At 37.1% G+C, this 144,179-nt stretch overlaps 2 pseudogenes across 1 annotated transcript; one reads left to right on the forward strand and one right to left on the reverse strand.

Annotated features, from left to right (window-relative positions):
- Window positions 1-14,544: 14,544 nt before the first annotated feature.
- Window positions 14,545-94,483, reverse strand: LOC149194844 (putative boron transporter 2; annotated as a pseudogene).
- Window positions 94,484-103,751: 9,268 nt separating this feature from the next.
- LOC149194845 (putative multidrug resistance protein pseudogene) lies at window positions 103,752-120,560 on the forward strand (annotated as a pseudogene). The gene is made up of 3 exons (XR_016255106.1): window positions 103,752-103,819; window positions 119,593-119,892; window positions 119,983-120,560. The product of XR_016255106.1 is annotated as a putative multidrug resistance protein pseudogene (transcript).
- The last annotated feature ends 23,619 nt before the right edge of the window (window positions 120,561-144,179 follow it).

The raw sequence follows: 144,179 nt of genomic DNA on the forward strand, positions 1-144,179 counted from the left end.
AGAGATAAAAAGAAACTGTTGTCTAAGGCGGGCATACCCATGCTCACAGAAAGTAAAGCATGTCCACATATTAAGTACAAGCGTATCCAATATGTCTACAAGTATAAAGAACTAAAAGTACATGATGGATCATCTGATCTTGATCGAAAAAAGTACATGTCTGAATATCACATATAAGAAGACGATCAATGATGCTGAAGGATGAAGTTGGTCACTAATGTCAAAAACGGATCCCAATAGTACCAAATGAACATGATGGAATAAAATGATACTACATCACAACTTAGATACTAGCATATAAGATGTCATTGTGAAGAACTACAAGCTATAAGGTGGATGGTGTCAACTAGCAGCAACAGGAGCAACTGACAAGCTAACCAAAACATGCTGATGCAACCTGAGGTCTTCACTGACCACCGCGGTACATTTCTACAAAATGGGAATAAATGATCTGAGGTCGACCATGTGAGAAATCATTTGATTATCGGTCATTGATGTATATCATTAACAACAACTACTCACCGATAATGAAAATGAGAGTCAAGGTACCCAATACAATCTAACAAGTGCGAATAAATGAGCTGAATTCGAACACCTTGAAGAATCTATCAATCAGGGGACAATGATGGTTTCCCACTGTCGATAGTGAAGGAATCTGCCACTGATGACTGCAAACCCCAAGGTATTGCCAAAGGGACTCTAGATCTTTGTCCTAGAGCAAATGAGTTGTAGTCGATAGGAAAAAATTTGCTAGAGGAAATGCATTAAGGCATCCTTCATTAATCTAGCACGAGTGTAACCGTAGGCCAAAAATGTGGAAGGAATCAGAAAAAAAGATGTAGTAACCCAAGAGAAGAACGTTTCCGGTGTACACAAGATGTACCTAGCACATGATAGAAACCCTTTGAACCAACCGATAATGAAAGCTGACACAGAGGTGAGGAATCCACCAATAGGGTCAAATGGAAACCAAGGCACTGCATGAATCCCAATGTTTTATAATGAAAGCTGATGTCAAACACAAGGGAAACCACTCAGTCAAATACCCATGATATTGATCGATGTTGAGCATAAGGTGACCTATCTATAATGAAAATAGGTTAGGGTGTGGCTCTAGGCTTGCCCTCAGAGGAATATGTCGTCATCGATAAGGACAAACCCGCCAGCAAGAAGTCAATGGAGACCTTCGCAAACCGGCACGAGCAAAGGACCAATATAACTAATGTGATGACAAACATGACACTGACAACCAGGGATGGCCGATTGAAAAATAGGTCAAAAGACACCGCAGAGAGGCCGACTCAGGCTTACTTCGCTTGAAAAAAAGCACGACTCTATGATGACTATATGGAAGCATATGATAACTCTATATAACTTCGTCATGCAGGAGGCATGAGAAAACTCTCCATATTATTGGAAGAGGCAACCAATCGGAGGAGTACTGACTCAATAACAAGGTTAAGGCATACCTATGTCAAACTAAATACCACCCAAAATGGAGGAGATACTTTCTTTTAAGTGCTTTGTTCATGGGCAACACGACTCACTCTAGCTGCCAACAAAATATGGAAATGTTGTCGCATTCCTACTCTTTTTGGAATATATAATTTTTTTGTCTTTTTCTTTAAGATGGAAGAAGAATAAAAGAATGTTATAGTAAAGTGGAAAGAACGAGTGTCATAGAAATAGATGATCTAGTTCGTGGGAGGGGAACATTCCTATGCTCAATTAAGGGAGGTGAAATTGGTTAAGGGCACTCAAAGGGATGTTATTTCCACAGGTAAAAGGGCACATCAAGATTCAGAAGCTAAGTAATTGCATGGTTGATTTTGCAGAAGGCATGGTCAAATAAGTGGCTTAAACACGAGTCCAAGTGAAGCCAGCTCAAGGCCAAAAAGGTGCAAATAGTCAAAATGCAATGCAGTAGTACAACTCAACACAAAGGAGCCTATAGGGTATAAGGCTAGAAATCAGCGCGAAAGAAAAGAGAATGTGTCTTCAATGCATATGTCATGGCGGGACTAAAGAGGACTCTTGAGCCTACTCAATATAGCAGCATGGGAAACCAATGTCAGCAAGGTTCTAACTAAGATGCCCATGTAAAGGATGGCTCTACCATCGTACCATGATTTTAAAATCGGTGAGTGAAAATGGTTTGCTAACCAAGATACGATGGGGTCAACCCTATGGCTAATGTATCACTGAATGGAGGCTAGTATGCAAGATGCAACAGAAAAATGGTTTTCCCTAACCTATATGCCAGTGAGGGGATGATACTTGCCATGACGGGTCAGCAGTCATGGGACCGAAATAACATCTCGAAGAAGGTATCCAAAATATCCTTAAAAAACAACCCAATCTCGACAATCCAAGCCCATAGGTCAAAAAATCCATGAGACAAAAATCAATTTTTGAAAAAATATTTTGCAATTTCAAAGTTCATAATGGCTTTTGGACTCACAGTTTTTTCATTTCTGTTTGGAGCTAAGAGCTGTGGAAAAAAGGAGCAAGCTTTCCTCTGAACAATTGGACCGTTCAAATCGCACCAAAATTATCAGGTGACCCTCAAATCATGCTTGTAATGTTTTGTGATAGTTTTTATAAGTTTTCTTAAAGTTTTGACCGTGGGAATTTATGCCCAAAAATCCAATTCTGCGTACATGTAGGTTGGATGTGATCAACCCGCGTATACAATGGCCCTACATGCGACTGGGTGTAAAGGGAACCCGCGTGTACACGAGTTAAAATTTAAACATAAAAACTAATGGTTGAAACTCAATTTTTTTGCAGGATGACCATCACATGGAGAGAAAGAGAGCATACCACAATTGATAATGAGGTAATGAATGACCAAAATGCACTAGATGCTCTGAGAGGCTGTGGCTTATTGAAATTCTTCAAAATTCCAAACATGAAAGCCAACACACACTTGCTCGAACTACTGATCCACTATTGGAGTGCAGAGGATGATGCCTTCATGATAGACCAGATGCCTCTACAGATTGAGGTTGAAGACATCTACTTTATTACAGGTCTCTCCCGAAGAGGGGAGGTCATGCATTCGACTGGTAGGATAAGAAGTAGTCTTTCAGTAGAAGACTATGTACATATATACTGTCCTAGACACCCAGAGAAGATTGGAAGTCAAATTCCAATCAAACACGTGGAAAGTTTATCTCTGAGGATTCTACTATTTACCATTGCAAGGGTAAATGGATCAAATTCACTACATCAGGCATCACGAGTGTCCATGAGCTTGACAGTGGAATTCCTTACCATGGTTTTTCACTTCTGTACGCCTCTTCTAACCAACATGAAGAGCCAATTGTCCTCTATTCAGAAGGGTTAGACAAAGAACTTTGGATTTGGGATTATCTTATGCTCATTCTTCTTCGAGAAGGTACCTGGGCTATGTCCCAAAGTATCTATCTCCGTCAGCAGCCCTAGAGATCCATGGATGGGCAGATGGCCGGACTTGATGAAACACCTTGGAGGCGGGGACGTGCCTAGGATGAATTTTGATGATGATTTTTTCACCTGGTGGGACCAATAGATCATCACAGTCGAGGACTACCTGTATGCTGGTATGGATTTCAGAGGAGATCCAAACTTAGTGTTGCCACCAAACACAGCATGGGGAGACATAGATAGCAATTTTTTAAGTTTTTGTAAATTTTTTAGATTTTTTGGATTTTTTTATATGAAGTGAACTTAGAAATATTTTTGACGAGACAAAATAATGACAAAATGACCATGTTCCAAATGTGGGTCCAGTGAGACCAAATGGATTTCCGAGGCATAGGCGTTGCAGAAGACGAGCTGAAGAGGCAGCAGCTAAGACAGAGAGAGTCCGATATGCAGTTCAAAGAAACTTGGTGAGACTAACTCACCGGTACCTATGATAACCATAGAGGATCTACCTGAGGAGATGCGGCGCTGCGTGGTAGGGGTACCACGGGATTGGGTCTGCATACTTCGGCGTGTAGCCAATGCAATAGTTAACCTTTTAGCCGCTCATCCTAAGCTGGGTCGATAGACAAACCTATGTATGACTGGACATGATTATGGGCATGAACCCAATTTTTGAGGGCATTTCATCCCAATTTCGTATACTATTTTTTCAAGACTTTATCTATATACAGGCGCTTTTATGATATATATATATACAGATTCAAATTTTTTTATGTTTTTTAATTTGATGAATGATTAATATTCCAATCTAGTGCTTGATTAGCAATAGAGTCTGCTAATGAATTCTTAGATCATGGAATGTGAACATATGTAATATAAACAAATGATCGTTGCAACATTCTCACTCTAAAAAATTGGCGATATAAACAAGGATCACGAACCCGATAAATGTTATTTACCTGCGACACCACCAGTTGTGAGTCTAGATAAACTACCAACGAATCAATCCCATAAGAAATTACCTCGGTTAGTAAATTAATAACGGAAGTATATTCAAAAATGTTATTCGAAGAAGGGCCAATACATACTCCCCTCGACACCATCAACTGGCCAGATGGATAATAAATAACCGAAGCCACAGAAGCAAGATTCCGAGTGTGCTGACTAGCACCATTGGCGAATTTGAAATATATAGAATCATCCATCAACACCTACCAAAGCAGAACAAAAATGTCGATATCACAAAATGCCAGACAAATATGTACAAAGATACAATATATACAAACAAGCAATTGCTTGACCAAAACCTAAGCAAAATACTTCTTAAGGTAGAGCCAATTTCGGGGCTGCACCAACTTGTTCCCTTCAAAATCAATTAATTCATAGGCCCCTTTTCCCAAAACTCGCTTGACTATAAAGGGACCATGCCACATAGACTTGAATTTTCTTTCCCCCAAGGTGTCTATGTCTTGGTCATAGACTAAGACAAGGTCGCCTTCAAAAAAAACCCAAGGACGGACAACTTTATGATACTGAGTTTTAACCCTCTTCTTATGGGCTTTCTTTATTATGGCTACATCTCGATGCTGCTCATCAAGATGTTCCAAATGAACAAGGCGCTCTTCGAGATTAGACGTCTCTGGAAGAAGTTCTAAAGCTAGCTTAAGGGACAGAATTTCACATTCGATAGGAAAAATAGATTCCAGTCTATAAACTAATTGAAAAGGACTAAAACTGGTGGCAATCTTCACTGAGGTTCGGTATGCCCATAGTGCTAGGTACAACATGATGTGCCAATTGGATCGACTTTTGTCAATTGTCCTTTGTAGGATAGTCTTAAGGGACTTATTCACGACTTCAACTTGCCCATTGACCTGAGGATAATATGGAGACGAATGCTCCTGTCAGAAGCCCAACTTGAGACCCAATTTGGTCATCAGTTGATTCTGGAAGTGACTGTCATGGTCAGTGACAATCTCTCTTGGGATACCAAATCGTGAAATAACCTGGTTGAAGAGAAACAAGGTTGTTGTTTCACTATCGTTTTGTTAAGTAGGCATGGCCTTAGCCCACTTCGTAAAGTAGTCTACAGCCACAATGATGTACTTGTGATTCGCTGCCAAAGGTGGATTACTAGTATTGAAATCAATGCCCCACTTCGTAAATGAACCAACAGTGATAACAGGAAAACGTGGAGTTGGATGCACTTGCATTTTCCGAGTATAGATTTGACAAGGGTGGCAACATTTGACTGCTTCAATACAATCTTTGAAAATTGAAGGCCAAAAGTGGCCTGCACGCAAAACTTTCTGGGATGTTGCAAGCCTTGATAGATGACCACCACAAGCTCCACTGTGAAAACATTAAGTAAAGACTTCACTTCTTCCAAAGATAAGCAATGCCTAAGGATTGAGTCAACCCTTCTACGATATAATGTATCACCAATGATAACATAGTTTTTGGCAAGGTGACGTAACTTTCGATGCTCATCTTTGGAGAAAGATGGTGGGAACTTCGAAGTCTGAAGATATATAATGATATCTCCATACCAGGGATCTTGTGAAGAAATGAGGAATAAATGTTCGTCGGGAAAATTTTCCTCATAAACAATGGCTTCCTCACAAGGCAGCTCTAAAATTAATTCCGCAAAAACCAATGACTTCTTAGATTTGGCTGACAAGAACTCAAGATCGAATTCTTACAAAATAACAATCCATCGATTATACTTGCTCCCAATCACTCGCCTACTGAGGACAAACTGAAAAGGATTGACAACTGCTAAGACGAACGTTTTGCATAGCAGAATGTAATGAAAAAGCTGCTAGATAGCATGAACAGTTGCTAAGGCCAATTTCTCGATAGGAGAATAGCGTAGCTTAGGTCCTACTAAGCCTCAACTCAAGTAGTAGATTACATGCTCATTGAGAAAATCATCTTCCAGAACCAGAACCATACCAATGGTTGATTCTGCCGTAGCGAGATACAAAAGGAAATCTCTGCCATAATCTAGTGGACTCAATAATGGAGCAGAGATTAACGCCTTTTTCAAAGCATCAAAAGATCGTTGCGCGAAGTCGTCCCATAAAGATGGAAATCCTTTCTTACGAAAATGCATAAATCCTTTGGTAATCTTAGCATAATTTGCTATAAATCTCCTCAAGAAATTTTCCTTTCATTGGAGACTTTGAAGTTGACGAATGGAAGACGGGGGAGGCAATTGAATTATTGCCTCAACCTTGAAATGATCAACTCGAATCCCTTCAGTCGATACGATGAATCCTAATAGCCGACCAGATGTGACCCCAAAAACACACTTATTCAAGTTCAATCGGATTTTATAAAAACGATATCTCTCAAAAACTAACTGAAGGTGGCTGGGATGATCAATTTTCTTTCGAGAATGAGCAGCTAAGTCATCCAAGTATGCTTGGATAACATGTTTGATGTCGTGGAAACATAAGACATGGCCTGCTGAAAACTAGCTCCAACATTTTTAAGATCAAAAGGCATCTTCTTGTATGCAAATGTGCCTTAGGGACAAATAAAAGTTGTCTTGTGCTGGTCCTCTGGACGGATAGTAATTTGATTGTAACCAGAGAATCCATCCATGAATGAAAAAATTTCATACCTACACATTCGTCAACAATTTGATCAATAAAAGGCATGGGGTAATTGTCTTTTGGAAAATCTTTATTCAAATCCCTAAAGTTGATACACACTCGGATCGTTCCTTGCTTCTTATCTACCGGGACTAGATTGGAAACCCACTCAGTTAGAGTAATGAGGTATATGAAACCCGCCTTAAGCAGCTTTTCAACTTTAGCTTTAATAGTTTCCACTTTCCGAGGATTGACCGGTCAAAGTTTCTGACGAATAGGCTTGGCATTTTCGTACGTCCTAATCTCATGCTGAACTATAGATGGATCAATTCCAAGCATTTCCTCATAAGACCAGGCGAACACATCTTGAAACTCTTTAAAGAGGTCAGTGTAGATTTGAATTTCTTTAGGGGAAAAATCAGCTCCGATGAAGACATTTTCTATGACGTTAGGATTCCTAGAGATGTTTATAGGTACAGTTCGTGAGATAACCGACATGTTACCTTCGGCAGATAATTGTGCTGGAGCCAAAGGGTTTGAAACTGTACAAACATCACTAGTAAGAAGATTGGAGAACCTAGATTCAACTTCATGCAATGGAGGAAGAAAATATGAACAATGATGTAAATCTTCCCATGGTCGATCCACACCCATCATTGCCTCCAAAATTGCTTCTTCAGATGGTAAGACTGTATCCAAGCAACCCAAAGCTGAAGTAGAATCGAGGGTCCAAGTCGAAGCCACATCGTCATCTAACTCCTCTTGTGAAAAAGGAGTGGGATGGTTGTCTGTAGAGTTAACGATAGATTGATAGCTAAGTTCTATTGCAGACATGGGAAATGACATTCCACCAACTTGCCCTCTATCTATTGTGGTGGTAGATGAAGGTAAGGTCCAAGGGTTTGAAAAATAATGAGTTCGAAAGAACTCTTTCCGTGAATGTCCTCTAGAGGATGAAGTTTCATTAATTCTTTTTGTAGGAGCAGAAAGGTCAAATATACCCATTAATGAAGAGTACATCCCAACCCCTAGATTCTCAATAGGTTGACGGGGATTGTCCACCAATGGAATAGTAGAATCCAAAGTTGCGTGGGAGTCACCTGGAGAATAATCCAACAGATCAATTTTAACAATCCTCCCCTCATGAGGAAAACAAAGGATGCGGAATAAATATGAAACTATGGCATCCATCTCGTAAATCCAATTCCTACCTAAGAGGAGGTTATAATCCAGGTTGGCATCAACGATTTCTACCTCAATATTTATGAACTTTCCCCCAACACATATAGGAAAGGTCGGGATAATCACATGTGGCCTATGAGAATGTCCATCAAATGTTGTCAAGAGAGTTTGTGAAGGAATAGCTGAAGGTGATCCAATGGCCTTCCAACATGACATAGACATTACGCATGTGCAAGCTCCTTCATCTATAACTGTCCGAAAAATATTATTTTTTTGGTAAGAGGACTTTATCTGGAAAGCCATATGGTGAGCAAGTCTCTTTTTGACATTCAGCATATCAAAAGTGAGCACTAAATAATTCTTTGGATCTACTGCACTGGTTGGAAAAAGCAAAGCACTTCTCTGAGCAGGACACGACTGGAATACCTCCAATGTGGACATAGCACAAGGACTTTGATCCAGATCTTCTACAATGGAGTAGTTCTAGGCTGCCCTACCATTAGGGTTAATAGTCAAGCACTTTGTGAAACCTTTCGGTATTCGAGGTATAGACTGAGCAGAGGGTTGCTCAATATGAAGTGGGTTTGTGGTTTTGGGGACATATTTAGCCTTAGATGTTTCTGTTTCACCATAATCGCATGCTCGCGTAGCAAAGTCAACATGAGAGTTCATCATATAAACATTTGAGGAATTTTCCCCTTCCTAGTTGCACCCTGCAGAGGTACCAACTTTCGAATTCGTACCAGCAAGTAATTGCCGCCCTTGGGGAAAAGGGTTATTAAAAGCAGCTTGGGAGCTAGAGGACCCTTGCTGCACTAATAAGCACTAAGCATCTTGTACCTTAGGGTAGAGGTGAGTCAAATGATCTCCATTACATAACTTGCATGGAAACTTAACCTTTTTCTTGGACTCTTTTCTACCTTCAATGGCACCATTGTCGAGTTTGTTTTCATTGCCTTTTCCTTCCTGGTTTTTCTTCTTACCTCATCCCTTCCTCTTTCCATTGGGTTGTTGATTTACTTTTGGGTTAGAGGCCTGGACGATGTTTATAGAGGTAGGTTGGGAAGGTGTAGGTGTAGACAGTGCTAACTGTTAGAAGAAGCAGTTTGTAGAGACAACTACTACAATTGATTCAAAAGGTTCACCGTATTAGTGTCAATTGATCCAACTATACCATCAGCATGGGGGCTGGCTTTAGTTTTGCTAAATCAACCTTAGATCTAGGAGCATCATGTAGGATTTTTTGAAGAGTCCCAAACTAAGAATATATCAGTTCTAATTGTTGGGTTTGAAAAATAGCCTGCTCTTCCGAATAAACACCAGATAGAGACACGTCCTTTGAGATCTCGGGTTATAAAGATTTAAGAAACCATTTGAGAAGGAATTTTGGTGGAATTTCGGCTTTGATAAGCCTTTTTCTCCTTCAATATTCCTGGATGTGATCCGAAATGTGGGTTGCGATGTTTTGCTGAAAGTTAGCTAGAAGTTCAGTTCTGGCTTCATAGCGGATAGGCAACTGAAAATGGTTCAAGAAGATATTATCCAAATCAGAGAAAGAAGTAGGGAAAAATTTAATAACCCCCCCAAATTTATATGTATAATAAATGGGCGAATCTCCATGGTATATAGGAAAAATGGAAGGCGATTTTCCATTAATATAATATGTATATATAATTTTTTGGTGAATCTCTCACCAAGCATGGCGAATATTTTACTCAATTATAAAATCTTGTAAGATCTTGGCGATTCTTTCACTAAATAATAGAACTTTGTAAAGTCCTAGTGAATCTTAGCATTGTGAACTCTTAGAGAATTTTTTTTAAAAGTATAAAACCATATATGACAAGAGCCACATGGTGGCAATATCACTGTTTTTTTTTCACATTTCCACGACATGGAACTTGTTTAAATAAAATTATAAAAAAGCCAACCAAGTCCCTTATAATATGTAGGTAAGCTTATAACAGAGTTTGATACCTGTACTATGCTTGTCTTCATTCAAGTTTCATAGCTGCTATACTTAACACTATGAATCACAACTCTCTCAGAACTCAACTATATAGTGTATTTAAAACCTTTGGAAATTGAATCTGACAACTCTATAAAAAGGATTAGTGAAATAGAAGCTTTTGTGAATGAGCCCACTAACTATCACTGCTAAACAATCAATCTAGACTATGAAGTCCTCCATCTTGATCACAATCGTGCTCACTATCAAGGAAGTGCGATCACCTGGCCTGAAATAATGGCCATCATAGCTTCCAATAATCAACAACCACCTTGCAAGGACATCCTAGCTCATGTCTCATGAATTTTATTCATCAATCTTAACTGATATAAATCTTATAAAGATAATATTAGAATCCTCTCCAGATTCACTGTTAATACAAGGGTAAACGAAATTTTCTAGCTCAAGGCACTAGCCAATACCAACTTTGGTATTTGTGACCCCTTTGTGGGGATGCACCTACCCTGCCCCGTTGGGTTTCTACCTTGTAACATAGTTCAAGGATCACAAGACTTTCCAATCTTCCTACTCCATTAGACACACTTTATATGCTATACATAGTGAATGGAAAAGAAGCATTATAGAACACACAATTTCACAGAAGGAAGAAAAATCTTAGCCAGTTCAATATCAAAATATTAACCACTGACTAATAAAGAATAACAAGTAGTGTAATGAATTGTTCCAAGTTATTTATTTACAAGTTGTAAAGAATGTAGTGGAATGGAAAATATTACTTAGGCAACCCTTCAATATTTTCTACTAATATGTCTATGCATGTACATATGAAATTAAGAGCATTGTTGAATACAAAGTTTCCTTTTCTCTTGCCTCCATTTTGACAAATCAGTGTCACTTTGAATCTCCTTTCCTGTGTGGATGTTTTGACAAATCAATGTGAAATCAAAGTCACTTTGAATTTCCTTTCCTGCGAGGGATCACATCCACAGTTGATTAGTAAAAGATAATCTACTATATATTATGTTCAAGAAACTGACGGCAATCTACAGTGGAAACGACACCTCAATTCTTATTCTGAATTTGAATATCTCAAGACAACATAAGAGATAAAAATGCATATGGCCTTAGTAGCTAGAAAACAATCACTCCGTCATTACAAGACCACCTAGATTTCGGCAATTAATCTAAATAATGGCACTAGTTGCAGTGCTTATTTGCATTAACACCATGGGAAAGCAACAACAATGTTTCAAAGCACACTTACTGGAAAAGTTGTAACGTTCCGATAATATTTAATGATAGCATCTGAACCTCGTAGCTATGGTGGGGAAACTAGGGAACCCAAATATTGGAAGATATCTCATACCAAATCTGAGAAAAAATAAAAAGGGTAAAAATCAAAATCTATAAATCAAGCAATGAATTGTTTACAAATCAAATACAATTCCTTTAACTAACAGTTAAATTGTGGTGATATATTTAAATATTTAGTAAGAGGGGAACTTCAAACCATGGAATATTACCTTTGTCATTACTTTCATCCCTCAGTGACTGAGATTACAAATCAATACTTATGGAAAGATTGTAAAAAATTCTATGAAATAGTAAAGCATAACCTCTATTTTCAAGCAACAAAATCAAGACATTGTTACATCAAGAGCCATAATTGATACATAATCAATGAATCAAGTCCTTGTATGGCACAGGCTTGTTTCACAACCTCTATTTTCTCAATAACAAAATCAAGATATTGTATGTGATTATTGCCAAAAGGAAACTGTGTTCTAATTTGGAAGAGGATCTTATCAAAAGACATGGATTTATTCAAAGCTACAAAGCCTAATGGGTTACTGAAAAATAAGTTGGAATATGGGTTCATGATACTTAAATTGAAAAAATATGCTTTCCTTTTAGAAACATTACAATTATACAATGTTTTTTGAAAGCATTAGAATTTGAAATTGGGCCTTTCTATCAAGACAAATTTTCATTAACAGAATGTACTTTCCTACCTGAAACGTTGTAGATATCCAAGAAAAACTTGAACATCATAAGAGAACTTAGCATAATGTACTATCTTTCATTCCTTAACATTCTTAAAGAGTTGAGGTGCCCGACGTCATCAGGTAAGTTTCGAAGGAAATGAAAATTAGTAATAGTCCAATTCAGAACTGAAGATGTGTCACAAATACGAGGGGGAATCTCCTCCAAATCACAAAAGTGCTCCAGGTTAAAATCTAGCATTATTGGAAGCTTAATGCTGGACTGAGTGTTATTGAACCCAGACATTTTTCCAATCTTCACTAAAAGCTTAAAGATAGCTTCTCTAAGTTCTACATGACTTTACTATGCTCTTGAAGTGGGGGCACATGCAGCCTCTCCAAGTGAATAGTCTTAAACTAAGTGAAGATAAGGCCGATAGATCATTCAGTGTGGATCTCTTTAACCCATAATTGAATACTATGTCTCTTTTGAACCCATAATTGAATACTATTAGGACTTTCAAATTTTTCATGGAACACAAAAATGTTGGAAGAAAGTATTTGCTTCTAGAAAAGAGTAAAACTAAAGCCTCTGCTTGAGGACAATTGATATCACACCACTAATACTTCTCCATGGACTTTGTATAGGTAAACCACCAATGCAAAATTCCATTAGAATATTGTTTTTATTGAATACACAAATGAAATCATTGCATTTCTTTAATATCTTTTGAAATCAAAATTACCGAAATTACATATTGATAACCTAGTGGGTGTAGGAAAAAATTCACCTGTGTCATTTACAGAAAGCATGAGAAAAAACCTAATACTATATATAAAACTAAGAAAAATTCAAATTCATCACTTCTAGGGACCTCATAACCACCCTGCCAACACACAAGTATGTTCCTGTTTGCAGTTAGAAAAATTACCCAAATTACAATCTGTTTACTCCAGCCTACGTTGGAAAGTTATAGAAGGATGACTAGTGCAATCAATCCATTCCTTTTAGCCCTGGATTTTTTTCAGTTTAAAACAGAAGTATACAAATATACTTGTCCAATGTCTATTGCTACTGAGCATTAGTTAATTCATAAAACAGTATGTAAACATACAAACATAAATTCACACTCATGAATATCCCAACTTTCTATCAAGTGCTATGACTAGTGATGGAAATCACAATTATTTTCAAAGCCTGGAATCATGCCTAAGCATCCTCTATGAATGACCCAACGCCTTCCTGGTTAGCTCTCTACATTAAAGTTGCAACAAACAATATGACATTAAGCATGGCTTGAAAGTAACAAACCACTGCAGAACTCAGGCATAGATGGCAAGTGTAGACCGCTTTTTCAAGATATTGGTTAGAAAATCCATATCATATAATAGCACAAATTGAGAAACTCATAATTTCCTGTCTATTGAATATTGTAGCCAATTTTCTCACAGATTATACTACAGAGCATAAAACTGCTCATAAATTAACGTAACACACAGGCTTCATATTCCTTGTATATGGCTTCATATTCCTTGTTTTTCTTCAAGTTTGTTGCCATTGACCACACAAACCAGAGATAAATCATGGAGGAACTTCATTGAAAGCATGGATATATAACATTGAAATAGTAACTGCACATATTTTGAATAAAATTTGTAATGTTTTACGATTGCAAAGAAAATTAAATATGTCAAAATAAAATGTGGAATCTGAATTTGCTTTACAAGACTTAAATTATTAAAGATAATAACAAATCTTCCCAACCATTCAAGATAAATCTGATTTAACTTGAATGCACATATTCTTTATTTCCATTATCTAAATGTTTTACTGTCATGAAAAATAGATATTTCCATCTCAACATATCCTTGATCATTTGACATTGCCCTTGGTTAGTTTTTAAAGGTAATGGCTAAACATTTATAGAAGTTCTAATATTGTAAGCCTTACCATTTCCCTTTCATTTGTCAAGTTTAATTTCCACATTTTTTATTTCAATGAAACATTAAAGGCTGCAAACTTTGTGGTTAAGATCCAACTGGTAGAAGAAGGATGACTTTCTATGAAGCTCAAACCACTCACAGGACCCTTTAATACCACCATGCTTATTTGGCATGCCTAGGGTCTACAGAACCACAAGACTAACATAATAGATTTCATGTTTCAAGAAAACAGAAATACTTCAAGCTTGACTTCCATTACATTTTTTTACACGCACTATATGGTCTACCCTATCCTCTGAGATGGATGGAGGTTCTTTGTGAAGACACGCCAAATACAACTGAGTGATTTATGGCACAATGATTAAATAATGATAAGCCAACAAAATATGTACTATTCAACATAAGATATGCTCACTGAAGGGAAAGACTACTAGCAGAGGATTTAGACTCCAAACACCTAATTGGAAGTTGGTTTTTGTGGCCTCAAACCAGATGCACTTGGACTCATATTTTTTCCTTGACTAACTAGGGGAATGCCCAAATGATTTTGCCCTCTGTGAGGGTTATGTTTCTGTTTTATCTCACTTATACGGGGGCTATATATTTGTTTAGCTTCTGCAATTTGGGGACTTAATGCAGACTCAGATCCATGAATTGGTGTGCAATCACTAGAGCTAGTTATCCGTGGACTATATGTGTGTTTGACCTCACTGCGACTTTGTGTAATCATCTCATCCAAAACTTCACCATCATTTGCACCTGTTCCTATGCTTCCTAGTCCGAACCCCTGAATTCCAGCTTCTTGCAATCAATATATGTTACAGTTCAATTTATTACTGTTCATGCTACAGGGCTTATGAAATAGAATGGAGTAATATTTTTAAATTTTTTTTGATATGTGTCTTGCACTCACTGTTATTTTGCATGGAATTCCAACGGCTTCTTCATACTTTGCTGCATCCAATTCTTGAAGATGTGCTCCTTTGAAAAACTTGGGAAGGATATACTGCCTCGCTGGGACTAACAAGTTACAACATGATCAGTAATGGGAAGAGAACACCATCTATAGGCACCCATGTGATACCAAAAAATGCCAGCAAATAACATGTCTGGAAAATGGTGAAAGTGGCAATTGTCTTGAAAGGCACCGTTTCAAGAAATGTAGCATGATACTCCTGAAGTTCTCTATAACCATAAGTTCAACATTGATTAGCTTTGAAAACTATATTACAAGCATTAAATTCAATCACATTATAGTTTGAATAAAGTTCATACTTGTATCTACGGCTTGGAGCAGTGAAAAGAAACAATATCCTTTCCAAAAATTGATTTCATGGCAAACTCTCTATGGCCATGAAGGCAAAGTAACCCCAAAGCACAGAAGTTGGGATCTTTCTAATGATGGGCATTGCTGCAAGGCAGCCAACCACCATCAGAGATTGCAACAAATTACTCAATCGTTGTTCTTTCACCTCAACAGGAAGCAGGTCATCCACATCATTGTCAACATTAAAAATTGATTCATCAAGTGGGGCATCCATATTCCCAGTACTTGTGGCCAACTAAATTGTGGTCTCTTTCAATTCCTTAAGTGCCTGCACAAATGGTTGGGACATGAAAAGACAAATAAATAAAGGGAGAGGAAAATTAGATAAAATGAAACACACAAACTCAAAAATAAGACCATTACCAAGGCAGGTGGAGGCTGATAAACCAGTGGGGTCTACATTTGCTCATAGGCTTCTTGCATGTTTCCGTATAATTTCCCTAAGGTTGAATTTTTATGCATACTTTTCCGGACTGTTGTCACTAACTTGCTAATCACCAACTGTAACAAAAGTACTTGTGAGTTACTCATTTATAAAATGTCTGAAATGTGTCTTTGCCCTGAGAAGTTGCAATTGATAATTCCAATATATTGGTACCTGATGTTTGAGGGTAGCTAAGATTTTCATGTGCATGGGAGATTGAGGAATAACACCATTTGAAGGATGTATGCCAACAAGACCACATAAAATAGTCTGCCACAATAAAAGGAAAATTTATGAATCCACTAGAGATTTTTTATGGAGGTGAAAACAAAGAATGAAGAGTTAGATCAAGATGTCTTCAGGAGAGCAAGAGCTCTTCCAGAATAGGGTAGCCAGTGACAGTTGAACCTAAACATGAACTCTGACAAAAATTACAACATAGTTCTAAATAATATATATATACTGAGGTAATTTGCATACCAAAAATCCTAAGAGAAGTCATAATGGTATGAAGAAGGTTTTCTTAAGTTGAATTCCTTTTGTTGGGCAAGTTGGGATGCAACGTTGTGATCAAAATAATAAAGCACTGCAATCATTGTTGCCGGAATGAAAGCTCCAAAAATGTATAACAATGGCACATCAAGCATTTCCTGTGTGGAAAAATAAGTATTGTTATTGCATGGAAACGAAAACAAAAAAGGAAAAAAAAAATGGATTCTATGTTTTGATGTGGTGGATGAAAGGCAAGATTAGTGCCTTATCATGTTTGGGCTATGGGAGCATGCATTTTATGTCAAAGGGAGAATATAAAGAAGTATTATGGGTTATAAGTAGCCAAGGATCATCCCCCTGCCTTGTGTTGTTGCCATCCCCAACCTTCCAAAGTTCAAACCAACTGTCTTCCAATCAGCAGAAAGGCCAACACCAACGCCTTCCAAATCACTGAAGATTTATTGTAGGATTTATTTGGAGATCTTATACAATCCTCAGTAGACAGAGGTTGTATGTACTTCCAATTCACCACCTTTCTCAATAAGACCTTCCCTTCTATAATTCTCTAGACATATTTAGCAGCCAGGGCTCTTTCCAAGCAATGGAGATTTTAAATGTCCCATGCTCACAGCTCTTTAGGAACAATAGCTTTTTTCCATGAGACCTGAGGAATATTCTTTTTTCTGTTTTTCTCCAGCCCATAGGAATCTGAAACTAAGTCTTCTTACATGTTCCAGGACCTGTTTTGGAATAAAGGAAAAAAACACTCAGTACACAGGGATGCCATCTTCAGTGAGGCGATAAATGCCATTGCTCAGTCCTCTCAGTGAACATATATAAGATAAGTGTTATTTTAGATATTTATTTGAATTACATTATGATTAATTATGTATTTTTGTCTACTACATATGCATGGAACATTAATGGTGTTGTTATATGACTGATGTGGGACGAGAGCTTATTGTTTGGAGGTTTTTGTGGTTGGGTAATTTGACCTGGTTATGCATGGTACTATCATGTACTTGAATTTAGATAAGACAAGGTGCTATGGAGTTGATGCCCCAACTTTTGGGTGACAACACATTGCTAAGATGATATGAGTAGTGTGGCATATGGTTGGGAGGAACATTCGAGGTCTGCAACTAGTTGGTAATATCAGATAAGTGTTATTTTAAATATTTATTTGAATTACATTATGATTAATTATGTATTTTTGTCTACTACATATGCATGGAACATTAATGGTGTTGTTATATGACTGTATTCCTATGCACGAGATCATTGCATTATATAATTCATTTAGATATGGAAAACATATGTATAGGAAATAAAAGAAAAGGAAAATTTCTTGAAAAATCAAGTTATAGGGGTAAGTTTCATTACTACACCCTAGCAAGTGGTTGGGGAAATTACATAGTCTTATCAAAGCCCATCTTTGCAATATTTGGGCCATATGGGTTAAACTTTGCTGATAGAGGAAAATCACATATTGTTGGCAAATTGTTCAATAAAATTCACAAGTAGCAATATGGATAGATTCTCAACTCAAGAGGAAACTGACAGGAATGATAGATATATAGGTTAACTTATTATTATATACTTAGAATTAGCAAAGAGATGGATACATTTTAGTAATGGAGCTACTAATTTCATGTAGACAAGAATTTTGGGAAAATAAGCCTTATTGATGGAAAGAAGAATGGAAAAAAAAAATCCATATTATGGGATCACCAATGAGGTGGCAATGTCAAGTGGTAGTGCCATGTGATGGTTGAGTTGGCATGTGGAGGAGGACAGGTGCCATGACTAGCTTCCATCACAATTCAATGGGATATTAAACCCCCTTTCACCTTGAATTTTGAAGTATATTTATACCATCATATCAAGTAGATTGTGGCCATTAGATCCATCAGGATGCAATTTTTTGTTAAATCACACACATATTGGGGATCCAATGTAGATTTGGGTTGTTGAATCAAGTAGAGCTTGGAAATTAGATCCATCAGGATGCATCTTTGTGTTAAATCATGTTCATGTTAAGGATTTGATGTAGATCTAGCACATCAAGTCGAGTGAATCATGGTTGTTAGATCCATCAGGATTCATTTTTGTGTTAAATGCATGCTTGGAATCTGATGTAGATTTAGGCCATCCAATTGAGTGGATCATAGTTATTATATCCATTTGGAAGCATCTTTATATTGAACCATGCACATGTTGGACATTTGATCTGGATTTCGGCTATCAAATTGAGTAGATTGTAGCCTTCAAATACATTGGAGGTGTAACTCCCATTTAACCTCCACACATGTTGAGATTCGATATGGATATAGGTCATTGGATCAGTGTAATCATATTTGTTGGATCTGATCGGGAGCATAAATAACCATAATCTATCATGCATGTTATAGCTCGACGTAGCATGTGGGTCATTGATCTACCCTAGGAGAAATTGTTAGATCTATAAGTGTGAGGATCAAACACTATCAATTGTTAGATCTACAATTGATCTACTCTAAGATCAATTTTTAGATATACAAGTGTGAGGGTCACACACTATCAATTGTTAGATCTACAATTGATCTACTCCAAGATCAATTGTTAGACCTACAAGTGTGAGAAAACTAGAGAATGAAATTCGCATGTAGTCGCAATGAATAAAGGTCTTCCACATGGAGGGGTGGAAAATGAATTGGGACCCTTCCATATTGGTGGATCTTTAAAAAGGTGCCATGCAAACCATGGGGCCTAGGGGGGACCAAAATTTTAAAAGAAAAGTGGTTGTTTATGTGCCAAGTGTCTAAGGAGAGACATGCAAAGTTAGTTCATTTCTAATGAAAATAAAATTTATATACACATGAATATACTTTCCAACATAAGGAGAATGCATAGAGAAGGGTTGAAAGTGGCTATTATTGGTTTAAAGTACATAAAATCACAAAAAATTCAATAAATTTTATTAAAATTTTGTTGATTTTTTTAGCTATCAACTTGCAGAGCATTTTTTAGGCCTGAACAACATTTGCACATGAAAAATGCCATGAAAATTGCTTGTACATTTCTCATGCATAAGAAATTTATATATATTAAATAAAATAGCTCGAAGAGAGCCTTCCAACAACATATTACATTTGTGAAACCAATCAACTACAAAGGAATTATAACTAAATAATACAAGGGAAAAATAAGTTAGAAATTCACTCTAAGAGATGTATCTTGCAACTAGGGCTGATATTGGGGAATTTAAATAGCCAATAGAAATATCTTGGACAAAGGAACACAACCATGTTGCCGAATTTGAAATTCATGTACACAAAATTTCAAGAAATTAACATAATTTTGTTGTCTAAGAACAAGGAAAATTGGGTAAAATTACCCACAACTTTCACAAGCGTTAACTTTTATCCCAGAACTTTGATTTGGAAGAATACAAAATTAATGGAAAGCTATTGAAAATGAGAATAAATTTATCATCCCAACATTTTAGTTTTTAGCTGGAAAATTCCTCATGAATATAAAAGTAGGTTGTTGGTAGCATGAAGGACAGAATTAACATGAGGAATCGAAGTATGGAGGATCCTCAGGGTTCCTATGGTCATGCATAGGAGGCCATAAGTATGAATATTAGCATGGAAAATGCTAAAACAAATTCAAATGGGCATGTAAGGGGTAGATTAGAGAGAAAAGAGTAGAAGATACAATGAGGAGTCCCAAAATGGAGGTCTTCATATACAAGGATGATAATTAAATGATGATGAGGGAAAAACAACATATTAACACTCAAATTTTACATGGCATAAATAATTTACAAATGAGAATGGACAAGAAATGTGATTCTAGGTAGGAAGAGGAACACCATTCACAATTTAGGGGGGAGGATTCTATAGATTCAAGGCATTCCAAGAGTCCTTGCAGGACTCTAATGAGCATTGTTGATGGATGCCATTGCTCAGTTGGATTGGCATTCTCTGTTTTATAAATAAAATAGTGTAAGCAGAACTATTTTGAGGAGTGCGGAAGGTTTAAGCATGTCTAGTTCCCGTTTTGGGCAAAATGGTGAACATTGAACCTTAGCAAATAACACAGATCCAAAATTATCAAAACTTTCATTTTTCTTTTTATGATCAAAGCAAACCTTTGTCATTGAAGGATCTCCTTTATGATATACCAGTCAAGGATAAAGCTATCCAAGTTTCTTAGTGATAACAACATAATCTTATATGGTCTGGTTAAGAAAAATATTCAAATTCTTCTTGGTTTCTTGCTAAAGATATTTCCTCAATAGGTTTTTAATTTTCATTTTGCAGCATTCTCAGAAATTTTATAATCTGGAGTGTCAAAGAAAGTTATCTCAAGAATGTTCTCAGCTATGATCAAAATTCTAAAGACCTACCTGTTTTTACTGACATCTAAGTGACAAAAATTTTCTCATGTAATTCTTCTTAAAGTTAAATTTTTCAAGGGGTTGTGCTCCAAGTGGGCTATTAGAGCCTGCCAACCCACAACTTCAATGACCAAAATATTCTAGGCAATACAATCAGTACAGAAGAAATATATTTTATAGATATAGTGTCATCGTGCAATACCTGCCAACAGAAAAATTTAAGCCTGACCAGCTTGTAGGACGCTGCAAGTCAGGACTTAGATTTAAAAGTTGTCCTGCCTTTATTACAAAGTTCTATCTAATTTTGTAGCATAAGATATAAGGCTGAGAAACAATGTAGATAAGGCAAGATAATTTCATTTAAGTCTAAAAAAGCCTAACAGATAGGTAAATGGGACGAAGAAGTACAACCAGTGATGCCAATATGTAAGGGAACCCTTATATGGTCTGGTTAAGAAAAATATTCAAATTCTGCTTGGCTTCCTGCTAAAGATATTTTTAGGTTGATTATCCTGGTGCTTATCAAAATACTCCATTATATTCAAAAAAATTGAAGTCACTTTCAAAGAAGGATCTGTAAAATTAATCAATTTGCAATTGTCTTCATCTTGTATATTTTTCTGAAGAGGAAAACAACTATGATCACCCAGTTTTGATTAGTGCAAAAAAATGGGGTTTGACCAACTAGTTTCAACTGAAAATGGCCAAAACCAGTCTCAGCCAGCTGGCTTTGAATACACCGATTTTCATAATTCAATTGGACCTATTTCTCCTTTACCAAAACATTATTTATTTATTTTTAAATACCATATTAGCTACTTTCATTTCATCACTGTGCTTTCCCCTCTTTCATGCAATAGCTTGGGTGTAACAATGTAACACATTTCAAGAGTTAAAAAGCTCCTAATGGCATTTGTTTTATTTGAAGGTTAACCGTGTCTCTTTTTCTTAGGGGTTCTTCCTTTAGAGATAAAGGATTCATGTTACTAGGCCCTAGTAAACCATATCATGCCATAGAAGACACAGCATTTGAGACTTACCTTCTGTCATTGTGTAAAAATTCTGTACAATTCACCTGGTTGTTGATGCATGATTATTCAATGAGATGCATTGTTGAAGGCATCCCTGACAAGAGAGTTAGCATGGTAGAGAAAGGATATATTACCACCTAATATCTCATAATAAAATCTTCAATACTGCCTTCTTTCTCGAAAAATGACTTCTTGGTCTTAAGCACCAGTTAATCAGGTTACGTAGTTTCCCAAGTTATTCACAGCAGACCATAGAATAGAGTTCACTCTAGAGACAATGGTAGCGTGTTGCTAACAAAAATCGCTTTTTGGTCTTGAGCACCAGTGAATATGTTTAGGTAGTCTCCCAGGTTATTCACAACAAACCTCATAACAAAAAATGGTCATCCTGGAGGCATGGGCTCTACATGTCTGAACTATTTACTAGTTTTTATCTCATTACCTACAGCTTGGAAGATTTCTGCTTTTGTATTGCTCCTTTAAATAAACTTAGATATGAGATGCTTTCAGCACTTCTAATTGTTTCCTTTCTTGTTTTTTAACCAATCAGATGGATTGTTTTAAAGTTTGTAGTTATTACAATTTCTTTCTTTTCTATGTCTAGTTTCCTATAAACTATAATTAGTTATGGTTTAAATTTTCTTGTTTAAAGGCTTAGATGTTGGAGAAACTATTGCTTTGCGTTCTACTACCTTGTTGCTTCTGTCATCGAAAGAAAGATGAAGTTTGATGGTCAACACTCTATTTAAACATATAGCTTCATAATGACATCTATCTTGGATATAGCCAGTCAACTGTAGAATAGCAATATTTTTCGCAGTTCTTTGTTTGTTTCTTACACGCTTGCATAAATACACATACAACCCAAAATGTAGTGTTGTCAATTAAGGATAAATCTAAATCAAAACCAGTCTCTGTTTTAAAATAAGAAAAGGATGTCTCAGGAATGATGTGGAGAGAAGAATTGGACCTCTCTTATGCTAAATCACTCCAAAATGCTATCCACCTTGGAGATTTTGAAGGCGCATGGGAGGGCACAACTGCTAAACTGGTAAGATTTTTTTCAAACAGAATCTTGTTGTGGAACTGGACATTGCATTTAAAATTGGGGGAATTGTAGATAAGGCAAGATAATTTTATTTTGAGTCTAAATAAAGCCTAAAAAATAGGTAAATGGGACTAAGAAGTGCAACCAGTGATGCCAATATGTAGGGGCACCCTATGCTACCCCAAAAGCATAAAACAAAATATAACACGATCAAACAAGAGAACATGAACTAAATATGAGATCAAAAAAGTGAAAAGAGGACAGAGTGCAAGAGATTAACTAGAGGCACATAAGACACGATGAAGAGGAAAAGGGTAAAAAGAAGAATCTACTATGGAATCAATCACTGAGAATGATCCCATACACTATCTAACGAGATTGTCTGGGCCCTAAAAAGTACCTATGCCTGAGAGGACCTGGCTAGATGATCCTGGGAGGCATCTGCCAAACATGAGCAGACCTTCTCTACACATTCAAGGGCAGTGAAGTCATGGCTTAAAGTGTGTGCATCATTGAACCTTTTTATGAAATAAATTTGTAACCAAGCAAGCCACTAATTCTAACTTGTATAAGAAAGAATTTGCATTGAAATCTTCTGGCAATTGGAGAGCAAAACCTTCGGATTGGTAGGGTATTGTTCAAAAACACCAATACAAATTGAGAGAAGCCTTATGATAGTGGTTTCAGAGATGCCATTAACATCAACCGTATGGATATTTAAAATTTCTGAGATGATAAATCCACTGCTGCTAAATATCTTGGATCATTCCCTGAATGGTTCAACAATGTAGGCCACTTTGCTTGTTAAAAACGTATTGCCAGTGGTTTATCAAAGTCCAAATGACCAGGGTAAATGGAAAGATAATGTTAAATATGAAAAATAGATTGCATGCTCTGAAAAACATAGCAGAATAAGTGGAAGCAGAGATTCAGACATGGGTAAAATTAAGAGAAAAGAAAATTTTTGCAATGCCCGACATGGTCTAGTCAAATATTATGCGTACTACGAGCAGCTCCAGTGTTGAATATAAAAACAGTCACCGTGGATAAACTTGGTAGCAAAATAAAGCAACATTCAATACAGTTGAGCATACCTTATAAAGTTCTCATATGTTGAAACGCACTCACGTGTTGAATACTATGATCTTTGTTCAACTTTTCTATCACATGTAAAGAGGTCATTATCAGTCATCACTTCCTAAATACGTCCACCATGGTACAAGGCCTCAGCCACCAGAATGGACCATTTTTTGAAAAGTCGATATACCATTCAGGTTAATTCTGAAGCTAAATCTTCTTTCCAAAAGATGAAATCCAAATCAGCATAATGATACTTCTACATGTTTGTTCAGCTTTAGTTAATTCTCTTTTGCTTTTGGGGTAACAGGAAAATGGAGAGAATCTTTAACAAAATTTGATATCCAACCCTTAAAAAAAATTCATGGTCTCTTGCAACCACGGTTATATATGCTTCCAAACCAACGGAAACATTCAGCTTTGGCTGGCAAAGTGATTATCACCCCTGTTCCAACTGCAGGAGGCATGAATCCACCTAATTTGGCCTTCCAGAACAACTGATAATTTGTATCATACTCAGCAACTATCTTCTCCCCTACTTCAAACTTGAAGAAAAACAAGGAATATGAAGCCAACTTACCTTGATTCAAAAGCCGGCTATAGATGGGCAGGACCTGCATAAAGGGGCCTAATTTCTCGCGCTCAGCCAACAATTCTGTCAAGTACCAGCTGTTGTTGCTACTGCTGCAGTGGCATGAGACGTTCAGATCCAAGAAACCATGGATACCAAAACAAGAGAAGAATAAGTGGATTGAAAATGCAAGAATATCGCACCGAAACTACTGTTGCTAACTAGAAAATTAGGATTTGTGAACTATGATCAAAAACCCTATTTCAAAACAATTTTATACAGGATGAATTCGTGAAAACAGGGAGCCAAGGAGCCATATACACCATGAATCCATGAAAACGAGGAGCCATATACATTATGAATCCAGAATTCATGAAAACAAGGGGATGAATCCGTGAAAACAGGGAGCTGCCCTCCATTTGAAAACAAATTAACCTCTGCCCTCCATTTTAAAACAAATCTAACCTCCTAGGACCAAATCGACCCTCACAATTTCACAAACCACTCCCAAATCAGAAAAACCAAACTGTAAATCAGAAATGGTGATTTTGAACTCCAAAACCAGGTGCAAATATCAAAATTGGGCGATTTTAAGGGAATATGATTCGGTTAGTTTATCCACCCTGGGCTAAAATAAAAAAAATTAATTAATTTTTAAATAAAATGAGGGCTAACTGTATAAAAAAGGTTTTTGTTATTTTAATTAAAAATTCGCCCCATTAAAATATAAAAAGCGTTAAATTTTGCCTTTGGGTGATTATTCACACCTAAAATTTACCATGGAAAGAAGTATAGGTGACCCCTGGCAACTCTATATACCATTTTGCCACATTTCCTGTTAGCGTGCACTGAAATAACCTCAACCTGATGGAATCATCTATCAGGGAGTTGGCTGAGCACCATAAGTGAAATGTGGTCACATGTTCTCCCAGGTCTTCACCACTCTTCCCTTCAAACTTTGGAATATCCGAGGGAAGTTTAGTTGGGACCGAAGGCCAAGCCGAATTGTACCTAATTGGATAATTCTTCAAATTAGTTAAGTTTGGCAAATTAAGCGTGGCCAGAAAAGGAAGTCGTGGGGGACCTTGGGAATTCCATCTAGAGTGGGTGGGGTTCCCAAAGGTCTAAAAAGAATGACTTGGATTTTGAAAGGCACTAGGTTGCTCAAAGTAACTCGTAGAGCCTACTGAACCAAAAGGTGGTCCTTGTGGTCCAGTAAAATTCAGAGTTTGACCAACTCCTACTGAAAATCCTCCATAACCAATCAAGTTACCCCCAACGAAGCATTGAAAGGCGCTAACAGCCCCTGATAAGGATTCCATGTGTTAGCAAAGGGTGGAAAACTCTAAAATGAAATAACCGAAGAATATGACACATTCCCTTGTTGGCTGAAGAATTGATTCCCAGCTTGTATCCCACTAATTGCAGGGTTTGTCCAACTCTGGAAGGGGTTACTACCTTGACTTGTAAAAGGAAAAGGCATTGACCCTACTGTCGCATTGGAATGTGGTATATGGCCACCTCCAAATGGGAAACCCTGAAAATAAGTCGATCCACTCATCATGGATGTAGAGGCAGTCAATGGTATGTTCAAAGGAGCTGAAGGAATCCCTTGAGATGGCATTCCAAAAGGGAAAAATCCAAAACTAGATGCAGCAGCTTGAGAACTTCCACTTGTTGACAGAATGGAAGTAGACCAAAATATAGTCATGCTAGGAGTAATAGAAGGGATGGAAATAGTTCCTCCCCCTTGTATAGATATGGGAGTCTGCATGCTCACTACACTCGTCGTAGATGCCATGCTTCCAACAGTGGTTATCGAAGGAATATATGTATGTAAACCTAGGCTCGAAGGCCTACGAGTCGGAGTTCCAACATATAACAAAAAGTCTAGATGGTCAGGAGGAAGAGGAGAATTTGGAGCCACAACTAACTCTGAAAGCTCTTCAACTTCGATATTATCTTCCGACTGGATGAGTACTCGAGAAAGAATTGGTGTGTTCCTTTCTAACTATGTACTGGTGCTAGGTATATCTTGTGAACTAATGCCTCCAAGTGGAGGATCAATCTCCGATGTGCTTGTTGCCACTGGTTGAAAACCACTGGTAGAATCGCTCCTACGCCTTCTAGGAGAAGGCTCCGGTCTTATAGGTCATAGCCCACGAAGTCTCCTAGACCATCGAGATGGTCGTTCAGCCACTTTGAATTATTTAAAAGATCTACTTAAAGACTCAAAAAATTATAAAGCTAGGCTAACTAGGAGCAAAGAACACTCACTAAAATGTCCCTAAAGATATCAGCAATTAAACAACTCTCAAGTATTTCCACTCTGGGTGATTAGGACCGAACACCAAAATATGAGAAAGTTAATAACAAGGGCCTTCTGAAAATAGACTGTGGTAATTACACTCCAGGCCTATTAGCGAAGGTATCAGAGGTAGTTACGCTGAGCTCCAGACAACAGCCTTTGCCGGTGCAAGCCGCCAAGCTTCACAAGGGTGCCCTCCAGAAGTACTGTTGAACGTGATACAACGTCAACCTTAGGTGCCACAGGATTCCCCTCCACAACCACTTGTGTGGTCCCTAGGATAGGCAACTATGGTCACCAGCTCGTATCAGAAGCTGAGCAAAACAATCATGAGGTAAGATCCGACAAATAAGAGAGGGGTTATCTCTCGTCCTTATCTTCACTAACCCTTGTGATTTACTCGTAGTTACGGAGTTTTCCCAGTCTCCCTAACGTTATTGGATTTCGCTCATTAATCAAACTTCTATGTTTTGTAATTTAGAGCAGTCTTCGAGAGTTAACTCTCCTCTCGCCTAATCCAAGGCCCTAATAAACCTAATCTTGTTGGTGTATTCTGATGACAATACACAATTTCTAGTTTATTTTAATTAAGAACTTGATTTTAATGGTTGTTCTTTTAAGTCAAGGGTATAGATGGAATGAAACCAATGGTGTTTGTATGATGCAAAAGAAATCACCGAAAAACTAACTACATGAATGCAATCATTTGTTCTTTGATGAAAAGAGATCTCTACGTGGGTTGTACGAAACTTCTATAAAGCAAAATACTTTTTCTTTTTCTTTTCTTGAAACGTACTTCACACACCCAAAAAATAAAAAAACTACGAATGCTTTAACAATTGAAACTACCCTAATGCAGGGTATAATGAAGATGCAAGATCCTAAACCAGTCTAAAAAAGTGAAAGCAATTGTTTATAACTATCAATGAGCCAACTTAAGTATTGAAGAGGATACAAATTTTTAACAAAAAATTCTTTCCAAACAAGAAGGACAAATTGTAAAAGATCGCAATTCACTTTCAAAAACCAAAAGAAACCAAAATCAAACTTGGCAAAAGAAAACAAAAACAATGTTTTTTATATCTTTTCTTTTTCAAGAAACAACCGAAACAACTTTTTGAAATCACTCAAAATGTTATTAAAACTCAAAGATAGAAAAAAGAGCTCAAGGAGTCTTTGCAAGTTACAAACTCGAAAATGAATGAAAACTTGAGCAGAAAGGCTTCAACTTGTACTAAACGACCCAAACAGCAGCAAAGAGCTTGACAAACTGACCAAGAAGCCAGTTACTTTCAAATTTGTCAAAAAGACTTTCGAAAAGCAAGAAAACATAGAAGGCCACAAAACAAAGGAAAGCAAAGCAAGTAGATCAAAAACCGAGCTTGACACTAAAATTGAAAACAATCTCCTATTCTGGAGGTCTAGAACAATCAAGAACTTTTGAATGAAGTCTTGTGTGCCAAAACACCAATTACAAACTCAATCAAAAAGGAAACCTAAGACAAATATTTTCAACGAGGAAGAGATTTCGAAACAGTAAGCTTGCAGAATAATGAAATTCTTCAGACAGAAATTGACCACACAGAGACTAAACAGACTAGGCAACAAATCTTTCTGGGCAGAGATATTTGAAAAAACAATGCAAAATTGGTATACGTGACTATGTTCAAGCACATAGGAGTGTACACGTGTTTCTGATATAGGAAACTCACGTATACACGGGTTCACTTCATAGAAACAAGCATGTGTACGCTATTGTAAACAGAGTAAAAGGCGTATACAAAGCTTTGCAAGAAAAGAAAAAAACAAAGCCAGATCAAAAAGATCAGACTTAAGGTCTGAGACTCTAGTAGACCAAATAAGACCGTAACAGCAAACAAACCAAAGACCGAGCCTTGATTGACACTGAAGAACCCAAACTAGGAATAACAAGATTGTTATCCCGAGTAGAGTCGCCAACTTTGTTTTGGGAATAAGTACCCTAGGGCTTTGTGTTAGAACCCCAACAGAGCAGAAGCAAACTACAATAAGAAACACTCATAAAACTCAGGAAAAATGCTTATATAACCAAACTACGTAAGAGCGACTGTACCCATATTTCCTTCATTCGAGTAGGTCCCACAAGTTTCAGACCCTCTCTAACTCCTGATGTTCTTCAAACCTAAAAATCATTCAATTGGAACATACATAGTAGTATAGAAGTAAAGCATATTCACAAAATTTGACTTTATATCATATAAGAAAATGATTGATCATACATCAAAACAACATTCATATATGAATTACAACATAATTTGATGCATAAACAAAGTTAATTTCAGAAATAAGACAACATTTATTTTATTGCAGTAAGCTATAAATAACATGGAGAGAATTCACCTGAGTCTTCTTCTTCCGGCTCTAAGCAAAACTGTCCTCCGAATTCATCCTGTCCCAACCTTCAACAACCTTCTTCCATAACCAACACCATGATATCTCAAGCAAGAAGGAGAATATCTATAATCAAGGAAACAAGGGTTTCCTGAAGCTTGGGGAAGTGCATGAGGCACAGGGATTCATCAGACTCAGTCAGGGATAATCTCAGTATAATAACTCTATCTCTTCTCCTCCTTTAGGCCTTCCCATAGAAGTCTATTTATACATCTCCCAATTAGTTTTTTAGTTGGGAAACAGTTGGGCCATGGGCAATAGGAGGTAATCAATAGGTAAAACCCATGAACTCCACCCATAATTAAGGAAATTTATTTTTTTAATTGTCTTAACACACATACGCAGTTGGGTATTGACTAACCCATGTGTACACGCTTTTATCTCAGCGCAAAGTAGCGTACATGGAATAAAACATTGTTTTTAATATATTTGGACCATGTCTAGAAGGAGGGGTTTCCCTAGGCCATAAAACAAGCATCACAAATACCAAGGGTGGTAAATGGTGCTATAACACTAGGGGAGTAGCTTGCGGCTAGTGACTGTTCAATACACAGTCTCAGCCTCCTTAGACTAAGGTGGATACTACGCATTCAATTGCCTCGGTGGCCAAGGGAGATTGATCCTTGGAACTTCACAATGCACAGTTGGGATTTCCAAGTACTGTGCATTGTGAAACATCAGAGGCCAAGAATCAAGCTTGAGCCTTTTACTTGCACAATGCTCAGCTAGACAAGGAAACTTCTAGCCAAGGGAAGGGCAGATCTGCCCAGAAAGAGTATGGGAAACTAGCATATATGAATGATGGTGCAAGTTAAAGTGAATATCTGAATAACTATATATGGATCAGTGTAAATTAAGTGCATAAGATCAACATGAAAGGAAACAACAAACATGCACGGAGAGTCACCAAAACAGTGACCACTAATGGGAAAAAACAAGAAATTTGATGCGACACTTGTGAAAGGTGAATGACAGAATGAACCAACACTTGTAAAAGCTAATATAAGCTAAAATTCCAGTAGCCATGAAAATATACAAGAAAAAAAAAGTACTCACAAAAGCGAAATGACAAAAAGTGATAGAAAAAGAAAAAAAAGACGACAAAAGAAAAATCCACCAGGAAGAGCACCAAAAACTCCAACAAAGGCTCCTTGATCTCCTTGGGAAGGATAGAACTATAATATTGAATGTGAAAATGAGATCTATGGGTGTCCATTATATATATTTAGATCGATTAGGGTTTATGACGCATATGTCTAAAATCAAAGAAACAATGGCACTTGATGAAATTCCAAAAATAACAAGTGTTTCATCCTTTGGGAAAGTAATTATCTAGTTCCTTCTTTCTAGGGATTCTTTTTTTCTTTTTTGGGAAAACTTGAAATCACACTACCAAGGAAGATTGCATAGTACAACAACTAGGAGACTTCTTGACTCAGTCCATTGTTTAATTTTTTTTGCTGAAGAGATGCTTTGTGTAGTTTCTGGGTTTAAGGTTGTGTTTCAATCAAGGATTGTGTAGTTTCTAAGCTCAAGGTAAGCCTTCCTGTCTAGATTGCGCAATTCCAATCATCAAGTCTGCCCTACCTTCCAAGATTGCACAGTTTCTGGAGGCAAGTCCAACAATGCTGCAAGGTCAAGTCAAGAGTTGGCTTGTGACTGAAAGATATCAAACTGGGATCAATATCTCCCAGGTAAAGCATTAAAACATAAGTCTTTGTCATAACATGAATACTTGATGATAGTGAAAGATAAGCTCCTATGGACAAAGGGGAAGGCTCTAAAATGAAAGCATGGACAAAATTTTGGAGGATGGTTGAAGCATCTATAACACTTGTCGACACACTGGTAGAACTCCAACTCTTTATATGGATCTTAGCTCATGTAAAATAGGTCTAACTCTTAAGGAAGTATTGTTTAGTTCATTGATCTCCATAACTCCTTAACTTAGCTTACGTTAAAGATATAGTCCCTACCATTCTCTTCATCGTTGACACACTACAAATGGAAGTCGAACTCAGTTGTTTCAATTAGGGACAAGGGGTGTATAGATACATAAGTGAAGCAGGATTGTCAGACTCTTGGTTTTCATCTCTAGTGTTTCTCCAATGCCAACATGCCTGGACAGTACCCCGACAGAGTTACTTCAAGGACACAAACATTCCTCCTCTGCCAGCGAGCCTGGACAGTACCCTGGTGGAGTTACTTGCTTCACCTCTCTGAACAAGAAACATTTCTCTTCTTTCACCTTTTATCATATTTTTTTCTTTTTTTGTATTTGTTCAAAGAATTGTGCATAGTAACTTATTGATTTAATGAGGCAGAAGATTGATCCCGACTTTTTTAGAGCAATAGAGGTTGTGCCTTTAGAGAAGGATATTTATACACATCTGAAATACAGTTCACTTGTTAAATTTTCCTCACCTCATCAATCTACTCGACTTAGTTGACAGGAAAAAACCAAACAATTATAAAAACCGATTAGAGTAGGCGGTACTATTTATAGATTTAAGAATCATTAGTCCAATATGGTTTTCTCAAAAAAGAATGTATTTTCCATCAGGGTATCAATGACTAAATGGTGCAAGCTCCATGAAAAGAGATGAAATAAATAGGTAACCAAGCATTAACAGGAGCATAATTTCCTCCCGAACTTCACCATGCTTGCTTCAGAAACCAAACACAGTCTCATGCGGAAGTTATCCTACAACAAAATGAAAGGAAAGGGGTAGGATGGAAAGTAAATCGAAACAAAACAAATGAACTACTCCTACTCCTAAACTAATCGGGAATAGGCCAAGCTTACATAAAATAAAACTTCTGTTATAACCACCGATGCATGGACTGACCTATATAGTTGAGAGAATCCATATCAAGAAATATATTCAAGCACAAAAACATACAAGAAATATAAATGGATACATACCTTGTCATTCAAAGAGTGAAAGTGCACACTAAAAAATAGAAAAAGAAAGCTCCTGCAAGACACTCTACAGATGTATGATGGTGCTTGCGCACATTGCAACAACAAGACATGAAAGAGAGATATTTCAAACTTCTAAACTTGGAAAACATAAAAAGGAGAAAAAATTACATTTCACAACATAGATTTCCAGGTATGATTCCTCTAATGACTGAGAGATAGGATTGCGGAAAACAAATGGAGGATGTGAAAATTGAGGTATGGATGGATTTTCAATTTTCACGATCGAATGATGAGGATCCTTGAGAGATATAGGACTATTTTGATCAAAGCCATAAATAATCTTAAGGCTGTGAGAACTTGACATAAGAATTAGCTCCACTAAAGTGCCTCAAAAACTTGCCAAAATTCCAAGACGTCGCATGGTTGATAACTAAAAACCGATGGCTTACAAATATCGACAGTGGAAAAATCAAAGTCATGACCAGATGATTCAATGAATATATCATGACAACCATGATCATATTGTTCATCATTATAAAAAAATGCATCCTCATGATTTGATGAATCGTAAATAGGGGAATATTTGAAGCAAGAAATGTCCCCCTCTTTTTATTCAGAATGATCAAATGATTTATTGGAAAGATCAAGAAGAGAAGATTCTTCCTCTTTGTGTTCAGATGAAAAAATTACACTCCACAAGTTCTGAGTGTGATATGAATTAAGATCGTCATAAACTAATTCTTTGAAATATTCAACCGGTGTGAGAGAATCGTGAAATTTGTTAGGATAATGTGAGAGAGGGGAAGAAGGAAGAAGATTAACCTTCATCACATATTCTTGTTCAGAAATAGAATCCCACAGATACTCATCATACATGATATTTCAAATTGGATGGTCAAGGCTAAGTCCATCCTAAGATTGATACTCATGAACATCATAAGCGATTGGCATAGGTGAACACAACAATAGACAATCGGGAGGACTAAAAGAATAAATGGATGGAGGTCAAGGAGAAAAATCATCACCGGAAAAATTAAACTCATAGTCTAAATTGATGTTTGAATTATGAATACGCGGGGTTCGAGAAGATGGTGGAAGATCAACATATGGATTCTTAAGTTCTCCAACCTCAACCTGCATAAATGGAGCTTCTTGATGAGGGGAAGAAGAAGAGACACTCGGAATGACAACTTCCTTCATCGTATATTTGGAAGCACCATAACCAATGTATGTGAGTATACTTTTCAATGATTCATATTTTTTTGGATTCATCATAGTATGAACAAAAAAAATTAATTTCTCTTTCATAAAATTCCAATCAATATCATCTTTAGAAAATTCTAAACAAAAATGAATAAAATGATCGTGAAAAATGTTAAGCGATTCATCAGGTGCTTTTCGCAAATTCATGATTTTCTTGAAAAAAAAATTGTAACCATAACTATAAAAGGTGTGGTAGAGCTCTTTCACAAGATGTTCAAAAGAGCATATGGAAGTGGTTGGTAATGTTTAACACCATTTCTTGACCTGTGCTTTGAATGTGAGAATGAAAAATGTCCAAGCAACATCCTCGTAGTGTGTAAATGTGTTTAGTGCAGAATTCAAGGAAGTGAGCAGTGTGCTCAAGAATGGTTGTTTCACCCTCACCATAAAATTTCAAATTCAACAAGTCATTGATTATTCCCACGGGTACTTTCATATTTGCAGTTCTAGAAAAACATGTCGGGGTTAAGATATGGGAAGAAGCCATTAAAGATACATAAAGTTAAAACATACTTCATGAGCTCATATTTTCATTTAGCCCTCCTTCTAGCACCAGAAATGTTGATGGTGTTGGACCCATAAAAATTCAGAGGTCTCCTCACACATAACAATAATAGTCCTACTATATTCACAACATATGCATGAAAATGTGTCAAATCTGAGCTTTTATTTAAAGTGAAAGTTCAATCATACATATACCGTTGATGAACCACTAGCGCCAAGAGGGGAACATGGAGTCTACACCTGCTCCTCCAAAGAAAGATACTCCCTTTATGCTACAGATAAGTCAAGGTTGTCATCAAACTCCCAAGCTCCTGATTCGAAGCTAAACGCCTAAACAAAAGCTTGGCTCCCAAAATCCATTTACATGAGTTATGAGCGTATATTTATAACAAAAGGAGTGACTTTTAATTTCCACTTGTGACCCTTGGACTTTCCTCATGACTCTTCGTCTTCTTTACAAAATGACTTTTGAACTTCATTACATCATGACTCTTGACATTCTACAGTTGACAATTGGAGTTTCACTTAAAAATTAATTACAAAAGGATATTACAATACACTTGTACCCATACAAGACAAAATTTGGTAGAGCTAACTAGAAAACCTAATAAGACAAAATTCAAGCTTGAGTTTTTGGAAACTCCAGCTCAAAAACTTCCACTTATATATTCTTGGTCACATACTGGTGCCAAGATTTGTAATGCATGATGACTTCCCCAAACTGTGCGATGGGATCAGGCTGATAGTGGACTCTAGCCTCCATGGCATCCAAGTACACATATTTGGAACTAGTATGGATTTCCTTCTTTAGTAGGAGCATCATAGTATTGATTCTAACAAAGCCACCAATGTAGTTCTACACGTTCTACCTGTTTACCTCAATATATTCCTTGGTAGCGATTTGTCTAAAGCAGTACAAGTATTCTTCCACCTCTTGCCTAACCTGATTCCTGGGTTTCGCTTCAATGAGTGATCTTACTTATGGGATCTTGTGCAATTTCACAAAGAAATCCATGCTATTGTACAATCATGCATATGAGGCATGAATTTTTGCAATGAATGAGGCGAGTTGTTTGTTTCTCTATATGATCATCCATGCTTGTGCTTTCTCCAACTTTGGTTGTTTCCTTGCTTTCTTCGCTGATTCGAGCAATGCCCCTTTGTACGACATTGTCCATTCATTCACAGAAGCGATGGCTATCTGGATAGTCTTAATAGCTTCAACATTTTCCTTGCACTTCTACTGCATGCCATGAAAGTGGACAATTGCCTTACCCACAGTGACAAGTTCTTCATACAAGCTACCATAGTTTCTCCTAATGTTGATACTTCACCAAGTATGACTGCCTTAGGTTCTTCCAGATAAAATTACGTAGGAGCTCCTTTCTAAACCTCTATTGAGAGATATTCAACTTCTTTCCTTGCAGCGTGTAACTTATTTTCCAACTATTTATTCTTTCCCATCAGATAGTCCGTGTTTGAATTTGTAGCACTAATGAAGGCCAAGTTGGCTATGACAATGGCACTTTTATTTCTTCTAGTGTTTGTCGCAATCACCCTTTCTCTGATCAATGGAGGAGATGCGAGGCAATTTGGAAAATATGTATTCCTCACTTGTACAATATTTTTTTGAAGCTGGTCATAAGTCAAATTGTATGTGTCCATGACTGGACCGTCATCAAAACAAATAATTTCCTCTTCCCTACTTGGAGCTTTCTCTACTACCAGAGGATGGGGAGACTAAATGTTGACCTATTGTGTAATTGGAATTAGATCAACATCTTGGTTTTGTTGTTCTTGTTCAACCTATATTTCTTGGATCTCGATCATCTCTTCAATCTCTTGAATGATATCCTTGTCCTACCTATGTTTCCTCTCCTCCTCTAGCTATCAGTTCTCTTTAAGTAGGACTAGATCTTCTTTCATCTTGTAGCTTCTCTCTCCTCCTCGAATGTATGCAAATTTTCTCATATTGTTCTCGCGCACTGGGATGTTCCCTTTCATTGGTACTTCTTTTGGAGTGACTTATTTCTATGGAGTAACCTACGATGTTCCACCGAAGAAAATTTTCTCATACTATTCTGGTGCACTGGGATGTGCCCTTTCACTGGTACTACCTCTCGAGTTAATTTTCTTGTATTGTCCTCACACACTAGGACGTGTCCTTTCGATGGTACTTCCTCTGGAGTGACTTATTTCTATGGAGTAACCTGTGATGTTCAAGAAAATCTGACTGGTATGGGGACTTTGAGGCACTGTAACAATTCTTCCATGCTTCGTCCTTATGTTTTTGAAATTTATCGCTTAGACACTGATAATGAATCCTCATACAGTCGTCCTTATAAGCATTCCTTCGATTATATAGATTGAAATCCAAACAACCGAATGTGAATTTATCTATTGCATTGCCTTTGGTTTCTAGAAATTTTAGATTCTTGATTTTGTACAATATGATCTGCATAGCAAGACCAGGCCAAGGTTCATTCTTATTCCTATGCAAAGTTGCTGACAACCCTGTGGAGACATGGTATGCAACTTCTTGCATGACTAATTTATCGACGAGATACCTTGGAAAAAGATGTGGATACTTCTGTCCATCGAACACTCTGAGGAAAGTGTCATCCGGTGAGGAAAACTAATCTTTTATCTCTGACATTGCTTCCATTGTCCACGTGACATGCAAGGTGGCTCTTACTCAGAGATAAACTTATACAATGCAATGAGGAAGTGACCAATCATATTTTACATTTATTCTCTATGGTTGCACTCTGAAATCAATTTACAATAAATGTGCATGGTAACATCTCATGGTGTCCAAGTCTAATTCATGTCTGATAATGGATTGTGGGTGCAAATTACATCCAGTATATAGGAAGACATGTAAAATCTAGCTTGCTTTCTCATGGGAGGGTTGAGGGTATTAGGTACATGGATCCTTAGTTGTTGAGCCAACAATTTTGACCAGTTGAATGGTCTTCCTTCATTCACAACCTGGTTCAGTAAGAATTCCCACCCTTCAAGGAAGGATTTAGTGCTTTGTTGAACATAGATTGTGCAACATAGAACTATCAAGAGCTGATAGGCCCTCGTTTTTGTCTTGTAGGTGTTGGTGGGTGTCTAGACGAACATTGTTGGCTCTTTAATCCAGCTTTCGATAATATCCTTGGTGCTCAAGTAGTTGGCGGCAACATAAAAGTAAGAATCCATGAGTGATTCCGGATCCGAAAAATGGTACATGAGATGATAATTCCTTGCCAGAAAAGAAGAAAGCCTTTGTCTATTGGTGTTGCTGAGAGTCATAGTCTTTGGAACTATATGAGATAATATCCAAATGATGATGTCTGCACATGAAAAACCTAGATAGATGCATGCAATCTTATGTGACCCTGACCTTTGGACATTGATAAACATATGTTAGTCTTCAAGGTCTGCTTTTAAGCATCTTACTGATATTGCTTCATTCACTTTCTCTATGAACAATTGAGTATGTGAGAAAATTGGCAAGTTCATTGGTGTACTCTAAACTGCCTCCCCAATGATGCTTTCTATACTATCCTTTGAGGCATGAATATTTGGTGCCATGATGTTAATGATTGATGAAGATAAGTGCTCAACAAGTGCAATACCTGCAGGAGGAAAATTCACTCATGGAAAAGATGAATTAACTTTAGCAAGATGACTCACAAAGCAAGATCACAGTAGCAAGTACTGGCTGCCAAGAAAAATTATGCAATTCTTGAGGTGAAGGAGGGATATTGGCTTCCCGAACTACGCATTGTGCAATCTCAACAACCAAGGGAGTAGCTTGAGGCTAGAGACTACGCAATGTGCAGTCTCATCTTGGGCATACTGTTATAGACATTTTTGGGCACTACAACCCCAAGCATGAAATGTCCATAAACCAAGGGCTCCTAAGTCCCTAAAAGTGTTGTTCTAACCCCTAAAGGAACAAGGTCAACTGATTACAACTTCTCCCAGAAGTTCTCCATGAAAAACTGCTCAGACTTGCTCAAAACAGGATCATTTCAGCTGCTCAACAGGCCAGGTGCGTTGCATCTCACCTAAGTACACTATGTGGGTGTGTTGCATTTCAAAAAGCCCTTCTATGGGGTGCGATGGGCGAGAAATGACAAATGGCAGTGTCATTCCGCGAGGTGGAGAGGCAATGGAAGCTTCCAGAAACTTCTCCTGTGACACTTGCCTCTCTGAATTCGACCAAGGATGAGTAAGAGATCATCAATCTCCAAGTGGAAGCAAGAACTATCAGAGAGAAGACACTAATCAAATCATAATCTGACTCATCTCCATTATAGATATCTATATATGGATCCCTCATCCAAAAGATCCAGAGGCTGGAATTTTGCATATTGTAAGGAATTGTTGTTGGTTTCTTGAGACAAACATCAGATTGTTGGGTGATCTAAGCTTTGTATGAGGTGAAGAGGGGCTTCCTTGCTGAGAGGTTGATGCTGGGTCAGAACAAGTGGTTGTAACTCCTCTTGGCTTTTTCTTTGTTTATCAATAAAAGCTATTCAAGTTTTCCTCCATACTCTTGTGTCATTTATGTTTGCTGCATTTGTATGGTCAATTTACATCTGATCCTAGATTGTTTATGATTATAGATCCATGTCTTTATATAGTGTTATGCTACTGTGATCTTACAGGTACTCTGTGAAGCTGGGCGTGCAAGGGAACAAGTAGCGAAAGACTATCAAGGAAGAGAGGAATCAAACCAGGAGATTAGCGCAAGACAAAGGTTGGTCTTCTTTGTTCCTCTCTATATATACTTTATAAAGGAAAAACGAAAGTAGCTTTACTGTGTTTGTTTCTAAGGTAGCTATCACACCTTAGTGGGATAAGCAGTTCTGAGTAGACACTTTTCCCTGTAACAAAATGGCGACTCCGCTGGGGACGAATTAGTTTGTTTGTTTATCTTCCTTGTTGTCTATTTCATAAACTTACAGACGGAGTCTGAAGTTGTGCCAGGTAGCATTCGAACTGCATTTTCCATAGCAAATGAAAAGTAGATAAATGCCACTTCAGTCCATCTCCGGGATCTATTTATGATTTAAACAACTGATTCACAAACTCTCTGATTGCCCTTGTGATAGCTCTTAGATCCTCCTTAGATCTACCCCTGATTGTTGAATTACTGATTACCTTTTGCTCAGCCAAAACCCATGAACTGAACTGCAAACTGTGACCCGGAACCCAAGCAAAGTCTCGTTTCTGGCCCAGCGCAGGTACTGTTCTGAGAATCTGAAATTCAGCGCACTTCCCGAGTGTAGAAGGTGCGCTGCATTTCAAATTCCCTATGTTACAGGTGCGCTGATCAGGCTAGGCTTTGTGCAGTTTTGGTTTCTGTGATTCATTCTTTCCAGTTCTATTCCTAAATTTTGTTGCCTGTGATCAGTATATGTCTGTTTGAAACTCCTTTTCCTTGCTGTTATTCCGCCTCCTTTGTACAAAAGAACTGTAAATGTTTTTGTGTGTTTGTTGAGTCATTTTCAGTTCTCCTTTGCAAAAGTAGCGTAATCGTACTGTCGTCCTTTGATTTGAAACTGTCGCAAGTGTCGATTTCAATCATAGGAAAGAGTTTGATTGCTGTTGATAGTCGATTAACCTATTACTATTGTTTTTGGTCTGAATTTGTAATTTTTCTAGTGTCAAAACGAGAATTCATTTCAAAATCGTAAGGTGTTGTGATCGTCTCTATTTTTTATTTCGAAAAGAAACTTGTTGATATTTGTCGCTTGAAAAGAAATTCAGATTTGTGCATCAACTTTCTTCTTATCATTCATATACTAAGAAAGTCGAAAACAAATACATGCATGTGCATTTGCATTTAGATAGTCTGATTGGTTTGATTTAGGAAAGTGCATTTAGAGTATGCTCTTTGCTCTTTGTGAAAGAATTTTGTCTTTCTTTCCTTAGTAGCTAGGATTTTCATTGCACAAAGAAGATAAAAAGATTGTTTATCATATTAGATTGAATTTTAGGAATTACATCTACATCTCGCGGTGAACCTGAAAGGAAAACTTCATAAACAAGATCAACTATAAAATAAATTCAATGAATCTAACAACGCTTTGGAACCTAACGCACAACATTTAGAAGTCTAGGCTAGAGACATATTCCAGCGTCGTAAAGCTTGGTAACTGTTGTTCTCGCTGATGGTTGGGTGCTTCCTCCACTTTGAGACAATAAGTGCCAGTATGGACTTGTGCTCCCACGTACCGTCGAGTATATTTTGGGAGACCACAATAGGCTTAATCCTTTATCCATAGGAAGTCGTGTCTGCCGCCCTATCGATCGCAATGCACTGAACATAGCATTCGGGAAGATTGACTGCCATACCGTAAAAAGTATTCTGCAGTTTTGCGATTGGTTTGGTAATCCCTCTACCTAGATTTCCAGAACAGTCCCTTTCGTTCCTTTTCAGTCTCTTTAATAGAAAAGGTCCATCTGAGCACTTGTCACTTCAGGCTCATTAAAAATCGAAGGAGACTAGAGTCATCTTTTGTTTTTTCTTGACTCTTAAAAATTGAAAAAACAAGTTGTGTCAAAGCGTCTAAAATTCATTTAATTTGGAAACATACTTCCCCTTTATTTTTAGTTGATCGAGTAATCTGCAATCATGGAAGAAAGTCAATTGAAACCCCATCGTTCGCGGAGGCTTACGAGTCAACCATCTTTGTCTCCAGAATCGAAGCTAGTACGGACAAAGCGAACTCGTTTAACCGGTTCCAAATCTCCTGTTAAAGTTAGAACAAGTGTTCCAACAACATCAGAGACTCCGGTTACTCCAAACATTTCTGGAATCCCTGCCTCTACAGAAGAAGCTTAGCAGCCACAGAAGGATAGTAGTATTGATCCTAGTCTGAGGGTAAACACTTGTGTTACCGAACCAGTTCCATTTACAACCGGTTCGGAGAGTCTTTCTCCTCAAACATCTGTCGCTGCCGATTCCATACCTTCTTCGGCACCATAAATATTCTACGGACCTGACAGTATACCCCTTCCACCTGGTTTGATTGCCATAGAAGAGATTGTGGAAGATCCTCCAACTAGTACTCCATCGCAATTTAGAGTCGGGATCACTCTGTTTCCTTCTTCGTTAGAAGTTAGTCTACCGCCAGCGGAAGCTCCTGTAGAATCGCTAGGTAATCTTTTGGATAGACTAGAAATGTCTGAACAACCATCAACATCTAGGACTGTGTCGTCTGACACATCGACGGCAGAACCCCCTGCTATCACTCCAACAATGTTCGCCGGTATACCATCTGTCCCAACTAGCTCTCAATCGCTAGAAGGAGCCCACTCAGGGGCCATTTCGACAGTATGGTCTGTTCCTGTTTGTTCATCCGGATTAATATCCGGAAACTCTTATGTTGAGTCTCAACAAATTGATCCATTTGGAGGTCAATTTGGGCAGTCCGGCCCACAAGGGAAAACTATTCCCTTGAGTTCTAGATTACCACCATATGGGGAGCAGTATGCCCTTTCATTATCCCCTCCAGGGGGACAACCATACGGGAGTTCACGACAAAATTCGGGTTATGTTGAAATTACTTCAAGCGGTTGGGTACCGATACTACATCAACAACCAAGAGTTTTATATTCGATGCAACAATGCTTACCTATGTCAAATATACCAACTACGCCAGCTATTGTGACGGTGTCGCAAGTTTAAGCGCTGCCCATTGTATGCCAACCCCAGGTTTCTCAGGTTGTAATGCAATAGCCACTTGACCCTGCGACTCAACCACAATCGCCGACTGGTGGAATGACACAGGTTCAGACGGGTACAATTACCCCTCATCTTGGTCAAACAGTTAGTATCGGGCAACAGCACATGGCATCACAACCATGGCTAATACAATACCAACAACCGCAATTCCAACAAGTATACCAAGGTTCTGAGCAACAAATCTTTGCAAATAGTGGGCAGCCGTTTATTCAAAACGGTCAAAATCAACCATTTTACAATGGTCATGCCCACCAACCTTACCAAAGTTACCAGCATCAAATGCATTATGTCGGTATGCAAAGACCAACTGCTCAGGCAATCCCATCTTATCCTGGGTATGCTTCACCTAACCTGAATCAACAGTTACCCTTCGTGGCAACTTTAGAGTTACTTGATTTAAATCGGTTAACAAACGATCCAATCGCTTACGCCCCTTGGTGGCCAGCGATTCCGCATAAAATTCCATCAGATATTCCTAAATTTAATGGAAATCCGGGTGAAGATCCGTCGAATCATGTGATGACCTTTCATCTGTGGTGTTCATCAAACACCCTAAACGATGATTCGATTAGGCTTCGCCTTTTTCAGAGGACGTTGACTGGTCCGGCAGAAAAATGGTACATCGAATTGCCTAGAGCTTCATTCGACAACTTCGGTACCTTAGCCACAACCTTTTAACCCATTTTCAATTACCAATAAGGTACGAAACAGGAACAGAACTCCTTACCAACTTCAAACAGACGACGGCCACTCACATATCTGATCATATACATGAGTGGCGACGTCGTCGTAGAATGGTAAAAACGTATGTTCCCGATCAGCTCTTAGCTGAATGGTTTATCAAGTCATTACTACCTTCCATCATGGAAGATGTGGCAAAAGGGGGAGTCGTAACAGAAGAGCAAGTTATCGCTCGTGCGCAATATTTGGACTTGATTTACACTCAGTCCAGCACGCTCTACGATAAAATACCTGACGCCCCTAGACAGGAATTCTCAGCTCCTCATCCTCCTAAATCAAACAATGAATCTCATGCCGGTGATGGCGTGATTGGTGCAACAGACACGAAATCGAAAAAGGCTACATCCAAAAAGGCCCGTAAGATTTCAGGTCAAAATGCAAAAGATGAACTTCTTGCCTCAGAAGTAAATGTTGTATCGACAGATAAAGGCAAAGAAACCAAGCAACCAGGGGGCAAGAAGAAATGCAAAGGGAAGAAGAAGAAACAGGAAGAATCATCACCTGAAAAATCTTCTGCAAACCCTCCTGGAAATAGGAAACCAAAAAATCCATGCTTTATATGCGATGAGGATCATTGGACCGCGGATTGTCCACACAGAGCTGAGAATAAAAAATTCTTCAAGAATTCAAAAACCTCCGCAGTGTTAAGTGATCCTTTTCCAAATCCATGAACAAATCTGGTTGACAGTGGAAATGCTTCCCCATCTCAAGTGCTAATGTTGTCGGTTTCAAAACAGCAGAATGATGCTTTGATATCGACGAGGAACAAAGATTATGGGAATCCACAGCTGTCGAACAACAAGGATAAAGATCAACCTAGTAGTTCGACAACAACTTCGACAGAAGTTGCGCCGCCCATCATTCCTGAACTGAAAATAAAACCGCCAAAGGGAGTAGTACACAAATCGACATTTAATCCTCGTGCTAGAGCAGCACAGCATTATAATATAGTGGAAGATTTGGCCCAATCGCCATCCACTATGTCGACTCTTGAAGTACTACGAAACTGCCCATCCCAAAAGCAGGCTTTATTATCGGCCATTGGTGGGATAGACCCAAAGGATTCCAATCTTGTATCCTTCGATCATAAAGGATACGATCCTCAATTACCAGCTCAACTAGCTTTCCTTGTTCAAGTGAAATCCCTCAACAAAACTGTTCATCGAACAATTATTGATGAGGGGGCATCTACATGCATTATGTCGATGAGTTGCTGGAAAAATTTAGGATCTCCAACCTTGTCGCGATCTTCGACGACATTAAAAGCATTTGATGGAAGAACATATACCCCATATGGTATTCTAAGTAACTTGAAGGTTGAACTAGGAGGAAAAACAATAGAAATAGATGTTGAGTTAATCGACGGAAATCTCAATTACAATATCCTACTAGGAAGGCCATGGATATATGCTATGGCTGCCGTTGTGTCGACCTATTTTAGGAAGATTGCATTTCCCTTTCAAGGAGGGATTACAATCGTCGATCAACAAAACTTCCTCCCCAATGGTTCTCAAGTTACAGGAAGCATTCCTATGATCCATGGAAGCCCCCATTCGCTTCAAAATATCGGAGTAGGCCTACTAAAAGAGCCTGTATTAATGGGGACTTTTGCCCTTCCACCTCAAATCAATTTGGCGGAAGTAGCATCGGTAGGAACCTGCAACATGATATCTTCTAAAAAGATCTCAGAAAACGATATCGACATGGATCATGCAATGGTTTTGCCTCCAAGCCCAACGGAAATATTGTAGCAATCAATGTTCCTAGCCTGGGTGGCAAACCCAAATCAACGCTCATCGAGTGTTTGGATAGATAGGTCTAAGGAATATGGCACCCCTTCAGATCCTTGGTCAAGAGTGCACGACACCGACGAAGGAATTTTTCAATCAAAGGTAATTGAAGGGACACCATGGGATGATTACCACCATCGTTCCCTTCTTCCGGATTGTGGAGAAGATACTCCTGATGACCTTAATCATCCTTTAGTTTTTGACTTTCTATCAAATACTGTAAATACGGTGGATTCCAAGGACGGTTCTTATCTCGTTTCAACCTCGTTAAAAAATGAAACAAGGAGTCATGAGGATAGCTCTTTTACTGTGTCAACCTCATTAAAAAATGAAACGACTCCCTTTCCAAATCGAGTCTTTGATTACGATCTCGTAAAATCAAAGTCGAGTCTTTCGAAGATCTCGAAGGTAAACCTTCATTCCAACCACCGAGTTGAATGCAATAAAGCTTGGGGGGAATGCACCTCGATTTGCGTTATTATGTTGGGGGCATGCAAACTTATCACGAGCAGTGTTACTGTAGGGTTCAAGCTCGTTAAAAAATAAACCCGCCACGAGCAGTGTTACTGCAGGGTTCAAGCTCGTTAAAAAATAAACCCGCATCGAGCAGTTTTAGTGCATAGTTCAAGCTCGTTAAAAAATAAACATAAGCAATGAGCACATGTTCCCCCAGAGTTTAAGCTCATGAAAAAATGAACCAATTTCCGGTAAATAACCATCGTGAATGTAATACTTCAGCCGTTAAAGCCTTGGTCGTGTTTGCACCGTCACCTCCACTTTTGCATTGGCCGATCATTCACCTCCATTTGATTGTTTACCCATTTTGAGGAACAGCTGCGAAGAGTGATCATGTTAGCCACCCTTGTAACACTGTCGTGATTGGAAAATTCCAAACCTTACTTGGAATCAGTTGCTACCCATTTTATCACTCGTTCCTCAAAAGACAAGTCTCCTTTAAGCTCTTTTCAATTGACTCGTAAAATATGAAAAGATTTCCGAGCCATTGGCCTCTCCAGCTCGTTAAAGGGACCGGAAGTGCTATCCCTCCTCTAAATTTTAATCTTTTTGGACCTGAGGGATTATTACACAAAAAGATTGAGCGCTTGTTTTGTTTGGCTCGTTAAAAGTATCGAAAATTCATCCCTTCTGTATTGTTTTATACTTTTTCGGACTTAAGGGATTAGATGACGAAAAAGGAATTTTGGAGTTTCCTTTACGTTCCTTTTCAGACTCTCTAAAATTGAAAAGGGCCGAGTTATCTTTGTCGTTAAAATTTTAATAGCGACAAACTTGTCTATAGACGAGAACGAGTTTCACTATCGCTAGGCTCGTTAAAACATAGCGATGGGTTTGCCCGAAGGGAAAATTATAGAACAAGCATATGTTATCCTCCTCAAGCTTGATAAGATAAAGAGGTACTAGTCAGCAATGACTGGGGAAAAATTGGGAAGAAAACTTGAAGAAACTTTGTCGGTAGCAAGTCGCTCTTGAACATGACACTTTCACTCCGCATCCAAGTCAGGTTGGGTTGTTTCATTCACCGGTCACATCACCATGGTCCCATCATACCATCCACATTCGGGGTTAATGCTACCAATCCATCACGTCAGTGTCGCTGATATGTTCAAGAGAAGTCATTCAGAGAATTCACCTGTGTCTCACCCACTACAATACATTTATACTCCATTCTTTCATGACTGCCACCCTGAACCTTATATCACCAGATTCTTTTCACCTCCATTAAAATCATTTGCTCCGTTCCATGTCATTGATGTGGGATTCATTAAGGCCCTCCTGTGACGGATCACTTCTTGTCGACATCAGCTCATTATCCAAGAAGTTGATCTAGGAACACCCCATTCAGTACTTTGAAGCTTGCATGCCTCAATGGCAAGTTTCTCACTTCCGGCGACAGGTTTACATCAATGACCTTCGACCGAAATATTTTGCATGGTGTTCGACGCCAAGTCCTTTATTCACACCACGTGAATTGTACTGTAGTACCTTGAGGGTCATTATCATTATCGGTGATTCCTCTCGCGCTTGTTAACAGCTTATATCATTGGCTGGTAATCAAGCGATGTCTTTCCATGTTCGACTCCAGAACATCTCTCACATGGATAGACTTGTACTTCGAGTGAAGATCGAACGAGATTGAAGACCCCAGATCTAGTTTCATCCATCCGGGCTGCGATATATATTCAGGGAAATAAAGACATCAAATGTACATCATTGCTACACAGATAATCATCCAATCAAAGGGATGATGGCTCTATCAAAATCATCAGTCTACACTTAGACGATTGTCTGTCTTATGTACATGAAAATAAATTTATAAAGCTGAGCATGGGAATGACCGACTCAGCTAGATCATGAAAAATATTATGAAGATAATGTATTGTATTGTATCTTATTACAGGTCTCCTCCCATCTTGAAAGAACTTTGGATCCTCATAATAAAGCATTTCACCCGACATCAAAAGATTAACGACCTCATGCTTTAGGGGGCAACTGTTATAGACATTTTTGGGCACTACAACCCCAAGCATGAAATGTCCATAAACCAAGGGCTCCTAAGTCCCTAAAAGTGTTGTTCTAACCCCTAAAGGAACAAGGTCAACTGATTACAGCTTCTCCCAGAAGTTCTCCATGAAGAACTGCTCAGAATTGGTCAAAACAGGATCATTTCAGCTGCTCCACAGGCCAGGTGCGTTGCATCTCACCTAAGTACATTGTGTGGGTGCGTTGCATTTCAAAAAGCCCTTCTATGGGGTGCGATGGGCGAGAAATGACAAATGGCAGTGTCATTCCGCAAGGTGGAGAGGTAATGGAAGCTTCCAGAAACTTCTCCTGTGACACTTACCTCTCTGAATTCGACCAAGGATGAGTAAGAGATCATCAATCTCCAAGTGGAAGCAAGAACTATCAGAGAGAAGACACTAATCAAATCATAAGCTGACTCATCTCCATTACAGATATCTATATATGGATCCCTCATCCCAGAGATCCAGAGGCTGGAATTTTGCATATTGTAAGGAATTGTTATTGGTTTCTTGAGACAAACATCAGATTGTTGGGTGATCTAAGCTTTGTATGAGGTGAAGAGGGGCTTCCTTGCTGAGAGGTTGATGTTGGGTCAGAACAAGTGGTTGTAACTCCTCTTGGCTTTTTCTTTGTTTATCAATAAAAGCTATTCAAGTTTTCCTCCATACTCTTGTGTCATTTATGTTTGTTGCATTTGTATGGTCAATTTACATCTGATCCTAGATTGTTTATGATTATAGATCCATGTCTTTGTATAGTGCTATGCTACTGTGATCTTACAGGTACTCTGTGAAGGTGGGCGTGCAAGGGAACAAGTAGCGAAAGACTATCAAGGAAGAGAGGAATCAAACCAGGAGATTAGCGCAAGACAGAGGTTGGTCTTCTTTGTTCCTCTCTATCTATACTTTATAAAGGAAAAACGAAAGTAGCTTTACTGTGTTTGTTTCTAAGGTAGCTATCACACCTTAGTGGGATAAGCAGTTCTGAGTAGACACTTTTCCCTGTAACACATACTGAGGTAGAGACTGTACATTATGCAATATTACTGGACAAGGGATAGGCTTGAGCCCTTGAACTATGCAATGTGAAGTTGGGCCAAATAGGTAGTGCACATTGTGCAGTCTTAGAGGCTAAGCGCCAAGCTTGATCCTATGACATGCATAATGTTGACCTAGACAAAGAAACTACTGGCCAAGGGAAGGGTAGATCTACCTAGAAAGAGTATGGTAAACTAGCAGATCTGAATGATGGTTCAAGTTACAATGCATACCTAACTAATTATAGATGTAACAATGCAAATCAAGTGCTGAAGATCAACATGCAAGGGAGAAACAAACATGCACGGAGAGTCGCCGAAACAATGACCACTAATGGAAAAAAAAAAAAACTAATGTGACACTTGTAAAAGGAGAATGATGGACCAAGCCAACACTTTTATAAGCTAATATAAGTTAAAAAACTAGCAACCATGAAGACAAACAAGAAAAACAATAGTCATGGAAGAGAGACGATAAAAAGCGACAAAGGATGATAAAAGCAAAACTCACCCAGAAAAACACCGCAAAGTCCACCGAAGGCTCCTTGATCTCCTTGGGAATGCTATAAATCCAAGATAGAATGTGAGAAGGAGATCTAGGGGTGTCCATTATAAATAGCATACCAATTATGGTTTATGATGCACATGCCTAAAATCAAGGAAACAATGACACTTGGTGAAATTCCCAAAATAGAAAGTTGTGTCATCCTTTGGGAAACTAATTATCCACTCCCTATTTTCTAGGGATGATTTTATATTTTTTATTTCATGGGAAATATGGCCATTCACACTACCGAGGAAGATTTCGTAGTTCAAACACTGGGAAACTTCTTGACTCATTGCATTATGCAATGTTTTGAGCTAAAGAGATGCTTTGCGCAGTTTTTGGGCTGAAGACTGGGGTGCCATCTAGGATTACTCATTTTTAGAGCTCAAGGCAGACCTTCATGTCTGGATTGCATAATTACAATCATCAAGGCTAGTCTAACTTCCAATATTTTGCAGTTGGTAGAGGCAAGCCCAGCAATGCTACAAGGTGAAGTCAACATATGGATTGTTCTTGAAATATATCAAACTAGTATGAATACATCACAAGAAAAGCATGAAAATATAATTCTTTATCATAGCATGAATAATTAACAATAGCAAAATATAAGCTCCTATGGATAGAGGGGAAGGCTCCAAAATCAAAGCATGGGTAAAATTTTGGAGGGTGGTTGTAGTAGCTACAACACAGTGAGACACTGGTAGAACTCCAACTATCTGTATGGATCATAGCTGTTGTAAAACAAGTCTAACTCTTTAGGAAGTATTGTTCAGTTAATTGATCTCCATAACTTATTTACTTGTCTTACATTAAAGATATAGTTCCTACCATTCTCTTTAGCAATGATACACTACAAAGGCAAGTCACTCTCAATTGTTTCGATTGGGGACATGGGGTATATAGATACAAAACAGAAGTAAGGTTATCAGAGTCTTGGTGTTCATGTCCAGTGATGCTCTGCTGCAAGCAGGCCTAGATAGTACCCCGACAGAGTCACTTCAGGGACACAAACATTTCTCCGCTGCCAACGAACCTAGGAAGTAAACTGACGGAGTCGCTTGCTTCACCTCTCTATGTAGGAATCCTTTCTCTTCTTTCACCTTTTATTATTTTTTTTCTTTTTTTTTGTATTTGTTCAATGAAATCCACATAGGAACTTATTTATTTAATGAGGTGAAAGAGGGATCTTGACTTATTGAGACAAGTATAGGTTCTCTCTTTAGAGAAGGATATTTATACACCTCTAAAATATAGTTCACTTGTTATAGTTTCCTCCCCCCTCACTCTACTCGACTTAGTTGAAAACACAAAGTCCAACAATTACAAAAATCGATTAGAGTAGGTGGTACTAATTATATATTTAAGCATCATGATTCCACTATGATTTTCTCTGAAAAATAACATATTTTCCATGAGGGTACGATTGACTAAAAGGTTGTTGGGCTTCAAAATTGATATGTTTTCTTACTTTATTTTCTTATCTTTATATTAATTTTCTATGTTTTTTGTGTATAGAATACAATAATTTGTGTGATATAGATTCTAGATAGGAGTCAATGACTTGTCATTCTTTTATCTCCTTAATGAATTGATTTAAAATCATGAAAGGCATTGTTTAATTACAATTTGAACCATTAATTGAACATGGATATTTGATATTGGATGTTGTTCCTTGGAATAGTCATGGAAGAACAGATTTTGAGGAGATTTATGGGTTAATTATAACTAGTTGAACGAGATCGACTTATATCGTAGATTGATCAATTGAACAAGTGATATTGGCCCTACTATTCCAAGGAAATTTTGGGTATTTTGTAATCTAAATAAAGCATCATGAGAATCTTCAGATTTTCAAGATCACTTTTCTATTTGAAGATAGACTCATTTATAATATATAAACAAGGAATTGAACCTCAATAATATATTGAAGAAAAGTGGGAGATATAGTCATTTTGATCTATGTTATAAGTTTTTACAGACAATGTTGTAATTTCCTCACTATAATTTAATGGAGACTTTTGTGGTTCGATATTAACTTATTACTCTAAGTTAGCTACGAGGCAGTTGAAGTCCAGTCATCTTGGGCCTAGTCCTGGAACTACTACTATCCTTTCTTGTATTATTAAATTCGTATTTTTCTTTTATTCTTTGTTCTACAGTTATTTAATCATGTTCCAGATATAATTTTTTATTATCATATTTACTATTACAGTCTGAATTTTTGCAGTAGTTACAATGGAATATCATAGAGTTAGATTTATTGTAATTGATTCTTCGATTGTTATCTTTCCCTGTTGTTTATTGTGATTAATGTAGGGTTGTTAATTTTGAAGATTTGATATTATTTTGAGCAGATATATTTCTAGTTATAGTGATGTTCCTTTCTTGCAAACGTAGTTTCCTAGGAAACAACTTTGTATTTGGTAGAATTACTTCGTTGTTTTTGGTAGCAGACCTAATGGTATGATTCCTTTAGCAGTCTTGATTGTTTAAGCTTGAAGTCCCAAATTTGAGAGTGAGTTTCTTCTTTCAGTAAGTGTGAGTTTTTCCTTTCATTCTTATGCCTTTACTTTTCATTAGGACAATATAAGTTAGGTGACATTAGCACTATCTCTTGCACAAACTATGTGGACAACCTTAAAATAAACACTTTGGGTTGATGATTTAATGTGTAGAGGTTAGTTGATCCTTTAGGAAAAATAATTTTCCCCAACAATTTGGCATCGTTTCGGGGGATGTTTTCAAATAAGTTCTAGTTGTATCTCTAAAGGGTTGGGTGTTAAAGACGAAACGTAGGAAAAATCACTTAGTGTGTATGGCTAGGAAAAATCATAGGACTACAAATTAGATAGTTATACATCAAAAATCTACCTCAAAAACTAGCAAAGCCCAAGGTCAACTTGGCCTTGGAAGAACGACCTTTATAGATGAAATCATTTAGAAATCAGAGTGTCAAGAATCGGTAACTCCCCGAACAATATCATGGAAGTCTTCTACAATTCCCCCCCAAGTAGCAGGGTCAGCCGTTGCAGCGCATGCTACGATTCACGACAAAAATGTATGATCTAAGAAAATCTTTCAAGATACATCCATTAGGCATCTTAGTCCTTCCAGTAAAATTGAGGGGAATTCTTTCAATTTAAGAGAGGGGGAAGGTGAAATGCGTGAGCTATACCCATAAAATTATGATCCATAATTTCTTGCAACACTTGTTGTAAGGAAAGAACTTGAAGTTCCTAATATGAGTAGTGTTGTGAGACCTACTCAACCCATCCAATATATTACTTTCCAAATAATACCTCCTGACCACGAAATTCCTTAGGATTACTGGTAGATTTCTAACCAAATGGAAAATGCAGCACCAGGAACAAAAAAATCGACCATATAATATCCTTTTGTTAATCCACAGGCCAATGCACCATTAAAGCTATCTTGTTACAGAATCTTCGCAATTTCCATGGAATGGTCTTTGAGTATATTAATGCATTTCTATTTGTAATTGATGTTTTATGTCGAGGTTATGACTATACCATTGACGGTCAAAAATTGAAACTGTTTCCTTCTATCTTAAAGGGAGTAGCCTTACGATGCGTCATGGGACTAAGAGGTGATACGATAACCTCATGGGATCAAATGAAAGAAGCCTTCCTGACTAAACATCAAGATTATTTTCAATGCAGGGATTTAAAATAAGAAATATTTAAAATGATGTCAAAAGAAGATGAAGCTTTGGAATAATATGTTGAAAAGTTTCAATATAATTTGCAAAGATCACCTTACACTACCCTACCGAGAGAAGTATTAAAAACTACTTTAATTAAGGGAATGAAAGATGAATGGATATAAACACTTAATATAATGGGACAAGGTGATATTTCTAAAGAAGAATACAAAAATATCATAAAATTGTGTAACAGGTGCTCAAGAGGAAGTACACGAACCAAATCTGGACTTTGGTATCCTCTCAGCAGAATCAGTAGAACCAACTGAAATCTAGGTGGAGGCATAACTAGAGCACAAATTAGTAATCTCTTAGAAGATTTTAAAACTGATATTTTGAGTACATTAACTACAAAGTTAGATGTCCTACAGGTAAAGAAAAAACATGTTGATGCAAAGAAAGCCCTAGCTATTTCATGTTCTCATTGTCAAAAGAACCACAACCACAAGGAGTGCTCACTAGACACAATTGAATTATGTGCTATCTTCACTAAAGATCACTCAACAAAATGTTGTCCCTCACTCCCTAGATTAAATTTTGTATTCAAGGAAGATGAGGAAGATCCAGAGCTAGCATACCTCATGGCACAATGATGACAGTGGCAGACTCACCCTCCAAGAATGATGTAGGATCCTTATCTATTTTATCCCGGTCAATATGCTCAGCAACTGATTCATGGATCAACATGGAAAATGTATCAACCTTTTAATACCACTTGGAAATCTCAGCTATACGCTACACCACCCTAGATAAATCAACCATTTTCTAGACCTTTGTGGCCAAATCAACATTGTCCTACATCCTAATGGAAAAACCCATTGAATAACTCATATCCTTAACATTGGGAAAACTCATCTACACAGGGACCAATGTGGTCTCAAAATTGGAAGCATCTTGCAGGACCGATTAATCCTTCTGTCGAAACACTGCCTCAATCACAACCACCATTGAAAGCTCCACTTCAGTTACCTCAAGTGTTCCACATACATTTCATGCTCAATTACCTGCTCAGCCGAATCCTAATACGAATAACAAGCCCATCCAATATTTCAAGACTTTTGAGAACTCAAATTGTGGTTCTACTTCCTCTGAATGTAATGAGTTGCGACTAAGATCTGGATAGACTATCTTTCAAGAAGATAGCAAAGAAAATCGAGAGAATGTAGCCAGTCAAAATCCTATTCAAGAGAAGCCCTTAGCACAACATCCTTCTCCCCCCATAGTTGTCACTAAAATAGAGGCTCCTAATAAATCAAAGAGACAACAAGAGCCTACTATAGCTACGGATATTTCTCCTCCATTCCCTGAGAGACTTACTATGATCAAACCACCATTCTATTATTATTTCGATCTCGTAGGGGAACTAAAAAATTTATGTATTAAAATCCCTCTTCTCTAGGCTATTTGGAATGTCCCAATTTATGCTAAAACCATCAAAGAACTGTGTCAAAAATCCCAGCAGAAAACCAAAAGACCCTCCTACAGTGCATGTTTTGGGGACACTACCTGAAATTATTTTAGGGAAGAAAATACCTATTAAATATGATGACCCTGGAAACCCAGTAGTTACTATTCAAATTCAAGGTCATAAATTCCCAAATACCTTAGTGGACTTAGGAGTTGCAGTAAAAATTTTGACTGTAGAAACCTATGGGGTCCTTAGAATCACAACATTGAAACTAACCTCCATTCCGTTGGAATTAACTAACAGATCAGTAGTGAAACTAGAAGGCACTTTGTATGATATTATCATTTCGGTAGATTCCTAGGAGTACCCAATGGACTTTCTAGTTATCAATCCTAGAAATATGTTGGATGGACACCCTATGATATTAGGGAGACCATGGATGGAAACTGAAAATGTATATATAGGATGTCATACAGGGAATATGATAATCGAAAAAGGGATTGTTTTTAAGAAACTCATCTTATACATGCCTGCCGAACCCAGCCTGTCAATCAGCAATTATCAATCATTCCCTCCCAAATATCAAGAACAAATTTTGCATTCTCCTCTTACTCTGGTTGAAGCTCCTATTTTTAAAAGACAAACTAATGATGATGTAATTAATTTCTTTATTAACCAACCTTTTATTGTTGGGAATCCAACCTGCGAAATATTAAAAGTTATGCTTGAAAATGAGGCATAAGAAGATCCACTAGAGATTCTGAATAATGATCATATACCCACAACTACAATTCATAATAGTGTTACCATTGAAATTGAACCTGGTAAGATTTTGAACATTAATGCTAATTTGGACAACCTACAATGTAAAAAATTAATTCAAATCCTCCATAAATATAAACAGGCTTTTGCTTGGGAATATTCTGATATGAGAGGCATTGATCCTCAATTGTGCACACATCACATTTATATAGAAAAATATTCTTGTGTCATTTGCCAACCTCAAAGAAGATTAAATCCACACCTTATGGATATAGTAAAACAAGAATTGCAAAAGCTTCTTGATTTTAATTTTATATATCCTATCTCTAAGAGAGATAGGGTTTCACCATTGGTTGTGGTCAGTAAGAAAAATGACAAATGCAGAATTTGTGTGGATTACATAGAATTGAATAAAGCTACACAAAAAGATAACTTTCCTCTTCCATTCATAGATTAGGTCATTGACCCTCTTGGTGGAAATAAATTTGTCTCTTTCTTGGATGGTTTCAATGGATATAATCAAATCTAGATTGTTCCCGAATATCAAGATAAAACTATGTTCACTTTCCCATCGGGAAAATTTGCATAGAGGCTTTTACCATTCGGGATGTGGAATTCACCGACCACATTCTAGAGGAAAAACTTCAGTATTTTTTCTGACTTAATCACTGAAGGACTTGAACTATACATGGATGGTTTCACTCCCTATGGAAATGAACTAAACCAAGCCTTACATAATCTAGAAAATGTTCTTGAATGGTGCATCGCTACCAGATTATGCCTTAGTAATGAGAAGTTGCATATGATGATGACAAAGGGAATAGCTCTAGGGAATTATATCTCTACTGCAACCATCCAGGTAGGCCCAACAAAGATTGAGGTAATTCTTACACTACCTACTCCCCGTACTCCAAATGAGGTGTGTAGTTTCCTTAGCTATGCTGGTTATTATTGTCACTCTATAGCAATTTTTTCAAAAATATCAGCACCATTATATGTATTGACAAGATATTTTGAATTTGAATGGACTGACATGTGTGATGTTTCTTTTATAGATCTTAAAAAGATAGTCTCAACAACGCCTGTGTTATAAGGGCCAAACTGGAATTTACCATTCCACATTTCATTTGATGCATCATACAGAACAATATAAGTTGTACTTGGACAAGAAGGAAGGAAAGAACTTTATGCCATATATTATATCAGCAATAGCCTTACACCCGCATAACTAAATTATATAGTGATAGAAAAATAATTCTTAGCTGTTGTTTATTTTATCAATAATTTTTGTCACTACATAACAGGATACCCATTTTTTTTATATACTGATATTTCTTCCATTAGGTATTTAGCGAATAAACCTATTACTAATTGTTGAATAAATCATTCATTACTGTTATTACAGGAATTCGATATTACTATAAAGGATTGATTGGGGAAGGAGAATCTTGTTGCGAATTTTCTATACTGAGTTCTAATAGTGGCTTATTCTTTACTTGTTGAAGATAAATTTCTAGATGAACTCCTATTGGTCGTGACAGTTAAAACACCCTAGTATGCTGATGTGGCCAATTACCTAGCAGCAGTAAAATTTCCATCACATTTACCGTCCCAGGAAAAGAATCATATTGTTCAACGTAGTGCACGGTTCTCCTGGATTGATGGTTACCTTTTCCATACAGGATCTTATTTTCAAATCTGCATATTCATCAGGGAAGATGAAGTCTATGATATTCTTAATGCTTTCCATGACAAACCCCATGGTGGGAACTTCGATGATTGGAGAACTAGGCATAAAGTGTTACATATGGGTTATTACTGGTCCACAATTTTCAAGCATGCAAAGTGATTTGTTAATGAAAAAGGCATTATATACTTTTATATGAAGTTTGCTTATGTTACTTAGTGCAATGGATCGAAAAGATTGCAATAACATAAACACATAAACCAATTGAAACATAAACATATGCATCAACACAGCGACAATTTGATAACAAAGTTCACCAGACTTCTTGGCTACCTCTCCAGGTCCTTAGCTTCTAGTGTGACTGCTTTATTAGTCTTCAAAATTCTTTTACAGACATGAGCTCAAAAATAGAGACTCAAATGAGAAAAAGGACTTCACCATTGCATTCAGCGTGAAATTTCGAGTCAAACAAGTATAAACTTGCCCATATTTGGCCTCTGTGCCCTCCAGACCCTATGGAGAAATCCAAAACCGCCTTTATCCTCTGTAAAACCACTTCTGTTTGCAAAATACCACCTCGGTCTACGCGCTAGTGGCTTGACTGGTTCGGCACTTGCAATAATTTAAAATAATTTTTGGGCGCTTGGTTTACCAAGCTCTACCCTTGGCACTGTGGTTAGCCTGAATGTGTGAAGGCATTGGTATGTAAAGTTGGAGGTTGGCAGGTCGAAACCCCTGCTCGACACTCTAGCGTTTTGATATGGATTGAGTAAAATTATCCACATTAAACTTTGGTGGCATATCTTTGCACTCCGTTGTTGTGATATACGTGGTTTGGTTTGATATATATGGCATGTCATTTACCATATCTCGTTGCATGTGGGATGATTTCGAAACTAATTAAGGGGTCCAGCAGCCGTGGGGTTGACTCCGGTTGTCGGCCCTTTTTTCTGATGCCTCCAATCCGCTACCATAAATATAGCATCATCCATAAGACTAAAAAGATCCACTGAAGCCCGTCTGGTGTGGCCCCTCCAGCAAAAACTCAACATTTCGGTTGGTCAGGGCTTCAATCCTCCCTGGTCCCCAAAATTTTGGAAAATTGGTGATATTGGGCAAAATCCAAGCTACCACGTGTCAGCACCAGATTGGCCCATATCAACCAATCACAATCTGTCACGTCACCTCCTCTGTTGACATCATCCAGGACCCGTGGCTCATTCCCAGGTTGACACGTGTCCTTGCTGACGTAGGCTTTGACCCGGTTGACCATTGACTATTGACTATTTACCTTTGACTTTTTGACTTTTGCCCTAATTTTCCCAAAATATTTGAATGGCTCTAACTTCTTCATCCAGGCTCTTATTTTTGCGTCGTTTGCACCATTGGAATTGTATCAATGAGCGCTTTGACTTGATTCTACTTTCATCTGCATTTGAAGACTTTGATATGGAGGCAAAACTGGATCCATTTTGGATCACTCCTCCCCAATAGAAGCTTTTGGACCACCAAAAGTTGGTTTTAGTTGTTGACCAAGTGAGGATATTCTTCCCTCACTTTTCCAATCTGTATCCATTGTGCTTTACTTGGATTTGTAACTTTGAGTCCCACTCGAAGATACTCAACATTTCCTCGTCGCGAAGTCTTTATCCTCCTGTAGCTCATTGAGATACTCGGGCAAAATATCTTTAATGGAAGGTAACTGACCTTGCTCTTAAGGATCTTCAATCAATTAAGGCTCATACAATCGCAAGTTTTCAACATTTACGACAAAATAGATCTAAATATAAGCTGGTAGATCTAGGCGGAAAGAATTTTCACCAATTTTGTCAAGTATTTTGAAAGGACCATATCTAATTGGTTTCAACTTCTTACCTTCCCCTTGAAGTCTTTCTTTGGTGATGTACAACCAGACTTGATCACCAACTTGAAAATTATGCTCAACTCAATGCTTGTCATGTCGCACCTTATACTTTGCTTGGCCTCTTTCCAGCTGTTCCCGTATTGCCTAGTGAATTTCCTGGATTTCTTCAATGAACTTGGTTTCTTTGTCCACATCACGTGTCCATCAACTGCTATGTCTTTACCAAAGACAAAATCCAAGGGAGACTTTGGTATAAAACCAAAACAAGTCTCGAAAGGAGATCTCGGAGTAGAAGAATGTTTTGCATGGTTGTAAGCATGCTGCACATAACACAAATGCTCATCCCAAAGTTTGGGATGCTTGCTGCAATATTCTCGAAGCAACTGTATCACTGTTCTATTGACCACTTCTTTCTGACCATCTATTTGTGGATGAAATTTCATGCTCTTCTTTAACTTTGTGTCGATTAACTCCCATAGACTTGACCAAAATTTACCGATAAATTGAGAATATCGATTGGATATAATAGAAGTGGGTAACCCAAAATGAACCCATACATTTTGAAAGAACAACTTTGCATTTTGTTCAGCTATGACTTGTTTATTACATGGTGTCAAAATACACATCTTATTGAACCTATCCACAACTACATACAAATAGTCATGACCCTTTCTATACTTTGGCAATCCCCCAACAAAATCCATGGATACACTTTCCCAAGGACGAGAAGGAATTGGAAGTGGAGTATACAAGTCCAATTTTCTATTACTTGGCTTGCTTGTAGCACATGTAGTACATCCTTTAATATATCTAGAAACTGTCTCATTCTTTCGTGGCCAATAGCAAAATGTTGTAATTGTGAAACTATTTTACTTACACCAAAATGACCTGATATGAGAGAAGTATGTGCTTCTCAAATTATATTAACTCTTTCAATTTGTGGAATGCATAACTTTCCCAAATGATATAAGATTTTGTCCTTTATGAAATAATCCAATTCTTCTACCTGCTTACCATGACTTAAAGTTGCATATACATCCTTAAAATCTGTGTCTTGAGCATATTGTTCAATGTAACTTTCATAAATTACCGAATTATGCTTAAGTATTGTGGATGCATTTATAATTGGTCTTGATAACATGTCTGCAACCTTATTATGTATTCCCTTCTTATATTTGATAACAAGATGAAATTGCTATAAAAAACCCATCCATTGATAGTGTCTTGATTGTTGCAATTTAGTTTGTGAGTGTAAATATTGAAGTGGTTGATGATCTGTGTGTATGATTGTTTCTTTACCCATTATGAAATGTTTCCACTTTTTAACACTCTGAACTAATGCGTATAATTCCTTATCATATGTAGGATAGTTCACTACTGCTGATGTGAATGTCTCATAATGAAGGCATATAGGTTTTCTGTGCTGCATCAACACTGCCCCCATGGCATATTCACTTGCATCTGTCTCAATCTCAAATGGATGCTGAAGATCTGGCAGTGCTAGTACTGGCGATGTACTGATCCTTTCTTTCAATGTGTCAAAGGCTTTCTGTTGTTTGCATCCCCACTGAAACACCCGTTTCACACTTTTCAAAGCATGTAAAGGACTTGCAATCAAATTAAAGTTACCAATAAGCTTTCTCCAATATTTTGTTGCCCCTAATAAACTTCTAACTTCTGTAGCAGTATTGGGCTTAGGCCAATTTACAATGACTTTGACCTTAGAGGTATCTATCTCCAATTCACCACCCCCTACAATATAGCCCAAATAATTCAAATATGTTCTACCAAATTCACATTTTGACAATTTTACATAGATATTTTCTCTTTTCAAAACATATAAAACCTGCTTTACATCCTTTACATGTTCATCCCATGTTCTACTGAAAACAAGAATATCATCTAAATAGACTATTATAAAATCATCAATGAATGGCCTAAATAAATCATTCATGACTCGCATGTTGGAGATAATACTGAAAGGGGGGGGGGGGGGGGTGAATCAGTATTATCAAGTCAATTATTCCTTTTTCAAAATCAAAAGATATACGCTACTTCAGTTAATTGAACCTGCGTATATACGCAACTATACAGAAGGAAACCCGCGTATATAATGCAAACCCTTTAATTTACTTTGTCTTTCTGATGTTGATTGTTAATTTGTATTTAAGCATCAACTAACCAGTAACCAGAAATAGTAAAACAGAGAAGAAAGACAATCTCACACAAGAACACAAGATATAAGGTGGAAACCCAATGTGGGTGAAAACCACCCGCTGCAATTCGTCTCTATCTTTTCTTTAATTAGAAACTTCTTTTTACAATTGTACTGGTGCAGTCCTTTACTAGTACGCGGGCTGCAACTTGCAGAGAGCTACAACTCTCTCTCATTTTCAGCTTCTCTTGGAAGGGAGCTACAACCCCCTTAGCTCTTGCACTAGCCAAGATACTATTACGTAGGTGCTGGCCTACAGAAGGCTACAACCTTCTCTTTTTTTCAAGGACCACGTTTCATAAATTTTCACACTGGATCCATAAATAGCATCAATCAAACATCAAGAATTTCTGCATCACCCAATCACCTTTTCACCAATCAAAACTGAATCAAAATAAACACTTCTCTGACGACTGTACCCAGATCATAGTAACAATAACCACACACCAAATCTGAACCCAGAACATTGCAGCAATAAACATAAACAACAAGATCACAACTCAAAATATATACGCTACTTTAATAACCTGAAACCTGTGTGCGTACGCTTCTGCGTATGTAACAACCTACGTATACGCTGTTTGCCTTCACTGAACCAGCGTATATACATGCCTTCGCTTCACTGAACCTGAATACAGATCTATAAAAAATAATTCGCTCTTTCAGATATTCAAACACCAATTAACCTAGATTATTAGTTTTGTAGATCAAGCAAGCGCCACATGTAACAGATCAAAATCATACAGAGATACTATCATTCAAGCTTAAAGATTATGATCCATCAAGAGAACTTATCCTTCTCTTTGCGCTAAGGTTCCTCCTTCATTCAGATCCAGATTTGCACCATCACCCAATTACCAGTATTCTAGATCTAGCACTTTATCAGATATTCAACAATAATTCAGATGATCCCTTGCCACATGATCTCCTTCCTCTTTTATAGTTTTAGGCCTTCCACAATACCACGGTCCAAAACCATAATAAACCAATACCACCGACCCAATACCTGGGATCAACACTTCTGACGAGGTAACATGGTCCAAAACCATAGGTTCAAATACCAAGGACTAACTACCACGGACCAAAGGTAAGTTCTCCAACATATATGCGCTTTTCCTTGCATGAAAGTGCGTGTATACGCATACGCGCCTTTGAAACGTCTAACCAGCATGCATACGCGTCTTCGTCTAGATGAACCTGCCTATATGTCTTTTCCTTCATTCTGAAAGCCTGAACTGAGATCTGTTACCAAAGAGAGTTGCCATCAAGGACAACACCTGTGCCATAGCTCCAATCCTGTACCATAATGCCAACATCGCATAAATCTAGCTGGAGCGTTAGTTAAGCCAAAAGGCATAACCATCCATTCATAGAGTCCTTGCTTTGTTTTGAAATCATTCTTCCATACATCCTGTTCTAAAACTCTAATCTGATGGTAGCTGCTTCGCAAGTCCAATTTAGAGAAGTAAACTGCATCTTTTCACTGATCTAACAAATCATCAATACGAGGAAGAGGATAATGATTCTTTATTGTGATTTTATTTAATGCTCTAAAATCAATGCACATTCTCCACAAATCGTCTTTCTTTCACACTAACATAATAGGCGATCCACAAGATGATGTGCTTGGTTGAATAAACCCTTAATCGAGCAACTCTTGTACCTGCTTCTTTATCTCTACATTATCTAGAGCCGATAACCTGTACATTCCAATGTTAGGTAGTGGAGCATCTTGCTGCAACTAAATCTCATGTTCTATCTCTCGCTTGGGTGGAAGCCCTTTAGGCTCTTGAAACAAAATACCATAATCGGAAACAACTTTAACTAGATCTGCTTTCTATTCAGGATTACAGCCTTGGAAAGCATCGAATTTATCGATATCCTTTGCTTTTGCAATCATAAGTAAAAAAATGTTTACTTGAATTTACAATTCTTTTCATCTGTCCTGAATTTATGAGAGAGAAGTTAACTTTGAGTTTATGAGCCCTTATGATATATTCAATTCCATCCTTAGTGAGTTGATACTTATTTTCAGTTCGATAGAAGATAGCATTTCTATCGTACAAGTACGGACTTCCTAATACAATTCCACATATGTCCAATGGGACTATGTCTAAATCAACCTCATCTGCAAAATTTGACCCAATAGCAAAACGAAGTTGACATTATTTCGTAACTTGTAGCTTAGTTTTATCACACACCCAATCTAACGGATATGGATTTTTATGAGATTTTGTTTCTATACCCAACTTCTTTACAATTGCTTCATAAATCAAATTAACTTGTGAACCACTATCAAATAAAGTATCAATTTTAGTATGCTTGGAAATGACTCTGATGTGAAATAGCTCATTTCCTTTCCTCTCATCATTATCATTATCAACGGAATGCGAAGAAGTACTTTTAGATGCTTTAGAATCTTTATCTTTTATACTTGTAGCTATAACCGCTGTCACAACACCTGAATCTAATCCCATGTCCTTTTGAATAGAAGCAACATTCTTCCGCTCCTTACTCCCAAACTTCTTAGGCTTCAATTCCGGATGCAATGACCAGCAGTGTGCCTCATCGTGGCCTTCCTTCTTACAGTGACTGCATGAAGGTTTATCTTTCTTCACATTGTTTTTTTTCTTCTCCTTTCATTTAAGTTTCTTCTTGTATTTATTCTTGCTTTCAATAGGTTTGGATGATTTCCCAACATCATGGGTTACATTTTTGCCTCTAGCTTCTAGATGAGTTGCTTGAACTGATACATCATCTAAGCTAGTTGGATTAAACATAAGTATAGTATGCCTCAAATAACTATGAAGACCACCTATGTATTTCAACAATGTCTCTAGTGTGTCCAATGATATGCTTAATGTTAAAGCTCTTTTATGAAATTCATGAGTATAACTTTGAACACTTTGACCTTTTAATTGACGTTGTGTTTGCCAACTCATCATTGCTTGTTGCATATAAGCTAAAGTATAAAATTTCTTTTTAATAGTAGAAAAAAATTCATTCCAAGTTGAAATGATTTTACTGTGCTTTTTGAGATATGCTTGTGTCTTGCCTTCCCACCATACAAGTGCGGTTTGTCCAAGTCGAAGGCTAGCAAGCTAGATCTTCTTCCCTTCTGAAACAACTTTCTGCACCCTGCAATACACTTCAATTTGTCTTATCCAATTATCAAGCTTTTCAACGTTAAGTGCTCCATCATAAATTGAAAAATCAAATTTTACATCTAATTTGATCAAAGAGGATTTCTTCTTCTTCTTCTTAGAAGGGCTAGATTTATGAGAGGAAGACGATCATGATGATGATGATGATGGAGGAGCTGGTGGAGGAAGAATTTCTCCCTTTCCCTTATATTCTTGATCTTTAGGTAATGAAGTTCCTTCATCTTTGTTCTTCTTAAACTCGCGATACATCTCTTCCACCATTGCGTGTATCGTCATGAAACTATCGAAAAATTGAGATTCTGACCCAAGTGGGGTTTCATCCGTCATCCTTCTTTGTGAAAAGACCCTTCCAATCTTTGGATTCACCTCAACAAGTTCACCTTCACCTCATTCGAGCCTTAACCTAGTAAGCATTCAAATCTTCACACAATATTGTCAGACCTTAAAAACCTTGCTACTCTGATACCACTTGATCCGTTAATGAAAAAGGTATTATAGACTTTTATGTGAAGTTTGATTATGTTACTTAGTGTAATGGATTGAAAAGATTGCAAATAGCATAAACATATAAGAAAATTGAAACATTAACATATGCATCAACACAGTGACAATTTGATAACGGAGTTCACCAGACTTCCTGGCTACCTCTCTGGGTCCTTAGCTTCCTATGTGACCACTTTATTAGTCTTCAAAATGATTTTACAGAATGAGCTCAAAAACAGAGACTCAAATGAGAAAAAGAATCTCACCATTGCGTTCAGCTCGAAATTTCGATTCAAACGAGTATAAACTCTCCCATATTTGGCCTTTGTGCCCTCCAAACCCCTTGGAGAAATCCAAAACCGCCTCTGCCCTCTGCAAAACCACTTCTATCTGCACAATAACACCTCGGTCTACGTGCTCATTGTTTGATTGGTTCAGTACCTGCAATATTTTAAAATAATTTTTGGGTGCTTGGTTTACCAAGCTCTGCCCTTAAAACTGTGGTTAGCCCGAATGTGTGAAGGCATTGGTATATAAAGTTGGAGGTTGGCGGGTCGAAATCCCCGCCTGACACTCCAGTGTTTTGATATGGATTGAGTAACATTATTCGCATTAAACTTTGGTGGCATATCTCTGTGCTCCATTATTGTGATATACATGGTTTTGTTTGATATATATGGCATGTCATTTACCATATCCTGTTGCATGTGGGATAATTTTGAAACTAATTAAGGGGTCTGGCGGTCGTGGGGTTGACCCCGACTGTCGACCTTTTTTTTCGACGCCTCCAATCCACTACCATAAATACAACATCATCCATAAGCCTAACAAGATCCACTGTAGCCCGTCCGGTGCGGCCCCTCCAGTGAAAACTGAGCCTTCCGGGAGGTCAGGGGTTCGATCCTCCCTAATCCCCAAAATTTTGGAAAATAGGTGATATTGGGCAAAATCCAGGCTGCCACGTGTCAGCATAAGATGTGACATACAATCTGCACATGTACCCATGTGAGACAAAATAGGCTTGAGCGAGCCATACAAGACATCACTATGACTCAGACAACTGTGGGAAGACCAGCACTTCGACATCCTCATGATGGTCGACGGTGGCAAACTGATGCTAAGCTTGATAGTCCGCGATGGTGTCCATGTACTCTGTGGTGACATCTCTCTGGAAATGAACTCTTGCCTCTATTACATCTGGGTAGATTGCTCTGGCTCCTCTGTCCAACTTGTCTAATAACATGCACATCATTGTCTTGAGTGCGGTCGGACTAGCGACATACTGATGCATGGTGTCTGCACTGATCACTAAGTCTACGCTAGGGGTTGTGCACATCAACTCGTCAAAGTATGAGTCAATCTCCAGTCGGACTTGTGCCTTTGCACTTGCCTCAGCGACTGTCCCAATATATAGGATAGCATGTGTGTGCACAACAACATCCATGCTTCTAAATGCCCGTGCATGGGAAGCCTGCAAACTAGTGATGAGTTGTGGGAGTTCTTCAGAGTTCCGGATCTAACTCTGAATGTGTGCCTTTAGCTTGACCGCTCTGAGCTTCATCATTTTGGGCAAGTGTAACAGGGCTCTCTTGTATCTCATTTTCCATGTTTGCATGTGATTGACAACCGCATGCAAGTTTCACAAGATACGTGCTCTCCTAGCACATCGGTGTTGCCAACTGTCGAGATGGAAAACTACCTTATGCATGATACCAAACTTGGAATACAATGCCCGTGTGACTGTCTCAAGGAACACTACTTCATCTAGTATCTCCTTCTTCAACTCTGCTCGGGCGGATGTTGTAACCAGTTCCTCTCTACTTGGCCATTTGTAACTCGTCAGCCATTTGTTCTTTCTCTTCTCTCAAGAAGTGAACACTCGAGCTAGTAGCTTTGGCATATGCTCTGGTAGCATCAGCCAATGCTGTTAGATGCTTGCGCACGTCAGATACGATCACTCATTCCTCAAACTGCACAAGATATGTGTGTCATCTAGAGTAGACACTCTGCGTGATTGCAAAACACTATGTTGTGACTCCTCGAATTATATGTTGTGTGTCTCTTATTCCTGATTGTCTCCAAGGATCTCGATGTCTCCTTGGTCATTTGGGACTTTCTCTGCTTCTGGATCTGGTGAAGCTGGTGGATCGACCTCTTGGTGGTAAGGCATGAGGTCGATGTCTTGCTCTAACTCTGGCTGCTCCGCCTCCATATCCATCTGCTCAAGTACTCATTCAATCTCTTGAATGAAGTTCTACTCCTCTGACTGCTCACCCTGTCTTCTTTGCGCCAGCTACTTGGATGATTCTACTACCTGTACGGGCACAACTTCATTTGTTTGTACATGTTGCATCCCCTATTGTACCTATTCTTTTTTCACTTCCTTCAACTATCTGTGAAGATCCTGTTCCTTCCACAGTTGGTCCTTCAACTCATGCAACTCCTTTACTGTTTCCTCCATCCTCTGTTTTTACCTCTGTCTTTCCGCGATCCTACTGTCGCGTTGTTGCCTCTTCACCTCTATTGCCAAAGTTGTTTTCTGCACAAGTGGGTCTACTCTAAACTTGTAGTTTTTTTCTTCCTTTACGCTATCGACAATCTCTCTCTTGCCTTTGTCAAGTGTCAGTATGTTTACCTCTATTGCTGGTGCTCTCTTGGATGCTGCTTTGCTAACCATTCCACAATGATACCGACTAGTTCATTGGGCCTGGAGAAGCTGTGACAATATCTCCATGGGTCTTCCTCAGCCCAGTGACATGCTCTGTGGATCCGTGGAAACTATACTCTCACGCAGTGATCCTTCACAAAACAATGCGAGTCATACAAATTAAAGATTCTGGTGCAGAAAGGATATTTCTTGAACTCTTTTGTTTCGTCATCCGCATGATTGAGATTCTGTATGTCATACAATCATATCAGCAACAAATGAGTGATCCAAGGTGCCTTCTTCTTCCTGTGTAGCCTAGCTGATAGTTCTGTCGAGATGTGGTACGATACTTCTTGCATGACGAGCTTGCCCATGGAAAACTTCAGCTAAACATGCAGAGACTTCTCCGCATTGTATATCTGTATGAAGGTGCCAAACGGTGAGGCATACCAATCCACTATGTCAATCAGTGTCTCCATTGTTTCCTTCGACATACAAGGTGGATCCTGCTCAAAAGAAACCCAAAAATAAAAAGTATTGATTCTGCATCACCATTTTTTTCAAAGTAAATTTTGAATATTTTTTGAAAATAATAGTAAAAAACAATAAAATCCATTTTGTTTGGAGCAAAAAACACCTTGAAATCGAAAAGTGTTGATGCCAGAATAACATCTTCTTCTTTTTTTTCAAGGTACATATTCAACATTTTTGAATAATGACATAAAAAATCAAATATCATGACTCTGAAAAACTTTAAATTTCCAACTATTTTCAAGCATAAAATTAACGATAAAATATCACGTCTTTGGAAAGCCTTAAAATTCCAATGATTTTTAAGCATTAAATTAAATTTAAAATATCACTTCTTTGAAAAACCTTAAAATTCCAACAATTTTCAAGCATGGTGCTAAGAAAAAATATTTATAAATGTTTTCAACCATAACATTAAAGATAAAATATCACGGCTTAGGAAAACATTAAAATATTGACAATTTTTCAACCATGGAATTAAAACCAAAGATTATGACTACAAAACAATCTTAAGTTTTCAAAATATTTCAAGCATGACATTATGGAAAAAATTTATGACTAAAAAAACTTTAAAAATGAACACCTGAATGAAAAGGTTAGTATACCAAGAGTAATTTTTTTTAATGTTAAATGTATAGGGATTTTAAAATCTTAGCCTAAGACAACTTCAAACATTGCAAAAAAAAAAAATCAACTATCAAATTGACACACAGTGTAGGTGAGCTCAACCCATTGTAATGAAAACTTAAAGACTAATCATGAAATTAACACATTGTGGGGCAGACTCGATTCATTATAACGAAAAATTAAAAATCAACTATCAAATTACACATAATGGGATCGTCTTGCTAGACAAGCATCGACACAGACCCTACAAAATATATATATATATATATATATATATATATATATATATATATATATATATGAAAAATACATAAGAAAACAAAAATTCAAATATTGAAAAAAAACAATTAAAAAAAAAAACAAAAATACAAAAGAAAACTAAATTTCAAGTATTGAAAAAAAATAAAAAAAACAAAAAAACAAAAATACAAAAGAAAACTAAATTTCAAATATTGAAAAAAAAATTAAAAAAATAACAAATAACAAATAATATAACAACAAAAAACTCAAATATAAAAAATATATTATAATGACATAAAAAAAATAAAAAATGTTAAAAAAAAAAATAACCATACCATATAAAATAAAATAAGATAAAAAAAAATAAAATAAAAACCAAATTAAAAAAATTAAAAATTAAAAAATAACAAAAATAAAATACAACATTAAATAAAAAAAATATAAAATATAAAAAATTAAAATTAAAATTAAAAAATAAATAAATAAATAATTCGCACCCACCCCAAGGCCCAACTAACCAGGGGTGACAAGTGGACGATTCATGACAAAAAAAAATTAAATATCATTAAATATATAATAAATATAAAAACAAAAAACTATCAAATTGAAAAAAAAAATTAGAATTAGCTTGTAAAAATAAAAAAATAAATTAAAAACAAAAATTAAATATATATATATATATATATATATATATATATATATATATATATATATATATAAACAAAAAAAACAAAACAAACAAACAAACAACAACATGATTTAAAAAAAAAGGGGTTAAATAATTACCAAAACATAAAATAAAATAAAATAAAAATTCAAAACAATTAAAAAATTAGAATTATAAAAAAAAAATTATAAATATTATAAGCTATATATATATATATATATATATATATATATATATATATATATATATATATATATTTAAATTATAAAAAAATATTTAAATTTAAAAATTAAAAAAAAAAATTAAAAAAAAAAATAATAATAATAATAATAACAATAATAAATAAATTAAAATTAAAATAAATAAAAAAAGAGAAGAAAAAAATTAATTTAAAAATTAAAAAAAAAGGATTAAAAACAACGATTAAAAAAATATATATTAAAAAATTTACGCTTCTCCCCCTCACTGCGCCCAACCCCACCGCCTCCCTCTCCCTCCCCACCCCCTTGTTCACCCTCCCCTCTCCTCCCCTCTGCACCCCACTCCCTTCCTTCCTCTGGCCCTCCCCTCTCCCTTCCCCCTCGGTCCCCCCTTCCCGACCCTCGCCTTGCCACCACCACTCTTGTCCCCCCACCCCTCTCCCCACCCGGCCCTCCCTGCCCATCCCAGCAGCCAGTGACCAAGAGGCTGCAAGTCGATTCCCAAAGCGGTGAGTTGGGCGGAGCAAGGGGAAGGAGCATGATTTTTTAAATATTTTCTTTTATTTTTAAATTTAAATAATTTTTAATATTAATTTATTTTTTTTTCAAATTTTTTTTTCTTTTTTATTTCAAAAAAGAATTCTTAATTTTTATTTTTTATTTTTTATTTTATTTATTTAAATTATTTAATTTAAATATTTTTTAACTTGTTATTTTAATATATATATATATATATATATATATATCTATATATATATATATATATATATATATATATATATATATATATATATATATATATTTTCTTATGAGGTTTTTATTTTTCATTTGTTTTTTTACTTTAAAAAATGTTTTTTGATTTTTGTTTTTAGTTTAATTTGTTTTTCTTTAAATTGTATATATTTTTTTGAATTTTTTGAATTTATTTTTTGATATTTTTTGATATTTATTTTTTGTTGTTTTCCATTAATTTTTTATTCAAGTTTTTTATTTTAACGAGTTAATTTCGATTTTTTTACATTTTTATAGGTTTTTTATTTTTTCTTTTTTATTACATATTTTTTTGTATTTGATTTTTTTTGTCATGTTTTTTTATTTTTATTTTTATGTTTTATTACTAGCATCAAAATCACCAACATTTAAAAAAAAAATTATCCACACTTAATTCATTAGAAAATTTAAAGTGTAAAAACTAAGCCCCCTAAACAAAAAGGGTTGATGCTCATGAGCACTTTTCAAAATCAAGATGAAAATCACTAACAAAAACAAAAATGTTCACACTTAATATATAAAAAAATTAAAAGTGTCAAAAATAAGCCCTCTAAAGAAATGTGTTGATGTTGCATCAACACTTTTCAAAATCGGCATGAAAATCACAAACATATAAAAAAATGTGTTGATGCAGCATCAACACTTTTCAAAATCAGCATGAAAATCACTAACATTTAAAAAAAATGTTCATACTTGATACATAAAAAAAATTGATGTGGCAAAAATATACTAAAAAAGGAAGGTGTATTCTGAATCGCCATTTTTCAAAATCGAGTGATTTTTTTCTATCTCAAAAAAACGAGTAATAGGTCATTTTCTCGTTTGACCGGTAACTATGTTCAAAATGATCTAACAAATGTGTGATTACTCCTCGAAAGATGCATTCAAAAAACAATCTACAATAAGTATTGACAGAGGTTTCTGTTGGTTTCCATGCCCACTTAAAGCCCGGGAACTCCTAACAGGCACATATTGCATCTAAGATGTATGCAAACATGTTGATTTCTGCTTGTTGACCTTTGGGCGGCTTCTGAGCTCCTGTTACTTGTTCCTTCAACCTATGAACCAACATGTCAGACCAGTTGCATGCTTTACCTTCAATGGCTAGTTGGTCCAACGTGATCACCCAACTCTGCGGGAAGGTCTCCGTTCTCTCTTGGCCATACAAGTGACATGCAAGTCATGGGGGAGAGCTTGAGATCTGAGACTGCACAATGCGCAACTCAGGGAGGTTTTAAGGTTCTTGAGGTAGTGGAGTCAAGTTAAGGGAAAGGATAATGGAAAAGACAATTGTGTAGTTTTGGATGTCAAGGAAGGTTGGGCTTCTATGAATTGTGTAGTTCTAACAACTAAGGGAAAATCTTTGTGGGTTTTAACCCCGTACAGAAATTACCTACATACGAATTCTAAAACACAGAAAATAAATAATGCGAGAGCAGAACACATAAAACACATATACACTGATATTTTCCCCTAGATCCCAAAAATGGGACTACCAGCTTGATTTTTCATTATTTTCCTTTCAATGTTATAATACATATTTATACATGCTGAACCATCCAATACCATGGACCGAAAACCATCACGTCCAAGACCATGGACCGAAAACCATCGCGTCCAAAAAAACATGTGCGAAAATCATGCACAAAACCATAGTTGGGTCTGCCCAACCTAACATACGGTCCAAAACCAAAATTTTCTGGGGCGCTGCCCCGGACCCCATAAAGTGGGGTTACAGATGCCCCTCAAACCCCTTGTTAACTACATGGAAAGAATATAACACAACCCAACATTCTCCCACTTGTTGTTTTCTTTCCACAGGGGGCCACAAGAGAGCTTAGTCATTTTTCCAACCCTGAAATGTCCATTGTCTCTCTACACTAAGAGAACTTCTCAGAGCTCACAGATTTTGTCAATGCATCTGTAGTATTCTTCAAAGTGTCCACCTTTACCAGCAGCACCATTTTGTCTTCTATCATATCCCTCACAAAGTGATACTGAACATCAATGTGCTTTGTCTTAGAATTATATGTGGGGTTCCTTGCCAAGAAAATTGCACTTTGGCTGTCACAGTCTATCCTTATAGCTTCGTGTACTAACCCCATACTTGAACACAATCTCTGCAACCAAACTACTTCCTTTCTTGCATGAGTGGCTGCCATGTATTCTGCCTCTGTAGTTGACAGTGCCACTACAGATTGTTTCTTACTCATCCAACTGACTGCACCTCCAAATAGGTTAAACACATACCCACTTGTAGATATTCTCTGATCCAGATCTCCAGCCCAGTCTACATCAACAAAGCCATGAATATCCAACACTCTGTCTAATCCTGGTCTTCCTTGGTAGCACAAACCATAATCACTAGTGCCACACAAATACCTGAAAACCAGCTTCAGTGTTGTCCAGTGCTCCTTCCCTGGTTTTGACATAAACCTGCTCAATACTCCCACTACATGTGCAATGTATGGTCTAGTACATATCATTGCATACATCAGGCTACCGACTGCACTTGCATATGGAACACAGGACATGTCCTTTTCCTCTTCATGTGTCTTGGGACACTGTTCATCAGATAACCTCACACCTACAGGAATAGGAACCTTCATCGGTTTACTATCCTGCATATTAAACCTCTGCAATATTGTCTTGACATACTTCCTCTGGTTTAACCAAAGCTTCCTCTTTGCCCTATCCCTTTTAGCCCAAAATATAGTTTGCAGCACCAAGATCTTTCATGTCAAATTTGGAGGAAAATTGGGTCTTCAAATCCTAGATAACTTCTTTTTCGTTTCCAACCAACAACATATCATCCACATATAAGACCAGATAAATAACACAGTCACCAATTAATTTAAAATACACACAGTGATCTTCTTTGCTTCTGGTGAAGCCAAGTCCCCGTATAAATGTACCAAATTTCTGATACCACATCCTTGGTGACTGTTTTAACCCATATAGAGACTTCTTTAACTTACATACCAGTTCTTTCTTACCCTTCACTGCAAAGCCTTCAGGTTGCTTCATGTAGATCTCCTCTTCTAGATCCCTGTTGAAGAAATGTTGTCTTCACATCCATCTGTTCTACCTCAAAATCAAAAGCAACAGCAACAGATAAAAGTAATCTAATAGAAGTTACCTTGGAAACAAGAGAAAAAATATCACCAAAATCAATTCCCGACACCTGGGAATAACATTTTGCTACCAACCAAGTTTTGTATTTGTCCACTTTTCCTTCTACATTTGTCTTCTTTTTGAACACCCATTTGCTGCCAATGGGTTTCCTTCGAGCCAGCAACTCCACCAGATCCCAAGCCTCATTTTTGTGCAAAGATGCCATTTCATCAACCATGGCCTCTTTCCAGAGTTTTCCATCCTTTGAATCCACTGCTTCCTTCACAGTTCTGAGATCATCATCAGTAACATATAAAGAAAAATTTGAACAGAAAGCAAATGGACTATACCTTTCTGGCTGCCTTCTTTCTCGAACTAATCTTCTCACAGCCAGAGTTTGTGGCTCTTCATCTTCTAATTTCTCCACTGTTGTAGAGTCTGATTCTTCCTCCTTTAGCTCAAATTCTATCTTCTCAAGTTCCTTTGGTTGGACTTCATGTTTAATAACATCTTTCACCTCTCTGAACACCACATCTCGGTTGTACATAACCTTCCTTGTCACTGGGTTCCAAAGCTTATAATCTTTAAACCATCGTTATACCCAATAAATATGCACTTTTCAGATTTACTATCCAACTTTGTTCTTTTCTCCTTTGGAACATGTACATATGCATCACATGCAAATACCCTCAGATGTGAAAGAGAGGGTTTCTTACTAGTCCATACCTCTTGTGAACTCTTATCCTCCAACGCTGATGAAGGTGACCTGTTGACCAGGTAAAACGTAGTATCCACCACCTCTACTCAGAATTCCTGTCCTAACCCGACACCACTGAGCATGCTTCTTGCCCTTTCCATCAATGTCTTGTTCATTCTTTCTGCAACTCCATTTTGCTAAGGTGTATATGGAGTAGTCTTCTGCCGTGCTATACCACACTTCTTGCAGAATTCTTCAAATTCCTTACTACAAAACTCTCCACCATTATCTATCCTTAGCACTTTTATCTTCTTCTCTGTCTGGTTTTCCACTAGAGCCTTAAATTCTTTAAACCTATCAAAGACTTCAGATTTCTTCTTAAGGAAATATATCCATGTATTCCTTGAGAAGTCATCTATAAATGATACATAATACACAGACTTACCCAATGATGGAACCTTCACAAGTCCAAACACATCATTGTGCACAAGCTCTAATATATGTTTCGCCCTCTTACCACCAAAGGGGAAACTCACCCGATTCTGCTTCCTGTATACACAATTTTCACAGAAATCAAAATCCAGAGAGCTATTACTCATACCTTTACCATGAAGTATTTGAAGGCCCTTCTCTCCAATATGTCCAAGCCTTTTATGCCACAGCATGGTCTTTTCTCCAGAGACCACTAGATTTTTTGCTCCACTTTCAGGAACCACAAAACTGTTGCACCCATCAACAACAATGCTACCATGTAGCTTGTACAGAGTTCCAATCCGGACTACCTGCATCAATACCAGTGCTCCCCGAACCATCTTGCAGGTATCCTTCTCGAACACTATTTTTACACCTGCATCATCCAGTGTACTAACAGAAATCAAATTTCTGGCTAATGCAGGAATATGCAAAACACCCGAAAGTGTTCTAACCCTTCCACCTTGCAGCTTCAACTTTACTTTTCCACGACCAATGATTCTAGCCTTCCTGTCATCCCCCAAGAAGACATCACCACCATCATATTTCTCATACTCACAGAACCACTCTCTATGGGGAGTGAAGTGAAAGGATGCACCTGAGTCAATCAACCATGCCTCATGATCTACATGTGTACTTGAAGAAGCCAAGTACACATCCCCACCTTCATCTGAGGTGGTTTTTGGCTCTACAGAAGGAACCTCATTAGATCCCTTTACTTTATCAGGAGATTTAGATTTACAGTCCCTTTTGAAGTGGCCTTCCTTTCCGCATTTCCAGCACACCACCCTTATAGGTTTTCCTAAAGATTTAGATCTCCCTCTAGATTTAGATCAACCACTGAATGACTTGTTTTTGTTTCTATTCTGGGACCATCCTCGTACAGACAAGGCATCACCATTTTGGCTCTCTATATTTTTCCATCTCATCTCCTCTGTCAGCAAGGCTGAGACTATTTCATCAAACTGCAAGGCAGTTGCATTGCTACCTATTTCAATAACCAGACTATCCCATGAATCTGGTAGAGAACACAACAAACTGATGCACTTATCTTCATCTGAAATTTTAATATCAACAGATTCAAACTGACTTACCACAGTATTAAATGCATTCAGATGCTCTGTCACCGAGTCTCCATCTTCCATCCTCAAGTTATACAACTTTTTTCGCATGAATAGTTTATTCACCAGAGACTTAGATTGGTACAAAGTCCCCAACTTGTCCCACAAAGCCTTTGCTGTAGCTTCCCCTGATACATTCAGCAATACTGAATCTGAGACACATAATCGTATTGTGCTCTTTGCCTTCCAATCCAACTTCTTCCATTCTTCATTAGACACTCTTGTTGGTTTAGTACCCGGATCTACTGCGATCCATTGATCATTATCCACCAACAGATCCTCCATATTGAGTTTCAACAACTCAAAACTCTGACCATTAAATTTCTCGATCTCTATCTTTCCACTTTTTGCCATCTTTTTTCACCACCAGAATCGATCTTGCAGATCTCCCACTGAACAGGGTCTACCACAGGCCTGAGCGAAACCCCCTCAGCAGCAAAGGCGTCCCCTTGAAGCCAAATCTGCTCTGATACCAAATGTAGGTTTTAACCCTATACAAAAATTACCTGCATACGAATTCTAAAGCACAGAAAATAAATAATGTGAGAGCAGAACACATAAAACACATATACATAGAGATTTTCCCCTGGATCCCAAAACCGGGACTACCAGCTTGATTTTTCATTATTTTCCTTTCAATGTTATAATACATATTTATACACGTCGAAGAATCCAATACCATGGACCAAAAACCATCACCTCCAATACCATGGACCGAAAACCATCGCATCCAAAAAAGCATGTGCAAAAATCATGCACAAAACCATAGGTGGGTCCGCCCAACCTAACATAGGGTCCAAAACCAAAATTTTCTGGGGCGCTACCCCTGACCCCATAAAGTGGGGTTACGGGTGCCCCTCAAACCCCCTGTTAACTACGTGGAAAGAATATAACACAACCCAACAAGCTTAAGGGTTGAAAATGCAAAGTGTGCAGTTCAGGTTAAGTTGTGGGACATAACTACGCAATTCTAGGGGTCAAGGTCAGGAGCTCAGAACAGAAATTACGTAGATCAGCAGCCCTAGGGGATAGGGACTATGAATTGTGTAGTTTCAAGTAGCAATGTCACAACTTATAGGGTTGAGACTGTACAATGTGCAATTCATTTGGGGCCCAATCAAGCTAAGTTGCTCAATCGGGAAGGTTTTCCGAAAATGGCTAAGAGTGTGATAGGTAATGAACTGTGATGAACCTTGACTGTGATCACACACTTATAATACTTTGACAATGCGACAACATATATCATTAGAACACATGGAAAAAGAATTTCCCTCCATGTGACTGCCTCACGACAAGGTACGATAAGTGCAACAATTAAGATAGGCTTTAGGATGATCGTGACGACACTTGTGCAACAGTGCTCAAGACTTTTTGTATGGATGCGATAGATGTTTACATGGTTAGGACAAGTCATATATGAAAATATTGACCTTCGAAACCATCAAGGTAGGCTTTCAAACATTAAACGACATCTAAATATGCCAAAAGATGACAATTAACCCAACATGCAAAAACCTGGATCAAAGCACTGCAAGAATTCTCATGAAATGAGCTCTAGTGTTTGCAACAACAATATAAAATATCAAGGAAGGCTCAGAAATTGAGTGTAAGAAAAAAATTTGGAGGGTGTTTCAGCAGCTACAACAAGACTTGAAAACTACCAAAAATAACCAAAATAGAAAAAATATGTTTTGAGCTAGTGGAATAGGTGGGTGGTCACTGATATCCACCTGGATCATAATATGATGGTACTAACGAGGCTTGGGTACAAGCAATAAATAAGAGGGAGATTCTATTCACCAAAATCATACAAAGGATCTTATTAAGCATCCACATGAAAAGGAAATATTGATACAAAATGTGTCTAAAAGGCGAAGTATAAGACCAACAAGAGTGTTGAAAGACGTAAGGGAAAATTAGTTGCTAAGGGCTTTACATAAAGGTATGTATTGTCTATGAAGAGACATTTGCACTAGTAGGAAAGTACAAGAATGTTAGTATGATGATTTCACTAGGAGATCAAGAAACAAAACATTCATCACATGGATGTGAAAATTTCCTTTTTGAATGGATATTTAAAAGGAATAGTCTATGCAAAATAGCCACAGGATTTTGACATGCAAGGAAAACTACATCAATTGTAAAAGTTGAAGAAGGGTTCGTATGGCCTCATGAAAAAACCAAGAGTATGGTATGCTAAGATTGATAGATATTTTTTAGAGAATAGCTTCAAAATAAGTAAGAGTTATCATACTCTTTACTACAAACATGAATGTAATGATATTATTATCATAAGTTTGTATGTCAATGATTTTTGTATACCAGTAGTAGCTCTAAGGTGAAGGATTAATTCAAAATTACCATGACAAAGGAATTTGAGATGAAACATTTGGGTCTCATGCAATATTTTCTAGGAATGGAGGTTTATCAAAGTGATGATGCAATTTTGACTCCTCAAACAAAGTATGCATAAGATATGTTGAAGAATTTGATATGGTTGATCGTAAATCAACCTCCACTCCAAGTGCTCATGGAATTTTTTGTGTGTAGAGGTGATGGTGTTGGAATGGTTTATGAGATGGGTTATAGAACTATTGTTGGAAGTTTTATGTTTATGTAATACCCCTCCATTTTTGTAATGATTTTTTCTTTTTTAGACTAAATTATTTGATACTAGATAGCAGAAAATCCATGAATTGTTTAATGAAAGAAATACAATAAAATTCTTATGTAATAAGTACTTTTTATTAATAAATAAAGGGGTTGGAATTACTTGGGAATGAGACACTTGAGTAAGAGATTCTTTCCAAATAAAGAAAAATAAAAATCTCATTAGTGGATGAGATTGAGATAAATATTCCATGATAAGGACTCCTAGATAAGATTTAATGGATAGGAGAGAAAATTCCATTAAATCCATTAGCTGGAGAAATATGCTAAGCGTAGGTAAGAATTAAGCATCACGAGAGAGAAAAAGAGACTTTAAAGGAAAATCCTAGGCAAGTGGAATTCAGAACCACAAAAGTGGGACGTCACTGAAGGAAAATTTGATTATGGAAGAAAAGGTATAAAATACCTACTCAAGGGATCAATAGGGGTTGTTGATACCCTGGCAAGTACATCTCAGCTCGGGGGTGAACTAGAGGATCTCAGTTCAAGGTTGGATGGAAAAGGTGCAGAATTCCCAAGTGTTCCCCTAATGATGATATTGGTTAGATTTTTTGCTATTGTATTTTCTTATCATGAACAATTATATCCATATGCCATTTCCAAAACATGGTTATCATAAATTTAATATTGCTTGAAATTTGAATTTATTGTTAAGATGCATGTGTACTGTCATTAGGAATTTTATTTTAAAAATAAAATATGGATTTTACTATTTAGTTGAGCACATACGATAGTCAAAAGAAAGAGGGGAATCTAAGTTTAAATATTTGTGTTTATGACTATAGTTAGGTGTATTATTTTTAGCATCAAGCATCTACATTTCTCATTTTTTAAAAGTAATTGTTCCTAAGTATACAATGGTCTGCAAAAATGTGCATATTGTTGCTTTACATGTAGAAGAAGTAATAGTTAGAAGAGTACAGGGGGGGAAAGTATGAAGTAGAGAACAATTAAGGAATTCATGAAGAGGGACAAGTGGTAATTAAGCATAGAAATTGAGACGTAATTTCCTAGTGTTATGATTTTAGAAAGAAATCAATTTTAATCTCTGGTGAGAGATAATTGACAGGACTTCAATTCTAGTGGTAAAACACAGAAGCAAAATAATACAATAGGAAACATGTTAAAAGATCACACAATTACTAGCTACTTAATAGCCTATATTTTATCCAAGATACTAACTATGTACACAATTTAGTATTATTCATCCGTAATCAAATAAAAAGTGTGACTCTTGAAAAGGAACCAGTAAAGAATCTGTATGCAAGGAAACAATCAAGATAGTAACTACTTTTTTTTCCTTTATAAAGAATTGACTAGTAGAATGAAAAATCAAGAGTATTGGAATACATGAAGAACATATAATAGTATAGATAACAAAGTAGTGATTCAAAAATATGACACATGAAATGAATTCAAATATATGTGTGTATGTGTGTGTGTAGTTATTAACTTGCAAATTATGGCACCGTCAAAAAAATAAGAAGCAAAACCACCCTGGAGCAGGCCATAGTAACAAATAAACCTCCACGGAGAAATTATATTGAGAAACACTCAAGGAACAAACTGTTCTAACCACCAGAATACAAAGAAGTCATTTCACTATGTGATGAATACGCTTTACACTATAATAAACATATATATATGCCCATGGTAAATGGGGTCTCCAAAATTTGTAAGTTAAAAACATAATAATGGAGTACGACGAACCCATGGCCAGTAGTTATAGACTAAAGGAAGAAAACAAATACAAAATCCCCTTAATTCAAGGAATTAACACCTAAACTACCCATATGGCAATGCTCTCGAATAATTCACATTAACCTGGTTGCCAACGGATCTTAGCAAGACCATTATACTTAATCAAACCCAAAAAGGTGGAATTTAACCAACCTAAAAAATAATAGTGGTTGAATGTAAGTGATGACCATGGTTTCTGATTGCATATGGAAGAGTTATTGTAAAGAGTGGTTAATACCTGCAAGATAGAGGAGACATGGTATCTGTATCCTATAGTTTGAAGTATGAATTAAAAGGGTAAAAGAACTACAAGAGAATTCAAGCTTCATACCTATCCAGGAAAAGCAGTGCATGCTACCATCTATACATAAACAAGAGAAGTAATTTTTTTAGACGTCGGTGATGACATTCGAGACCATAACCGATTGGGAAGGATAAGTATATGTATATGTATATGTATATGTCTATATATATATATATATATATATATATATATATATATATATATATATATATATATATATATATATATATATATATATATATATATATATATATATATATATATATATATGACTAGGTGTGAACTTTGTTACAGGACCCCAAACAAGAAAACCAGAGAGGTGTCGTGCCATAAGAAAAACCCAAAATGCTTGATGATAAAAACAAAAGAAAATGCCTGTGTTACCTTATTTTCCCTTTCAAAGCCAAGGTCACCGAATTATTTTGACCTTTGTTTTATATCGCTCCCTGTACAATAAGGGGGAAATAAAAATGAATCCAGTCGCATTGACTATGAGTATCTTAACCTTGCGGTAGTGGAAAAAGAATAGATTAGATCAGAAACCAGCGAGATAAAAATACAAAAATTACCTAAGGGAAAAATATTAATGAGTTTGAAGGAAAGGGACCTCAGTATGAGCGTCACACATGGAACTAGAGTAAAAGAAACATAGTGTTACTGACTGGAGTGAGATACCAAAAGAAAATAAGAGGTTAAGAGAACCATTAAATAGAAATTCCATAAAAGGGGAGTGAAATCAGCTAGCAAAGAAAACAAAATTTACCTGTAGAACTTGGGAAAGGTGAAATGTGATGGTTAACTAAACAAGCCCTTCCTCTGTCACCTCTATGTGCTAACGAGAAACCATAAGCCAAAGAATGGCTGAAGAGCAATGCTGCAATGAATCCAGACACAGAAGGTGGAAGAGAAAGTGGAAGATTAACCCAATGGCTATATAGTAGAAATACTAGGGTTAGCATCATTTGATCCCATCCCTTGATTTCTGTTATCACCCCAAGAAACTCTCCTAGGTTGTATCTCAGAGATGCTCGGGAGCATTACAAACTCAACAAAAATGTTGGAAAATGGTGGATGAATGAAAGAAATGCTGCATATTCAAGCCAGATAACCACTTCTACTATGCTTGACCCCAGACATGGGTGAACACCCCAAAACTACAAGGCTTTAGACCACCATTTACTCACAGTTTTAAAAAGAATGTGATGATGGAGAATGCTGATCACACCAGCAGATGCACAGGACCCTGGGATGGCCAGCTGCAACCAGTTAAAAGGTCTATAAATCTATTTCCTAAAGCACAGACAGGATGACAGCTCTCTGGCATTAAAACAACAAAAACCTGCATACGCATTCAATAATACCAACTAGATTCTAACACAGAGGTGGGATGACAACCCTTAATGCTAAACATCAAGAGCAAATGAAAAATGCATAACAGGCACAGCCTGGAACAAAGAAGAAGTGGAAAGTGAGCAATTGACAGCAAAAGAAGCTTGCATTAGCTGAAAATGAAGACCAGAAGCTGCAGGTATCACAGTAGTTGCAGTCTCTAGAAGTTGAACTTTACATCAGAATAACATTCATCAACCATCGACCGCTATTACATTCTTTACACAAGAAGGGGTCATAATGAACCAATAACCACATTAATTCTCAGATATGTGGCTCTGCTACACTCTGCCTGCTTTCATGGACAAAATCGGCCTTTCTGGATATTTTGTTGTCCTTCTCTGATCAGGCGGAGTACTGACTGATACAAGGCTCCATAACTAATAACTGCATTTATCTGCCCGAGCCCTGTACTTTCCTCTTCGGCCATGCTTCCCTTTAAATGCAGTTGCTGAGGAATAACTACAACAGGCACAGGAAGGTGATCATCTTCATTCTTTGGCAGCAGAGAGCAGTCGAGAGTGCTACAGACAAAGTGGTGAGGTAGACTTGAATGGAGGAACGAAGCTCCGCCATCAGATCGCGCAGATCGACAGTGGAGATCAGTTGTTAAGGAGTATCGGGAGGTTATAGAATCGGGATAGATGAAGGGAATGATAAGAACAGATAACAGTCGTTAGATCCAGCAAATGAATGGCGGGGAATGGTTCATAGAAGATATCGGGAAAGAATGGAAGCGGACAGACAAGAGCCGTCAGATCAGGGCGCGATGGATCCGACAGTCGTCGCACGGGAAAGTTGCGCAGACAATATCGGGCGAGGAAAGGTGGTTTCGAGGGTGGGCAGTATTCCCTGCACCACTTTCAGCGTCGGGCAGTTTTCGTATGCGATGGCCCAATCCTGTAAGATCACGACGCATGGCAGACGAAAATTAAGGAAATAGAGGCATTATTGATAAAAAGGCTTTCGAGAATCAGTTGGTACCTTTTGTTAGTTCATTTTTGGAGCTCTCTCATTATTCTCTCTCTCTCTCTCTCTCTCTCTCTGGACACAGAGTTTCCTTGGAGCAATTTGGTATTGGATCAAGAAAGGAAAAGAAGGCAAGAGGAAGGAAGGAAAAAGCAAGGAAGAGTAGGATCAAGCAGCTACACCAATATTCTTTTCAGGTATCTCTTTGCATGTGTGTTTTCCTTGCTAGATTTGTCATGCATGGTATTACATGTGGTTCTTTTAATCTAATGGCATGGGTTTTTCTAGGTGTGAAAGTGTTTTTAGCCTAGCCTTTCCATTTCCTCATATTCATGGTGTGATGGGGTTCTCATGTTTTGGTTGAGCTAGATTACCAGATGGATTGGAAGTTGAGTGAGGTGGATCTCCGAATGATAGAACGCATGGCTTAGTAATGTAGAAATTTTGAATAATAAACACATATTCAATGGAGATTATCGTGATCATGTACTATTGCGGAATACATACACAATACGTAAGCTCCTCTACGTTGATCATCAATTTAGTAGCATCAATAACAATAAAACATCAATAGCATGCACACATTAACACAGTATGTCTCCCGGGGAAAGCTTACAGCTGAAAACCCCACACTATCTGTATATTAATGATTGAGAACATGTAACATTACAATAGTCAATACTCATCACAAGTATCCAGCACTATCTCCACCTGTTACACACAAACCAGCTCAGACTCAAACAAGTCACAAGTTCAAATCTTCTCCACTGCTTTGCCTGCCTCTATTGCATAAACCTGCTGAGAATCACTCACACTGGAAATCACATGAGCACAGGCTATTCTACTGGGCAAATTCGATGCAATACTCATTGGCATACTCGATACATTGCTTGTGCAAATCCTCATGCACAACTATAGTCACAACTGATAGCAATGTGATCCTCTAACACCTGTCCCCGTTGAACTGTACATGCACTGACATGCAACTGAGTTAAAAAATGTATTCTATAGTTGCATTATGAGTTAATAATTAGTTTAACAACTCATCATTAGTCTATTTGCATTTAGACTAATTAAAACTAGTTTAACCAAGTCAAACTGAACACAACTCCATCAACTCCACAATCAACTCCACCAAACTCAACTGATTGAGTTCTAACTGAAGTCATGCATGCAACAACTCAACTGACCCACAAAGAAAGCGTACTTCCTTCTGACAGCTGCATGTGCCACATCTGTAGCTCAAACTGAAGTGCTCCAAGAGAATAAGATCAAGTTTATAGTCTAAATATTATTATGAGACAATAATATTTGACTTTTCTATTTTTGACAGCCAGTCTAAAAATAGACTTTGATCACTCTTGTTGTGATCACTCCTGCTATGGTCATCCCTACTGTGATCCAAAAATAGAACTTGCACCATAATTTGCCTGCGGGCCCACTTAGTGAAGGCGACTCTTTTCACTAAGCTCCATTATCTTGTTGCAATCTCAACAAGTAACCCCTAAACCGGATTTTGGGTTGCAATAAAGCCAGATTTTGTTTTGCCTCAGTGGGCCTAGGAATCCTTGCCGGTGAGTAGTGGGATACACGGTAAAGCCACGAGGTGGATTTCTCTTCGTTGGACATAGTAATCCCAGGTTGGGACATGCGGTAAAGCCTAGAGAGTGGGTCTTGGTTTAGGGCCTAGTGATTCGGTGCGGATTGCCGTAAAGCTTAAGAGCCTAGGATATAGGAAAATCCCTCATGTTGTAGGTGGACAAATCTGGTGGCATCCATGGTTGTTTTTGTGTAGTGATTGAGCGGAGATCATGGTAAAGCCTATTATTACATGTTCATTGTGTTGGTATAGTGATCTAATATGGATTACAGTGAAGCCTAGTTTCTATTGATGAGGGTGAGGTGGTTTAGCCTCGAGATGCCCTAGTTGGTTCTTTTGGTTTGTGTCCCACATTCATGCTTGGAATATGGCATGGGGGTGAACGGATGAAGAGAGATTTAGCTCAGCCATTCTATATTCGGGTGGAACGTGGCAATCCAATCCCAGGTTTGGACTTTTCATCATCAATATGTGGTTATTTCTCCTTGTATTTCTATGAGTATTATATTGGTTTATATGTGCATAATATGGTTGTGATTTCCTTGGTATTTCTGTTGCTACTGTGCTGGTTATGTATATGTTTTATGACAGTGACTATGTATGGCTCTCAACATGTTTTTACTTGTAAAGGAATGAAAATTAATCTATGACACAATAGATGATAATGAAACAAATGATATAAAGAAACAATGATTCTTAGCAATTCTCAGATAAGTATGAGACCCCTATGCTTAAATCTATTGTTTACACCTATAGATTACATATTTGTGATATGTTTGACGAAATTCATGTCATGGCTAGTAGGGGTCTAGTTAAGGGCTTGTTCAAGTATTTTCATTTGCATTATCATTTCCTTGTTATCTTTTCGTCCTGAAGGTGTCATTCAATTTTGGGCAGTGACCTGGGCTCTGGGCCTAAAAACGTGGCTCAAATCTAAGGGAAGCTAGCACAACACCGAGAAAAATAGTCCCTGGACGCTGGCATGCCTTGTCATGAGAGCATCCATAGCCTCTTGGATGATGTTAGGCCCATATCATGGGAGCGTATAAGGGTCAATTGGTCTAAAACCTCAGTGGGACCCAGGGGCTAGTTACCGAAAAGGTTGGGATGGTTCTTAGGAATATTTTTGATTATGTCGAAGGTTTGTATGATGTGTTTCGTCTATTCCATTTCCTTAAGGTCACCTAGGAGGTTGTATCCAATCATATTAGCCTCTCGTCAAATGTTTACCTTGGTTGGCCTGTTACTTGGGTAGATGTGGGAGGAGGGTGTTACAGGGTGGTATCAGAGTGGGTTGTGCTCTCTTTGGGTCATATTTGATACAACATAGTGGTATCAGAACATGGTTCACCCCTCACTCTGGGTGGGCGGTGTGCGTTGGTCATGCATTCATGTCTGTTTCACGTGTTATAACCATTCTTTTGATCTATATGCTTGTGCATATGCATGGTATTGGTCATGTTTGTAGTGATTTCGCCATGTGAATGAGGATGTTGTTGTTAATGCTATACTCATTCAAAGTTTGTCAAAATTTTAGCAAAAAGGGTCACTTCGGATCAACTATGGATAGGAGGACAGAACTAATGGGGCATATGGCAGCAGGTCTCATGGTGGGCATAGGTCGGATATAGATGACACGGTTAGAGATGGAAGATTATTGGATACTCTGAATTGGAGAGGTGATGTATATAGGATTTATTCTAGTTCTTGTTCTGACAGGATCGTCATCATTATCATCCTTACAGGAGGAGTGATAGGGGATACTTTCCAGATGAGTTTAAGAAATCAAAGCCACCTACTTTTGATGGATATGTGAAGAAGCCGGAATATGCAGAGGCTTGGATAACTGGGATGAAGAAGTTATTTGAGTTGCATGATTACACAGATAATATGAAGGCCATAATTGCTATCTTCAGCCTGAGAGGTAGAGCAGACATCTGGTGGGAAGATGTGAAGCGGGTTAGAGACATTAGTATGGAGGACTTGAGTTGGCATGAGTTCAAGAGACTTTTCAGGAAGAAATACTTGTTAGAAAGGTACTACAATAGTAAGGCCAAAGAATTATATGAGCTAAAGATGAGATCAATGACATATGAAGAGTACATGACTAATTTCCTGGAGCTATTGAGGTATGTATCGTATCTTAAAGATGAGAAAGCTAAAGTTCAACAATTTTTCAGTGGTTTTCCATTAACATTTAAAGATCATATTGAGTATGATGAGCCTCAGTCACTTGAGGAAGTTATTGGGAAATTGAAGCATTGCTATGAACAGTCAAATTGTAAAAAGTAATCTTAGCAAGGATGGAAAGGAAAATACAAAGGTAAAGGTAAATGGTAGCTAAAAATAACAAGGCCTTAGAATGCATAAGAGAAAGAAAATGTGGCACCACAAAAGAAGTTCAATGTAGCTAGACAGGGACATGGATCACAACAGAAGCATAGAGGTGATGGTACTAGACGGTTGGAGTGTTGGACATGTGGTAAGGAGCACCTTAAGAGAGATTGTCCATAGAATTAGTGTGGTAGGCCTCATATATATAGTGCACAGGAGGCACAAATTATTGGGGATGTTGATCAGAGCATTCCTCATATCTATGCAGCATTGGATAAAAAACAGGGAGACCATCAAGAATTTATCATTGAGATGGACGGTTAGCTTTGTGATCAAGTTATTTCTATTTTGATTCACCCTAGATCTAATTATAGTTATTCTAGTCCTGAATTGGTGGATAAGTGTGGTTTGAATAAAAAAGTGCTTGGAAAATCTCCATTACTGCAGTTGGCTACAAGTACAAAGAAGTGAGTTCATCATTGGGTAAGAGCTTGTGCATTGATTTGAATGGTATGCCTACCGCAACACATTTCAATGTATTACTATTGGGATCATATAGTATGTTGTTGGAAATGGATTGGTTGTACCTTCATAGGACCAAGGTGGATTGTTATGACAAAGCCATTAAGTGTTTGGATGACAATGGGGAACCAAGAGTCTTATAGGGAAAGAAGAAAGCCACATTAGTTAGGATGGTGGTAGCTATGCAGGCAAAGTGCAGTCGCAAGAAAGGGTGTGTGTTATTTTCCGTACACATTTTTAGTGACAAAGGTAAGGAAGTTGAGGATCCATATTTTTTAAGCAGGTACCGAGTTCTACAGCAGTTTCAAGATGTGTTTCCTGAAGAGATTTCAGAGTTGCCACCTCACAGGGATGTAAACGTTTCTATTGAGTTAGTGCCAGGGGCAGCTCCATCATCAAATGCACCTTACAGGATGAGCACACCTGAGTTGTAGAGTTTAATTTGCAGTTGAAGGAAATGTCTGACAAGGGATACATTAGACCAAGTGTATCACCTTGGGGTGCACTAGTATTCTTTGTAAAGAAGAAGGTTGGTACTCTCAGATTGTGCATTAACTACAAGATGTTGAACAAAGTGACCGTCAAGAACACATATCTATTGCCGAGGATAGATGACTTCTTCGATAAGTTGAAGGGATCAACAGTGATCTCAAAGATTGATTCGAGATTCGGATACCACCAGGTACGCATCAAAGAAGAGCACGTTTACAAGGAAACTTTCCGTACCAAGTATGGGCATTATGAGTTTTTTGTAGTTCCATTTGGTTTGACTAATGATCCAACTACATTTATGTGCTTCATGAATAGTATGTTGCGTCCATATTTGGAAAAGCTTGTTATTATGTTCATTTATGATGTTGGTATATATTCTAAAACTGAGGAAGAGCATACTGAGAATTTAGCAGCAATGTTGAGGTTGTTGAGAGAGGATCAGTCGTGTCCTAAGTTCAGCAAGTGCAGTTTATTTCAGACTGAGATTCACTACTTGGGACATGTTGTTTCCAAGGAGGACATAGCAGTGGATCCAGAAAAGATAAGGGCCATCATGGAGTGGGTAAATCCCAGAATACAGATGAGGTGAGATATTTCATGGGATTGGCAAGTTATTACAAGATGTTCATCAAGAAATTCTCACATGTTTCTTATCTTATTATATCATTATATAGGAAAGGTAAGATGTTTGAATGGACAAAGGAGTGTGAGGCTAGTTTTGAACAACTTAAGAAGTTGTTGACACATGCACCAGTGTTACAGATTGCAGATCCATACAAAGAGTTTGTAATATGTACAAATGCTTGAAAGAGAGGACATAGTGGAGTCCTTATGCAAGAAGGACATGTGGTATGCTATGAGTCACGAAAACTAAATGAACACGAGAAGAACTACCTGACACATGATCTTGAGTTAGTAGCGATCATACATGCATTGAAGATGTCCAGGCATTATATTCTTGGCAAGAGGTTTGTGCTAATGACTGATCACATTGGGTTGAGGTATTTGTTTGACCAACCAAATCTGAACGCTCGACAGGTTAGATGGTTGGCAAAGATCAGTGAGATTGACTTCAAGATCAGGTATATCAAAAGAAAGGAGAATAAGGTTGCAGATGCTCCTAAGAGGTGGATACATGTAAATCATATACTAGCTATGAGTACCCATGGGATAGATTTACAGGATAGGTTCTTGTAAGCAAGTTCGCAAGATGTCAAGGTTATGGAGATTGTGCACATGTAGTAGTAGCGTTAGAGATACAGGTAGTTGTACAGGTATAGGCACATGTATAGGTATAGGTGCAGGTGCACAAGATGTGGGTTATTGTCTTATAATGGATGGATTGGTTAGATTTAGGGATAGGATATATGTGTCGGATAATAGTGAGCTCAAGAAGGTGATATTGAGGGAGTTTCATGTGAAACCATATTCAGGTCACCCATACTACCATAAGACATTGACCATAGTGAAGAAATTTTATTATTGGTTGAATATGAAGAACGATGCAGTAGGGTTTTTAGCTAGACGTTTTGACTGTAAGCTTGTGAAGGCAGAGTGTAAGCATCCAGGTGGACTGCTACAACCGATTTTGATTCCAAAATGGAAATGGGAGGTCATTTCCATGGACTTTATCACATGTTTGTCGAGGAAAGTGAGACATCGTGATTCCATCATGGTTATTATGGACAGGTTGACAAAGGTTGCAAACTTCATTCCAGTGAAGTCTACATTATCACCTAGCGATGTATCACAAGTATTAATTAGAGACGTGGTCAGATTGCATGGTGTTCCAAAGAAGATTTTTTCAGAGAGGGATGCGGAGTTCACTTCCAAGTTTTGGAAGGAGTTGTTTGCAGGTTTGGGCATAGAGTGGGCCTTCAATACAACTTATCATCCACAGATAGATGGACAGATTGAGAGGGTCAACATGATATTGGAGGAAATTATGTGATGCATCCACAGTGAAAGTGGGAAGAGTATCTTCCACCGGTAGAGTTCGCTTACAACAATGGGTATCATGAAAATCTTTGAAGATGAGTTTGTTTGAGGCATTGTATGGGTGAAGTTGCACTACCCCCCATCAATTGGAGCGATCTAGTTAACAGGTTGTTGATTGGATCGGAGATGTTGGTAGACATGGAACAAGAAATGCATGTTATTAGAAAGAATCTAAAGGAAACACATGATAGGCATAAGAGCTATGCAGATCGAAACAGGTTGTTCAAAGAGTTCTAGGTTAGGGAACAAGTGTATTTTTGCATCAAACCAAAGAAGAGCCCCTTATGGATTAGATTACGTGCCAAGCCGACACCACATTTTTATGGACCATTTTTCATTATTGAGAGGATTGTGCCAATAGCCTATTGACTTGCACTTCCTCTGATAGTGAAATTCCATGATGTTTTCCATGTGACATTGCTTAAGAAGTATGTTAAAGATGATGATCATGTGATTGAATGGTTTGTATTGCAGGTGGAAGCTGATGGAAAATTCTAGCCAGAGCATAAGTGTATATTACAGAAAAAGGTGCTCATGCTCTGGAAATGAGAAATCGAGTAGGTTAAAGTGCAGTGGAAGCACTTTCAGCTCGACGAAGCTACATGGGAGATGGAAGATCAGATGCAGGCTATGTATCCTTCATTGTTTGCTGGCTGAGGCAAAGAAGTTTTTGTATGGTGTTTTGGTAGATGTCTTTGGTATATGTTTTGGTACATGCTTGATGATGTGTTGGTATATGTACATATGTATATGGATCTAAATACCGCTATGAGCTATGTTATAAATCGCGAATAAGCGGTATGGGTGTTATTTCGTTAGAGTTGTCATGTTGTTATATTGTCATGTTGGTTTGCTTCTCAGCGACGTGATCATTGTAAATACTGCACTGAGCTATGTGATAAAGCTCCATGGACAGTATGTTTTATTTTCAACAATTTTTTTGAGGTATATGTGTGGTTGAACACTTGGGATAGTGTCCCTCAGGGGGGGTTCTATAACAACCCTAGTGAAAATTCGATGTAACAATTTAGTTAGTAAAGGAAAAAATAATAACCACGGTTGATGGTACAATTATTCCAAGCTTAATTTTGGGGAAAACATCATAGTGTGAGTGTTCATTTGGTTTATTATGGCTAAGGAAATTGACAAAGGAAATGGTCAAGGATTTAAAAAGGCAAAATGGATTTTTTGGCACATTTATTTATGAAAATCATGGGAATTAGGAGAAAAGTAAGGTGAAAGGTCACAGGTTGCATGTGAGGAGGAAATTGAGAAAAATAATGGAAAATGAAGAAAATAGAGGCCTAATTGATAAAAAGGTCTCTAAGGATACCTTTTTTCAGTTTAGTTTTGGAGTTCTCTCATTATTCTCTCTCTCTCTCTCTCTCTCTCTCTCTCTCTCTCTCTCTCTCTCTCTCTCTCTCTCTCTCTCTCTCGCTCTTGGACACTTAGATTTTTCTTGGAGCTCTTTGGAATTGGATGAAGAAAGGCAAAGAGGGAATAGGAAGGAAGGAACATGCAACGAAGAGCGGGATAAAATAGCTACAACAATATTCTTTGCAAGTATTGATTTGCATGTGCATTTTCCTTACTAGATTTAGCATGCATGGTATTACATGTGGTTCTTTTCTTGTTATGGCACGGGTTTTTCCAGATGTGTTACTGTTTTTAGCCTAGCCTTGCTATTTCTGGATAGCCATGGTGTGATGGGGTTCTCATGTTTTGGTTGAGCTGGATTGCCAGATGGATTCGAAGCTGAGTGAGGTGGATCTTCAAATGATATAACACATGGCGTAGTAACCCCTGAACCAGACTGTGGGTTGCAATAATGCCAAATTTTGTGTTGCCTCGGTGGGCCTAGGAACCCTTGTTAGTGAATGGTTGGTTATATGGTAAAGCCAAGAGGTGGATTTCTCTCTGTTGGGCCTAGTAATCCAGTGTTGGGATATGCAGTAAAGCCTAGAGAGGGGGTATTCATTTAGGGCCTAGTGATTTGGTGTGGGTTGCGATAAATCTTCAGAGACAAGGAGACAAGAAAATTTCTCACATTGTAGGTGGATAAATCTAGTGGAATCCATGCTTGTTTTAGCATAGTGATCGGGTGGAGATCATGGTAAAGCCTATTCTTACATGTTCACTATGTTGGCCTAGTGATCTGGGATGGATTACTGTAAAGCCTGGTTTCTATTGATGAGGGTGAGGTGGTTTAGCCTCACAATGCCCTAGTTGGTTCTTTTGATTTGAGTCTCACATTCATGTTTGGAATATGGAACGGGGGTGAATGGCTGAAGAGATATTTGGCTCAGCCATTCTATGGTCGGGTGGAACTAAGTAGTCCCATCCCAGGTTTGGATTTTTCATCTATGAGGTTATTTCTCCTTGTATTTCAATGAGTATTATAATGGTTTATATGTGCATCATATGTCTGTGATTTCCTTGGTATTTCTATTGCTATTATGTTGGTTATGTATATGTTTTATAATAGTGGCTATGTATGACTCTCATCATGTTTTTACTTGTAAAGGAATGAACAATGTATCTATGACCTAATATATGATAATGCAACAAATGATATAAGGGAACAATACTTCTTAACAATTCTCAGATAAGTATGAGACCCTTATGCTAGAATATGTTGTTTACACATGTAGATTACATATTTCTGATATGTTAGACGACATGCTTGTCATGGCTAGTAGGATTCGAGTTAAAGGCTTGTTCAAGTATTTTCATTTGCATCATCATGTCCTTGTTATCTTTCTGTTATGAAGGTATCATTCAATTATGGGAAGTGACCTAGGCTCTAGGCCTGAAAAGGTGGCTCAAATCCCGGGGACGCTCACAAAACATTGAGCAAAATAGTCCCTGGACATTGGCATGCCTTGCCACGCAAGCATCTAGAGCCTCTTGGACGCTATGAGGCCCATGTCACGGGCATAGAAAATTTAGGGGCTAATATTCGCACGTGGGCTAATTTTTCATGGTTTTTCCAAAAAAATGATTTGTCAATTTCCTTTTTTTTCTAAAAAATATTCGCCCAATTTTTACAATATAAAATATTTTAACTTAAAAATCGCCAAAATAATATAGAGACTATATATAAAATCATTATAAATTTGAATATTTTTACAAATATATCAACAAACATTTTATAGTTTGCATATTACACACTAGTGAAATTCACCAAGGTTTCTAAACTTTAAAATAAATTTCCATCCTTGAAATTTTCCTTGGTCATGGGAGCTTCTGGCCATCAAGTGGTCTAAAACCTCAGTGGGACCCAGGGGTTGGTTACTAGAAATGTTGGGATGATTCTTAGGAGTGTCGTTGATGATGTGGAAGGTCTATATGGTGTGTTTCCGTCGATTCCACTTCTTTAAGGTCATCTAGGAGGTTGAATCCAATCATAGTAGCCTCTCGTCACATGTTTACCCGGGTTGGCCGGTTACTTGGGTAGATGTGGGAAGAAGATGTTAAAGAATAAAATTAAATGGTCGCCTGGGAAAATGATATTTTATAGAATTTAAAAGATTGAAAATATTTCTATTAGTAAATTATTGTAAGATTCTTCTTAGTGAATAAGTGTAATATAAATTTTAAATTGTTTGAAAAAAAAATTAAAAAAAAAAATAAATATATATATATATATAGTCTATTTTATGAATAGACTGATTTTAATTACAAACTTATTAAATATTGTTAAGGGTTAAATTTTTAAAAACTTAATGAAATATTTTCATAGCTTTTAATTATGAATTTAGCTAATATTATAATAAATCAAATCTCTCACAGTAAAAATATTTTGATAATCTTTTGCATAATTAAAAAGACTCAATGAAACTAAAGATTGTGGTAAGAAATCGATTCCATAGATTTATTTTGTGGGTGCAACGAAATCAAATACATGAAAATCACAATAGTAGCTAAAATCACCGAACAACAGGGTAATTCTTCAATTGTGGGTGGCTTTATGTTAATGTTTGTTGTTAAGAGGTTGGCACTATGTTACACAAACTTGCCCAAGTTATGTTTCTATGTATCCTTGCTAGGGTCACAAATTGGTATTGAGATAACATTAGGAAATTTGTCAGTAAATTCCAGTGCATGCTTTTGTAATGAGATTTGGCCATTGAATATGGCATGGCCAAGGAATTTGATAGTAGTCTGAAAGACTTCTATCTTCCTTTTACTCAAAACAAGACCATTATGCTTGACTAATTGTTTAAAAGTATGCACATGCTTAAAATGATCTTGGATGTTCTTAGAGAAGATCAAAACATCATATATATATACTATAAGCTAATCAGAGTATGGCTTAAAGATCTTGTCCATTATCTTCTGGAATTTGGATGGTGCATTTTTTAATCCAAAATGCATCACGTTCCACTCGTGGTGGCCTGCTGGAATGCTGAAAGCAGTTTTGAACTTATCTTTTTCTGCAATAGCCACTTGCCAGAATCCTTCTTTCAAATCAAACCTAGAAAAGACTTTAGCTTCAGCTATCCTACTTATCAAATCACCTTTATGGGGTATAGGACAGGTGTCGTTTGCAAGAACAGAATTCAGAGGTTTAAAATTTATTACCAGTCTTGGAATGCCTCTGATTTGTTCGGCTCTCTTGTTGTCGTAGAATCCATAACAGTTCCAGGGGTCGTCAGATTCTCTGATGAGCTTCCTGTCCAAAAGCTGTTTGATCTATTTTTCACAGAGATCTCTGTAATCCTTGCTCATAGGAATGGCTCTACTTTTATAGGGTTTTCTTGTGTACGCTTCTTTATATGGGAGTTCTACTGTATATTGCTTTCTGTGCCAAAATGCATTTGGTTCTTCTGAGCATCATTTTTCTTCAATCTACTTCTTTAAATCCTCAATCTTTCTTTTTACTTAAGGATATTTGAGCCGTTCCTCCACTCTGAGTGTGGATTTCAGATCCTTAAGATCTGATAATCTGGCTTCTGCTTTGTCCAGGTTTTGGACAGTCTGGACCGTTGTAGAAACTTAGGGATTCGAGATGTATGGTAACTCGATCCTTTTTCTTGTTCCTTTAGAAGTGGGAACAAAGATAAAATATCCAGCTTTATTATCTTCCAATCTTGTTGACCCATGCGGCTCAAAAGCTACTAAGAAGATGTTCCCTAGAATGCAGTCAACTAGGATATTTACAACTGCAAACTTCAGGTTGATGCAGCGATGCTCAAAACAAATAGATGTGTAGGCACCTCATATTTGAGTGTTTTATTGCCCAATCCTATAACATCCCTTTTAGCAGAGACCTAATATTTGGCTGGTGTGATCTTCTTATTGAGGATGTTTACCTCAGCTCCTGAATCGAGGAGTGTTGTAAGTTCAAACATTTCTCCTTTGATGCAGATGTTTATTTTGACATGGTGTTGCTGATAGGAGATAGTCAGGAGTCTCATTTTTTTAAACCCATATACAGGGTCTCTCTTCGTCTCAATAATCTCAAGATTAGGATTATCATATTGTGTAGTATCTGATGCCTGCGGATCTTCTTCTTCTTTTTCTACTACCTTTTTCCCTTTCTTTATTTCTGTAATCTGGGAGTTTAGAGCAGAGATATCATTTTTGATGTTGTGGATTTCTCTACTCACTTCTCCCAAGGTGAGGGATCGCACCTTATCTGGTTTCTCTTGATGTCTCTGAAAAGATATAGTATTTCTGTCAAAAGATGCATCAACAAATAATGGCTTCTTACCTGTATTTCTGGAAGAATTGGTTCTGAGTTGATCCATAAATGCCTCAGTCAGCCGATTCTTCATTTCACCGTCTTCCATGGCACGTATCTGAGATAAGATTTTTATCTCATTTCTTCGGTGGCAGCCATTAAGATCTTTTCCTTCTGAGGTCTAAAATGGAAATCCTCAGAATTTTCATCACTGTATGATTCTGAATCAGAATCATAATGTATCTGACAAGCACATTCTCCAGAGCTTATCCATGAACACGTTGTAGCTTATGAGTCTGAACATTCTCACATGTGTGCTTGAAATTCTTCATGAGATGAAGAGCTAAAGGAATCATAGGATGATTCTTCAAACTGGTGCTGCTGGAGTTGGTCTCTGATTACCACGTTTTGGCAACGCTCTGTCTTGTGAGAACGAGAACCACATTTCATGCACTGTATGGATCCCTATTCTTCTTGTTTGAAATTTCCCCCCTTTGAACAAAGGCTTGGGACTTTTTGCCTCTATTTTGTTTAGACTCTTCTCCATTTGGACATATTGAGGATGTATGTCCAGTCTTTTCACATAGCCAACAAGTAAGGCTATTCCATTTCTCCTGCTTAGATGTATGGAGATGGATGTCAGAAGGTCTATAATAATGTGTTTTTGGGATATATCTGTAATAGCATTTTTTGGCTTTGGAGGATCGGCCTTTAGATCTCTGAGGATCTTTTCTCTAATTTCTGTAGCTCTTAATTTCTGCCTATATTCCTTTTTGGCCCTTTTCTTTGCTTTCCTCCGCTTGACTAGGGGGTCATCAACTGTAAGTCCATATTTACTACAGATGGAATTTTTATCTGGAGTTTTGAGCGCTTTTCCAAAGATTTGTTTGTTTTGGAGCTTGTGCATAAACTCACCAGAGTTTTTGTGATGTGAGCATAGATCTCACACCAAGTATATGGCTCAAATGGAAATGGACGACTTATTGTAGTCTAATATAATCTACAAACCTTGATGGGAGTGCGACAAGATAAACCTGTTTCCACAACAGATTTTTGGAATCTTGTACCTCATAGATTCTCTGCATCTAGTCTCTATGGAAGTCTTCGTACTATGACATCTTATGACATTTTAGATTCATAAGAATGACTTCATTCTTATCTGCTATTTCAGTTTCACTTCCGCACCAATGTTCAAGGATCATAGATGTCAAAGCACCTATCCTATTACTTATCAGTGTGCCATCTGGATTATGGATCACATCTCCAGCTTCATCTTTCAGCACTTCTGCCTCCATTTTTGCTAATAGTTTTGGAGATGATTCTATTTCCCACCACCTGAGCCGTGTCCCTGTAAAACACTGGATAATGGTCTTGCATGCTTCAATTTCACTTTTCCCTCTTAGACACATTAGCTTGTATTCTATTAACATCATATCAATGACTTGTCTAATCTGGCCAACGCTCAGATTATCGATGTTCCATTCTCTATGAGAGTCAGGGAAGAAAGTGTGTGCATATGGAAGCTTACCTTTACCTTCTAGATCAGGTGTAGGATATTAACTGAACCTACTTTCAAGTGGTTCATAGATAGGAAAGATCTAGGAGTCAGGATCTTTCTTTTCTTCTTCTTCTTCCTTGAATAAGGAAGCAATAGTTATTTTCTCTGTAGCCTCTGGTTTTTCTCCTGAATAAGTGGCTACTTCTTTGGGGAACAGTGCTGGGAACCTGTTTATTGTCTTTACAGGATCCTGAATCTTTATATTTCTTTTGTACAGAAAAGAAGTAGGAACTGGTTTTTCTGTTTTTGACAGATTGATTTTTTCAACTTTCTCAGTCAAACCAGATATAAGAGATTTAGTAGTATCAAGGTGATCTACTAACTTGTCTTCTACTCCTTCTATCTTGGATAAAGATTCTTTAGCATAAGAGCGAACAACAGATGTAGTATATTGTACATCATTGAGATTTCTGTTAACCTCAGTTATTGAAACCTGAACAGTATCAAACTGTTCTTTTATTTCTGCTGCTTTTGTTGTATTAATCTCCAGACCTTTGATTATTGTGTTGGTCCAGTTGATATGTTCAGATGCTTTCTGAATCCTCCCATCTATGCCTAAAGCATTATCATCCTTTTGCACCAAAGGAATGGCTTTGGCTGCATTTTAATTTTCTCCAATAATAATTCCTCTGTATGGAGGAATAGTAGATGGGGTCTCTACTCTGCTGACATCCAAGGAAATCCAAGCATGTTTGGTAGATGAAGAAGATGATCAAGTTAAAACAACTTCAGGGGAAACATTTTTCTTCCATTCATAGAAGGAAATCCAAGAATTTGTAATTTCCATATAATGTTTCCAATCTTCAGCTAATCTCTTCTTCTCTTCAATAGAATAACTTAATCCAAACTACTTAGCATTTGGATTAGTAAATAAGTCCCAATTTAACATAGCTTTCATCCACTTGGAACTTATTTCTGATTTCAAACATCCGGACATAAGAGTAAAGAATTTATGCATCTCGATGACTGCAGGCTTTTTACAATCATCTAGGACAGGACCAAATCTACAGGCTGGAATTAGGCCTCTTTCTTGCTCAAGGTAACCCAATCCATATTTGGGCTTAGCAGGTCTCATTGAACTCATCATTTCTGTCAATCGAGGATCTTCTCCTTCAAGAGTAATGGTTTCATGCATCATTAGGACGTGATCAGACTCTAGCTCATGTGGAAAAGGTATGTCTGAACATTTCAGGTTCGGGCATGAATTTATTGAAGTGGAAGGAGGAGCTTCTCCAATTCTGGGATGATGATTTATATGTATGATAGATTTGGCAAGCGTACATAAATTTACAGCAGCTTTACACTCTGGACATGTAACTTCTAAAGGATTGAAGTTAACTAATTAGGCAAACTCAAAAAGAGAAATATGTTTACAAGAAGTGGAGGTGGAACATGCGGTATCAACAGTACAAGGATCTTGATAATACTTTGAACTCTTACAAGCTTTTTCAATACCTTTGTAATCAATGATGGATCTTCTGGGAAAAGACAAAACTACAGAAGACTGGTTTTCTTTGATATCAGCAGAGGTTATTCTTTTTGGAACAGGAGGCTTGGGATTATTGACAACCCAGTGTTCTGGAAAGGTGAGGTCTTCCCATAGGATAGTTTGATGTTTTTTTTTTTATTCTTTGAATCAGTGAGAACAACAACACTAGATTTAGAGTCATGACTGGGAGTATATTTTATAGCTGGTCATAAGATATTAGTATGTTGAAAGCATCCTCTGGTCTGTATGGCTATGTTATGTCTTTTTTTATGCATATCAAACCCAGAGGTTTGAATTTTCAATTGCAGGATATCATTGATAGTCTCATCATAGACATAGACTAAAAAGTTTGGGTAATAGTGGAAAAAGACTGGGCCATGTGACAAAGGGGTAAGATCACGAACTGTAGCCAACACAAAAGTATTTAACCCTTGATGAGTTAAAGGGTTAATTCCTATTCTGATGCATCCCAAATGAATGTATTTTGTTTTCAATCTCTTAGCCTTGACCTGTAAAACTTTAGGATCCAATAAAGGAATGGACTGTATATTATCAGAGCTTTCCTGGATTTGACTTATAGACTCCTTAATACTAATCCTAGTAGCGGATTTCAAATGAAACATGGATAGGTCATTATAAACTTCAGAGGCAGATATAGCAGGTAATTTCCAACGGGCAGAAGGCTATGTTTCTTCATAATTCAAGTTCTGCATAGTTTAAGACTCTACTTGAACTTGAAGCAAACATGTCCCTAAGAGGGTTCTCTTCTTCTGTTAACACCATAGTCTAGCCACCACTGTTGGAACCAGTCACATTGTTGGTTTCTCTAGAAGGTTCCCATTGTACTAAACTTGAGTTTAGTATAATGAGTCTCTTCTTTATTGTCCACATTAAGAAAATCCCACCATAGCTTTTTGTAACCTGCAAAATCATAAACTGTGTAAGGAAAAATAATTTTTGGATCTCCTTTTGGCCAGATGGCTACATTGTGGGTAGGCCATGACCATGTTGGGTTTTTGATACGATGATTGCAGAAATATTTCTCATATATTCCATTATGGCCCCCCCCATGATACCATATGCCAGATATATCATGAAAATATTGTTGCAGAGCTACTTCTGCAAATCTGGCTTCTCTTTCTGCTTTTTCATAAACCATATCATGTATCCATTTGCCTCCTTTTGGATACACTCTCCTTTTGGTACAAGATGCTAGATGTCTGTATGTGCCTGTAGATTAGCATCTAGTACTTTTGTATTCCTTAACTGCCAAGTAGGTTTCCAATTTTTCTTGTATTCTTCCCATTCTTGGTTGTTAGGGATGGTGCGAAGGACCTCTTGTTTTTGGGCTTGGCCCCATTCCATTACTATGACGATTATGTGGTCTTGAGGCTGGATGTACTCTCTGCTGAGAAAGTTTGGAAGACAATTCTTTTCTCCTTTTATGTGTTCAACCTGAAAGTCAAAGTTAGCAAAGAGTGCTTGCCACCTGGAAAATTTAGCCTCTCCTGGATTTTTAATGTCTTTTGTTAAAACTTTATGCAGTGTTGAAGCATCAGTTCTAAGTAAGAATTATCTATTTATTAAGTAGATATCAAATTTGCTGATGCAGTTCCACACAGCCTTGACTTCCTTTTCTATAGTGGAATAATTCTGCTTAGCTAGATTCCAAGTTCCAGATGCATACTGAACTATTTGTTCAATGTCGCCAATCCTTTGTTTTAAGATGCCTCCCCATCCAATATTGCTTGCTTCGACAATTTTGAATGCATTATCATCTGAAACATATAATATGGGAAGAGATTTTACCTTGGCTTTAATATTTTGGACAGCCTTTGTATGAACTTCTGTCGACTCTGGTGGATTCTTTTTAAGTCTCTTATTCAAAACACTCCTGTCACTGACACGATCTTGGTAAAAATTACTGACATAATTCAAACATCCCAAGAATCTTTGCAGCTGATTCTTGTCTGAGATAACATCAGGAAATTCATCACAAAATTCCAGTGCATGCTTTTGTAATGAGATTTGGCCATTGAATATGGCATGGCCAAGGAATTTGATAGTAGTCTGAAAGACTTCTATCTTCCTTTTACTCAAAACAAGACCATTATGCTTGACTAATTGTTTGAAAGTATGCACATGCTTAAAATGATCTTGGATGTTCTTAGAAAAGATCAGAACATGATCTATATATGCTATAAGCCAATCAAAGTATGGCTTAAAGATCTTGTCCATTACCTTCTGGAATTTGGATGGTGCATTTTTTAATCCAAAAGGCATCACGTTCCACTTGTAGTGGCTTTTTGGAATGTTGAAAACAGCCTTGAACTTATCTCTTTCTACAATAGAAACTTGCCAGAATCCTTCTTTCAAATCAAACTTAGAAAAGACTTTAGCTCCGACTATCCTACTTATCAAAGGACCTTTATGGGGTATAGGATAGGTGTCGTCTACAAGAACAGAATTCAGAGGTTTAAAATTTATTACCAGTCTTCGAATGCCTCTGATTTGTTCGGCTCTATTGTTGACGTAGAATCCATAACAGTTCCAGGGGCTGTCAGATTCTCTGATGAGCTTCTTGTCCAAAGTTGTTTGATCTCTTTTTGATAGAGATCTATGTAATCCTTGTTCATAGGAATGGCTCTGCTTTTACAGGGTTTTCCTGTGTACCCTTCTTTATATGGGAGTTCTATTGTATGCTGCTTTCTGTGCCAAAATGCATTTGGTTCTTCTGAGCAGCATTCTTCTTCAATCTGCTTCTTTAAATCCTCAATCTTTCTTTTTACTTGAGGATCTTTGAGCTGTTCCTCCACTCTGAGTGTGGATTTCAGATCCTTAAGATCTGACAATCTAGCTTGTGCTTTGTCCAGGTTTTGGACAGTCTGGACCATTGTAGAAACTCGGGGATTCGAGATGTATGGCAACTCGATCCTTTTTCTTGTTCCTTTAGAAGTGGGAACAAAGATAAAATATCCAGCTTTATTATCTTCCAATCTTGTTGACCCATGCGGCTCAACAACTGCTAAGAAGATGTTCCCTAGAATGCAATCAACTGGGATATCTGCAACTGCAAACTTCAGGTTGATGTAGTGATGCTTAAAATAGATAGATGCCTTAGGCACCTCATATTTGAGCATTTTATTGCCCAATCCTATAACATCCCTTTTAGCAAAGACCCAATATTTGGCTGGTGTGATCTTCTTATTGAGGATGTTTATATGAGCTCCCGAATAGAGAAGTGATGTAAGTTAAAACATTTCACCTTTGATATAGATGTTTACTTTGACATGGTGTTGCTGATAGGAGAGAGTCAGGAGTCTCATTTCTTTAAACCCATATACAGGGTCTCTCTTCCCCTCAATAATCTCAAGATTAGGATTATCATATTGTGTAGTATCCCATGCCTGAGGGTCTTCTTCTTCTTTTTCTACTAACTTTTTCCCTTTCTTTATTTCTGCAATCTGGGATTTTAGAGCAGAGATCTCATTTTTTATGCTATGAATTTCTCTACTCACTTCTCCCAAGGTGAGGGATCGCACCTTATCTAGTTTCTCTTGATGTCTCTGAAAAGATCTAGTATTTCTGTCAAAAGATGCATCAACAAATAATGGCTTCTTACCTGTATTTCTGGAAGAACTGGTTTTGAGCTGATCCATAAATGCCTTAGTCAGCCGATTCTTCATATCACCGTCTTCCATGGCATGTATCTGAGATAATATTTTTATCTCATCTTCTTCAGTGGCAGCCATTAAGATCTTTTCCTTCTGAGGTCTAAAATGGAAATCCTCAGAATTTTCATCACTGTATGATTCTGAATCAGAATCATAATGTATCTGACAAGCACATTCTTCAGAGCTTGGACACGAACAGGCTGTAGCTTCTGAGTCTGAACATTCTTGCATGTGTGCTTGCAATTCTTCATGAGATGAAGAGCTAAAGGAATCATAGGATGATTCTTCAAACTGGTGCTGCTGGAGTTGGTCTCTGATTACCACGTTTTGGCAGTGCTCTGTCTTGTGAGAACGGGAACCACATTTCATGCACTGTATGGATCCCTGTCCTTCTTGTTTGACATTTTTCCCCCTTTGAACAAAGGCTTGGGACTTCTTGCCTCTGTTTTGTTTAGACTCTTCTCCATCTGGACATCTTGAAGATGTATGTCTAGTCTTTCCACACAGCCAACAAGTAAGGTTGTTCCATTTCTCCTGCTTAGATGTATGGAGATGGATGTCAGAAGGTCTATAATAATGTGTTTTGGGGATATATTTGTAATAGCCTTTTCTGGCTTTGGAGGATTAGCCTTTAGATCTCTGAGGATCTTTTCATTGATTTCTGTAGCTCTTAAATTTCTGCTTATATTCCTTTTTGGCCCTTTTCTTTGCTTTCCTCCGCTTGACTAGGGGTTCATCAACTGTAAGTCCATATTTACTACAGATGGACTTTTTATCTCGGAATTTTGAGAGCTTTTCCAAATATTTGTTTATTTTGGAGCTTGTGCATAAACTCACCATAGTTTTTGTGATGTGAGCATAGATCTCACCCCAAGTATACGACTCAAATGGAAACTGGAAGACTTCTTGTAGTCTGATATAATCTACAAACCATGATGGGAGTGCATCAAGATAAAACTATTTCCACAATAGATTTTTGGAATCCTATACCTCATAGATTCTCTGCATCCAATCTCTATGGAAGTCTTCGTACTGTGACATCTTATGACATTTCAGATTCATAAGAATGAATTCATTCTTATCTGCTATTTCAGTTTCACTTCCGCACCAATGTTCAAGGATCATAGATGTCAAAGCACCTATCATATTACTTATAGGTGTGCCATCTGGATTATGGATCACATCTCCAACTTCATCTTTCAGCACTTCTGCTTCAATTTTTGCTAATAGTTTTGGAGATGATTCTGTTTCCCACCACCTGAGCAGTGTCCCTGTAAAACACTGGATAATGGTCTTGCAAGCTTCGATTTCACTTTTCCCTCTTAGACACATCAGCTTGTATTCTGTGAACATCATATCAATGAGTTGTCTAATCTGGCCAACACTCAGATTATCGATGTTCCATTCTCTGTGAGGGTCAGGAAAGAAAGTGTGTGCATCTGGAATCTTAACTTTACCTTCTAGATCAGGTGCAGGATATTGACTGAACCTACTTTCAAGTGGTTCATAGATAGGAAAGATCTGGGAATCAGGATCTTTATTTTCTTCTTCTTCTTCCTTGAATAAGGAAGCAATAGTTATTTTCTTTGTAGCCTCTAGTTTTTCTCCTGAAGAAGTGGCTACTTCTTTGGGGAACAGTGCTGGGAACCTATTTATTGGCTTTACAGGATCTTGAATCTTTATATTTCTTTTGTACAGAAAAGAAGTAGGAACTGGTTTTTCTGTTTTTGATAGACTGATTTTTTCAACTTTCTCAGTCAAACCAGATATAAGAGATTTAGTGGTATTAAGGCAATCTACTAACTTGTCTTCTACTCCTTCTATCTTGGATAAAGATTCTTTAGCATAAGAGCGAACAACAGATGTAGTATACTGTACATCATTGAGATTTCAGTTAACCTCAGTTATTGAAACTTGAATAGTATCAAACTATTCTTTTATTTCTGATTCTTTTGCTGTATTAATCTCCAGACCTTTGATTGTTGTGTTGGTCCAGTTGATTTGTTCAGATGCTTTCTGAATCCTCCCATCTATGCCTAAAGCATTATCATCCTTTTGCACCAAAGGAATGGCTTTGGCTGCATTTTGATTTTCTCCAATAATAATTCCTCTGTACGGAGGAAAAGTAGATGGGGTCTCTACTCTGCTGCCATCCAAGGCAATCCAAGCATGTTTGGTAGATGAAGAAGATGATCCAGTTAAAACAACTTCAGGGGAAACATTTTTCTTCCATTCATAGAAGGAAATCCAAGAATTTGTAATTTCCATATAATGTTTCCAATCTTCAGCTAATCTCTTCTTCTCTTCAATAGAATAACTTAATCCAAACTACTCAGCATCTTGATTAGTAAATAAGTCCCAATTTAACATAGCTTTCATCCACTTGGAACTTATTTCTGATTTCAAACATCCGGACATAAGAGTAAAGAATTTATGCATCTCCATGACTGCAGGCTTTTTATAGTCATCTGGGACAGGACCAAATCTACAGGCTGGAATTAGGCCTTTTGCTTGCTCAAGGTAATCCAATCCATAATTGGGCTTAGCAGGTCTCATTGAACTCTTCAATTCTGTCAATCGAGGATCTTCTCCTTCAATAGTAATGATTTCATGCATCATTAGGACATGATCAGACTCTAGCTCATGTGGAAAAGGTATGTCTGAACATTTCGGGTTCGGGCATGAATTTATTGAAGTGGAAGGAGGAGCTTCTCCAGTTCTGGGGTGATGATTTATATGTATGACAGATTCGACAAGCGTACATAAATTTATAGCAGATTTACACTCTGGAAATGTAACTTCTAAAGGGTTGAAGTTAACTAATTGGGAAAACTCAAAAAGAGAAATATGTTTACAAGAAGTGGAGGTGGAACATACGGTATCAACAGTAGAAGGATCTCGATAATACTTTGAACTCTTACAGGCTTTTTCAATACCTCTGTAATCAATGGTGGATCTTCTGGGAAAAGACAAAACTGCAGAAGATTGGTTTTCTTTAATATCAGCAGAGGTTATTCTTTTTGGAACAGGAGGCTTGGGATTATTGACAACCTAGTGTTCGGGAAAGGTGAGGTCTTCCCATAGGATAGTTTGATGTTCTATTTTTTGATTCTTTGAATCAGTGAGAACAACAACACTAGATTTAGAATCACGACTGGGAGTATGTTTTATAGCTGGCCATAAGGTATTAGTATGTCGAAAGCATCGTCTGGTCTGTATGGCTATGTTATGTCTTTTTTGATGCATATCAAACGCAGAGGTTTGAATCTGCAATTACAGGATATCATTGATAGTCTCATCATAGACATAGACTGAAAAGTTTGGGTAACAGTCGAAAAAGACTGGGCCATGTGATAGAGGGGCAACTATACCTCCGATCAAGGAATCAATATACTTGTTGTGGGTAAGATCACGAACTGTATCCAACACAAAATTATTAAACCCTTGATGAGTTAAAGGGTTGATTCCTATTCTGATGCATCCCAAATGAAGATATTTTGTTTTCAATCTCTTAGCCTCGGCCTGTAAAACTTTAGGATCCAATAAAGGAATGGACTGGATATTATTAGAATTTTCTTGGATTTGACTTATAGACTCCTTAATACTAATCCTAGTAGCGACTTTCAAATGAAACATGGATAAGTCATTATAAACTTTAGAGGCAGATATAGCAGGTAATTGCCAACAGGCAGAAGGTTGGTTTTCTTCATATTCAAGTTCTGCATAGTTTAAGACTCTACTTGAACTTGATGCAAACATGTCCCTAAGAGGGTTCTCTTCTGCGAATGACTCTCTGTCTTCTAATTCTCGGAAAGAAATAGACTTCCTGAATGAATCCATATTTAATATGAGTGGAAATATGAATACCAACCTCGTGAACCAGACATTATTAGCTCTAATACCAATTTTACAGCATGGGCTTCTATCACAAGCTTGCTTTGAATCTTGGCCTTGTTGCGTCTCTTTGTTTGTCTTCAACCAACTCCTGGTGAACCAGTGGTGAACTTAGTGCGAACCTACTCAGATCTTTCACACTCTATGACCTCAACACACGGCTTCTTCGCCTAACAACGGTCTAGCGTCCCTTCGATCCTTTGGCGAACCCCTAATGAACTTCTTGTGAACTTCGAATGAAGATTGCGAGACAAACTACTACCACAGCAGACAATTAAAAATGCGCACAGGTATTCAGATGCGGAAATGTATACTCATATTATTTCTCACAATGGATTCAGATTACAGATCTCTTATGATAGAGAGAAGATCATAGATGACAAAGAGAATTCCTTATCAGAGATTGACTATCGTTGCATTTATCGGACTTTATGTCGTTCACAGAGGAACAAGCAATACCGAAGGCTACCTGGCAACTGATAGACTCTGCCTCAGAATCTCCAGACTCGACTCATATATAGACTGGACTGACTGCTAATAGATCTGGCCACTTTAGGTTCTTACCAGTGCTGAGCACACTGATATGCAGGCTTCTCGAATCTCTAAGACTCCCTAAGACTCTAAGTTGTATGTGATCATTCAGGGTTGACTTTTGGTTTTAGGAACCACGATCTAGGGGCATCTAATTCGTCAAAGTCACCCGATGATTGCACCCGGCCTGGGTGACACCTGTCGCAAGCTGACTGGAATTTTTTAGCATGTCTCCTCCCCCTAGCACAAGGCACAACAACCCCCCCTAAGGTTTGATCCTGGGTCGCCTTGCTGACGAGGGCCATCCTCAACTAGTTGTGCTAGTGGGACTTGACAACTATTATGATTAACTTAAATACACCCTTCAATAAAATATTTTTAGCAAAATATTGTTCCTTTACTTATTTAAAATATTAAAATTTGATAAATAACTAAATTAATTAATTAAAATTTAATAGTAAATATTTTTTTGCTTTACAAAAAATGTCATATATATCCATATGATGAATGAGAAATGCATTTGAAGACCAAATCCCAATCCGTAGTAGCCATGTTTATTAATAAATTGATATTATAATTTAAAAATTACTTTCAAATATAGCCGTTACTTGAAATTATGTCTCTACATTTCTCTCTATTTAAGCCTTTGCCATGGTCTGCCTCTTCATCTGGTCCTGGGGATGAACCACACTTGTTGGTTCGAAATGCGTCGACCAAAAAATTCTCTCATGTGATTTCTACTGAAAGACTTTGTTTAATTCGTTATGGATCACAGAAGCTTGAATACATAAATATTAACATTAATAATTTTATAATTATTTGGAAATTAGATTATTATTATTATTATTATTATTATTATTTACTCTTAAATAACCAATTAATAAATAATATAAATATTACCGCTTTTTTAGGTTTTCAGTGTTATTAGGGTTTTAAAGGGAATAATTAAATTTTAAAATTTTATTTTTAATGTTAAATTGAGAATCTCTAAACAAATAGAAAAATATTACATGAAATATGCTAAAAACTCTCAATCGATAGTGCAACAAATTTATTGAAATTAGACAAATATGGATATGGAGTAGATTTAGTTTAAAAGTAATAAAATATATCATAAGAATATTTTTTTCTTTAATTCCATGTTCTTTTAATGTTTTATAATACTTCTAATATAAGAACTTTTTATAAATTTTATACCGATAAACATTTTTAATATTTTTTTATAAAGAAAAGATCCACAATTTTTATTAGAGTATTTTTTATAATAAAATTACACTTGATTTTTATATAAAATGTAAACCTTTGAAAAAAAAAACTAATTAATTAATATAATAATAAGAGTACTATATTCACATTAGTAATTGCTTTCGCTATGCTTACATTATAAATCAATTTTGTTATTTTTTTTCCCTTTCTAAATTGTGAGGAATATTATATTTTTTATATTAAAAAATAAATGTATTTTTTCAAGAGCTTATTATAAAAATAATCTGATTTAAAAATGGTGGGACTCTGATCTGTAATGTAGCTAGTGAATGGAAGAAAGAGAAATGGGAAAGTGCAAGCCGATTTCCAACAAAGCCAAAAGACCCTCCAAGAAACTTGCAGGCCACAAACACTGGACATGATCAACAGAATCTGGCTACTAGTGGACTGCTCACCTCATGGCCCTTCCATCAACCCAACTCAAATATCCTGAACTATGAGCATCCTCTCTTCACATTTACAGGTGTCATACTCACAAAGAATTCTAGCTTTTCATTATTTTCTTTGAACACCAAAGAAGAAATAACAGGAAAATCACAACAAAAATGCTAGAAGTCCACAGTGACCTAAGACAAAGTAACAGTGAAAATACAAAAGTCGCCCACAAAATAAGCGTATTTATCATAGGAATCTGCATTATAAAAATGGGGCTAACCTTGCATCACCATACAAATTTCTTCGAGCTTCCTCAGTGTTGTGGCATTCTATTTGGAGCGAGAGCTAAAATGTAGACATATGTATGCTCATTGTAGTCATGAACACTTGGATCAAGAAACAAAATTCAACTCTTATGCAACTCCTTAAGTGTCTTGTATTCTCGTGGAAAATCGACTTGGAAGCATTGTTAAAATCATTCTAGAATCTTGTATTCACTGCACCGGATTCTAACATCCGGCTCCTACCATTGATGGACCCCCTGTGCCCTCCTGAGATCTGACACCGACACCAAACTGACTGCAAGCCGCGTGGAGGGAACGAGATACAACGCATTCGACTCCACTCAAAATGAAAACATAGCGTAATCATTGATCGAATGATGCACCGCAAAGCTCACAATGCTTCCGGCGCCGAATTACTGCATCGTCTAGTGATTGCCGAAATACCCCACATACCCTAAACAAAAATCATCCTTCGGATTAACAAAAAGGTACGGAACACACAGGCTCAGGGCAAAGAGGTGTTGTGGGACTCTATGAGGCTGTGCTTGTCCTTGAGTGCCAAGGTTAGCCCAACAGCAACTAGGGTGGTTGCAATGTGGAGATTGTGTTTATTCTAGTTGTGATGAACCTTATTCTATCCATGGGAGCTGACATGAAGGGTGAATTGAAGAGATGAGATTCCAAGAACTACCCCTCCTTTATCATCCACTGCCCATGAGCATTTCCATTTGCAACAAATGAATTTGGGATCAGAAATGCAGATACATTGTAAATTATGATAATGAACGCAGATAGATTCAAATTTCAAATTGAAGGATTGCTCCACACCCACATAAATTATCTGACATTGGCGGTGATGCTTATTTTTCATGGTTAGAACTCAGGAACTATCCATGACATGCTCTTGTCAAATCCTACTATGGGTCATGTATGTGAACCAACCACTAGAGGGGTATTAAGTGCCCTATGGCAGGTTGGTTATTTGTTGTTGTCTATCAAGACTACAAATTTTCCACTGTTATTAAATTAACTATTATTTTGTAGTCATCGAGACAAAATTAACAATGGCAAATTAACTGTTATTTTGTAGTCATTGAGACTACAAATGTATTTGGTAAGAGGTCATAGGTTCAAATCCAAAGGGGGTAGAGTATGTACACCTTTGTACACTTTACAGTCCATTAAAAATGATACTCCTTGGTAGTCTATGTAATATCAAAATTTCATGGAAGAAAGAACACCCACCTTAGTAGTATCATTAATTTTCTTGCATAGTATGATATGTGCTTTTTTTGAAAACATATCTACTAGAACCATCACAAGTTCATGAAGTCCTAAATCTCCTCTACACTTTGATGTATATTTTATCAGGCATATTGTAAGGACGAGTGAAGATCAAAGTAAATTCAAGTGATAGGTTTGAAGAGCTTAACAACGACATTAATTTGAACTCTGGGGACATAGCTTACTACTCTATTTTATCATTTCATGCATAAGATTCTATTGGGACTTTGTGGAAAGTTTTTGCGCAAAGCCCTATATATTGAATCAATAGTTAGTCATTGTGATTTTTCCGTAAGCCTTTAGTGTGGCTTGTGCTTGAGCTCTAACTTTCATCCCTATATCAGAACAGTAGTGACTACAGGAAATTGGCGGTCAAGGATAAGCTTCGAAGAATCAAGATGGAGAACGGTGATACTATTTCCACATATCTGAACAAGATCACCACTTGTAGAGATGAGCTTGGAAGTGTGGGAATAACTACTTCCAATAATGATATGGTGAGCCTTTCTCTCCTTGGCCTTCCAAAGAGCTGGCATATCTACCGGGACTCTGTGAATGGAAGGGACAAACTGTTAGATTACGAACGACTGTGGTTGGATCTCATGCAAGAGGAGATCAGGAGGAGCACATGAGATGGTTCTTCATCCAAGGAGGATGAAGAAAATCTGGCCTTAGCGAGTAAGGAAATGAAAGGGAAGGAGAAGGATTCTCATCCCAAATCGAACTCTTCTCATGGAGGGAAGAAGGGTGACAAATCTAAAGTGAGATACTTTAATTGTCATGAGATGGGTCATTATGTGACTAATTGCCCATCGAAGAAGAAGAAGGGATCATCGGAAGGATCTAAAGGTGAGGCATTGGTCGCTTAGTTTGAAATGGAATTCACCCTCATCACATGCATGGTGTCTTCGATGATGGGTTTTGGTTGGTTTCTTGATAGTGGAGCCTCATTCCACATGACCGGTGATAAAATTTTATTCAGTACCTTGGAGGAGAAAGACCACAAGATACTCATAGAGATGGGCGACGACAAAAGGTTTAGTGTTTCAGGAGTGGGCATAGTTGCTTTTCAGAGGGAGATTGGAGCTTCTATCACCTTGACAGATGTGAAGTATGTGCCTGGACTAAAGAAGAACTTGGTATCAATTGCGATGTTGGAGGACAAAGGCTATGATGTTGTCTTCAGTAAGGGAAAGGTTTTCCTTAGACACATCACCAAGTGATAGGTGAAACAGATTGGTTCATGGGTACAGAACCTATACGCTCTTGAGGTTCAAGATGCATGCAAAGCCTTGAGGAGCAAGGCCAATGTTAGAGACTTGGTGGTTGAGAGGGAGAGTAAATTACCTCTCAATATGCAGCGCCATAAGAAGTCTCAGACAATTGTGGAGGAGCCACAATTGGAGAAGTCAACAGAGGGATCACATGCAGCCATACCTCCAGGTGTGAGGTGGGGCGATGTGAAGTGATAGTCCCAAGAAGGCTGAAATTGGGTAGGGTTCATTGAAAGGTTTTATCTCATGGATCATACCTTACTACGGGAAAACAAAGTACATAGTAGCGAGAGGAATCAGTGGCATTGATGCAATCAGAGATCAAAGTGACAGAGGCTAGAGCAGTTAGATATTGAAGAGCGTAGAGAATGATTGACAACAATGCAAAAAGGTTGAGATAGCAGAAGCGCAGAGTTTTCAGTCGACAAAGGCAATAGCATTCAGAGACTTTGATGACAGAGGCATCATTTTGATTCAGTTTGGATTTTTTTTTTTTCTGGAGTTCTTGGAGCGATAACACTAGAGAAAAGTGTTGCATGCAGAACATTCCAAAGGTTCAGGATTGGGATCGAGTTGAATTCCTTTCTTGTTGAGAGGGAGTGTTGAGAATAGCAACAAGAAATGCTAAAAATTGCATTCATAATATTCCTATTTTAATTTGTCCTTGAATTAAAATTTGAATTTAGTCTCACCAGCTGCTTGGAAAATAACTAATTAATTCATATTGGATTAATTAGTTGGAGAAATTCAAGCTAGAAGTCTTTGTGAAGTCATGCAACAGTTATCCATTAAATTAAGGAGATTATCCCTTAATTAAGGAGATAAGGGTGAGTTGTAATTAGTTAGCTCAGTTAACTGAGTTATGTCCAGTTAAATTAGTTCCAAACAGTTTGAGGAACTAATTGTGAATTCAGTTAGTTAATGCATGCATGCATGCAACTAGTGTACTCCAGATAATTGAGGATTCTCTCATAAATAACTCATGCATGTCAGTTCAGACAAAGAACCAGTTGATATTAAAGACAGGGACATTGTACTATCAGTTGGAGGAATTTTCCTATAAAGGAAACTCATCCATGCAGAAGGAATAAGGTACCTTGAGGATTGTGCCGTTTTACAGGGTGTGAGATCATTGTTACACTTGGTAACAGTAGGATCACCCAGGAGAAACAATGGAAGGAAATAGGAGGCTTGGAGGGCAGAGGAGAAGGTTTGTGAGAAGCCGTGTTTGCCTGTGAGCATCGAGGAGGATTGTACTGAGAGCTGGTTAGCTGTGGGAGCTAAGGATTTGTGTAATCTTGATGTATTTCCACCTTGTATGATAATACAGATAGCGAGGTTTTTAGCTGAGGCTTTCCCCAAAGTATTCTTCTGTGTTTCATATGTGATTGATTCTTCTTCTCTGTTATATTTGTTATGTTTGATCTTGCTCAAAATCGATTAACCTTCCGCAAGTTTGATAGTAGTTTTAGTAGATCAAGTATTTTGCTTTAGTTACATTGCATCATCAGGTGATCTACAGTGAGAATTTCTACACTTTGGACTTCCACTTTACAATGAATACAATATACATGGTCCACAATGATGATGTGACAAATGATAACTCATGACAAGACATGATATGGCACTGTTGATATGAACTGTTCGAATGATGTGGCAATGTCAAGTCACTGTTGCTGTTAAGTGCTAGATGTCCTCTTGGATATTCTTTCTCATCACATCTGCATGGCTTAATGATGCAGAATCTTCAATTATCTTTAGTCTTGGATGGTGGTTGGAAACTTGTGTCCCTTCACTTTCTCTCGATTGATCCACTTGTGAGTTCAGCTACAGGAGAATCTTTAGGCATGCTTCACTCCTTCTTCACCTTCTCCATAATCTTTCCATGACGTGATAGTGTACCTTTCCCTGCAATTCAATCACGATGAGATGACATCAATCTGAAAAACTGCTAGTCTAAGATGATGCATTCTGATCCATCAACTAAGCCTGGTAAAAGTGACAGGCTGGGGAGATGGGCTCAGTGACTACGCATTACGTAGTTCTAGTAGTCAGGGGGGAGAGATTGAGCTTTGAGACTGTGCAGTGCGCAACTCAAAGAGGTTTCAACGACAAGACTTCATAGTTTTTGGAGGTATTGGAGTCAAGTTAAGGGAAAGGACAATTGAAAAGCCAATTGTGCATTTTTTGATGTCAAGGGAGGTTGGGTTTCTATGCATTGTGCAGTTTCAGCAGCCAAGGGAAAAGATTAAGGTTTGAAAAAGGTGAAGTGTGTAGTTCAGGCCAGATTGTGGGACATAACTATGCAATTCTAGGGGTCAAGGTTGGGAGCTCGGCACAGAAATGACACAGAGCAGTAGCCCTGGGGGACATGGACTATGCATTGCGCAGTTTCAATTAGAAAGGTCAAAACTTATAGGGATGAGACTGCACAGTGTGCAGTTCATTTAGGGTCCAGTCAAGTTAAGTTGCTCAGTCGGGAAGGTTTTCCGAAAATGGCTAAGAGTGGGATAGGTAATGAACTGTGATGAACCTTAACTATGATCACACACTTATAGTACTTTGAAAACACGTCAACATAGACCAGTGGAACACACGAACAAAGAATTTCCCTCCATGTGACTGCCTCACGACAGGATACGACAAGTGCGACAATTAAGATAGGCTTTAGGACGACCATGACAACACTTGTGCGACAATGCTCAAGGCTTTGTGTATGGATGCAATAAATTTTTACATGGTTAGGAAAACTCATATACTCAAATATTGAGCTTCGAAACTGTAAGAGTAGGCTTGAAAACATTACACGACATCTAAACGTGTCAAAAGATGATAGTTAAACCAACATGCAAAAGGGACCAAAGCACTGCAAGAAATCTCATGAAATGAGCTCTAGTGTTTGCAATAACAATATAAAATACCAAGGAAGGCTCTGAAATTGAGTGTAAGCAAAAATTTTGGAGGGTGTTGCGGCAGCTACAACAAGACCTGAAAACTACCAAAAATAACCAAAATAGGAAAAGTATGTTTTAAGCTAGTGGAATAGGTGGGTGGCCACCGATATTCACTTGGATCATAATATGCTTGTACTAACTAGGCTTGGGTATAAGCAATACAAGAAGAGAGAGATTATATTCACCAAAATCATACAAAGGATCTTATAGAGCATCCACATGACAAGAAAATATTGATACAAAATGTGTCTAAAAGACTAAGTATAAGACTAAGAAGAGTGTTGAAAGACATAAGGGAAAATCAGTTGCTAAGGGCTTCACACAAAGGTATGTATTGTTTATGAAGAGACATTTGCACTAGTAGGAAGGTACAGGAATGTTAGTATGATGATTTCACTAGCAGGTCAAGAAATGAAGCATTCATCACATGGATGTGAAAATTTCCTTTTTAAATGGATACTTAGAATTAATAGTCTATGTAGAATAGCCACAAGATTTTGAAATGCAACGAAAATTACATCAATTGTAAAAGTTGAAGCAGGGTTTGTATGGCCTGAAGAAAAAACCAAGAGCATGGTATGCTAAGATTGATAGATAATTTTTAGAGAATAGCTTCAAAATCAGTAAGAATGATCATACTCTTTACTACAAACATGAATGTAATGATATTATTATCATAAGTTTGTATGTCAATGATTTTTGTATACCAATAGTAGCTCTAAGATGAAGGATTAATTCAAAATTACCATGAAAAAAGAATTTGAGATGAAACATTTGGGTCTCATACAATATTTTCTAGGAATGGAGGTTTATCAAAGTGATGCTGCAATTTTATTTCTGAAACAAAGCATGCATAAGATATGTTGAAGAATTTGATATGGTTGATCATAAATCAACCTCCACTTCGAGTGCTCATGGAATTTTGTTGTGTAGAGGTGATGGCATTGAAATAGTTGATGAGATGGTTTATAGAACTATTGTTGAAAGTTTGATGTTTCTGTAATACCCCTCCATTTTTGTAATGATTATTTCTTTTTTAGATTGAATTATGTGATATTGGATGGAGGAAAAGCCATGAATTGTTTAATGAAAGAAATACAGTAAAATGCTTATGTAATAAGTAATTTTTATTAATAAATAAAGGGGTTGGAATTACTTGGGAATGAGACACTTGAGTAAGAGATTCTTTCTAAATACAGAAAAACAAGAATCTCATTAGTGGATGAGATTGAGATAAATATTCCATGATAAGGACTCCTAGATAAGATTTAACATATAGGAGAGAAAAGACCATTAAATCCCTTAGCTGGAGAAATATGCTAAGTGTGGGTACGAATAAAGCATCACGGGAGAGAAAAGCAGGCTCTATAGCAAAAGCCTAGGTAAGTGGAATTTTAGAACCACAAAAACAGGACGTCGCTAAAGGAAAATTTGATTATGGAAGAAAAGGTATAAAATAATTACTCAAGGGATCAATAGGGGTTATTGATACTCTGGAAAGTACATCTCAACTCCGGGGTGAACTAGAGGATCTCAGTTCAAGGTTGGCTGGAAAAGGTGCATAATTCCCAAGTGTTCCCCTAATGATGACATTGGTTAGATTTTCTGTTATTTTATTTTCTTAGCACGAGAAATTATACCGAGATACCATTTCCAAAAAATGGTTATCATAAATGTAATATTCCTTGAAATTTGAATTTATTGTTAAGATGCATGCGTACTGTCATTAGGAATTTTATTTTAAAAACAAAATATAGATTTTACCATTTAGTTGAGTATGTACTATAGTAAAAAAAAAAAAAGAGGGGAGTCTAAGTTTAAATATTTGTGTTTATGACTATAATCAAGCGTATTATTGTTAGCATCAAGTATTTATAGGTTCTCATTTTTTTAAAAGTAATTGTTCCAAAGTATACAATGGTATGGAAAAATGTGCATATTGTTTCTTTACATGTAGAGTAAGTTATAGTTAGAAGAGTAAAGGGGGGAAAAGTATGCAGTATAGAACAATTAAGGAATTCAGCAGGGACAAGTGGGAATTAACCATAGAAATCGATACGTAATTTCCTTGTGTTATGCTTTTAGAAAGCAATCAATTTTAATCTCTGGTGAGATAAAATTGATAGGATTCTAATTCTAGTGGTAAAAGACAGAAGCAAAATAATACAATAGGAAACGTGTTTTAGAACGTTTTCAATTTTAATCTTTGATGAGATATAATTGACATGACTCTAATACTAGTGGTAAAACACAGAAGCATATTAATATAATAGGAAACATGTTAAAAGATCACACAATTACTAACTACTTAATAGGTTATATTTTATCCAAGGTACTAACTATGTACACAATTTAGTACTATTCATCCGTAATCAGATAACAAGTGTGACCCTTGAAAAGGAACCAATAAAGAATATGTATGCAAGGAAGCATTCAAGATAGTAACTACTTCTTTTTCCTTTATATAGAACTGAATTAAAAATTGAGAGTACTGGAATACATGAAGAACATATAATAGTATAGATAACAAAGTAGTGATTCAAATATATGACACATGAAATGGAATTCAGATATGTGTGTGTGTGTTTGTGTGTGTGTGTGTGTAGTTATTAACTTGCAAATTCTACCACCGTCGAAAAAGTAAAAAAGAAAACTGCCCCTGAGCAGGCCATAGTAACAAATAAGCCTCCATAGAGAAATTATATTGAGCATCATTGAAGGAACAAACTGTTCTGACCACCGAAATACAAATAAGTCATTTCACTATGCGATGAATACACTTTACACTATAATAAACATATGTCTATGCCCATGGTAAATAGGGTGTCCAAAATTTGTAAGTTAAAAACATAATAACGGAGTACAACCAACCCATGGCCAGTAGTTACAGACTAACGGAAGAAAACAAAGACAAAATTCCCTTGATTCAAGGAATTAACACCTAAACTACCCATGGCATGCCTCGCGAATAATTCACATTAGCCTGGTTGCTAACGAATCTTAGCAAGACCATTGTACTTAATCAAACCCCGGAAGGTGGAATTTAACCAACCTGAAAAACAATAGTGGTTGAATGTAAGTGATGACCATGGTTTATGATTGTATATGGAAGAGTTATCGTAAAGAGTGGTTAATACCTGCAAGATAGAGGATACAAGGTATCAGTATCCTATAGTTTGAAGTATGAATTAAAAGGGTAAAAGAATTACAAGAGAATTCAAGCTTCATAACTATCCAAGAAAAGAAGTGCATGCTACCATCTGTACATAAACAAGAGAAGTAATTTTTTTAGACGCCGGTGAGGACATTAGAGACCATAGCCAATTGGGAAGGATAAGTGTGTGTGTGTATATATATATATATATATATATATATATATATATATATATATATATATATATATAATATGACTAGGTGTGAACTTTGTTACATGACCCCAAACATGAAAACCATAGGGGTGTCGTGCCATAAGAAAAACACAAAATGGCAGATTATAAAAACAAAAAAGAATGTCTGCGTTACCTTATATTCCCTTTCGAAGCCAGGGTCACCGAATTATTTTGACCTTTGTTTTCTATCACTCCCTGTACAATAAGGGGGAGACAAAAATGAAGCCAATCACATTGGCTATGAGTATGGAAACCTTACGGTAGTGGAAAAAAAATAGATGAGATCGAAAAGCAGTGAGATAAAAATATAAAATTATCTGAGGGCAAAAGATTAATGAGTTTGAAGGAAAGGGACCTTAGTATGAGCATCACATATGGAACTAGAGTAAGAGAAACATGATTTTATTGGCTGGAGAGAGATACCAAAAAGAAAAGAAGAGGTTAAGAGAACCAGTAAATAGAAATTCCATAAAAGGGGAGTGAAATCATCTAGCAAACAAAAACAAAATTTACCTGTAGAACTTGGGAAAGGAGAAATGTGACGGTTATTGAAACAAGCCATACCTCTATGACCTTTGTGCACTAACGAGAGGCCATATGCCAAAGAATGGATGCATAGAGATGCTGTAATGAATCCAGACACAGAAGGTGGAAGAGAAATTGGAAGATTAACCAAATGGTTATAGAATCGAAATACTAGGGTTAACGTCATTAGATCCCATCCCTTGATTTCCACCCTCTCATCTCATTCGTTCAGGCATTGCCAAAGTGGTCACATGAACCCCATGTGAAGGAGGGAGACGTAGTGAGGGAGGATTGAATACTTAATTTCCCAATGTAGCACAGTAACATGTGCGATTGAAAACGTTGAAGTTCATATGACCAAGTGTCAAGTGTGATTAAATATGTGTTTGTGAGACTTAATATACACTAATACTTGTGTTGGTGGCAGTACCAATAATATTGATAAGCATTACAAAACAACAGATAGGCACCCCTTTGCATACACATTCACCAATATACACAATATTAATGGCATAAGTCCTATGTTGAATGGAAGTTAAATATACAAATCAATGAGCAAGTGGTGGATACCCATATTAGTATTACACACTTTGATGGGAAAATTAAACATAGACATGAGTGTTAAATATTAATCGTAGGTTAGGGATAGTATTATGAAGTAGTAAGCCCTACAAATGTTAAGGAGTGGAGTAATACATAACACCTTTTAATAAACTAACAGAATGGGGATGGTTATGAGCATTCTTGATCAGTACCCTATCCACAATATCTTCATAGGAAAACATAAACATGCATAACGGAGGGAGTACATTATATATACATATATATATACATATATATATATATATATATCTTCATAGGAAAACATAAACATACATAACGGAGGGAGTACATTATATATATATATATATATATATATATATATATATATATATATATATATATATATATATATATATATATAAGTGTTTTTGGGTTTGTAACAGTTTCTAACCCACACTAAGTCTAATATTTATCATTTAGTTTCTCTTGTTTCAAGATACATGGTATAGATCAATTGAAATACATATGAAGGTCATCAAGAAAATTTTGAGGAATGTGTATGGAGATATAAATATTGTTATTCATTACTACACTTCTAAAAGGTTTAATCTTATTGACTTTAGTGATATCAATTAGAGAGGTAGTTCTGATGATCAAAATTTTACATCTAGTAGTTATTTTTCTTTGGGTTTAGGTTTCATTACTTAGAGATGAAGAATCAAAACATATTTTTCCTTTCATCCTTATAAAAAGAGTATGCTACAATCTCCTAAATAGGTACAAATACATTAAGAGTTAGAAAAATAAGAAATTGGAGAGAAGCAAGTTTCGCATATAGTGATTTTTTATGATAATATGAGTGCCATCAAATTGGCCAAGAATCCAATCTATCATAGTTGGACAAAACATTTTGATCTAAAGTATCATTTCCTTGACGATTTGATGCAAAATAAGGAAATAGAAGTAAGGTATATAGAGGCTCTAGAATAACTTGCAAACATTTTAATTGATCAAATTTTCAAACTTTGAGACCAAATTGTAAACCCTCTTAGCATTAAGGAGTATTATGTTGATAATTGATTTGAGATTATGCATCTCATGCGATGCATGCAATTAATCTATCTATCTTTTTTCCTTTCGGGACAAATACTGTTTAGATCTAGTTGGCATTATTTATTTTGTAAGGACATAAACTCCTTTATTAGGAGTCATATCCTCTATTATGATGATTATGTGCAACTATGAAAATGAAAATTCATTTTTGTTTATGCCCGGAAATAAATGATTCCATTTTATTGTTGTTATTTTATTACTATTGTTACCTTTTCTAATTCATACAAACTATTTGTTCTATAAGGATTCAAACCTCTTTATTAGGAGCCATATATTGTATTATGATGATCAATGTTGAACACTTTTGGTTTGGTGTGTGCAACAATGGGAACCAAAATACATTTTGGTTTATGCTTGAAGTGAAGTGGTTTTGTTTTATTATTGTTGCTTTCTTCTTTATGTTATTATAATCTATTAATAAGTTAACTCAGAGATAAGTGTGCATAATATCTACAATAAGAGTAACTATATTCTTAATTTTCCTATTATATTTATTTGAAATTTATAAAAATGAGAATCATCTAAAATAATTCAACCACTTCCACCAATTGATATTTTTAGCCACAACAAATTTTGGTATGATTATTATGACTAGTGATAATGATAACTACACTAAATTCAAATCAATTTTAATTTATCAAATACAAAAATTTAAATTAATTAATTAAATTTTTTATATCATACAATAATCAAATAATTTAAAAAAAAAAATCATCTTAAATAGTATTTTCATATTTATTTCATTGCATTATATTTTATAGAATGTAAGAAAGTTATAAATGTGTTATTATCATTTACATATTAGTTTTTTTTCAATAAATTATTGTGGAAGGCTTTTTATTTCAAGTTAAGGTGGATGAGGATATGTTGTTTTTTGTTTTTAATTGAGGACCTAGATTGATTCTCAAGGGAATATGCTTAGTCTTAATGCTTATCAATAGTTGTAGTGTATTAAAGAGTTTGTTAGGTTGCATTGACTTTTAATAAATTTAAAACATTCTATTGGTACCACCTACCCACCACTTTCTTAGGGATTTGAGATTATTCCAATTCTAATAAGTTCAGCCTGAAAATCAACGCGGGGAGCAGCGTGGCACTAGTTGGAAAGAGTGGGTGTGGTAAGTCCACTATCATCGGATTGATAGAGAGATTCTATGATCCGCTGAAAGGGACAGTACTCGTTGATGGGAAAGATATAAGGAGCTTCAATTTGCGGTCATTGAGAGAGCATATAGCTCTTGTAGGGCAGGAGCCAACTCTTTTTGCTGGGAGCATCCGGGAGAACATTGCCTATGGTAAAGAGAACGCAAGTGAGGCGGAAATAATAGATGCTGCCAAGGCTGCCAATGCCCATGAATTCATTTCGTAAGTTGACTCAAATAAATCTTTAATTGCAATTACTCTCTAAGTTTGTCAATTTACGTGTTATTAATGAATGGTGAACATATATTTCAGGTGCTTGAAGGATGGATACGAAACGAGCACAGGGAACCGGGGAACGCAGTTGTCTGGGGGCCAGAAGCAAAGGATAGCGATAGCAAGGGCAATTATTAAGAATCCAAGCATCTTGCTGTTGGACGAGGCAACCAGTGCATTGGATGCTTATTCAGAGAAGGTAGTTCAGGAGGCATTGGATCGAGTGACGGTGGGACGAACGACTGTCACTGTAGCTCATCGACTGGCGTCAGTTCAAAATGCTGACTGTATAGCGGTTATTGAAAAGGGGAGCGTTGTTGAGCAGGGAAATCACTGGCATCTCATGGACAAAGGCGAAGGCGGTGCATATTTTGGTCTTATCAAACTGCAGCAGCGTCGGTAGGCAATTTTTGTATTCAAATTGTGTGGACCAACCAGCTGTAAGTAATTCAAAAAAAGTTGGCAAAAGGATCGCCATAGGTCACAATTGTATCCATAGTTCCGAAGACCCGGACTTTTCAGGCGTCATAACTGTCACATTGACAACCATAGCGTTCACTGTACCAAAAATTATTAACTTAATAACGGAATAAATGAATTCCGATTATTATTATTTATTTGATCAATCCCGCAATTGTTCCAAAAGTCCCAAAGAGATTCTGTTAGGATTTTTAAATTGAAAAAGCTATACTTTAATTTTCATAATCAAGCAAATAGCAAGTGAGATATTAAATATAAGGTCCTTTTTATGTGGGTTTTTTTTTTTTAAGTTTATAATATGTAAGTATATAGAGTTGGTTAATAAAAACATTTTCAAATGTCATGTCATTACAATTATATGTCAAAATATAAAATTCTAGATACTCAAAGTGCTAATGTCATATTTTAAATTAATCTAATTAATAGATGAGAAGTTTTTTCCTTAGCATTTTTTCTAGTTAATTTTGCATAAAATTATGTATAATTTTTAAAATTCATAAGTTTAAGTTGTTTAATTTGTAAAAATTGAGTGTGTCACAAATCCATCTATCCATACAAAAACATTTATAAAAAACAAGAAATTATAATGTGGTTAATCGCCTTTCATTTTCCTCAATATGTTGTCCAACTCAAAATCAGAGTTGGTTAATACACTCACGTTTTCATTGTTGAGATCAGAATCCTCCTCATTCTTAATTTTGTAAACCCGTTCCCGTTGTGTTCAAATATTTCTAAATCACGTCAGATATTTCGAAATGAGGGGCAAAACTATCATGCACAATGATCACCTCTTGCAATTCTTCAACAACATTCGCATTAGCAATAATTCTCTTTGCAAAAGGTGATTCTAAGAAACCACTTGACTGCTTTATGCAAATGCAATATACAAACACGCACACAAAACTCTGATACTACAATTACAATAACTAAACCAATAATGACACAATTCCTTTTAGTATTTTTGAGTCGAATTTCTTAAAGGATGGTGAAGGATTTTATTTTTTTGAAATAGACCATATGGTAACGATGGGCATGAAATTCATTTTAATAGATATACATAATTGGCTTATCATTTTAATAAAAAAAATGAAACTTAAAATTAATAATCATTTTCCATCTGTCGTTATTTGTTCCAGCCTTACCCTACCAAACATGGGCTCCACATCAAATTTGTTTTGACTTCAAATTCTACATACTAATATGATTCAATACAAGGTTTTTCCTTATTAGTCCCTACCATTCTAAGTTTATATCAATAAAGAAGATTACCCAGATTAACCTAATGGAAGTTGTATCATGGCCTATAGAAAAATTGATTTGCATTCATTAACATTCCTTAATACTAATGCCTATATTTTTTTGATGGCCACATAATTATTTCTTCTTGGTAATGATAGTGATTATGGATGTCATTGTCTTAACTATAATGAGGTCTTCTTGTTGTGTTGGACTCCAACCTGCGTTCAATTCTAAAATTTAAGGTTTTTTAAGTTCTTTTATGAAATTAGGGTTTTTTTACATTGGATAGAAATACTTGAATTCAAACATATTTGAGATCCTAGTTGAACTCATTCACATATATATTATGCATGTTTCTGTGTATGTATTTAGAATACATTTATGATTTTGTAGCCCGGTACCGAATCAAGTTGTCGCATATTAATGTACTTTAAAAAAAATGATTATGATTTTTTATATTTTAATTTATGTGATACAATCACTTAAAAAGAAATACTAAATGAAAATTTGATCCGATCAAAAATCACAGTTATGATTATTAAATTTTCATTCATATTATCTTTTTGTAACATAAACATATTTTACCTGTAGATTTAAGATCTTTAGAAAAACAAAGAGATATAAACAAAGTCAAATTAAAAAAAAAAAAAAAGGTGAAATTAGAAATTTGGGAAATCTACACATAAGGTGTGGCCCTTAGTGTGAAATAATCCATTTTCATTAGCGTAAAATATATTAAAGAAACAATAAAACATTTTCTATATTCGAAGAAATATGAGTAATGGTTCGCATGTTTCAGTACTTTGCGCGCGACAACCAGAGGAGATATGTGCGATTAGAGTTGAAACTGTGCATATTTTACTGTTATAGCAACATTTCACCGTTATAGCAACAAGCAATTGTCGTATGGAAACTAGTGCCACGAGGCTGCACAAATTGTACTGTTGAAGGATCGAGAGTTTGTTAGTGCTCCAAAACTATAGGGCCAAGTGGCAGCGACAGAGATCCTAAAATCCTCATAGGTTAATATTTGTCATCTTAAGGCCAAATGGCAACCACATTTTCGATTTCGTTTCAATTTGTCATCTTTCAAAGTTTAAGTTTTGGATTTTTTTATTAAAATTATGTTGTACAAATCTATTTTTGAATGTTACGAGAGACTCGGATTATGGAGATGAAACCGTTCAAATTTATAATTAAAAGAAAATTAAGAATTCCAACCAGTTAAATTTAAATGGTAACAAAAATAATCAAAACTTAAAAAGCCTCTTTTTTTTTTCCTTCCATAATAAGTATTTAGAATTCTATTCTAATCCTCAACCTTGTTGAAATCTAATTTCAAACTGCCGCGTTATCATTTCAGAAAACTACATGTTTTTTCCTTTCGATGTGATCTAATTGCAGGTCACAAATCGCATGCATGCCCACTACCTCGGTTTGTTCACTTGATTTCTGCGATTGCAATGTTGCGATGCGATCCGATCACAGATCGCACCCGTATGTTTGTTCTCCACTTTTATTCTTCCATTGAATGCGATTGTGTGATGTGATCAAATCGCAAATCACATGATGTACAAGCTTGCAGCAATTTACGTGAAGTGGAAGTTTCGTTGACCGCCGTTTTTGTCAATAAAACAGTAAATGTCAGTAAAACAGTAAATGTAATTTACTGTGGGTTGGTAAACGTTGGTAAGATTTTAATTTTATTAGTTTTTTATCCATGGGTGTAGTTTTTGGTTTTTACGGAAAAAGTAAAAAGGCATTGTAATGTTTTTTTGTTTTTGGGTTGTTTTTCGTTCATTAAAAAAAAGGGAAATCTCGCCGCAGCGAATGTAAGAAGAATTTTTCACCAGGTTGAATGTAATGCACAGCAGTGTAAATGTAATAAGTAAAAAAAGAGGTTTTTACACAGCAGTAAATAAAATCTTTTCAAGAAGAGAACGAATGTAAGAAATTTTCTTTACACAGCATTGTAAATTTTTTTGAGAGACAGAGTGAGTTTTTGGAACTGCATTTGAAGCAGTCTCTGGTTGTAATCCCTTTGGAAGAGGAAGAATCTTTTGTAACAGTAATCCTTTAATGAATACAAGTTTTATGTGTGTGTGTAAAACTCTGTGTTCTGGAAACATTTTTTTTGTTCCGTTGTGTTAAAATCCTATGTGGTAAAAACAGAGTATTACTCTTTGTTCATATTTTTGTTTTGGAATTAAACAGAAAATTCCCAACATTGGTATCAGAGCTTGTCCAAGCTCTTTGAAGGTGTCAAAGAAGCTGAAGGAAGGTTCTTTCTATTGCAGTAGTTTCTCCAGTAGAGTGAAGACTCAGTCAAGAAAAAAATCCAAGGTATTTCTCAAGATTTTTTTTGTGCTGAAGAAACAGCCAGTTATTTTAAATACATAGTCAGGTATTTGAAGCATAGTTTAGAGTGCAAGAATGGCCAGCATCAGCACTAGCATGGGTATTTTTAATACTCATCTCCCACAGTTTAATGGGAAAAAATATGACTATTGGGCAATAACCATGAGAGCTCTGTTTGCCTCACAAGATTTATGGGAACTTGTTGAATATGGGTTTGAAGAACCAGGAGATGAAGATGAGTTTAATAGATTAACTCAGGCAGAGAAAGATCTGTTGAAGAGAAATAAGAAGAAGGACTCCAAAGCCCTCATATTTTTATATGAAGCAGTGCATGAGAGTGTGTTTCCAAGGATAGCAGCAGCCAAAACATCCAAAGAAGCATGGAAAACTCTCAAGACAGCCTATCAAGGCATGGAGAAAGTGAAGACAACAAAACTACAGTTGCTGAGGAGAGATTTTGAGAACCTGTGCATGAAGGAGTTAGATAATATTGACTCATTCTTCACACATGTGATTGGTCTGGTCACACAAATAAGATCTCATGGAGAAACCCTTGAATAAAGGAGGATTGTGGAAAAACTATTGAGGGTCCTACCCTCAAAGTTCGATGTGATTGTCACCACCATAGAAGAGACAAAGGATCTCACAAACTTTTCAGTTGATGAACTCCATGCATCACTGATAACACATGAGTAGAAGTTCAGTAGAAATGAAAACTCATCTCTAGAACAAGCCTTTAAGACCCAGATGTCCTTTGGAAGAGGAAGAGGTCAAGGCAGAGGAAACAAGAGAGGAAGAGGCAGAAGCCAAAACAGAGGTGGAAGGAACAGTCCAGTAAATGCTCAAGGAAGAGGCAACAATCCAAATCAGAACCAAGGCCAAGGCAGCAACCAACAAAGTGGACAACATCATGCTCAAGGACAAAGGTATGAAAAATCCAATATCCAATGCTATTATTGTAAAAAATATGGGCATTATGCAAATGAATGTAGGAAGAAGCAGCATGATATGAATAATAGATCTAGTGCAAATATTACTAGAGAAAATATCAACCAAGATAATGTGCTTTTAGCTTGTAACATGGCTGAAACTAACAGTGAAGATATATGGTTTCTAGACTCTGGTTGCAACAACCATATGACAGGAAACATAGCCCTGTTTTTTGTTTTAGATCAGAGTGTGAAGTCACAAGTCACACTTGGGACTGATAGTAAAATTTCTGTTATGGGAAAAGGAGAAGTAAAAATATTTACCAAGAAAGGTAAAAAGAAAACCATAGCAGATGCCTATTATGTTCCTGGAATGAAGTGTAACCTCTTAAGTATTGGACAGATTGTTCAAAAGGGGTACAATGTTTTCTTTGAGAATGATGTATGCACCATCATGGTTAGAGCACCCAGCAAAAGATGTATTGCTGAAGTGAAGATGACAAGGAACAAGATGTTCCCTCTTAGAATAAGGGCAGATTTAAAAAACAAAGAAGTAATAGTAGCAGTGACACAAGAGGCTTTCCAAAGTGAACCAAAGGATGAAAATTGGTTGTGGCACTTGGGATTTGGACATCTCAACTTTGGAGGTCTTAACTTGTTGAGTAGAAAAGGAATGGTAAGAGGATTACCATTGATAGAGAAACCGGACAGCCTCTGTGAAGGTTGTATATTAGAGAAACAACATAGAGAAAGTTTTCCATCAGGGAAAATCATAAGGGCAAAAGCACCCTTATAGATTGTCCACTCAGACTTATGTGGACCGATGCAAACTGCATCACTAGCAGGCAGCCAATATTTTCTAACATTCATTAATGATTTCACCAGAAAGACTTGGGTTTATTTCCTAAAGAACAAGAGTGAAGTGTTTGAAAATTTTTGAAATTTCAAGGCACTTGTAGAAAACCAAAGCGGGCTGCATATCAAAGTTCTGAGAACTGATAGAGGAGGTGAGTATATCTGTAAAGAATTTCTATGGTTTTGTAGAGAAAATGGAATCCATAAGCAGTTTACAGCTAGGTACACCCCGCAACAAAATGGAGTTGCTAAAAGGAAGAATAGGACAATCATGGACATGGCGAGGAGTATGTTAAAGGCAAAGCATTTGCCAAATGATTATTGGGCTGAAGCTATACATTGTGCAGTGTATATTTTGAATAGATGCCCTACAAAAGCAGTCATGAACAAAGTGTCGGAAGAAGCATGGAGTGGAAGAAAGCAAGGAGTCACCCACATAAAAGTTTTTGGTTGTGTGGCTTATGCACACATTCCAGATCAACTAAGGAGGAAGTTGGACAACAAAGGGGAGAAATGTATTTTCATTGGATACAGTGAGGAATCCAAAGCTTACAGGTTGTATATCCCATCTACCAAGAAGTTTTTTGTGAGCAGAGATGTTCAATTCATTGAGGAGGAAGCTTGGGATGGAAGCATAGAGAAAACAGTGAATGTTAAAAACTGTTTGTCTCATGATGAAGATGATGAGGAGATGGCCGAAATACATCCCCAAACAACAGTGCCAACACAAGGACAGCAAGAGACACCCTTGAGGAGAAATGAAAGTGCTTCTCCAAGCACACCACAAGGAGGAAATTCAAGTGCTTCTTCAAGCACTTGCACACCAAATGAAAGAGGTAAGAAATTCAGAAATTTAAGTGACATTTATAATGAAGGTATGAATTATTTGTTTGCTTTATATTGTCATGTTGATGACCCTATTCATTTTGAAGAAGCTATTAAGGATAGGAAATGGATAGAAGCTATGGATGAGGAGATCAATGCCATTGAAAGAAACAAGACATAGGATTTGGTTGAACTACCAAAAGGAAAAGAAGTTATTGGAGTCAAATGGGTCTACAAGACCATGAGCGATGCTGAAGGCAAAATAGAAAGACACAAAGCAAGGCTGGTTGTCAAGGGATACAAGCAGTAGTATGGGAGAGACTATGATGAAACATTTGCACCGGTTGCAAGAATGGAAACAGTGAGAGCAGTGTTGTCCATAGCAGCACAAAACAAGTGGAAAGTTTACCAAATGGACGTGAAGTCAACATTCCTAAATGGAGTGTTAAAGGAAGAGGTTTACATTGAACAACCTCTAGGCTATGAAAAGAAAGGCCAAGAGCACAAAGTGTGCAGATTGAAGAAAGCTCTTTATGGGCTGAAGCAAGCGCCAAGAGCATGGTACAGTAGAATAGATTCCTATCTACTGGAAAATGAATTTGCAAAATGTGAGGGAGAACCCACCCTCTACATCAAAGAAAAGAATGGTAAAATTATAATTGTTGTGTTATATGTTGATGATGTTATTTTCACAGGTAATGATGTTTATCTTATTGAAAACTTCAAAACAGTCATGAAAGAAGAATTTGAAATGACTGACATGGGTTTGCTGAGATACTTCTTAGGAATAGAAGTAGATCAAAATGAAAATGGAATTTTTATCTCAGAAGCAAAATATGTAAATGAAGTATTGGAAAGATTTATCATGCAGGACAGCAAGGCAGCAATCACTCCCACGGTGATGGGATTAAAACTCAGCAAAGAGGACAGTAGCAAGGATTTTGATCCTAGCTTGTATAAGAGCATAGTTGGCAGCCTAATGTATTTGACTGCAACTAGGCCAGATATAATGTTTGTTGTTAGTTTAATTTCCAGATTCATGGAAAGGCCAAAAGAAGCACATTGGCAGGTAGCAAAAAGAATTCTGAGATATGTTAAAGGTACTAAAAGGTTTGGCATTTTATATACTGTCTCAGAATGTTCAGATTTAATTGGATACACTGATAGTGATTGGGCTGGAAGCGTAGATGATAGGAAAAGCACATCCAGTTATGTTTTTCACATGGGTTCAGGAGCCATTTCATGGGCTTCTAAGAAACAACCTATTGTAGCATTGTCTATAGCAGAGGCAGAATATGTGGCAGCTACAGCAGCAGCATGTCAAGCAGTTTGGATGAGAAGAATGTTAAGAAGCTTATGCCAAGAACAAGCAAAAGCAACTGTGATTTTTTGTGGCAATAGCTCAGTGATTGCTTTATCCAAGAATTTTGTGTTTCATAAGAGAACGAAACACATTGACACAAAGTTTCATTACATTAGGGAATTGGTAAACAGTGGAGAAATTGTCTTAGAACACTTCAGGACTCAGGAGCAGGTTGCAGACATTCTAACCAAGCCATTGGGACAGAAAAGTTTTGAGTTTTTGAGGAAATGTCTGGGTATGACTGATAACCCAGCAATTGAAATTAAAGGGGAGTGTTGAAATCTAATTTCAAATTGCCGCGTTATTATTTTAGAAAACTACATGTTTTTTCCTTGCGATGCAATCTAATCGCAGATCGCAAATCGCATGCATGCCCACTACCTCCGTCTGTTCACTTGATTTCTGCGATTGCGATGTTGCGATGCGATCCGATCGCATATCGCAGATCGCACCCATATGTTTGTGCTCCACTTTTATTCTTCCACCGAATGCGATTGCGCGATGCGATCAAATCGCAAATCGCATGATGTACAATCTTGTAGCAATTTACGTGAAGTGGAAGTTTCGTTGACCGCCATTTTTGTCAGTAAAACAGTAAATGTAATTTACTTTGGGTTGGTAAACGTTGGTAAGATTTTAATTTTATTATTTTTTTATCCACGGGTGTAGTTTTTGGTTTTTACGGAAAAAGTAAAAAGGAATTGTTGTGGTTTTTTGTTTTTGGGTTGTTGTTCGTTCATTAAAAAAAAGGGAAAAGCTAGCTGCAGCGAATGTAAGAAGAATTTTTCACCAGGTTGAATGTAATGCATAGTAGTGTAAATGTAATAAGTAAAAAAAGAGGTTTTTATACAACAGTAAATAAAATCTTTTGAAGAAGAGAACGAATGTAAAAAAATTTTTTTACACAACATTGTAAATTTTTCTTGAGAGACAGAGTGAGTTTTTGGAACTGCATTTGAAGCAGTCTCTGGTTGTAATCCCTTTGGAAGAGGAAGAATCTTTTGTAACAGAAATCCTTTAATGAATACAAGTTTTATGTGTGTGTGTGTAAAACTCTGTGTTCTGGAAACATTTTTTTTGTTCCGCTGTGTTAAAATCCTGTGTGGTAAAAACAGAGTATTACTCTCTGTTCATATTTTTGTTTTGGAATTAAACAGAAAATTCCCAACAAACCTAGGTTTCTTAAATAGGTAATCAATTTCTTAATAATTTTTTTATCGAATAAAACTTTCATCCTTGAAACTATTCTATTAGGATTTTAGTCCATTTAAATTTTCAATGGTCAAAAGTGAAAAAATAAAAATAACGCCCTATTTTTAATTTTCATTTTTAACACACCATAAGTGGTTTTACAGAAAGGCTTCCGATGCCACTAGCCAGTCTACACGTGGCCCAAGGAGGAGAGAGAATACCCTTCATCGAGCGTGTATTCCTCACTCTTCTTTCTAACCCGATATCCATCAAAGCCATTGGATCTAGAGGTTATAGATCTACGGCTAAGGTTTGTTGTGCTTGTTGGCTAGTGGGACCGGGTTGTCTTCCTTGCACGTTCCTGCTCAAGAGCGGGTTGAGGGACTTTGGGCAGAACAGCTGCTCGATGGTTATCCACCTTGTGGATTCGAACTATTTTCACTGTGGTCTCTATTTCTGTATCGGGTAAACTTACTGGTATTTCTGGGCCCCACAGATGGATGGTTGGCATAGGAGAAAGAGCGAGAAACCAAAAGGAGGCACCAATAGCTTTGCTAAAGTACATGGTGGTTTTGCTACAGTAAAAGTGGTTATCGGGCGTCCGCATTACCATAATTGGTTTTACAAAAATGCCTCCAATGCCACTAACCCACTAACCATTTTACACATGGCCCAAGGAGGACAGAGAATATTTCCTTCATCACACGGGTATTCCTTGCTCATCTTTCTAGCCCAATATCCTTCATAGCCGTTGGATCTAGAGGTTGCAGATCTACGAATGAGATTTATTGTGCTTGTTGGCTGGTGGGACTGAGATATCTTCCTTGCACGTTCCTACTCAGGAGCGGGTTAAGGGATTTCAGGCGGAACAACTGCTCTATGGTTATCCACCCTACGGAATTGAAATATTATCATTGTGCTCTCTATTTCCGCATGGGGTCCGCTTATTGACTTTTTGAAGGTTTCGTTTAAAAGGTTGCTCGGTTTTGTGGGCCCTTAGCCTAATTCTTGAGCAGTGGGCTCAGATACCTAAGCATAAGGCGCCCGTTGTATTTTATGTAACATTTTTTTAGCTTCATATGAATAGAAGGTCCCTTCCTTGCTTCAGCAAAAAAAGAATTTTCACTTTTAACATGACAAATTTTATACTTTATACCTCTGGATGCTATATTGCCACAAGCAACAAATGTATTGAAAATTGCATAAAATATCCATTTATCATATATCCAGAAATTAGAATTATTATAACCTAATTTCAAATTGAATTTCAATGTATTTCATGACATCTTATCTTACTCTGAAGATATCATGGTTTCATTCATTGTAACATGAATCACAACTTGAACTCACATAATGGGTAAGCAGTTCAATATCCATTGTTGTTATCAAACACAGTGCAGTCATATGGCTAGAATATGTTGTTTCTCTAGCCAATGGCAGAACAAAAATCATTTCAATTATTTGAGAGTAAGCCAATGAACTCTCTCACTTTTCTGGCATAAGTTTCACATTAATAACATTCATTGTCATGATTGGTTGGTTATATAAAGTCCAGTAGCCACTTACAGAAAAAATTGTGAGATTTATTAACTCAAATTATATAAAACCTAGTTGCAACTACAACCAAAATACTACGTACACTTGATATATGTTCTGGTGCATGAGATTTTACACTTGATATACATCTTTCGATAGTTGAGGGGAGAGGAGTCGAGTGCTCTAGAGACTAATCTTGTTATTATTTGTTTGAAAATGCCATTCCATTATTAATCTTGTTATTGTTTGTTCGCAAATGCCATTCTATTCAGAGATTGATATTTTGGTGTTCCATTCGTCTATTGTATAAATATATAACACAAACATGCTATGGATTGATTGTCGATTCAAACAAATTACATCGCCAATTTCCTAAACTACAAGCTTGTCTTTAGAATTACTTCACGCTCGCAACTTGTAACTTTTTTCTCTTTCTCCGTTTCATCTACCTTTTCGGTTTGGTTCTATGTCCTAATAGTGGAATTTATTTGTCAAACGTTTTCACAGTAGCCGTAAATGTTTCTTATTTTTTTGTGTTCTTGTAGTAAAATGTCGGATATTTATGATGTGTTGTTTGCAGTATTACTGTGTTTGTGCTGCTTTCCTTTTCCAGGAAAAATAAAAATGGCATATTTACTTATTTCAAATATAAATTGTATATTTACTATATGAGAGGAGGAGAAATTTGAATATACATTGCAAAAGAAAACATGGCATATTTACGGGTCCTGAAAGAGAAATTTTAATATCCAATGCTATTCAGGAAAAGTTGTTGACAAAATTAAATATACATTGCAATTGAGGAAAAATTGTTTGTCAATATTAAAACATGACAATGCCCATCAATATTAAAACATGACAATGCCCAATTACTACTGCATACATCAAAGACAGTTGTCATCGAGCCTTTTCTAACAAAAACTTGCATCTAGATCTTCCCTGTGGAAAAACAAAAAAAAAATAGAAATTATTTTTCAATATCAAAACCTCATCCAAAGAAAAGGGGATTTTTTAGCCACTTATTGTGGCTAGTCTCCTAATTGGATGTTAATCAATTAAGCATACAGGTTTATGACAATGAGCCCTTGATATTTTTCATTGGCTTGGCGAGGTCTTCCGCTGAAAAAATTTGGACAAACCCCTCTTGCAAATTACTCAATCAAACAACCAAAATCAACAAAAGATTGCAACATCCCCCGTTCAAAATGCAAACAGAACAATTTTCTTAATCTATAAATTATCACCTGTCGACTTACTTGCCAGAGCGAAGGCTGTCTTTGATATATTTCATGTAGAAGAGAGGGCCGCCATGGGGTATCAATGGAGGTGAGAAACCCCATGAAGAAGGGTCGATATCTGTCATGTCATCCAAGGAAGCCGTGGAATCGGTTGAAAAATTAGATAACGAAGTAAAGATGAAGATAAATCTCATAATTTCAATATGAATCGCTCTTCCACCATGGCTCCTCATAAAGAAAATACAGTTTCCAGATCTTAAATTTCTGGCGGTTTTAGCGTTCCCAGCTGGCAGTCTTGTCCTCGAAAATTCGAACATCTAGTGTGTTCTCTTGGCATAGAAATCTGTGGATGCAATGATCGTGCAATATGGAGGATGGTTCACAACTGAAGATGGGGACATGGACGGATGTCTTTTATCATACTACTAGATTTGATGGTTCACAACCGAAGATGGGGGAGTGAGCACACAAAAAATTAATGCCTAAAACCAGATGTAAGGAGGGAGGATCGACTTGCCAGATGTCATATGTAAAAAAGAAGTGTAGAAGATCCACTGATTCAAAAAAAGCCCTATCGGTCTAAATAAAAATAAATAAAATAAAATATGTCGTGCAAATAATTTCATATGGGATGATTGAAAATAGATGAAAGGATATTCCATTTCACATTAATTATAATCAACTATATATTTAATATTTAAATTATTCTGTAAAAGAATATTTGTGTAGTTATTCATGTTAAGTTCTAAATTTTTAAGAATACACTGAATTGTGTAATTTTTTCTAATAAGATTTAAAATAAATATGGCTACTATGATTTGGGATTTGGTCCTCAAAAGCATTTCTCATTCATCATATAAATATAGATGAAATTTTGTGTAAAGCAAAAAGATATTTATTATTAAAATTTTAATTAATTAATCTAGTTATTTATCAAATTTTAGTATTTTAAATAAGTAAAAGAGTAATATTTTCCTAAAAATATTTTATTGAAGGGTGTATTTAAGTTAATTGTTATAGTTTTCAAGTTTTACTAGTTCAACTCGTTGGACGAGCCTCCTCAATAAGACATACTAAAATATTCAATCCTATAATTATAATTATTCCTTGTAGTTATAATTAGTTATTTTAGAAATTTATTAGAGATATTTTCAAATTTAATTTATTAGGAATCTAACAAAAATTTAAATTATAAACTTTTAAAAATTCAATTATTCCAAAATACTAAATCCATATATATAACTTTGTATATGATGAGATAGAGGAACAGAGATCCGAGATCGAACCTGGAGATGGACGCGGCTATTAGCTTCCCCTGTTCCTCCGGATCACTAGAGGTTTTGCTGGCTTATGGAGGAGCCAGAGCCGTTGCCGATCGACCGCCACTGCAGCATCTGATTCAAGCGATCTCAGATCTTAAGGAACCCTCTGTCTGCCAAGATCTGATAAAGACCACCGACTATCTTTGGGTCAAAATATACAGTTCGAACGGCTATTCGACAGGCGGCCTACAGGCCTTAGCTGCTATTGAGAACAAGCTGGGCAAGGAAGAGGTCTTCCGAAATAATGGAACCCGCAAGGAGGAAAATCATAGACTTCGTATAAGGTATGGAGGGCAAACCCTTTTCTTTAAACAACTGAACGCTGATCTGTTCTTGTTTGGTATAGATCTGGCTTCCATACTACCATGGAGCCCTGCATGGGAGTCACTCCTTCCATTCCGCGGCGCCCTGATCAGTTTGAACCCTAGACTATCAGATCTAGACAATTTTAGGGAAAATCGACCCTATGCTACACCGATCCTGAAGAGTCCGTACAGAACGAGATCTGGGCTCATTGAACTAGATCCCCGTTTAGCAGATCGATCCCGCATGACAAATCGGCCTCACCGCCTGTCAGATCTGGATGCCCATCCTTCGATATGGGACATGCAGAAGCCACAGATCAAAATCTCAGCAACAAATCCATCGAATACAAGAGTTGGAACTCTGGCAAGACGATTCCAAGTATTCATAAAGATACCAGAAGGAAAATCGAAGTTTATCTGGGTGAAAGAAGCGGATACTATTAATCAAGTACAGGAAATGATCATGAAACAACTAGGATTCCCCATCAGATCTCAAAATCTGATATATGAAGGCAGAGCACTACAAGATTCAAAATATCTCTGGGAATACCAGATTAGACCCCTGTCAACAATCATACTTAATCTGAGATTGAGAGGGGGAGCAGCTGTCAATGGTAGGAATAATAACAGAGCTGAAGGGAGTGGTATAGGCGCAGGGAAAAAACCAAGTAACACATCCTTCAAAGACATCCTACAAGGGATAAACAAAGAAGGAACAGCACCAAATCAAACTGGGATGGAGGCCAGGCCATATATTGTGGAACAGCTGGATCATACCCCAGTATATAATATAGACACACCAGAAACAGAGGATTACTGTAATACTTATGAAAGGCAAGCAATAATCTGCAGATTTAACAGCTTTTGGCCCAAACCAGTGGATTTATTCCATTGGATCTTCACGAACTGGACCATGCAATGCAAAATACACCTATGCTCCAAAGGATTTTTTATAGTAAATTTCCTATCAGCAGCTGATAGGGATGCAGTAATACAGGAAGGACCTTGGTTCTGCAGATCTACAGGACTATTCATCACACCTTGGTTTCCAGAATTTGACGCAAACACAATGGTTGTTACCAAAATGCCAGTTTGGGTGCGACTACACAACCTCCCAATACATCTCTGGAGTGATCAAGTACTAGCTGGAGTTGCAAATACCATCGGACGCTACATCAAATGGGACACACAGCGATTGGAGGAAAGAATTTACACATATGCTCGGATATGTGTGGAAGTAGATCTTAGCAAAGGGCTGCCAGACCAGATATAGCTGAAGCATAGACAAAGGAGCTGGACTCAAGGTTTAGACTACGAAAATACTACCTTCAGATGTCGAATATGTAGACAAACAGGACACCTACAAAACACATGTCCAGCAGCCAAAAAAGACAATCGAAGGAAGAAGAAAACAGAAAAACAAGTGAAGGGATGGAAATTTCCCCCACCTGAACCAGATGACGAGGAGGAAGAAGAGATGGAGTTTTCAAATCTCAAACAGCCCAGCCAGATGAACAAAGAATCAACAGCAGAAGACAAAATACCACAGGAACAATTAGAAGCAACACAAGCAATTACAACAGTTTCTATGGACATAGGCAACAACAAGCGACATCACATATCAGATTCGTCGGACTCTGATAAAGAAACTCCACAACCTGTGGATGCAACTGCTCTTGCACTGATAAGTCCAACAGAGCCACAGGGGGTTTGGAAAAAAGTTGAGAAGAAAAAGGGGCGAAAACTATGACTTTCCCCCACATGTACATTATCATATTTGCATTGCATGATATTTCCTTGCTATTCGTACACCCTGCGTGGTGTTGATGGAATACTGCATCTTTTAAAAGCACCATTTTTGGCTACTGATTACAGCATATGCCAAAGGCATCTACAACATGTAATTTTTCAATATTAATGAAAGATTACGATTTTTCCAGTGGAAAAAAACTTTGTATATGATGTATTCTTAGGCAAATTTTTAAGAGGTTCCTCTGCCTTTACCAAAGTGAAGACAAAACCCATTTTTAACTATGAATAACAAAACTTAATCAAAATATTTTTAACCAAATATTGAAAAAAAACTCAGCAACTTATAAAAACAAAAAAAAAAAAAATCATGAGAAATTAGTCAGTTACGACTACCTCTCATGGAAATGGTCATACGTTTGAATGACTTACTTAACGCAGTTGAATCCCAAAAATGATATCTAATATAATGCACTGCGTAAATCCCCCATACTTAAATTCAAAAAAGAGTCAAGGGATCTCTACTTGAATGGTTCATGAGGCACAATACTTGCTAAGGTTTTGCAAATGGGGTAGCAAGCTAAGTGGGCTTGATTGTGGGGAAAACTCCACAGTTAAGCGCGCTTGAGCCAGAGGAGTTCTGGGATGGGTGACCTCCTGGGAAGTCCTGGTTACCGGGTGCAAGCCCCGGAAGTGATGATTGATGCTATGTGATTCGTTCTCCACATTTCACTAGTTTCAATCCCACTTCTTCACCCCTGTGAGCATCACCCGATGCAATGAGTGCTAAGTGAACTATTCAAAAAAAAAAAAAAAAAAAATCATGAGAAATTAGTCAGTTACGACTACCTCTCATGGAAATGGTCATACGTTTGAATGACTTACTTAACGCAGTTGAATCCCAAAAATGATATCTAACTTATAATATAATAATTAAACAACGCCAAAGAAATTCAAAAGGGATAATGGTTGAAAGTGAAAATTTTGATGCTTGACAAAGACGAGACCTCCTTTCACCTCCTTTCAAAATTAGAGTGGGTTCACTTGTGACTTGCAAGAGGCCGATTCATCATTTAGGATATGGTCCACACCATACATCCACCCAATGAATCGTACATCCACCCTACAAACTCTCATTGGAATTTTAAAAATATAGGACTTTATCGGGCCCCACTTTAACTTCGAAGGCTGGCAATGGCATCCAGGGCTTACTCCGTAAAGAAAACAACCCATCAATTATCCTCAAATAAATAATAATAATCAGAATTCATTTATTACGTTATTACGTTAATAATAATCATCAAACAGGTGCCTTTAAGGTTAATAAGATATGGGTGCTTTATTAGAAGTGTCTTTTTTGGTAGAAAGACAAAGAGGGCATACTCAAGGAGAAGGAGAAGTCTAAAGGGACATTTAACAATGATCCAATGACACATTTAACAAAGATCTAATGACAGTGTCATGGTTCTAGACAAAAGTTGAGACCTTTAACAAAGATCAAACTCATGGCTTTAGATAAAAGTTGACACCTTTAACAAAGATCAAATGAGAGTCTCATGGCTTTAGATCATACAAGCTCATGTGAAATTATGTGGTTCTATAAACTAGGTAGAGCTCCATGCAATTGATATCAATAAATTTGACTCACAAGTGATGGAGATATTAATGCAAGTGGGATGGCTCCCATATTTTGAAAAAAGTCAAGGTTTATATATAAAGGTTTCATTATAATTTTCTTAGATCTTTAATGGAACAAGTGTTGTAGTCTTATAATTGATTGTGATAGTTATAAGAGGAATTCATTAGCATGGGTAATTGATTGGTTGGATAGTTCACAATGATACTTATATGGGAATTTATTAGTATGATCATTGAACCATTAATTCCATCCACAAATTGTTGCCCTTTACTTATCACATATCCCCAAACATCATGGATAGTTCACAATGATAGTTATAAAGGGATTTATTAGTATGGTCTAAGCTCAAATATAGATGAGTAGGGAACAAACAAGACTTCATTTGACACAGTGAAAACATCACAGAATAAGGTCTTCATCTCTTCCATTCTGTTGTCTTTTCCGTTAGCTTTTATAGAATTCCTCTATGACCTTGCTCACATGAACTTCCCGTCATCCCTTTGGATACCACGCTATTTCCTTTTCTGTGGCTTCTGTGACTCGACTCCAAATGTTCCTTCTCTCCTCGACGACCTCTATGAAATCCACTTCGTTTGCACTTTTCCTCACTTTCCTCTTGTCAATATTCAATGTCTGACAGATCCCGGCTGATTTCTTTTCTTTTCCTCGATGACTTTCTACCCAATTTCCTTTCGGTCAGACTCAGTCAAAATGTATCAAAATTATGTCCCCCAAAACGAAGGACCCAACAAGCCCCAACCACAATTAATTAACTGGTCCTTAAGTCAATCCTTGGATGACGTTGTTGGTTCCCCTTACTATTGTTGTGCTCCTGCTTGTGCTGCTTCTTCTTGGGCTGTTCTTTCTGGTGTCACGGGTTCATATTCAAACTACCTTGTCCTCACTTCCACCACTACATAGTCATTATTGTTTTTTCTCTAGCCAAGAGCCAAGCTCTACAACTCCTATGTTTCTATCCATGCAAGGGAGCATTTCATGTTCTTACGGTAAGACTCTTAATGACTCAATTGTTCATTGTAGAATGACCATTCGGCTTAGCATGGGCACAATATGAGACCCATTACGCATTCAAGGTTTGGGCTCTCAACTCGGAACTATGATTTTTCTTATTCTTTTTAGGTTATTTATGTTTATGTTTCCCCTTTCTGTTGATCCTTGTCTTACTCAAACTGTAATTGTTAATTGTAGGTAAAACCCTAACCCTTCCTCAAGGGTTTGGGTATGGCAAGAAACTAACTTGGATTTTTCCAATCACATTCGGTCTTTCTTTGCCAAGCGATTTGCAAGGTCATTTCCTCATGGGTAAGTTTTTAATTAAAACCCCTAGCTCTAGTGTTTTCATGAAAATAATTATTTGTAGACAAAGATTGATTTTGAACGTCACTCCTTTGTGACCGTAGATATATGTGGGAATGCCCATCCATTCCACTCAGGGAATTATGAGCATTAGTTAAAAGGTCAATTTTCTTCACTGTACCAAGAATTATTAACGTAATCACGAAATAAATGAATTCTGATTATTATTATTTATTTGAGGATAATTGATGGGTTGCTTTCTTTACGTAGTAAGACCTTGGATTCCATTGCAAGCCTTCGAAGTTAAAGTGGGACCCGATAAAGTCCTATATTTTTTAAATTCCAATGAGGGTTTGTAGGGTGGATGTACAATGTGGACCATATGGTAAATGATGAATCGGCCTCTTGCACGTCATCAGTGAACACACTCTAATTTTTAAAGGAAGTCTTGTCTTTGTCACGTATCAAAAATTTCTCTTTCAGCCATTATCCCTTTTTCAAGGCGTTGGCGTTGTTTAATTATTATATTATAAGTTGCGGAGTGTTTTTCAGTATTTGTTTAAAAATATTCTGATTAAGTTTTGTTATTTATGGTTAAAAATGGGTTTTGTTTTGATCTTATATATATATATAACTTTGAATATGTTTGGAGTAATTGAATTGTAAAAAGTTCATAATTTTAATTTATAATTTCAATAAATTTTTAATAGATTCTTAATAAATTATATTTGAAAATATTTTTAATAAATTTCTAAAATAACTAACTATAACTATATCTTTTTAGAAGAGTCGTTTCAAAAGAAGGCCTTTCACGAGAGACGGGAGCAAGGGTTTTGAACAGGGAGCAAAGGGTGTGAGCTGGTAACAATGGAGGGGCAAGGAGGGCGGAGCTCCACTCCCTCTTACAGTCAGGTAGTAGCGGACAAAAACAAGGAGGTAGGTCTGAATCGATTCAAAAAGTCAATGGAGACAGAAACGGGGAAAACAAGTAAAAAAATGCCGGAAAGCAGTAAACATCATGAACAGGAGGAGGGTCAGGAGGAAGTGAGAAAAGGGAACAAGACAGGTGAAAATAGTCAGAGAATTGAGCAAAAGACTGCGACTGGACCTTGTAAACCTAGGTCAACCATAAAACCCTGGGTTGCCCTAAGTGATCCGGCGCTACAGGCACACAAAGATCACATGGCGACATATGTGGTCATTTGCGAATTTATGGGGATATGGACAACGGAGAAGGCTTTGTACACTTGGATAAGGAATTATTGGAAGCCGAAGGGAGAAATAACCCTTCATCTTGGGTCCAAGGGCTTCTTCAGAGTGGTTTTCACAAACCTAGAAGATAAAGATAGAGTGTTCAAAGGGGGACCATACTTCTATGCTACTGCAGGACTTTACATGTGACCATGGGTGATGAATTTTGTCCCGGAGCGAGAAACATTCACCTCGGTACTGGTATGGATGAGACTCTACTCCCTACCTTTAGATTATTGGCTGCCTAAATCCCTAAAAGCCATAGGCAATAAATTAGGTCATTTTTTAAAACTATCAGACGTGACTCTGCAAGGTATATATACCTCCTTCGCACGCATATGTGTAGAAATGGACCTATCAGGAGCACTTCCGGATGAAATTATTCTAGAAGTATATGATGAAGAATGGGTGCAAGCGATGGACTATGAACATGTCCCATTCAGATGCCGCAAATGTCATGAACATGGGAACCTCTTCAGAGAGTGCCCAGTTAACAAACTGGAGGACAAAACGAAACCTAACACAGGCAAAGATCCTAAAGGCTTCACAAGGGCGGGAGACAGAGGGAAAGGAGGGGGAAAAAGTACCAAAAGAAACCTAGCGAAGGTAAGAAACCAAGTCATAACAGTTTTAAGATTTTAGAGGAAGAAGGTGGGGACAATGGAATGGACACGACACCCGAGGATAATAATTCAAAGAAGGAAAAAGATGAAAGAATGGAGGTCACACATGATAACAAAAAACTAAGGAAGGATCTGCCAAGCACTATGGAGCTGGGCAGGGACCAGGAAATGGCCCCAAGTGAAGTTGGGACAGAGGACCAAGAACTACAGGAGATTCTTGAGAGGGAGAATCTGGATCTAGAAAAGTTCCGAGAGCAGGGAACCAATAGAGGTGTTGATTCTCTACCACAAGAGGAGTTTGACAGAGTACAACAACTCTTCCTTTGGAGAACTCAGGCAAAGGCTGCTGGAATCAAAAGGAACCATGACAGCCAGGAAAATAGAGGAGTAAAATCGATGGAGGTAACATCAGAACACCCTACCAAGACCCCAGGTAGAAAAAGAGGAAGGAAGAGACAGAATGAGCTACTAACAGAGTGTGGGAAACTCATGATTAACTCAGGCAAGATGAAAGATCTTACTAGTTACTCATTTACAAACCTTTCATAATGAAGCTCACAACCTAGAACATTAGAGGACTGGGAAGTAAAAGAAAACAAAGAAATCTTAGCAATAGAATAAAAGAAGAAAAACCAAATATGGTGTTTATACAGGAAACAAAATGTTCAATAGAAAAAATACGAGAGATACATAGCAAATGGCTTACTAAGTACGAGTATCTAGAAGTCAAAGCAAACAACACAACAGGAGGGACTCTCACTCTTTGGAATCCACAAAAATTTGGAATCCTAGATGCTGAAGCATCCAGGAATTACCTTTCTATGGTTATCCAACCTTTGGGTGATAAGGAACTCTATATGATCACAAATGTCTATGGTCCTCAAAAACTTGAAGACAAACTCAGGCTTCTCAACTCATTGGAGGAGGTGAGAGAGAGACATTATGTGATGCCCTGGATTATGGGAGGGGACTTCAACATGATCAGATCGCTTAGAGGGAAAAAAGGTGGGACCAAGATACTAGGCAAAGACTCCATTGCCTTCTAGAACTTCTTAAACAACATGAGGCTGGTGGATATGGAGACAATAAATGGCACCTTCGCATGGAATAATAAGAGGGGAGGGGATTTTTAGGTTGCCTCTAAGCTAGACAGATTCATTACCTCGGAAGACCTATTTCTCACTGGCCTTAACTTGACTACTATAATCCTTCCTTTCGGAGGCTCGGATCACTGGCCTATCCAGCTTGAAGCTGCTTGCATAGGCCCTCCAAGGAACAGATCTTTCAAGTTTGAAAATATCAACCCTAACTTCATCACCAACATTGGAAAATGGTGGGTGGAAGACATACCTGTGCAAGGCACGAAGATGTTCCTACTGCAACAGAGACTTAAACACATCAAACTCAGGCTTAAAGAATGGAACAAAAATGAGTTTGGAAATATTTTTAAAGGCAAAAGAGAAGTTGAATAGAAACTTCAAAGAATTAACCAAATCCTCATCAATGATGGCTTCTTTGAGGAAAGGAAAATGAAAGCTGATTCACTTCAACAGGAATGGGAGAACATATGCCAGCAAGAGGAGATCTTATGGAGACAAAAATCGAGAGTGCAATGGATTAAAGAAGGGGAAAAAAATACAAAGTTTTTTCACAAGTCAACCTTGGATCACAGGGCTCATAACAAGATTGTAAAACTCAAATATACTCAAGGGAAAGAGCTAAGCACCCACAAAGAAATGGAGTCTATTATGGTACAACATTTTCAAAGTATAGATGAGGAGCCTCTATCAGACATATTACAATTTATCAACAACTTCACACAACACATTCCAAAACTAGTAACTAGGGAAGACAATTACAATCTCAACATGCCAGTGACTGAAGAGGAGGTCAACAAAGTCATCAAAGAGATGTAGAATGGGAAAGCCCCAGGCCCGGATGGGTTCAATGTAGACTTATTCAAAACATGTTGGGAAATAGTGAAAGAAGACATCCTTGATGTTGTGGAGGATTCTAGAAACTCCAAAACGGTTTTGAGGGCGCTCAATGCATCTTTCATGGCCTTAATCCCAAAGCAGGAAAAAGCTATGACACCTGATCGATACAGGCCCATAGCTTTATGCAATGTGGTGTACAAAATCATTTCTAAAGTGATTGCAAACAGACTCAAACCCCTTCTTCCAACTCTTGTGTCTGAGGAGCAAACTGGATATGTGGAAGGAATGTAAATTCTCAATAACATCATTCAAGCTCACGAGGTGGTCCATTCTCTCAAGAGTAATAAGCATACGGGTAAGATCATACAGCTTGACCTAGAGAAAGCTTATGATAAGCTAAGCTAGTCGTACATCAGGGAGGTACTAAAAGCTTATGGCTTCGACCGTAACTAGATAAGATGGGTAATGGCCCTTGTTACCACAGCCAGTTTTTCTATACTTATTAATGTCACTCCATCCAGAACTTTCAGGCCTTCAAGAGTTCTCAGACAAGGAGATCTGCTTTCCCCCTTCCTCTTTTTTCTCATGATGGAAGGTTTGGGTAAAGCGATCAAATCAGCCAAAGCTGAAGGTAGAATCCAAGGTCTCAAACTAACCCTGAATGGGGACACCTTGAATCATTAACAACTTGTGGATGACACAATGCTGCAGGGTACAACCATGGTCAAGGGAGAAAAACCTTTCAAACAGATCCTGAATGATTTTGCACGGGCTGCTGGTATAGAGGTAAGCCTCAAAAAATCAAAAAATTTATTTTTTAATACTTATATTGCCATTCAGAGAAATCTCACCAGAATTCTCGAATTTCAAAGAGATCAATTACCCTCCAAATATCTGGGAATACCTCTTACACACAAACCTTTGAGCAAGGAATTTTGGGAGCCAGTGATAAATAAATTGCAAGACAAAATCAGAAAATCGACAAGTAGATCCTTAAACTTAGCTGGAAGGCTAGTGCTGACAAAATATGTCCTGCAAATCATACCTATCCACATGTTTTCTACTCTAACTGCACCAAAAGGAGTTTTACAACACATTAGGAACATCCAAAGAGATTTTCTTTGGGGCAAAGGGGAAGAGAAAAATAAATGGGCTCTAGTAGCTTGGGAAAAGCTTTGCAAACCCAAAAACCATGGTGGTTTGGGACTTCATGACCCGGAAACCCTAAGTACAGTTTTAGGGGAAAAACTTTGGTGGAGATGGCTAAAGGAAACAAGAACCACTTGGGCTAAGCTCTGGAAGCATAAGTATGAAAATAACTGGCAAGAAAGGGACCATATCAGAATTATAGGGCTCATCAAGGGCTCCTATATTTGGAACAATGCATGGGAGAACAGAGCTATTGTGCAGACGCATACTTTCTGGGAGATTAGAGATGGTAACCTAGCCTGGATTTGGGAGGATAAGTGGCAGCAGGAGCCTAACCTATGCAGAGAAGGACTAGACATGCTCAAAAATGACACTAACAATAAAGGGTTGCTTAGGGTTAGTGATTTTTAGGATCAGACAAGGGACAATGGCAAATGGAGAACTTGGAAGGACCTAGTATACAGTGAAGAAACCCATTTGAAAGCCCAGGTTGAAGCTCTTGCAGTGATCCTGGAACAAAGAAATATTTTGACTTCAACTTAGTCTGACCAACTAAGATGGGGAAAAAACAGCGAATGCAACTTCAACCTCAAAGAAGCCAAAAGAATTTCCACTGGACTTGACCTTCTAAACCCTGATAAGATATGGGGAGACCTATGGAAGAACCCGCACTGGATAAAAATCAAAGTGTTCATGTGGTTGGTACACCAAAAAAAAGTTTTGACTTGGGAAAATCTAAGAAAAAGAGGCTTAGCTAGTCCATCTAGATGTCAGCTATGTGGCCTGCAAGAAGAAACGATGGATCACTTACTTAACCTCTGCACTTTCACCTCTACCTTATGGAATTGGGTAGCTTCAATGTTCAGGCAAACTGATAGGGATGAATGCAGCATCACTGGAACTCTGAAGAATTGGAGGAAATACTTCTCA

The sequence above is a fragment of the Pinus tabuliformis genome, chromosome 2_2 (assembly GCF_031772625.1).
Source record: "Pinus tabuliformis cultivar Carrire ecotype Pingquan chromosome 2_2, CPIR1, whole genome shotgun sequence".
NCBI lineage: Eukaryota > Viridiplantae > Streptophyta > Pinopsida > Pinales > Pinaceae > Pinus > Pinus tabuliformis.